This window comes from Bos indicus, chromosome 5 (assembly GCF_029378745.1).
Source record: "Bos indicus isolate NIAB-ARS_2022 breed Sahiwal x Tharparkar chromosome 5, NIAB-ARS_B.indTharparkar_mat_pri_1.0, whole genome shotgun sequence".
NCBI classification, from domain to species: domain Eukaryota; kingdom Metazoa; phylum Chordata; class Mammalia; order Artiodactyla; family Bovidae; genus Bos; species Bos indicus.
This window is the reverse complement of record NC_091764.1, coordinates 65,585,768-65,720,161: the sequence shown is the minus strand read 5'-3', so window position 1 is coordinate 65,720,161 and position 134,394 is coordinate 65,585,768. Positions and strand designations below refer to the sequence as shown.

Below are 134,394 nucleotides of genomic sequence, written 5' to 3'. Positions count from 1 at the left end.
TATTGGAGCTTCAGCTTCAGCAACAGTTCTTTCAGTGAATATTCAGGGTTGATTTCCTTTAGGATTGGCTGATTTGATCTTCTTGCTATTCAAGGGACTCTCAAAAGTCTTCTCCAGCATCACAATTCAAAAGCATCAATTCTTCAGTGCTCAGCCTTCTTTATGTTTCAACTCATATTCATACTAATGTCTACCATCCCTTTATGAAGCACTGTGTATAACTTCCAATGTCCCTTTTATGATACAGAAGAACTTAAAATATGCTCTTAGAGGTAGGGGCTAAGTAGAATCTCTTTCTCATATTCCTGCTCTAGCAAAGGGACATTTTCATAATGGGGATGTTACCACTGCGGTGTTGATCACCATTTGGGTGATCCACACTGTGTGCGTGTGTGCGTGTGTGTGTGTCTGTGTTTATTATGGCAAGGATCCCTGAACTGTGAATAGATTCAGGTATGGAGAGAAGTTACCTCTGCACACAAAGGCAGCAAATGTTATACAGTGAGCCAGATTTTTCTGGTGCCTGAGCTTACTCACTTTTATCAATACATAATTAACCTTTGAAGATATATGATTTGTTTTATTTAAATTGTTCTTTTGGAAAACATTCTTCAATATATTCTCCTGGAATAGCTAGAAAGAGTATTCTTTCTGCTTTGTTCACTGCTCTGCTCCCAGGTTTGGAGCAGTGCTTTGACATAGGTGCTTAATAAATACTTGCTGAATCCGTTTACTTCACAATGATCTTCTTCAGGAAGTCTTCCCTCTGTGCTGCTCTTCTGCATCTGGAAGCATCTGGGCTACTTCTATTATATACTTCACAATGTAACATCTCAGTCTACCCACTAGACTCAAAATTCTGTGGGCAGAAACGAAACCTCCCTATATTTGTATCTCCAGCACTAGGTTGTGGGCTGGTCTCAGGCTGTATCAATAACCAATGTGGCTGGACCAGCCTGTGTGGTCATTTTGAGTGCAAGATGCCCTTTAGCAATAGCCAGCAGGAAACTTTGAAAAGATAAGGCGTTATTACTTATACAACCTGGAAATCATACAGCACACCTGTGAAGTCAGAGAAAGAAGTCAAAACACCTGTGAAGTCAGCACATCTGTGAAGTCAGAAGCACACCTGTGACAGAGAGAGAGCGAGGGCACAAATGAGCCTGGGTTCTGCTTTTATTGGGGTGGGACAGATTCCTGAAATTTTAATAAATATTTTGGAATAATTTTAGATTATGGGAAAGTTACAAAGATAGCACGGAGCAGGAATTTAAATCAAGGGAAGAGAAAAAAAAAAAACAAATAGTCCACATGGTCATTTATTGAAGTCAATAAAGATCTCTTAAAGAAACATGCCTCTTTATCTAGTGTGTGGCTGGTAATATGTTTATCTCAGATGGTGATCCTTGGATGCCTTGGTGACCAAATCTTAAGTCAGGGGACTTCCCTGGAAGTCCAGTGGTTAAGACTCTGCACTTCCACTGTAGGGGCATGGGTTCAACTCCTGGTTGGGGAATGAAGATCCTGCATGCCGAGTGGCAATGGACAAAAAAAAAAAAAAAAAAGAATCAAGCTCTTGCATCACAAAAAAGGAAAAAAAAAATGGTCAGGGCTTACAATACACACCAGCACAAAATAAATGGTTAATAAATGTTTTTGAAAAAATGTGTACTGATGAATGCTTGATACTAGTTTAATACTGTTACCCAGAGAACCTGGTCTTTATACAGTCGTACATACTATCAGGACATTAACGACTCCTAAGAGACACTACTTCCATAAGCCTCTTATCCTCATCCATCAGAGGGCAGACAGAATGAAAACCACAATCACAGAAAACTAGTCAAACTGATCACATGGACCACAGCCTTGTCGAACTCAATGAAACTATAAGCCATGCCATGTAGGGCCACCCAAGATGGTCGGGTCATGGTGGAGAGGTCTGACAAAACATGGTCCACTGGAGAAGGGAATGGTAAACCACTTCAGTATTCTTGCCTTGAGAACCCCATGAACAGTATGAAAAGGCAAAAAGATATGACACTGAAAGATGAACTCCCAAGGTTGGTAGGTGTCCAATATGCTCCTAGAAAAGAGTGGAGAAATAACTCCAGAAAGAACGAAGAAATGGAGCCAAAGTGAAAAAATGCCCAGTTGTGGATGTGGCTGGTGATGGAAGAAAAGTTTGATGCTGTAAAGAACACTATTGCATAGGAACCTGGAATGTTAGGTCCACAAATAAATTAGAAGTGATCAAACAGGAGATGGTAAGAGTGAACATTAACATTTTAGGAATCAGTGAAAATAGACTGGACTGGGTGAATTTAATTGAGATGACCATTTTATCTACTACTGTGGGCAAGAATACCTTAGAAGAAATGGAGTAGTCTTCATAGCCTACAAAATAGTCTGAAATGCAGTACTTGGATGCAGTCTCAAAAATGACAGAATGATCTCTGTTCGTTTCCAAGGCAAGCCATTCAATATCACAGTAATCCAAATCTATGCCCTGACCAGTAATGCTGAAGAAGCTGAAGTTGAACAGTTCTATGAACCCCTACAAGACCTTCTAGAACTAACACCCCCCAAAAGATGTCCTTTTCATCATAGGGGACTGGAATAGAAAAGTAGGAAGTCAAGAGATACCTGGAGTAACAGGCAAATTTGGCCTTGGAGTACGAAATGAAGCAGGGAAAAGGCTAACAGAGTTTTGCCAGGAGAACACACTGGTCATAGCAAACACCCTCTTCCAACAACACAAGAGAAGACAGACTCATCAGACTCACACATGGACATCACCAGATGGTCAATTCCAAAATCAGATTGATTATATTCTTTGCAGCCAAAGATGAAGAAGCTCTATACAGTCAGCATAAAACAAGACCGGCTCAGATCATGAACTCCTTATTGCCAAATTCAGACTTAAATTGAAGAAAGTAGGGAAAACCATGAGACCATTCAGGTATGACCTAAGTCAAATCCCTTACGATTATACAGTGGAAGTGACAAATAGATTCAAGGGATTAGGTCTGATATGCAGAGTGCCTGAAGAACTGTGGTCAGAGGTTAGTGAAGCTGTACAGGAGGCAGTGCTCAAGGCCATTCCCAAGAAAAAGAAATGCAAAAAGGCAAAATGGTTGTCTGAGAAGGCCTTACAAATAGCTGAAAACAGAAGAGAAGCAAAAGCAAAGGAGAAAAGGAAAGATACACCCATCTGAATACAGAGTTCCAAAGAATAGCAAGGAGAGATAAGAAAGCCTTCCTCAGTGATCAATGCAAAGAAATAGAGGAAAACAATAGAATAGCAAAGACTAGAGATCTCTTCAAGAAAATTAGAGATACCAAGGGAACATTTCCTGCAAACATGGGCACAATAAAGGACAGAAATGGTATGGACCTAACAGAAGCAGAAGATATTAAGAAGAGGTGGCAAGAATAGACAGAAGAATTATACAAAAAAAGATCTTCTTGACCCAGATAACCATGATGGTGTGATCACTCACCTAGAGCCAGACATCCTGGAACGCGAAGTCAAAGGGCCATGGGAAGAATCACTACGAACAAAGCTAGTGGAGGTGTGGAATTCCAGTTGAGCTATTTCAAATCCTGAAAAGATGATGCTGAGAAAGTGCTGCACTCAATATGCCAGTAAATTTGGAAAACTCAACAGTGGCCACAGGACTGGAAAAGGTCAGTTTTCATTCCAATCCCTAAGAAAGGCAATACCAAAGAATGCTCAAACCATGCACAACTGCACTCAGCTCACACTCTGGTAAAGTAATGCTCAACATTCTCCAAGCCAGGCTTCAACAGTATGTGAGCCATGAACTTCCAGATGTTCAAGCTGGTTTTAGAAAAGGCAGAGGAACCAGAGATCAAATTGCCAACATCTGCTGGATCATTGAAAAAGCAAAAGAATACCAGAAAAACATCTATTTCTGCTTTATTGATTATGCCAAAGCCTTTGACTGTGTGGATCACAACAAACTGTGGAAAATTCTTCAAGAGATGGGAATACCAGACCACCTGACCTGCCTCCTGAGAAATTTGTATGCAGGTCAGGAAGCAACAGTTAGAACTGGACATGGAACAACAGACTGGTTCCAAATTGGGAAAGGAGTTCGTCAAGGCTGTATATTGTCACCCTGCTTATTTAACTTGTATACAGAGTACATCATGCAAAATGCCAGGCTGGATGAAGCACATTCTGGAATCAAGACTGCTGGCAGAAATATCAATAACCTCAAATATGCAGATGACACCACCCTTATGACAGAAAGAGAAGAACTTAAAAGCTTCTTGATGAAAGTGAAAGAAGAGTGTGAAAAAGTTGGCTTAAAACTCAACATTCAAAAAATGAAGATTATGGTATCCGGTCCCATCACTTCATGGCAAATAGATGGGGAAACAGTGGAAACAGTGACAGACTTTATTTTCTGGGGCTCCAAAATCACTGCAGATGGTGACTGCAGTCTTGAAATTCAAAGATGCTTGCTCCTTGAAAAAAAGCTATGACCAACCTAGACAGCATATTCAAAAGCAGAGACATTACTTTGCCAACAAAGGTCCGTCTAGTCAAAGCTATGGTTTTTCCAGTGGTCATGTATGAATGTTAGAGTTGGACTGTAAAGAAAATTGAGTGCTGAAGAATTGATGCTTTTGAACTGTGGTGTTGGAGAAGACTCTTGAGAGTCCCTTGGACAGCAAGGAGATCAAACCAGTCCATCCTAAAGGAGATCAGTCCAGAATATTCATTGGAAGGACTGATGCTGAAGCTAAAACTCCAATACTCTGGCCACCTGATGCAAAGAACTGACTCCTTGGAAAAGACCCTGATGCTGGGAAAGATTGAAGGCAGGAGGAGAAGGGGATGACAGAGGATAAGATGGTTGGATGGCATCACCGACTTGATGGACATGAGTTTGAGTAAACTCTGGGAGTTGGTGATGGACAGGGAAGCCTGGTGTGCTGCAGTCCATGGGGTCACAAAGAGTCAGACATGACTGAGTGACTGAACTGAACTGAAGAGGTACTACTATCCCCATATCACTAAATGCCGAGATGGGAAAGTCTCAGTAAAGGTTTAGAAATTCTGGTTACTCAAAGAGAGAGAAGCCAGAGCCCTTTGTGGGAGTGATATCTGCTCATTACAAGTTACTACAGGTTTGGGCAGTGGAACCAGAAACTTCATCAGTTTCATCATACTTCCTAACAGGTATTTTTAGGCTTCCAGACATAGAGAAGAAAGAATTTGAGAAATTTGGGGATTTCCATTACAACAAAGAGAGTGAGAATTTCTTAAAAATTTTAAGTCTTTTTTTTTCCTCCTTCCCCTTATGAATAGTTTCTAAATTAATTTACAAATATAGGAACTCATATGATCTGACTTTCTCAAGTTCAGTTCAGTTCAGTCGCTCAGTCGTGTCCCACTCTTTGCGACCCCATGAATCTCAGCACGCCAGGCCCCCTGTCCATCACCATCTCCTGGAGTTCCCTCAGACTCACATCGATCGAGTTGGTGATGCCATCCAGCCATCTTATGCTCTGTCGTCCCCTTCTCCTCCTGCCCCCAATCCCTCCCAGCATCAGAGTCTTTTCCAGTAAGTCAACTCTTTGCATGAGGTGGCCAAAGTACTGGAGTTTCAGCTTCAGCATCATTCCTTGCAATGAACACCCAGGACTGATCTCCTTTAGAACAGACTGGTTGGATCTCCTTGCTGTCCAAGGGACTCTCAAGAGTCTTCTCCAACTCCGCAGTTCAAAAGCATCAATTCTTGGGCACTCAGCTTTCTTTATAGTCCAACTCTCACATCCATACATGACTACTGGAAAAACCATAGCTTTGACTAGATAGATCTTTGTTGGTAAAGTAATGTCTCACCTTTTTAATATGCTGTCTAGGTTGGTCATAACTTTTCTTCTAAGGAGTAAGCGTCTTTTAATTTCATGGCTGCAATCACCATCTGCAGTGATTTTGGAGCCCAGAAAAATAAAGTCTGACACTGTTTCCACTGTTTCCCCATCTATTCCCATGAATGGGACCAGATGCCATGATCTTCGTTTTCTGAATGTTGAGCTTTAAGCCAACTTTTTCACTCTCCTCTTTCACTTTCATCAAGAGGCTTTTTAGTTCCTCTTCACTTTTTGCCATAAAGGTGGTGTCATCTGCATATCTGAGGTTATTGATATTTCTCCCAGCAATCTTGATTCCAACTTGTGCTTCTTCCAGCCCAGTGTTTCTCATGATGTACTCTTCATATAAGTTAAATAAGCAGGTGTCAATATTTCTCAAGTTGGCTAGTCTTAAATATTTACTTCAATAGTCCTACATAGATTTTTCTTAGGAGGTGTAGTTTATGCTTTAGTTGTCATAATCTATGAAAAACTAAGGTATATGCTCATGTTTACTATGATCTCATGAATTTATTCTTGTACATAGTAAAGATATTATAGGAAAGGGGGGAAAAGATTTTGTCAAAGCTATTCTGCTTTTGATAGTCTGACATGAATTGGACAAGATTTGAAAATGGCTAGGATAATAGAAGAAATACTAGGACAGCAAACAGTTGTGTGCCTCCCACTCATTTGAATTAAAAAAAAATGTAATTTCTCTTTTTTTGGCTATAACATATAGCTTTTGGGATCTTAATTCCCTGACCTGGGGTTGAACCTTGGCCCACAGCAGTGAAAAGTATCGAGTCCAAACAAGTGGACTGCCAGGAAATTCCCCAAATGTAATTTTTTGAAGAAGACAGTCCTTTAACAATTATTTTACTTACTAAGCTGGTAAAGAGTCCACCTGCAATATGGGAGACCTGAGTTTGATCCCTGGGTTGGGAAGATCCCATGGAGAAGGGTCAGGCTACCCACTCCAGTATTCTGGCCTGGAGAATTCCATGGACTGTATAGTCCAGGGAGTAGCAAATAGTCAGACACAACTGAGCGACTTTAGCTTACTCACTCAATGTCTTATTAAAGAACCAGTCACTCAAGATTTGTGGTTAATTCATTCAACAAACATTGATTAAAGATGTACAAGTTGTCAGACATGCTTTGAGATTAATGATATATATAGTGAACTCTCAGTACCTGAAATTAATTATTTGGTGTTCAAATAAACTTGTTTTGCTTAGGGGGAAGAAAAGTGGTCCTGTGTGACTGGAACACATGAAGATAAGGCTGGGAGATCCTGGGATGACAGTGTGAGGGGATTTGCATCAACATGGTAAAGTGATTGAATATAACATGGAAAAAAAACTTTAAGAAAAAGGAGAAAGTTTATGAGTAGGATGGTTTATTCTTTGTGGTGAAACTCCTGCAGGCCTTGGGTGAATGGACTCCAGATAGTAGTGGGGATTAAGGACAGGTTGGTTCTTTTAGGAAATGCTAACCAGAGGAACTATACTAGAAATGTCTTAATGACCCAGATAACCATGCTGGTGTGGTCTCTCATCTAGAGCCAGAAATCCTGGAGTGTGATGTCAAGTGGGTCTTAGGAAGCATTACTTCAAACAAAGCTAGAAGAGGTGACAAAATCCTACCTGAGCTATTTAAAATCCTAAAAGATGGTGCTGTTAAAGTGCAGCGTTCAATATGTCAGCAAATTTGGAAAACTCAGTAGTGGCCACAGGACTGGAAAAGGTCAGTTTTCATTCCAATCCCTAAGAAAAGCAATGCCAAAGAATGCTCAAACTACACACAACTGCACTCAGCTCACACACTAGTAAAGTAACGCTCAAAATTCTCCAAGCCAGGCTTCAACTGTATGTGAGCCATGAACTTCCAGATGTTCAAGCTGGTTTTAGAAAAGGCAGAGGAACCAGAGATCAAATTGCCAACATCTGCTGGATCATCAAAAAAGCAAAAGAATACCAGAAAAACATCTATTTCTGCTTTATTGATTATGCCAAAGCCTTTGACTGTGTGGATCACAACAAACTGTGGAAAATTCTTCAAGAGATGGGACTACCAGAGCACCTGACCTGCCTCCTGAGAAATCTGTATGCAGGTCAGGAAGCAACAGTTAGAACTGGACATGGAACAACAGACTGGTTCCAAATTGGGAAAGGAGTACGTCAAGGCTGTATATTGTCACCCTGCTTATTTAACTTGTATACAATGTACATTATGCAAAATGCCAGGCTGGATGAAGCACATTCTGGAATCAAGACTGCCGGGAGAAATATCAATAACCTCAGATATGCAGATGACACCACCCTTATGGCAGAAAGCGAAGAACTAAAGAGCCTCTTGATGGAAGTGAAAGAAGAGTGTGAAAAAATTGGCTTAAAACTCAACATTCAAAAAATGCAGATGGTATCTGGTCCCAACACTTCATGGCAAATAGATGGGGAAACAATGGAAACAGTGACAGATGTTATTTTCTTGGGCTCCAAAATCACTGCAGATGGTGACTGCAGCCTTGAAATTCAAAGATGCTTGCTCCTTGGAAGAAAAGCTATGACCAACCTAGACAGCATATTAAAAAGGTGAGACATTACTTTACCAACAAAGATCTATCTAGTCAAAGCTATGGTTTTTCCAGTAGTCATGTATGGATGTGAGAGTTGGACTATAAAGAAAGCTGAGCATTGAAGAACTGATGCTTTTGAACTGTGGTGTTGGAGAAGACTCTTGAGAGGCCCTTGGAATGCAAGGAGATCCAACCAGTCCATCCTAAAGGAAATCAGTCTTGAATATTCATTGGAAGAACTGATGCTGAAGCTGAAACTCCAATACTCTGGCCACCTAATGCGAAGAGCTGACTCATTGGAAAATACCCTTTTGCTGGGAATGATTGAAGGCGGGAGGAGAAGGGGATGACAGAGGATGAGATGGTTGGATGGCCTCAGTGACTCAATGGACACGAGTCTGAGTAAACTCCGGTAGTTGGTGATGGATAGGGAGGCCTGGCGTGCTGCAGTCCATGGGGTCACAAAGAGTTGGACACAACTGGGCGACTGAACTGAACTGAACTAAACTGAACTGGTGCAGAATACAGCATGCGAAATGCCAGGCTGGATGAAGCACAAGCTGAAATCCAGGTTGCTAGGAGAAATATCAACAACTTCAGATTTGCTGATACCACTTTAATGGCAAAAATTGAAGAGGAACTAAAGAGCCTCTTGATGAGGGTGAAAGAGGAGAGTGAAAAATCTGGCTTGAAACTCAAAATTTGGAAAACTAAGATCATGGCATCCAGTCCCATCACTTCATGGCAAATAGATGGGGAAAAAGCAGGAGCAGTGATAGATGTCATTTTCTTGGGCTCCAAAATCACTGCAGATGATGACTGCAGCCATGAAATTAAAAGAAGCTTGCTCATTGAAAGGAAAACTAATACAAACCTAGACAGCATATTGAAAAACAGAGACATAACTTTGCCAACAAAGGTTCATATAGTCAAAGCTATAGTTTTCTAATAGTCATGTGTGGATGTGAGAGTTGGACCATAAAGAAGGCTGAGCACTGAAGAATTGATGCTTTTGAACTGTGGTGCTGAAGTAGACTCTTGAGAGTATTTTGGACTACAAGGAGATCAAACCAGTCAATCCTAAAAGAAATCAACCCTTAAAATTCATTGGAAGGACTGTTGCTGAAGCTGGAGCTCCAATACTTTGGCCAGCTGATGTGAAGAGCTGACTCATTGGAAAATACCCTGATGCTGGGAAAGATTGAAGCCAAAAGGAGAAGAGGGCAGTAGAGGATAAGATGGTTAAATAATATCACTGACAAAGGACATGAATTTGAGCAAACTCCAGGAGATAGTGCAGGACAGAGGGGCCTGGTATGCTACAGTCCATGGGGTGACAGAATTGGACACGACCTAGTGATTGAACAACAACCTAAGGTAGTGGATTGTAGATGGAGAAAAAGATTTGGTGGCCAATTGAGTGAATGAAATAAGAGAAAAGAACTGAAGATGAAAAGGAGTTGATTTCCTGCTTAAGAGGCTCAGTGCCTATGAATCATGAATTGAGCCAGGAAACAGCAGTATAATTTTGAGTTTGGTTTTAGGTACAACAACAGTTTAATGATTAGTTTAAGATGCTCCAGGAGGATTTCCCTGGTGGTTCCGTGGTTAAGAATCCACCTGCCAATGCAGGGAACATGGGTTCCATCCCTGGTTCAGGAACTAAGATCCCACATGCCTTGGGGGCAACTAAGACCATGTGCTACAACTACTGAAGCCCTTCTGCCCTAGAGCCTGTGCCCCACATCAAGAGAAGCCACCGCAATCAGAAGCCCATGTGCTGCAACAAAGAGCAGCCGTAGCTAGAGAAAGCCTACATGTAGCGATGAAGATGCTGCGCAGCCAAAATTAAGTAAATAAATATATATTATATATATATATATATATATATATATTTTTTTTTTTTTTTTTTTTTTTAAAGGATGCTTCTAGGAAACCTAGGCCTACTAGGTAGGTAGCTGGAAACTGACTTAGTTGATATCAGTGGACTGAGGCTGGGTGGCAAGAGCAGTACACTATTGAAATAGGTGAGATCACCAAGGGAGTAAATGACTCTGTGACACCAAACACAAGAAGAAAAAGGATTGATTTGGGCAGATAAACTGTCAATGAACGTCTATCTCTATGAGAGAAATTTCAGACGTGTGGTACGAACGGAAGTTTGACTGCATTGAACTGAAAGTAGTAGGTTTATATTTCAGATTCTCAGATGATAGAGAGAGAAGTACGTGAATACAAAACGGGAAGATGTTCACATTGATGGGTTAGGACAGAATTCAGTCTGAGGGAGAATTTGAAGACTAATTAGCAGAGGAAGTAAGTGATGAGACGAGGTCTTGGTGGAGGAGGAGAAAATGAATAGGAGCAAAAGTATATTTCATTTCCAGAAATTGTTTGAGTTTCTCGGTTTCTGTCATGTAATTTCTGAGCCTGTGCTTAGATTGGGCCTATTGAAACCACGCACCTCATCTAAGATGGGACTGGATCTCAGCCAAAACTCAGAGTGGGACTTGAACCCAAGACTTGGAGTCCTCACCACTGGACTCCCAGGGAATTCCCATGAACCTATCGTCTTTTAATTAAAATCTCACATATAGTCTCAGGAGTTAATGAAGCTTAGGTTCTTCATGTCTCAAAGGACAGAGTGATAAGAAGTAGATTTACTGAGAGAGATACACATTCCATAGATAGTGTGGGTCATTTCAGAAGCTGAGAGGCCCTCAAGTATGGGTGGTTAGGTTTTATGGGCTGAGTAATTTAATAGGCTAGTGAATGGGAGGATTATTCCAACTATTTTGGGGAATAGGTGGGGATTTCCAGGAAATTAGAAATTCACTGCTCAGTTTTTGGCCTTTTATGGTTAAGACTTGGACACGACTGAGCAATTGAACTAAACTAAACTGATGTTTGGACTGTCTTGGGATCTGTGGGTGTGGCATTTAGTATACACTAATGCATTACAATGAGCATATAATGGGCTTCCTAGGTGGCGCTGGTGGTAAAGAAAGAGAGAAAGTGAAGTCTTTCAGTCGTGTCCTACTCTTTGCCACCCCATGGACTGTAGCCTACCAGGCTCCTCCGGCCATCGAATTTTTCCAGGCAAGAGTACTGGAGTGGGTTGCCATTAGAATCTGCCTGCCAATTCAGGAGATGGAAAAGATACACGGGTTCGATCCCTGGGTCAGGAAGGTTGGAGAGAGCATGGCAGCCCACTCCAGTATTGTTGCCTGGAGAATCTCATGGACAGAAGAGCCTGGTGGGCTATAGCCCATGGAGTCACAAAGAGTTAGACATGACTGAAGCGACTTAGCATGCACAGGCATATAAGGAGGCTCAAAGTCTACTGGAATTCGAATCTGCCACCATCTTGGGCTATAGTGGTTCTAACCAGTTTTCGTGTGTCCTTGAAGGAAGAAACAGACAGAGCTGGACTCCATCTTAGTCCAGGCTGCGAACATTAGGCTACACACATGGTCACCCTCCCAGTGGACTCTGAACTTTGTGCCTGGTGTCTATAGAAATGGCATACCAATAGAAAACCAGACCCCCCGGATAAAAGGCCTCAGGACTTGTACCTGGACTCTGTTGCCTAAAAGTATATGCTAATTATCTCTGTAACAGAACAAAGTGATGAATTCCATTATGTTTATCTGGATATGACCACAGGCCTATTGATAAATATTCACTGTTTATCTAGGCTTATGACACATGAATCATGGGTTAACTTTGATCATATCTCTCTTTTACCTTGTCCAGACTAGTTTCAAGGAATTTGGGGAGGAGGGTTTGAGCAAGTACACTTAGGGTGTATAAGGTTTTCACAAAAACTGCTCACAGTCCTTGGCTAAGAGGAGACTCTGCGTTGGGCCCGCCGGTATAATAAACTGCACTCCACTATCTGCATCGTCCTTCTGAGTGAGTTTGTTTCCTGGAACGCGTAGCTACAACATTTGGTGCATTGGCCGGGAAACTCCTCACTTTGAGGAGACAAGTCCCATTGGGACTACTCCAAGGCCTTGTGGCTTGAATCTTCTAGAGGGGGGAAGGTGCCTCACCCTTCTGGAAGGATTCGGCTTCTCAATGCCCATACCTTTCACGTTAGCAGGTAGTGGATGGCAGCAGGGGAACTGAGCACTCAGGTGAGGAGGAACCCACCGGGCAGGGTGGAAGAAGGGGCCTGATCACCCCCCTGGGAGGGACTAGAAGGGGCACAGCCCCACAGGAGCCTGGAATAGGCAGGCAGCAGCGATTGCTTGGTACACAGGCTGACAAGCATATTAGGGTTTAGGAAGGAAATGTGTGAAGGTCATTTAGGAGGTGCGTCCACGCCATTTTGGGGAAATTATTACCAAGCAATCGCCAGCGGGTTTTTAGGAGTAGAAACTTGGTCCTTGTGTGCTTGTATTCTACCCTCCCCCAGGAAGTGCCCTATCTGCTGCGAAACACCCAATCCCTCAAACTAGTTAAGGTAGAAAGAAAAAAAAAAAAGTGTATCAGTACTTTTTGTACGAATTGGCTTTCCAGGAGAAGCCTGGGACGTGGGGTATCTAATTCATCTGTGTTTTTATCCTCATCCAATTAAGCCTGCCAGGACAAGAAAGACATCTAAAACATCAACGAGAAGGAAATCTTACAGGATCCAGAGGGGGAGAAACGCCCCCCGCCACCGTACTGGATGATGATCCCACCAACCAATGCTCCTGCGGTGCCGAGAGCTTCCCCACAGGGAACTGACCAGAGGCCAGTAAGCCTCCCAGAGCCTCCACTTTCACCAGTCCTCCCGACAGCCCTACAGGTTGTAGAGCCACCATTCTGGCAAGCTCTGACCTTAGTTGAAGGGGCAACAGGCTACAACCCACCGGATTCAACCACTGCTGACGTCATACGCCCCAAGCTCTAGCCTCCGCTCCCAGGAAGTACTACCGTACAAGGGGAGGGAGACATTGGAATTAAGCAGAGACTGCATTCTGCCAGAGAGCTGGAAGGAAAGGCACCACTACAGATGCTTCTTAGAGAAGTCCAACAACCTCCGGTGCAAGGGGAGGATGGTAATTACCATCAAGCTCCTGTAGCCTTTCTCATCAACTGACATACTAAATTGGCAAAAGCATACCCCCCCCTTCCTCAGAAGAGCCACGAGGTATGACTAGATTGATGGAAACCATCTTTTGCACCCATCGACCAACATGGGATGATGTCATTCAATTATTGACATCTCTCTTCAGTACTGAGGAGAGGCCCACCTTCTGGGTGGGCACTGTGACTTATTTGCTCTCTCTCTCAATACCTTCCCTGGCCCCCCACCCCCACCCCCACCCCACCAGCAAGATGAGCTGCATGAGCCTCCGAAGGAAAAACCAGGTGGACCGGAAGAACTTGAAAGAGAGATAACTCAATTATTCCCCGAGGTCTGGGGGGAAGACAACTTCCCCACCCCCCAGGGGCTGGCTAAACATCAAGCCCTAGTGATAATAGAACTCAAGCCAGGCGCCATTCCGATAAGAAAATGCCAATACCCGCTACAGATAGAGGCCCAGGTTGGCATACTACCCCACATCAATAGATTGAAACAAGCGGGCATTCTAGTAGAGTGCCAGTCAGCTTGGAATACACCCATCCTGCCAGTCTAAAAGGAAGGAAGACAGGACTATAGGCCTGTACAGGATCTCAGGCTAGTCAACCAGGCTACTGTGACTTTACACACCACTGTTCCAAACCCCTATACCTTACTTAGTCTCCTCCCACCGAGAACTAAAGTTTATACTTGCCTAGATCTCAAGGATGCCTTCTTCTGTATATGCCTCGCCCCAGCGTCACAACCCATCTTTGCCTTTGAATGGGAAGGTCCAGTCGGGGGCACCAAGCAACAGCTCACCTGGACTTGTCTCCCACAAGGGTTTAAGAACTCCCCAACTATTTTGGGGGAAGCCTTGGCTTCTGACCTGGGCTCATTCCATTCAGAAGAGTATGGATGTTGGCTCCTACAATACATGGATGACCTGCTACTGGCTGCTGAGACCAAGGAAAAATGCTGGGAAGGAATGAAAGCACTGCTCCAACTGCTGATGGAAGCAGGTTACTGGGTGTCAAAGAAGAAGGCACAGATCTGCAAGGAGGAGGTAAGGTATCTGGGGTTTGTTTTGAAGAAGGGCACAAGGTTATTAGACCAGTCCAGAAAAGAGGTGATCCTGAGAATCCCAACACCTAAGACTCATCAGCAGGTCCAGGAGTTTTTGGGAGCTACTGGGTTTTGCAGAATTTGGATTCCAGGATATCCCCAAATGTCCCAGCCTTTATATGAATGCCTGACAGGGCCTGAGGAAAATCCACTAAATTGGACTGAAAAACAACAAAAAGCCTTTGATGAACTAAGGTTGGCAGTTATATTGAGAGAGTCATTTCCTAGGCAGGTTGATAGGGAGTCTAGGGGTCCCCAAAGAGAGAGGGGTCTGGAATTCTCAAGGAGGAAAAAAAGGACAAACTTTTTTTCTTTCTCCACATTCCTTAGGATTATATACCAATAATGTATCCTGCCTAAGGACAGTCTTTGGATTCAACCTTCTGTTATTTTAAAAAGTTAATTATGGGAGTATACCTGGTCTTTACAAGGATGTATCTTGCCTGAGGACAGTGTTATCTTAAAATGTAAATTATGGGAGTAGGTCGGAGGAGGTCTTTACAACCTCCAGACATTCTTTGGATTATATAACCTCATTATTAACACTAGCAAGCGGGTACTCTTTCTGCCCCCTTCTGATGCCTATGTCAGAAGCTTTCTCTATCTCCTTTATACTTTAATAAAACTTTACTACACAAAAGCTCTGAGCGATCAAGCCTCGTCTCTGGCCCCGGATTGAATTCTTCTCCTCCGGGGGCCAAGAATCCCGGTGTATTCGTGTGATTCAACAACAACCTTTCATCTTGGGGGCTCGTCCGGGATCCTTCAGGACAAGGTAAGGATGCTTGGAGCTTTAGTTCTTTGTTTAGCGAACACGTTTTCTGCTGTGCTTTACTAACTCTACCGTGTGCTTGTGTGAATGAATGGCATGCCCTGCGTGAAACAAGTAAGGAGCTCTGCTCTGTGGTTCCACGGTGATCTCACACGGCTTATGACAGAAACCTGTCGGGGCATTATACCGACCTGCCAATGCCAAGAGGCACCGACCTGCCAATGCCAAGAGGCACCCAATGTCTCCTTCGGGAACCGACCAGAAATGGGCAAAGCGTGTGGACCGAACTCTCCTTTCTCGGTCAAACTTTTCGGTCTCTTTGACCATTTCATAACTCCTTGGGAATTAGAAGTACTTACCTAATCTATCGGATCATAGACTTTCAAGGGACTTGTGATCTATACTGTTACTGTGTACTGTGGCTTAGGTCCCAAACTTGGATTCGTAGTCAAGAAAGTGTCTAGCCTCGCTAGGAATCGAAAGTTCGGAAGCTAGATGGAGCTCTAGCTCCCAGAACATCTCTGAGGTTAAAGGTTACTCAGATTGGGACTGCGATGGGTTTTTTTTCTTTGGTAATGCCAGCTCTTAGTGGATCAGAAGAGGCTGTTATACTGGTGTGGTGATGCTTGGAAAGACCATCTCAGTTTTATGTTCGCGTCGGTCTTATTGTAGTCAGGAAATACTCAGGGTCGTGCACAGGCACTCAGGTGACGAATGTTTCCCACAATGGTCTTAGCTTGGGAGGCATTCCGGAAGCTTACTGTGATTCACCCCGGGTGACATCAGAGGCAAGCAAGGTTAAGGGTGAAGAGCTGGACGTCAAGTAGGGATGCTATCAAGTCTACCCCTGGTACATCCCCACCCCATCTCGGTGGTAGAACCGGGAGGGACGAGTACGGCGCCTGCGTCGGTAAGGGACAGACTAAGTCCGACCAGGAAGGAAAAGCTTTTGGTGTAACGTCTGTCTACACCCCCATCTAGAGCAGGGAGGGACGCCTCCGGTAGAAAAAATGGCGCTGGTCGCTTTTTTTTCTCTCTTACAGATGGGAGCTAACAATTCCAGCCTCACTCCTTTGAGTGGCTTGGTAATGAATCAGTAGGGAAGAGGGAGAACAAGATAGCGGCCCTCCCCACTGGGAATCAGGCGGTCCCAACTATAGAACCGGACTGGGACTACAACACAGCTAAAGGAAGATGGGATCAGAGTCATTTTGTTAGATGTATTCTTGAGGGACTTAGGCTGGCGCGTTCTAAGCCTTTAAACTATGGCAAATTGGCAGATATAGAACAGGAGGAAAAAGAAGCTCCTGGTAAATTCCTAGATAGACTGAGAGAAGGCCTTCGCAGATTCACTGAGATTGATCCCGAAAGTGAAGAGGGAAAAGTGATCTTAAAGGATAGATTTCTCACTCAGTCGGCTCCAGATATCCGCCATAAGCTATTAAAACAGGCGTATGGACCAAATCAGTCTTTAGGTACTCTGTTACAACTGGCTCAGACAGTCTATTATGGTAGGGAATATGAGGAAAAGAAAGGCAGGCAAAAAAAGACAAAGGAAAAGGCGGAAGCCTTCGCCATGGCTATGAAAAACGTTCTTAAACAGCCTGAGAAAAATGCCCAGAGGGGCCCAGGTGAAAAGGGATGGGCTTGCTACTGCTGTGGAAAGGAGCGGCACCTCAAGCGGGATTGCCCTCAGGCATCTAAGCCGCCTCCGGCTCCATGTCCGGTCTGCAAAGGACCACACTGGAAGAGAGAATTCCCCCAGAGGCGAAGGTCTCCGGGGTCGGACTCTCAAGACAATCAGGACTGAAGGTGCCCGGGGGTCCCCACACAAGCTCCCGTCCTAATTACACCTGAGGAACCCCGGGTATTAATAGTTGTGGGGGGCCAATCCGTCGATTTCCTTTTAGATACTGGGGCAACTTATTCTGTGCTTACTGAAGCCCCTGGCCCACTTTCTTCCCGATCCGCTTCCGTAATGGGACTGTCTGGACGAGCCAAAAGGTATTATTTCAGTTATTCTTTATCTTGCAACTGGGATTCTGTGCTGTTTTCACACGAGTTTCTGATTGTGCCAGAATCTCCCTCACCCCTTTTGGGAAGGGATATACTGAGCAAGGTCCATGCCTCTGTTTTCATGAATATGGAGCCCTCCCTTTCTCTCCCTTTAGTTGAACAAAATGTAAATCCTAGAGTATGGGCTGATGGAAAATCTGTGGGTCGAGCACAAAATGCTATTCCTGTAGTTGTTAAGCTCAAAGACCCACACGTATTTCCACATAAGAAGCAGTATCCACTGAAACCTGAAGTTAAGGAAGGGTTAAAACCCATCATCGAAAATTTAAAGGAGCAGAGACTATTAATTCCCTGTAACAGTCCTTGCAACACTCCTATTTTGGGTATAAAGAAATCGAATGGTAAATGGAGACTAGTTCAAGATTTACGAATAATAAATGAGGCTGTAGTTCCTTTACACCCCGTGGTGCCTAATCCTTATACTCTATTGTCTGAAATTCCTGAACGGGCCAAATATTTCTCAGTAATTGATTTAAAGGATGCCTTCTATTCAGTGCCTTTGGCGGAAGAAAGTCAATTCCTATTTGCCTTTGAAGACCCTACGCAGCCAGCTTCTCAGTTAACCTGGACAGTTTTGCCCCAGGGATTTCGTGACAGTCCTCACTTATTCGGAGGACTGTTTGTCACGGGATCTACAAAACTTTAATAGCTCTGAAGCAGTGGTGTTACAATATGTAGATGATATTTTGCTCTGTGCTGAGACAGAGGAAGCTTGTTCGCGAGCCTCAGAAGATTTCTTAAACTTTCTGGCAGGCTGTGGTTACAAGGCATCAAGAGAAAAGGCTCAGCTTTGTCAACAATCGGTTAGATATCTGGGCCTAATCATATCAGAAGGGACTAGGGCCATAGGCCCTGAGAGAATTAAACCTATACTAAATCACCCCCTACCTATGACTTTAAGACAATTGAGAGGATTTTTGGGAATCACAGGTTACTGTCGCATTTGGATTCCGGGTTATGGGGAACTTGCTCGGCCTTTATATAAACTTATAGCTGAAACTCAGCAGGCCCAAACCGACAAACTGGTTTGGTCTCCAGAAACTCAAAAGGCTTTTAAGTTTCTTCAGACTGCTCTCCTGCAAGCTCCAGCTCTGAGCTTGCCCACAGGGTCAGAATTTAATTTGTTTGTCACTGAAAGAAAAGGTGTGGCATTGGGAGTTTTGACACAACCCCGAGGGCCTCACCAGCAACCTATTGCTTATCTAAGCAGAGAATTCGATGTAGTTTCATGTGGGTGGCCCCACTGCCTAAGAGTAATTGGGGCAGCGGCTTTATTAGCACCTGAAGCTTTAAAAATAATTAATGGACGAAACCTTACTGTACTGACTTCTCATGATGTGAGTGGAATCTTAAATTCTAAGGTTAATATTTGGATGACAGACAGTAGGCTTCTTAAGTATCAGTCATTGTTGTTAGAAGGACCAGTAACTAAGCTTAAAGTTTGTGGAAATTTAAATCCTGCCACTTTCCTTCCTGAGAAGGAAAATGAAACACCTGATCACGATTGTTCTCAATTCCTAACCTTAAACTATGCAGCTCGGGAAGATCTAAAGGATACCCCATTAGACAATCCGGACATGGAAATATTTACAGATGGCAGTTCTTTTGTTCAGGATGGAAAGCGTAAAGCAGGTTACGCCGTGGTGACTGCTGAACAGGTTTTGGGAGCAAAATCTCTCCCCCAGGGAACCAGTGCTCAGTTAGTGGAGCTTGTGGCCCTGACCCAAGCTCTAGAGTTAAGCACAGGGCAGTGGATGGGCCTGATAATCTATGTGAGTCTACTTCTGCTGACTCCAAATATCCTGAGTCTGCCCTTGGATCCTCAAGACAATGTCTTCTTGTCCTGGGCTCACTCCTATGCTGCATTCCACAATCGGTCTAACTGCTGGGTCTGCGGAGCGCTCCCCTCTTCGTCAGTGGAAGGCTTCCCGTGGTGGACATCCCCACTTCAAGGAAAAGACTTTCTCCAAGTCTGTGAATACCTTCGACAACAATCACATGCGATGCCTCTTCGTCATCTGATGACATCTACCAACCCTAAAATGGACTGGTGCAACACTTTGTACTCTAACTATGGACATAATGTGACTTTTAATTTTGATTATACATTGTCTCGGTTCAATGACTATTTTGCTACATATAAGGTAAATAGGTCTAGATCTAATGGCTTTTTACCTGACGTTTATCAAATATGGGATGAAGTTACATGGCTAACTCCTGAAAAAGGACGTTTAATATCTACTGCCTTTATATGCTGGGAACAAACAGAGCCGTCCCCAAAAGTTAGCCAACAACTTAATTACAATGATTGGAAACAAATGGGATATTTGTCTCAGGAAACATGCAATGTAATCATTCCTGTGTTTTCCAATCCCAGTTCCGGTTCTCCCTTTGTCTGGCCAGGCACGAATTGGGACTGGATATCTCAGTCGCGCTGGCTTGCTCCAAACGGGACTTATTGGATATGTGGCTCTTACCTATGGGCATGGTTCCCCCCTGGTTGGATAGGGAGGTGCACCCTGGGTCTAGCCTTTACTCATGGCTTTATATTTTCAGAGCTTCCAGAAAAGCCTGCTAATTTACCCCACCTTAGAACTCGGTGGGCAAGGTCTGTATTTCATTGGTATGATTATTTGGCTGCAGCGTTTGTTCCCTCTTTGGGAACTACAGATGTTATGTTACGAGTGGATGCTTTGACTAATTTTACTCAACAGGCATTACAGGATTCTCAAAAGGCTATTTCAGCTCTTAATGCTGAACAAGCACAAATTAGAAAGGTGGTTTTACAAAACAGATTGGCTCTAGATATTCTGACAGCTGCACAAGGAGGAACTTGTGCCATTACTCATACCCAATGCTGTACATATATACCTGATATGAGCACGAATGTTACTCATTTTACTAACCACATGAACAAGATGATTAGGGCCATGGACACTCCTGAAGCCTCAATTGCTTCACTTTGGAAAACGTTAACTAATTCCCCATGGTGGACAACTATCTTAATTACAATAATTCTGGTTGTTTTGTTCTTGCTGTTTGCTCCCTGCATCTGTAATTGTATAACTGGATTTGTTTCTAGCCGCATGAAAGCTTTTAAGTTACAAATGGTTGCTCAAACTCCTGCTACTGCTGTAGCTTCCTCCAGCTACTATTTGGGGCCCCTGGATCAGATATCCTCAATATGAGGATTAGGAGAATATGTTGCCTCACCAATTTAGGGACAGCGCCCCTTATCAGCTTGGAAGCAGTTATGGAACGAGAACGACGCCCCTTTTCCCTAGGCAACATAATTCTCCTAAAAGAAAAGGGGGGAATGAGAGAGTCATTTCCTAGGCAGGTTGATAGGGAGTCTAGGGGTCCCCAAAGAGAGAGGGGTCTGGAATTCTCAAGGAGGAAAAAAAGGACAAACTTTTTTTCTTTCTCCACATTCCTTAGGATTATATACCAATAATGTATCCTGCCTAAGGACAGTCTTTGGATTCAACCTTCTGTTATTTTAAAAAGTTAATTATGGGAGTATACCTGGTCTTTACAAGGATGTATCTTGCCTGAGGACAGTGTTATCTTAAAATGTAAATTATGGGAGTAGGTCGGAGGAGGTCTTTACAACCTCCAGACATTCTTTGGATTATATAACCTCATTATTAACACTAGCAAGCGGGTACTCTTTCTGCCCCCTTCTGATGCCTATGTCAGAAGCTTTCTCTATCTCCTTTATACTTTAATAAAACTTTACTACACAAAAGCTCTGAGCGATCAAGCCTCGTCTCTGGCCCCGGATTGAATTCTTCTCCTCCGGGGGCCAAGAATCCCGGTGTATTCGTGTGATTCAACAACAACCTTTCAATATCAGCCCCCACTTTAGGGCTGCCAGACCTTGCCAAGCCATGTACTCAATATGTAACTGAAAAGGACAAAACAGCAATGGAGTGTTAACTCAGACTGTGGGAACGCGGGACAGACCTGTAGCCTGTCTCTCAAGCCAGCTTGGCAATTTCGCCACCAGGTGGCCTGGATGCTGGCAAGCAATTGCCGAAGTTGCCCTACTAGTACGAAGAGCTACTAAACTGACTTTAGGCCAAGATCTGGTCGTAAGAGTCCCACATGAGGCCAACACACTCTTACAAGGAGATCCCCACAAATGGCTATCAAACTCCCAGATTATTCAATATCAAGGGCTGTTACGTGAAAACCCTAACCTCCAGTATTGAGCCTTGCCAGACTTTAAACCCAGCCACACTCCTTCCAGTAGGAGAGGGTGGACCTTCTCATGACTGTGGGGAAGTCTTGGAAGACATCCACACTAGCAGACCCAACCTCCGAGAGCAACCTATTCCGGACCCTGATTGGGTCCTATATACTCATGGCACTGGCCTGATAAAACAAGGACAGTGCCTGTCGGGTTACACTATAGTCACAGAAAAGACTATCATCGAGGCTGGCTCCTTGCCACAGCACTGGTCTGCTCAACGAGCTGAGTTATGGGCCTTGATTTGAGCACTCCAGCTGTCAAAAAGCAAGAGAGTAAGTATTTTCACCGACTCCAGGTATGCTTTTGCCACACTACATGTACACGGGCTCTGTATAAGGAGAGAGGCCTCTTGACAGCTGGTGGAAAAGATATCAAAAATAAGGAAGAAATTCTGACCCTATTAGATGCTGTCTGGGAACCAGAAAAGGTTGCAGTCATACACTGCCGAGGACATCAAAAGGAGGATACCCCCCAGGTTTGGGGAAACAGATTGCAGATAAGACTGCTAAACAAGCAGCTGAGGGCATGGGGATAACAAGTGAGGCCCCTATTAAAGCGCTCGTATTGGCAGAACTGCCTGAGCTAGCATTGGACTCTCCAAAATACACTGAAGCCCAAAACCAACTAGCCAAAGCGGAAGGGTCTATTAAGACTGAAAAGGGATGGTGGGAATTGCCAAGTGGCAAATTACTGGTACCAGAGGAGCTGGCACGCACTCTGGTAAGCCAAACACACCAAGCGACCCACCTACGCCATGATAAACTGGAAGAGCTAATTCGAAAATATTTTTTGGTTCCTCGCCTCTCTTCCCTATGCAGAACAGAATCTCAGAACTGCACTGCCTGCTTACAGGCCAATGCTGCCTCTTGGCACAGACAGAAACCTCCAGAGATTCAACTAAAAGGCAAGCTGCTCTTTGAACACCTGGAAGTAGACTTCACTGAAATGAAACATTGCCAACACTACCATTACCTGCTGGTCATGGTATGTACATTCTTGGGATGGGTAGAAACTTTTCCTACCTGGACTGAAAGAGCATCAGAAGTAGCCCGGTGCTTGCTTAGGGACATAGTCCCCAGATTTGGATTTCCTACCAGCATTGGATCAGACAATGGCCCGGCTTTCATAGCTGATTTAGTACAACAAGTAAGTAAAACTTTAAACATCAAATGGAAATTACACATTATATAGAGACCCCAGAGTTCTGGGATGGTGGAACGGACCAACTGGACACTTAAAGAGACACTCTCCAAGTGGATCATAGAGACTGACTGCTCCTGGGTGGACTTACTTCTGATGGCTTTACTCAGACTCAGAGTGACCCCATGGTCCCATGGCTACTCTCCATACGAAATTGTATATGAGAGACCCCCTCCCATAATAAAACAACCAATTTGCCTCAGGTAAGGGGGGATGGGATTTCACAGCAGATGGAGCAGTTCAGTTCATTTCAGTCGCTCAGTCGTGTCTGACTCTTTGCGACCCCATGAATCGCAGCATGCCAGGCCTCCCTGTCCATCACCAACTCTCAGAGCAGTTAGGTAAGGTAATTAGTCAGGTAACTAAGTTTGTACAAGAAAGAGTGCCATTCCCCTTGGGGGAACAGATTCATGAGTTTATGCCTGGTGACTAAGTATGGGTCAAAGATTGGAGGCATGATTCACTAGCCCCTCAGTGGAAGGGTCCTTATACTGTTATTCTAACTACCCCTACTGCAGTTAAAGTTGCAGGTATTGTCCCTTGGATCCATCATACGAAGGTGAAGACAGCATACCACGCAGACCCAGAAAACGCTGAGTGGACTATGCAGAGGGACCCCACTGATCCTCAAGAGACTAAGGTCATCCTTAAGAAGAAGAAAGAAAAGAAGATCCCAGACGAGCCCCTTCAGGATGAAGCCGCACAATCAACTCCTGCTATTTGGCCTCATCAACGTGAGTTTGAATTTAACTTCCATTTCAACTCAAGACGATGTTTTCATCTCATGAGCACATTCCTACACAGACTTCCACAACACTTCCAATTGCTGGGTATGTGGGGCTATGCCTCTGTCAGTGATTGATGGACTTCCTTGGTGGGTGTCACCGCTCTGCCAAGAAGATTTTAAACCACTCTGCTCTTTTCTGGGATGACAAAGAGACTTTCCTCTCTCTTGTCAATCATAACCTCTCCTTGCTCTCTTGGTGTAAGCTACATCTATAGTCAATAGACTCGGGTCATAGGGTTACATTTGATATAAATGCCAATGTAACAAAAGCCTAACCTACAACAAGCCCCAGTAAATCTACTTTATTTACATGCTAGGCGGACAAGATCTGTGTTTCAATGGTATGAGTATATTGCTGCCTTATTCGTATCCTCTATAGGGACCACAGATATTATGATTAAAGTAGAGGCCTTGACTAATTTCACAAAACAGGCCCTCCTAGATAGAACAAAAGCCATCCAAGCCTTAAATGAAGAGCAAATCCAAATGAGAAAAGTGGTAATTCAAAATAGCATGGCTTTGGCCATACTCCCAGCTGGCTGCTCAAGGAGAGACCTGTGCTATTAAGGTTGAATGTTGTGTATGCATTCCTGCCTTATCTGGCAATGTATCAACTGCGTTAGATGACATGAAAAACCAGGTAAAAGCAATGTGAAATGAAAACATTCATTTCTGGACTTCGGTCCTATCTTGGGTGAAGGGCGATTGGTGGAAAACTATATTTACCATTGTTATAGTTGCCTTGATAGTTCTGCTTTGTGGACCCTGAATTTTACAATGTATTATGAACTTTGTAACCCAAAGGTTGATGTCATTCTCCCAAACTGGGGGTCGGAGAGCCAGGGTGCAACATATCCCTATGAATGATGCTCGTAATATGAGTTAAAAGCATCAAGAGGGGGGAATGAAGGAGGAAACAGACAGCGCTGGACTCCATCTTAGGCCAGGCTGCGAACATTAGGCTAAACACATGGTCACCCTCCCAGTGGACTCTGAAATTTGTGCCCAGTGTCTATAGAAATGGCATACCAATGGAAAACCAGACCCCCCGGATAAAAGAGCCTCGGGACTTGGACTTGGACTCTCTGTTGCCTAAAAGAATATACTAATTATTTCTGTAACAGAACAAAGTGGTAAACTTCATTATGTTTATCTGGATATGACCATAGGTCTATTGATAAATATCCACTGTTTATCTAGTCTTGTGACACAGGAATCATTTGATCCTATCTCTCTTTTACCTTGTCCAGACTAGTTTCAAGGAATTTGGGGAGGTGAGTTTGAACAAGTACACTTAGGGTATATAACATTTTCACAAAAACTGGTCAGGGTCCTTGGCTAAGAGGAGACTCTGCCTTGGGCCCACCAGTGTAGTAAACTGCACTCCACTACTAGAAAGAGTATCAGACTTTATTTTGGGGGGCTCCAAAATCACTGCAGATGGTGACTGCAGCCATGAAATTAAAAGACGCTTACTCCTTGGAAGGAAAGTTATGACCAACCTAGATAGCATATTCAAAAGCAGAGACATTACTTTGACAACAAAGGTCCGTCTAGTCAAGGCTATGGTTTTTCCAGTGGTCATGTATGGATGTGAAAGTTGGACTGTGAAGAAGGCTGAGCGCCGAAGAATTGATGCTTTTGAACTGTGGTGTTGGAGAAGACTCTTGAGAGGCCCTTGGACTGCAAGGAGATCCAACCAGTCCATTCTAAAGGAGAACAGTCCTGGGTGTTCTTTGGAAGGAGTGATGCTAAAGTTGAAACTCCAGTACTTTCGCCACCCCATGTGAAGAGTTGACTCATTGGAAAAGACTCTGATGCTGGGAGGGATTGGGGGCAGGAGGAGAAGGGACGACAGAGGATGAGATGGCTGGATGGCATCACCGACTTGATGGACATGAGTTTGGGTGAACTCCGGGAGTTGGTGATGGACAGGGAGGCCTGGTGTGCTGCAATTCATGGGGTTGCAAAGAGTCGGACGTGACTGAGAGATTGAACTGAACTGATCTGCATTGTCCTTCTGAGTGAGTTTGTTTCCTGGAATGTGTGGCTACAACATCCTCAACAGTTATGTCATTCTTTTAAAGATTGTGTCTTCGCATACACACACACACAGACCTCATTTCAATATCATCCAGGGGTTCTTTCTGTTGCCCAAGGCAAGCCCCATGCACAGTGAGGCCAAAGGAACTGAAACACTGGGAGTTTGGAGTAGAGAAAGGTTTGCTGCAGGGTCAAGCAACAAAAACCTCAAACTCTTGGTTTTGGGGGAGAAGTGTTCATAGGTACAATTTGAAGTTAGGGCTCCTGGGTGATTTATTTCTGATTGGATGGTGGTAACAGGGCTGTGGCTCCAGGGATCTTGTGCTCAACCTAAAGTTACCATCCTCCACCTGAGTGGAGGCTTTAGTTCTTCAGAAGAGCTCAAAGATATTATTATGTATATCCCTTCAGGAGGAAACCAGACCTACACCAAGGCTTCACCATTCTTTTTGGACTGCTCCTCCTCTGTTCCTGCATTCCCTCACTTTCCTGCTTAGTAACTCCTGTTTGAATCTGCCCTTTAGTACTCGGAGAAGGTCTAGGAGGCCTAAACCTTTTTTCCTAAGAACCACAACAACAAAAGAAACAGGGGACATAGAAAGGATTTGAATCCTGCTTGGTTTCATAATTTCCAAATTGAAGATTTCAATTGTTCTTACTCTATAAGGTTAAACTAGTTAATATTTTTAAAGTACTTAAAACAATGTCAAGGTTATAGTCAGACACATAGGAAATACTACTTTATTGTTATAATAGTAATTGACCTTCCCTGGTGGCTCAGATGGTAAAGCGTCTGCCTAAAATGCAGGAGACCCGGGTTCCATCCCTGGGTTGGGAAGATCCCCTGGAGAAGGAAATGGCAACCCACTCCAGTATTCTTGCCTGGAAAATCCCATGGATGGAGGAGATTGGTTGGCTACTGTCCATGGGGTCACAAAGAGTCAGACACGACTGAGCGACTTCACTATTCACTATAATAATAATTATCAGTATTTTGTTATAATTTTATTATACTGGGGCTTCCCTGGTAACTCAGTGGTAAAGAATCTGCCTCCCAATGCAGGAGACATGGGTTCAATCCCCGAATTGGGAAGATCCCCTGGAAAAGGAAATGGCAAGCCACTCCAATATTCTTGCCTGGAAAATCTCATGGACAGAGGAGCCTTGTAGGCTACATAGTCCGTGGAGTTGCAAAAGAGTCGGACACAACTTAACAGCTAAACAACAATAAGTTATTATTACTAGCTTTGTTATTATCATTACTGTAAGCAGATAAGTTAGGGAGTCCCCAGAGAAAGAGAACAAAGTGTTGACTAAAAAAGATGCACAACATGAGAGTTACGAGTTAAGCTTGTTCCAAAGAGGTAGTGGGGGAAGGTCAATATATATATGATTTTGGTGAAGAGGGAGTTCAATGTAATCAAGCCCTTCTTTTATAAAAGGTTTTCTGCAATCACAAGGAGCGGATGTCACCATGAAAGGATTTAGTGCTTTTCTAGACAAGAGGAGATGCCAGACTTGGATATGAAATCAGCTCCTGAAAATATCTAACTATCTAAAAACCTATTCCACCAGTTTGCCTGGAGCACAGAATGCCTCACTCTTCACTCTGAACTCCCTTCAGAGCATGTCAAAGGTCAAGAGCTGCAACAGCACAGGGTTCAGTCTCTGCAGAGGCAGACGGCAAATGCTATTGGAAAGTGCCGATTTGCAATTGACACAAGAATGGCTTTCTTGACATAAGAGAAGCCATTTCAGCCTAAGCCATATTTTTAAAAATTTATTTTAGGCTCTGCTGAGGCTTCATCAGGACTTCCCAGGTGGTGGATCTTCATTGCTGAATGCAGGTTTTCTCTAGTTGCAGTGCATGGGCTTCTAACTGCAGTGGTTTCTCTTGTGGAGTATTGGCTCTAGGGCTCGGGCTTCAGTAGTTATGGTGCCTGGGCTTAGTTGTCCTGTGGCGTATGGAATCTTCCCAGACCAGGGATGGATCCCATGTCCCCTGAATTGGCAGGCAGAGTCTTAACCACTGGACCATCAGGGAAGTCCTAAATGTAATTTAATGGTGAAGTGTTTAGGGATGATGTATACTGATCTCTGCAACTTATTTTATTTATTTTATTTTTATTTTATTTATTTATTTTTTTAACTTTACAATATTGTATTGGTTTTGCCATATATCAACATGAATCTGCCACAGGTTTATTTTAAAATCCAAAAAAAAAAAAAAAAAAGGATAAATGAATGGATATTGACATAACTGTTTGAATAGATATGTGAAAAAAGCAAGTAAGGCACTATGTTAATAGTATTGTAGAATTTTAGGAACTAGATGAGAAGGTGGAGGATATGTATTGTACTTTCAACAATAAAAGCTTCAACTTTTAAAAAAAATAATTAAAATCTGAAAAAAACAATCGTCTGGAAAAATATGCATCCTGTTGTTAACAAGGGTTACCCCTTGAGATTGGAAACAGGGCTTTGGAGGGAAGGAAGTCTTTAACTTCTTACCTTATTCAGTTATTGTTTTTGTTTTTATGAGCATGAATTGTTTTGTAACAATAAATTTAAAGGTCAATTTGTGGGAATTCGCTGATAGAATAATAAACATCTAAAAAATAGATAAGTCAAAAACGAAGGTCAATATGCAAAACATACAAACAAAAAAGTAAGATGAAACATTCACAGAGAAAAGAAATTGTACCAGAGCTATAGGAGATTTTGTCTTCTTTGACCTACTAAAAACATAATACTTTTATAATAAGAAAACCAAACTAAGATTTACTTAAAAACAAAAAGATATTAAAATTCATAGAAATAGGGACTTCCCTGGTGGTCTGGTCTAGTGGTTAAGAATCTTTAGAATTCATCTTTCAAGATGGTAACGATGACCATATATGCAAGACAGCAAAAGAGACACAGATGTAAACAATAGACTTTAGGACTCTGTGGGAGAAGGCGAGGGTGGGATGATTTGAGAGAATAGCATTGACACATATATTACCATATGTGAAATAGATTGCCAGTCCAGGTTCAATGCATGAGACAGGGCGCTCAGGGCCAGTGCACTGGGATGACCCTGAGGGATGGGATAGGGAGGGAGGTGGGGGGAGGGGTTCAGGATGGGTGACACATGTACACCCATGGCTGATTCATGTGAATGTATGGCAAAAAACACTACAATATTGTAAAGTAATTAGCCTCCAAGTAAAATAAATTAATTCATTAAAAAAAAAAAAAGAGTTCATCTTTCAGTGAAGGGGATATGGGTTCAATCCCTGGTCGGAATCCAAGATCCTGCATGCTACTATCAACTACAAATTGGCACTTACCAAGAGCATTGCCAATGACTGAACAACAATGGCATTTGCCATCTGCCTCTATGGAGATAGAACCCCATGCAGCTATAACTGTTGACCTTCAACAACCCCTGTGGGAGCTCAGGGAGGAGTGAGGCACTCTGTGCTCCAGGGAATCTTGTGGGACAGGTCTTTAGGTAGTTGGATGTTTTTAGGAACAGATTTTATGATCTCAATCCTTGCATCTCCTCATATCTAGTTCAGTTCAGTTCACGTTCACTCGCTCAGTATGAATCTTGCAACCCCATGGACTGCAGCACACCAGGCTTCCCTGTCCATCACCAACTCCTGGAGCTTGCTCAAACTCATGTCCATCAAGTTCATGATGCCATCCAACCATCTCATCCTCTATGTCCCCTTTTCCTCCTGCCTTTAACCTTTCCCAGCATCAGGGTCGTTTCTAATGAGTCAGTTCTTTGCATCAGGTAGTCAGATTTTGGAGCTTCAGCTTCAGCATCAGTGTTTCCAATGAATACTCAGGATTGAGTTCCTTTAGGATTGACTGGTTGGATCTCCTTGCAGTCCAAGGGACTCTCAAGAGTCTTTTCCAACACCACAATTCAAAAGCATCAATTCTTCAGTGCTCAGCCTTCTTTATGGTCCAACTCTCACATCCACACATGACTACTAAAAAGAACTATAACTTTGACTATATGGACCTTTGTTGGCAAAGTAATGTCTCTGCTTTTTAATATGCTATTTAGGTTTGTCATAACTTTTCTTCCAAGAAGCAAGCATCTTTTAATTTCATGGCTGCAGTCAATCACTACATCTGCAGTGATTTTATAATCAGATTGATTATATTCTTTGCAGCCAAAGATGGAGAAGCTCTATACAGTCAGCAAAAACAAGACCAGGAGCTGACTATGGCTCAGATCATGAACTCTTTATTGCCAAATTCAGGCTTAAATTGAAGAAAGTAGGGAAACCCACGAGACCATTCAGGTATGACCTAAATCAAATCCCTTATGATTATACAGTGGAAGTGACAAATAGATTCAAGGGATTAGGTCTAATAGACAGAGTGCCTGAAAAACTATGAAGGGAGGTTCGTGGCATTGTATAGGAGGTGGTGATCAAAACCACCCCATGAAAAAAGAAATGCAAAAAGGCAAAATGGATTGTATGAGAAGGCCCTACAAATAGCTGAGAAAAGAAGTTAAGTGAAAGGCAAAGGAAAAAAGGAAAGATATATCCATCTGAATGCAGAATTCCAAAGTACTGACTTGATTAATGATTAAGAAAATGCAGAAACAAAGGAAAAGCAGTTGAGCAAGAAAAGCAAGAATATTGGAATGCAGACTTCCCTGGTGGTTGAGTGGCTATGACTCTGCACTCCCAAAGTAGGAGGCCTGGGTTCGATCCCTGGTCAGGGAACTAAATCCCATAAGCCACAAGATCCCACATTCTGAGACAAAGACCTGGTGCATCCAAAAAAGAAAAAAAAAGAATACTAGAGTGGGTTGCCATTTCCTCCTCCAGGGCATATTCCCAACCCAGGAATTGAACCCACATCTCCTGTGAGCCATTCAGGAAGCCTGAGCCTCAGTATACTCTCACTGTAACACATCAGCAAACTAAAGTGACACCCACCAGGGCCCTGACAGTTCTGAGGCCGAGTGAAAATGAAAGCATTAGTCGCTCAGTCGTGTCTGACTTTGTTGTTGTTGTGTTGGTCACTCAGTCTTGTCCAACCCTTGGCAACCCCATGAACTGTAGCCCTTCAGGCTCCTTTGTCCATGGAATTCTCCAGGCAACAAAGAAACCGTTTACTACAGATTGGGACTTGAACCCACGTGCTGGGACTCAAACCCAGCCAAAACCCTGACTGGGACTTGAATCCACGTGGCTGGTACTCAAACCCAGCCAAAACTCACAGTATCTAGTCTCAGGACCTAATGAAGCTCAGGTTCTTGATGTCTCATCGCAGAAAGAATTCCATGAGAGACAAAGTGATAGGTTCAGTTCAGTTCAGTTCAGTTGCTCAGTTGTGTCTGACCCTTTGCAACCCCATGAATCGCAGCACGCCAGGCCTCCCTGTCCATCACCAACTCCCAGAGTTCACCCAAACTCATGTCCATCGAGTTGGTGATGCCATCCAGCCATCTTATCCTCTGTCGTCCCCTTCTCCTCCTGCCCCCAATCCCTCCCAGCATCAGAGTCTTTTCCAATGAGTCAACTCTTTGAGTGAGGTGGCCAAAGTATTGGAGTTTCAGCTTTAGCATCAGTCCTTCCAAAGTAAGAAGTGGATTTATTCAGATACAGAGAGAAGCACACTCCACAGAGAAAGTGTGGGCTATCACAGAGGGCAAGTGTGGCCCTGAAGTTTGGCGTGGTTGGTTTTTATAGGCTGGGTAATTTCATATGCTAACAAGTGGGAGGATTATTCCAACTATTTTTGGGACTTGAACCCATGTGGCTGGGACAGAGGATGAGATGGTTGGATGGCATTACCAACTCGATGGACATGAGTTTGAGCAAGCTTTGGGAGTTGGTGATGGACAGGGAAGCCTGGCATGCTGCAGTCCAAAGGGTCACAAAGAGTTGGACATGACTGAGCAACTGAACTGAACTGATTTTTGGGAAGGGGTGGATATTTCCAGGATTTGGGCCATCACCCACTCCCTGTTCTTAACAATCCCTTGGAACTGTCATGGCACCTCTGGGTGTGTCATTTCACTTGCTGATCAAGGATCAAGGTCTACTCTCCCATCTTGGTCCCATTCTTGGTTTATTTTGTGTCCTTGGGCTATGTCATTCTTTCAAAAGTTGTGCCCTACCCCTTCCCCTCCTGTTATAAGAATATTGGAGTGGGTAGTCATTTCCTTCTCCAGGGGATCATCCTGAACCAGGGATAGAACCCAGGTCTCTTGCAATTGCAGGCTGATTCTTTCCTGTCTGAGCCACAAGGGTTTCCCTGAGGGCAACTATCACAGATCAAAAAGTGGGTGGTGGCCCAATTCCTGGAAATCTCAGCCTCTTCCCTGAAATAGTTGGAATAATCCTCCATTTATTAGCCTATGAAATTATCTAGCCCATAAAAACTAACCATGGGACTTCCCTGGTGGTCCAGTGGTTAAGACTCTGAGCTCCCAACAGAGGGGGCATGGGTTCAATCCCTGGTTAGGGAACTAAGATCCCCCATGCTGCATGTCCAATAAATAAATAAAATAAAACACTAAAAAAAAAACAATAACAAAACAAATCTAACCATACCAGGGCTTCCCTAAAGGCTCAGTGTGCTAATGCAGGAGACACGGGTTCAAACCCTGATCTGGGAAGCTCCCACATGCCAAGAGGTCACTAAGCCCACACATTACAACTTGAAGCCCACACTATACAGCCTGTTCGCTACAAGAGAAGCCACTGCAATGAGAAGCCCGAGCACTGCAACTAGGGAGTAACCCCATTCGCCACAACTAGAGAAAGCCTGTGTGCAGCAAGGACGACCCAGTGCAGCCAAAAATAAAATAAAATAATAAAATTATTGGAAAAAAAAACTAACCACACCATATTTTGGCTCCACTCTTGATGTCTAAGACGGCTCACACTCTATGGAGTGTGTTTCTCTAAATAAATACACTTTCTACCTGTTACTTTGTGATGAAATGCCAAGAACTTAAGCTTGGACTTCCCTAGTGGTTCAGTGGATAAGAATCCGCCCGCCAACGAGGGGAATCAGGTTCAATCCCTGGTCTGGGAAGATTCCACAAGCCTTGAAACAACTAAGCCCGTGTGCCACAACTACTGAGCCCACTTGCTGCAACTACTGAAGCCCTGGAAGTTAGAGCCTGTGCTCCACAAGAGAAGCCACCACAATGAGAAGCCACAACAAACAGTCCCAACTTTCCGCAGCTATAGAAAAGCCAGCACAGCCAATAAATAAATAAATATTTTAAAAAGAAAAAAAAAAGAGAACCTGAACTTCAGTAAGTACTGAAGCTTGGTGTGTGATCTCAGTTAAAAGACCATGGGTTTTGCCCGGGTTTGTGTCCCAATCTGAGATGCATGGTTTCAGTTGCTCCTGAAAGGCTATAGATAAATAGATACACAGATATATAGAACAATCTGATGCATATCCTGGAGTTGTTTTATGGACACCAGGACCCTCCTTGAATAGAAACTGCTAACCAGACTTGCTGGAACCAGAAAGTTGAGGATTGAGGTTTCAGAAATATTATCTTGTTACCTTACCACCACGGCTTCCCAGGTGGCGCTAGTGGTAAAGAACCCGCCTGCCAATGCAGGACAAGGAAGAGATGCAAGTTTGATCCCTGGATTGGGAAGATCCCTGGAAATAGGAAATGGCAACCCACTCCAGTATTCTTGCCTGGAAAATTCTATGGACAGAGGAGCCTGGCAAGCTACAGCCTATGGGGTCGCAAAGTGTCAGACATGACTGAGTACATGGAATAAGTATGTAACATGTGGTCTCTACCTCACTACCACCAACAATTAGAAGAATGTCCACAAGCTGATCACACACCCTGCAACCTTCACTCTAATGTTGCCTTTAAAAACCATTGCCAACAGGGAGTACCTGGTCTCCTTGCCTGATGTCCTGCAAAATAAACTGTCCATAGTTTCTTTCACTACAACCCAGAGTCAGTAGATTGGCTTTGTGCATACTGGGTGAGTGAAACTGAATTCTGTTCAGTAACAAAATGGGTCGAGTGTTTGTTCTCAAAATCTGTAATTTGGACAAAGGATTTAGGCAAGTTTTAGGCCCATGTCTGAGTCATTCATTTATTCTTTTTATAAACATTTCCTGAATGCCTACTCTTAACAGAAACCTGATGGGCATGAAGAAGGTTTGAAGGAATATAGAGAGTAGAAGTGAAACTGAAAGTGTTAGTCACTCAGTTGTGTTTGACTCTTTGAGACCCCATGATCTGCAGCCTTCCAGGCTCCTCTGTCCATGGAATTTTCCAAGCAAGAATACTTGAGTGGGTAGCCATGCCCTTGTCGAGGGGATCTTCCAGACCAAGGGATGGAACCCGGGTCTCCTGCGTTGCAGGCAGTAGACCCTGCCCCCCCCCCCCCAAAAAAAAGGTACTATCTTGTTCAAAAGAAAAATACACATGTGAGAATTACAATAAAATCATGACGCACTATTGAATACCATAAAACCATGGAATCTCACATTTAGGCAGCATCTTAACCATTGTTTGATTCGACTTCATGAGGTGGCTAATGTCAAATAAGGAACAGAGAATTTGCAAGCAGAAGAGATCGCTGACTGAGGGTCAGAGTGATTTCTGAGGTGCTGGCCTGGGAGACTATGAGAATAGTGTACCATTGACAGAGGCACAGGAGGTGAAACAGGGAGGTGATGTAGGCGCTATGATGACATCTGTTCTAGACACTGCATGTGGAGGAACAATAGGATGTTATGTTGACTATTCTCCATTTGCTCCCAGATTCATTTCCATATCTTTTGCTGACCCCATAAAGGTCTTTCTTTCCCCAGACTCTTGTAGCTTCTGCCTGACTAGCTGCATCTGTTCTGATAGTATCTGCATCTCTAATCCATGACTGCAACTCCTTTGGGCAGGTCCCCCTTCGCAGCTTCACGTCTCACCAGATTCTGAGGACACCATTTCCTTGAAGATGTTGTTAAACACCTCCTTTCTTCTTAGATATTTCCTTAGGGATATTATAATATTATAATATGCTATAGAAAAAAAATGGAAAAGGAGAAGAGCAGAGGGCAGAGATCTAGTCCATGTGATCTGAACCACCTAGAGAGGACAGGAGAATACCACCCAAAAAAGGAAGTTATCAAAGACATTTGAAGGGAATTCCTTGGTGGTCCAGTGGTTAGGACTCTGGTTCAATCCCCGGTTGGAGAACTAGAATCTCACAAATCTATGGCACTTGGCAAATTAAAAAAAAATACTTCATAAGTATCAGGGAAGTATTCTGTTATGAACATCAAAGTAAGACAACATTTCAAGAAGGAGGTTATTTGGGAATTCCCTGGCTGTTCAGTCATTAGGACTCGGTGCTTACACTGTCACGGGCCCATGTTAGATCCCTGGCTAGGAAACTAAGATCTCACGTGGTACAGCCAAAGAAGGGGGTTATTGAAGCTATTACTATATGGTGCAGAAAGGTAAGGTGAAGACGAATAAGAAAACACTTCTGGATGTGTCAAGATTCATTATTTCAGTGATATTTTATTGTTTCAGAGGGCAGTTTTAATAGCAGCAAGGATAGAAATCAGGTTGTCAAAGGTTAAAAAGAGAATCCAATTTAAGAATTGGTAAGGGGGACTTCCCTGGTGGTCCAGTGGTTAGGAATCTGCCTGCCTATGCAGGGGACATAGGTTTGATCGCTGGTCCAGGAAGATCCCACATGCCTCAGGGCATTCAGGCCCGTGTGCCACAACCACTGAGCCCACACTTTCGGGACTGACAAGAGAAGCCACTGCAGTGAGAAGTCCGTGCACCACAGCTACAGAGTAGCTCCCACTCGCCACAACTAAAGAAAGTCCAAGCACAGCAACGAAGACTCAGTACAGCCAAATAGAAATAAATAAATGAAAGTAAAATTTAAAAAAGAATTGGCAAGGGATTGGAATTGACATTTCGTCAAAGAAGACACACAAATAACTAACAAAGATCTGAGAAGATGCTAACATCATTAGTCATTAGGGAAATGCAAAGGAAGTACAAATCAAAAGTGTACTGAGTGACCATAATTAAAACAAGAGACCATGCGGCGTGTTGGAGAGAATGAAAGAAAACTGGAATCCTCTTGCTTAGATCCTGGGAAAGGAAAATTTGTATGCCCATTTTGGAAAATGGTTTGGGAATTTTTTCAAATGTCAACGTAAACTTACCACATAAGTCAGCAAGCCCATGCCTTTATATTTACCCAAGAGAAATGAAAACATAAGTCCACCTGAAGACATGTATGTGCATTGTTCATAGCAGCATTACAAATAATTAGATGCAATCCTAAAAACAAAGCAAAACAAATAATTAGACCCAATGCAGAAATGATTCAAATGTCCATGCATGCACATGTGCTGTCGTTTCAGTCATGTCTGACTCTTTGGAACCCTGGGGACTGTAACCCACCAGGCTCCTCTGTCCATGGGATTCTCCGGGCAAGAATACTGGAGTCAGTTGCCATTGCCTCCAGCAGATGATCTTCCCGACCCGGGGATCAAACCTGAGTCTCTTATGTCTCCTGCATTTTCAGGCAATTTCTTTACCACTAGTACCACCTGGGAAGCCCTTCAAATGATCAGTGAATGGATAAACAAAACATGGTCCTGGAATACAATTGAATACTGTTCAGAATGGCAAACAAAGTCCAAGATAACTTTTTTTTTTTTTTGCTGCTGTTCGTGGCTTGCAGGATCAACTTTAGTTCCCTGATTATGCAGTTTCCTGTACCCTCACATTGAAAGTGCAGGAGTCCTAACTGCTGGATCACCAGGGAATCCTCAAGAGAATTTTAGAGTAATGAAACTATTACAAATGCTAATTCTGGATTACCATAATGGTAATCCACAACTCATGAATTTACTTAAATAATTGTTGACCTAAAATGGCTCAATTTTATGGTATGTAAATTATCCCTCTATAAAGCTGTTTTTTTTTTTTTAAATAATGTTAACTAGATAATATTCTAGGAAATCAAGGCAAAAGAAATTCCATCAGCAGATGAATGGATAAGAAAGCTGTGGTACATATACACAATGGAGTATTACTCAGCCATTAAAAAGAATACATTTGAATCAGTTCTAATGAGGTGGATGAAACTGGAGCCTATTATACAGAGTGAAGTAAGCCAGAAGGAAAAACATAAATACAGTATACTAACGCATATATATGGAATTTAGAAAGATGGCAACAATAACCCGGTGTACAAGACAGCAAAAGAGACACTGATGTATAGAACAGTCTTATGGACTCTGTGGGAGAGGGAGAGGGTGGGAAGATTTGGGAGAATGACATTGAAACATGTAAAATATCATGTAAGAAATGAGTTGCCAGTCCAGGTTCGATGCACGATACTGGATGCTTGGGGCTAGTGCGCTGGGATGACCCAGAGGGATGGTATGGGGAGGGAGGAGGGTTCAGGATGGGGAACACATGTATACCTGTGGTGGATTCATTTTGATATTTGGCAAAACTAATACAATTATGTAAAGTTTAAAAATAAAATAAAATTAAAAAAAAAAAAAAGGCAAAAGAATTAGGGCAATAAATGGATACAGAAACCAAAACATTGTTCCATGATTGCTCAACAGACACTGGCTTTGACCCATAACTTTTTAAAAAAATGTGATCAATCTTATCTTTTTAAATTAAACATTCTTTTTTTGTTTATTTATTTATTTTTTGAGCACACCACATGGCTTGTGGGGGTCTTAATTCCCTCATCAGGGATTGAATCCACAGCTCGGCAATGAAAGAGTGGAGTCTTAACCACTGGGCCCCCAAGGAATTCCCAAGATCTATAACTGTTTATTTAATATTATTAGAGAGAAATTTGTCTTAATATAAAATAATGTTTCATTTTTTAAAAAAAGGAATGTTCCTAGCTTATCTAGAAGAACTTCTCAGAATTAATTAGCAACAAATCTGCACATAGTGAAGTGAAAATAAAGCCAAGGAGAATAACTTAACTATCCAATTTAGATCAGTATGAGGTGGGATGGGAGACATGAACAAGACTAGCCCTATCTCATCTCAACTGAGGACCCAAAGAGGATACCAGCTTAGGGAGGAATAGAACTGTCTACATTGCAAGGGAAGGAGCTCAGAATGCAGCTTTTAGAAATTTTTTTTTTTTTTTGGGTCACAGGAGGCATGTGGAATTTTAGTTCCCCAACCAGGGATCAAACCCATGCCCTTTGTATTGGAAGAACATAGTTTTAACCACTGGACCACCAAGGAAGTCCTAGAAATTTGTTTTGTTTTGTTATACATACAGTTTACAGTGAAGCAATAGAGCAAACCCTGCAGCTAGTTTGTACATGATGATAGAAAAGAAAGACAAAAGAAAATGGATTTTCTTTTTCATGAGTTTCCCTCTATTCACACATAATGCTAATCATTATTAACTCGTTCCCTTTGTACCCTCTCGGCAGTCTTACCATAGTTATCTCCTAACCCTCTTGGCCTGAAATGTCAGAGGCAACCGTTATATTGCCTTCTACTGTGACATTTGCACTTTTTACTTATTTTTTAATTTTTTAAATATTTATTTGTTTATTTGGCTACATCGGGTCTTAGTTGTGGCATGTAGGCTTAGTTCCCCTGTGGCACGTGGCCTGATCAGGGATCAAAACTTCATCCCCTGCATTGGAAGGTGGATTCTTTTTTTTTTTTTAGGTAATAAGTGGATTTATTTAGAGAGGAACACACTCCACAGAGGGCTTCGATGGTTGCTCAGCTGGTTAAGAATCTTCCTGCAATGCAGGAGACCCTGATTTGCTTCCTGGGTCAGGAAGAGTCCCTGGAGAAGGACATGGCAACCCATTCCAGTATTCTTGCCTGGAGAATCCCCATGGAAAGAGGAGCCTGGGCGGCTACAGTCCATGGGGTTCCAAAAAGTCAGCATGACTGAGTAACTAAGCGCGCGCACACACACACACACACACACACACACACTCCACAGAAAGAGTATGGCCATCACAGGCAAGAGTGGCTGGAAGGTGAATTCTTAACCACTGGACCACCAGGGAAGTCCAATATTTGCACTTTAAATAAACTGCCAGTAACTCTGAAATTTGGTGCCCATAATTTGGCATCAGTTGGATTTATACTGTTCCTAAACATTGGTTATAGTGACTATAATAAATTTAGAACCTTGCCAAAGCTTTGTAGCAAACTATCAGAGTACTCCTGACAGTTTTCTTGAAGGCAGGCTGTGCATGATAGAAAATTCTTCCTATTTAATTATGTATGTAACATGCAATAAATTAGATAATCAGGGTTTACAGATTATCAAATACATACATTGAGTGCTCATTACTTTGGCTATATGGAGGAGAAAACCAGAAAACAATTTTTTAAAGATTGTGGAGATCAGAAAGTTCCAAAAGCGTGGGAATCAGGAAATGGACACAACTTTCAAACAGAAGGGTAGGATTAAATTTTGCAAATAGATTCTGCAAAGTATATCATGGTGGGCTTGATAATGATCTTGGGAAATTGTTGGAACCTCTAGTTAAATGGATGGCTCATGAGAACTTAAATGGGGGAGTGTAGGAGCCAGGATACAGAGAGAAAGAGAGAGAAGAAAGGTAATACACATTCTTTTGGAGCGAACCTGAAACTCGCAAAAATTGACCATGTACTAGGCAACAAAGGAAGTCTATGAATTCCAGGGTGTCAACATCATATAGAATACAATTCTTTTGTTTTGGTCAAATTATTATTTGTAGACTAAAGAATTTATTCATTGATTTAAACAGAAAAGGATTCAGCTGGTTCATCCATGAACCATCAGGAGAGTTGAACAAAAAGAGACTTTAGGTTGAATTTGCAAGTAAGTGCTCCCCAACTCTGAGCTGAACTGAGCTCCAAGGGAGTTATGGATTCTGCCACGGTGGGCAAGGGAAGAGCAGACCAGGATGTCTGCTACAGAGTCAAGAAGCCACTTCCAGCAATGCTGGCTTCAGAACCACATCACATCTCCAAACGTCTCACTAGCAAAAAAACGGGGTTCCCTTTCCCCAGCTTCTTATCCCATGTCACTGCCAGATTAAAATGTTCTGTGAATTCACTTTACTAAAAGAATCTAAACTACACCCAGAACCCTAGTTTCAGGGATGTGCTGGTTAACAGTGGGTGCCTCTCAGCTCCAAATTCATCCGCTCAGAACTGTCTGTGTGTTAATGGACTTGAACTAAGCATTTCTCTTTCGTAGTGAGTGTGATCCTAAACCTTACCAGTAGAGGGCGGTGGAGGGCTATTGCAGGGAGGAAGGGGGCGCTTTCTGAGTCCAGCGTGTGGTTTTCTTTTCTTTTTTTTTTTTTCAGCGTGTGGTTTTCGCTTTTTTCTTCCACGTCCTGCGTGGTGGGTTAGTGTACCAGTGTGTGGAGATACAGTGCTGCTCTGCCCCAGCCATGCACGCCCAGAGAACCCAGGTTACCACCTTAGCCTCGGTCTGGAACCGAGCCCCAAGCCTCAGTGTACATCTGCATTTCATGTAGACGTTCATGGGATGAAGTAAAATTCGTACTTGAAGCTTATAGTTTTGGGACATTAATGGAAAACAATAAACACTAAAAATAAAAATTGATCTAAGTATTACATTTGAGAAACCAGCTGAAGAAGCAACGAAGAAGGGAATTCCTTGGTGGTCCAGGAGTTAGCACTCTGCTTCCACTGAGGAGGTCCCTGGCAGAGAACTAAAATGCCCCACTGGCGTACTCTGAAGAAGAAGAAGGAAAAAAAAAAAAGAGCAAGGGAGTAAATTAAGAGAATAAGAGGAAAGGAAATTACAAAGATAAAGGCACAAATCAATGAAATATAAGACCACACAAAAATAGAGAGAATGAGCCAAAGCATAAGGGAAAAAAATTATTTAGCAAAAAGTTGAGACAGTACAAAGTAACAAACAAAATGACACAAAGAGTAAATAACAATAAACATGACAGAGATTTAGAAACCTAGATGCTGCTGCTGCTAAGTCACTTCAGTCGTGTCCGACTCTTTGTGACCCTTCTGCATTGCAGACAGATTCTTTACCATCTGAGCCACACAGGGAATGCTAAGGGTAGGGATATAGTTATGAATAAGATAAGCCAGTCTCCTGCCTTTATGATGTCTATATTGCAGAGAGGTGTGTGTGTGTGTGCGCTCGCGTGCGCGCGCTAGTCACTGTCATGTCCGACTCTTTGCGACCCTGTAGCCCACCAGGCTCCTTTGTCCAGGGGATTTTCCAGGCAAGAATACTAGAGTGCGTTGCCATTCCCTTCTCCAGGGGATCTTCCCAATGCAGGGATCGAATCCAGGTCTCCTGCATTGTAGGCAGATTCTTTACCACCTGAGCCACCAGGGAAGCCCCATTTATGTGATAACTATGTGTATCTGTTTATACATGATATATTTGCATTCACAAAAAAATAAGCAGTGGGCCATGTTATGTTTTGGCTCTTGGAATTCTATCAGAAGCAATGATATTTCTTAATAATTTGCTTTAGTTATTATTTTGCAAAAATAAATAAAAGCTGTCTTGGCTTTCTTTTTTAGAAAAAAAAAAGAAAGGCATGAGGTCACTTACAATAGACTTGTGTTTTATGAACACACACTGTTTATCTTGAAAGGTAGAAGCAGGGGACAAAATTAAAGTATGTTTTCTGACAAAAAGCAAGCTTTTCTTTCTTTTTATTTTATTTTATTTTTAACAACCAAGCTTTTCAAGCCTAAAGCTGAAAAGTACAAGTATTTCATAATGTTAACATTTTTATCTTTTTACCTTGAGTAAAGCAAGGACTAAGCTAAATATAGACATATCAGGAGTTATTTCAAGTTTGCTTAAATCAACTTATTAAAGCTCTCTGTTTAGGGTCATTTTCTTATCAAGCTCAAGGTATGCCTTCAAGTACACCATATCTATATTCGAGGTTTATATTTTGCAAGCCCAGGGCAAGAGGCTCTTCATTGTGTAGGATTGTTTGATTTGGTTGTTCATTTTTCATCAAGACTGAGCAAAAGGTGACTCAGAGATAGATGGTGTTTAGGTGCCCAGCACTTAAAGCATTCTTGTTTCCTGAGTTTCAAACTCATTGAGAATATGGTGTAAGATACAGACAGATGGAGATGGATGCATCGGCTTTAATGCTGATACAGTTAATTGAAGAATGTTTTCACCTCTTCGAACCAGCGAGCAGCTAATATTTTCTCTCTAAATGAAATACACTTTCTAGGCCCAGGCCCAGGCTGGGTCCCAGCTGCTCCTATGGTTGGCAGATAGTGGATGAGAACTTCTGTCTCTGGCAGACAAGCTCAATTTCTTGCAACCTTGCCAGTCAGGTACCTCCCTCCTCTCTTGGGATGAGGGGTGGAAAGAGACACCAGGAGGGTTAATAAAATGTTGAAAGAGAAAACTGTGTGTCCTGATAGGAAATATTGTTGTTTCAAACCCCTTGAGACTTAAGTCCTCTGGTTTTATCCAGTTAACCCTAAAGGAAATCAACCCTGAATATTCATTGGAAGGACTGATGCTGAAGTTGAAGCTCCAATACTTTGGCCACCTGATGCGAAAGAGCCGACTCATTGGAAGAGACCCTGATGCTGGGGAAAATTGAGGGCAGGAGGAGAAGGGGATAATAGAGGATGAGATGGTTGCACAGCATCAATGGACATGAGTTTGAGAAAACTGCAGAAGATGGTAAAGGACAGGGAAACCTGCATTCCACGGGGGTGAAAAGAACTGGACACGACTGAGCGACTGAACAACGACAACACTGTCCACAGGCTTCCCAGGTGACTCAGTGGTAAAGAATCCACCTGGTAATGCATGAGCCACAGGAGACTCAGGTTCAATTTCTGGGTCGGGAAGATCCCCTTGAGTAGGAAATGGCAACCTACTTCAGTATTCTTGCTTGGGAAATCCCAAGGACAGAGGAGCCTGGTGGGCTACAGTCTGCGGGGTTGCAGAGTCAGACACAACTGAGCATGCATGCATGGATACTGTCCACACCCCCTCTTCTACCTGAAGGCTCTCTTAAAAATCATCTGGTGCCAAAGTAGAAATAACTGACCTCCTTCGTATGGGTTCCCATCCAATACATGGCACAACGTCTGTTGTAACAACGTTTTTGTTTTTTAAAATAGTATTTAGTGGTTTCTGTGTTTATCTTCCCAACTAGACTCTCTCTGGGAACAGTGGCCAGATCTAGTTCATTTCTGACTGTTTTTTTGGCCCTGCCTGAACAACAACAACGTGGGGGCCTGGTAGTTTCCCAACCAGGGATGTAGACCTAGGCCACTGCAGTGGAAGGGAGGAGTCCTAATCACTGGACAGCCAGGGAATTCCCTCTAGTTCATTTTTGAATACCTGACACCAAGCACCCTGCCAGACACTGGACACTAAATACATATGTAATAAATAGATGAATGAATGAATGAATTTTTAGCACATTTAGTGGTGTTGGAGAAGGCTCTTGAGAGTTCCTTGGACTGCAAGGAGATCCAACCATTCCATCCTAAAGGAGATCTGTCCTGGGTGTTCATTGCAAGGACTGATGTTGAAGCCGAAACTCCAATACTATGGCCACCTGATGCGAAGAGCTGACTCATTTGAAAAGACCCTGATGCTGGGAAAGATTGAAGGCAGGAGAAGGGGCTGACAGAGAATGAGATGGTTGGATGGCATCACCAACTCGATGGACATGGGTTTGGTGGACTCTGGGAGCTGGTGATGGACAGGGAAGCCTGGAGTGCAGCGGTTCATGGGGTCGCAAAGAGTCGGATAGGACTGAGCGAATGAACTGAACTGAACTGAGTCCTTCAAATTCCTCTTTCAAAAATACGGTTAGATATCAGGAGGGGAAGAGATCTATAACAGCGTCTCCTCTTGGCGTTGTGAAAAACCATGATTTGCCAATTATTGTAAATGCAGGAAGGGTTTTGTGCATAAAAACACTGGTGCCAGTGCAGCACTGTCTAGGGCACGGCCTCCTTACAGAGGCCTGTCCTGTCCGGTTGCCGGCACAACTCAGTTTCAAGGATCCCTGCCAGGCCCGAAGAGCGCACCGCGCACGCGTAGTCACGGGGGCTCGCGCCGGTCCTCCGCCCCTCCGCCCTCCAGGTGGCGCTGCCGGCCCGTTCGCCGCCGCCGCCGCCGTCGCCGCCGCCGCCGTCTCTAGCCCGGCTAGACTGGGGCGGCGCCGGCTGCCTTGGGGGCCGCGCGACCGCCTCCGCCGCTAGGAGGGCGTGGGTTCCTAGCTCCCGGAAGCGGCGGCCGCGGCGTGGAGCCGAGCGGGCGTCGGTCCCCGGAGCGGCAATGCGCGGCGGCCGGAGGCTGTGACCTGAGCGCGGCGGCCCTGCGGGGGCCGCGGAATGGCGGCTCGTTGAGGCGGCAGCGGCGGCGTCTCCGACTCCCCGGGCACGGCGCGGCGTGGCGGCGGCCAGGGTGATGCTGCTCAAGCTCTTGCAGAGACAGACCTATACCTGCCTGTCCCACAGGTATGGGCTCTACGTCTGTTTCGTGGGCGTCGTTGTCACCATCGTCTCCGCCTTCCAGTTCGGAGAGGTGAGTAGCGGCGCGGGAGCCCTTGACAGGGCTCCCTGGACCGGCGCGACCGCGCGGTGTCCCGGCCCCGGCGCGCTGCACTCTTGCCTCCCCATCCTCCCTGTAGACACAGGGATGAGCCCAGCGCCTGCCCTTCCCTCCGGGGCGCCGCCAGCTCAGACAGAGCACCTCTCCGGGCTGCGGCTTCAGCATCTGGGGTCCAGATCTCGCCTCCCGACGGTTTGGGAGATCCGCGCTCCTTCTGCGGAATCCCTTTCCCTCCAGGTGCCTTCAGCAGGGACCCCGAGTCATTTGACTTTCTCCCTAAGGCCTTGTTCTGCACGCAGCCCCCCTCCCGGGACCCAGAGTTCCTAAATTTTACCGAATTCTCAGTCCTTGCCCCTCCTGCGGCTTCCTCCTCTAGTGTCACTATTATAACCTTTTCCCTTTACAGAGGCGCTTTATATTCTTAATCCCGTTTCTTCCCGGATCTCAAAACTTTGTCCAAGAGGGGTGTTTTCTTGGCCCGTGAATTTGCTGTGGGGAGAGTGTACTGGCCCCAAATTTGAAGGACTTACACGTGAAAGGTTTTTTTTTTCCCCCCTTACATTTTTGCTCTCTTATTTGAGACAGCTTAATCTGTTAACCTTTAGAGGCTGTACTGGTAGATGTACATACACTGGTGTGGGAGCGCCCCTGACAGCTCCTGCTCTTCTCTATCATGAGATAGCTGAGGCTAGGGCTCCTTCATGTGACCATGACGCCCTTAACCATCTTGGACTCCAGCACCGGATCTCTTGGGAACCAGCACAAGCCTTCAGGTCACGGGATATGCTAATAACTTAGATTCGGGATCACACTAGCCCAACCTTTCCTAATCTGCTCACAGTTGATATTGCATAAAGTAACTCGGTATGACTGTAAACCCCAGAGGGTCCAAGCAACAGGTTTGGCAGGTTGAAACACCCAGGTTTAATAGATTTTGTGCCCCTCTGGATATGGACTTTAAACATTTTCTTGAGTGAAGCAGCCCTTTGGTTGAGGTTGGATAGTTATTTCACGATTGACCATCCAATATAGTATTCTTTGTTGTAAACAAATGTGTAGGAGACTATGAGTAGGTGAGAACTGAAAGTGTACCTGGATGTGATTTTAGAGAACACCCCATTTTAAAATGTGGCCGTAGCAACTGGAAGAAAGTTGTGTTTTCAGGTTGTTATAAATCCATCTCTTTGTTTTAATATATATATATATTGGGGGGTGGGTGGGTGGGTAAGAGGTTGCAAAACGTTTTAAAATGAACAGAGTGCTGTTCAGAAATGCCACATTATACATTTGCTATGTACACAGAATATATGTACATTTCCAGCATGAAGTCTGGACTCCTGCTGGATTCTGGGCTCCATAAGAGAGGGTGCAGTCTTTAACCAGTGTGACCAGGCACTATGCCAGGTAATGCCAGAGTATACAGTCTAAATATTTGTCTGATGAATGAATAAATTATATGGGACAATTTCCAGGTTTTCAGTTTTAGTATTTCTTGGTCTAGGGGCTGATGAAAATAAGTCTTATTAAGTAAGGGTTGAGAAAGCGACCCAGACCTCTAAGTGTGAAATACGTACCTAATATTATGCCACCTGCTGTTCTGTTTTGCTTCATGTATTGCATTTTAATACAGTGATCATATGTGTACCTTGTTGTGTCCTATTGCTGATAGAAGATTTGTAAGGCAAGTGCAGAGAAAAAGAGAGTTGAGTCGGGCAGTCAGGCAAGAAAAGGAAATGTATTAGAGGGAAAAGAGAGGGTGACTGGCTCTTAAGGAGAACCAGCGTTCTCCCTTTCGGACAGAGTCCTCCTTATACCCCACCAATGAAAAAGTCTCTGAAGGGATGGTCACATAGCCGGAGGTCTGGAATCTGGTGGTCTTGCAGCTTTGAGAAGATAAGCGCCAGTGAGATAACGGGATGCCATTTGGGCAGTTTGGTTAGTCCCACAGATCACTGTGATTTTATTCTTTGTGCAAGGTCGACATAAAGAGCCATCTTATCAATGAGACCCCATGTAGGCCCTATCATTCCAGCCTTTTGATTTAGGATAAGGGCTGAAGGTCAGTCATCTGTAACTGCTTCCTGCAGGACAGGGGCTTCCTGGGGATAAGGTAAGAAAAGGCTGGAATGCGGGTCAAGAGGATTTGTGTGGGGTCAAAGTATTTGATAATCCGAATGAGTTAGAAGTAGCTCTAGGATAGTTCAGTTGGTAAAGGCTTGTAAGTGGTCCTGAAGAAATTTTGAAAAAAGACGCATTAAACATGGGCTGAAAGTTAGAATAAGGGTGAGGAGAAGGAGAGGGCCTAGAAAAGGTAGGACCCAGGGCATCCAATTCCAATTGCTTACCCAGTTTTCCCATGAATTACTGAGGTGTTGGCCTATTCTCAAGGCCCTGTTTGTCAAATTTGTTGCTGCTTCCTTTACAACGCCTGATTTATTGGTGGAGAAACAGCAGGCTTCCTTCAAAAATAGGCATAGTGAGTGAAGTCACTCAGTCGTGTCCGACTCGTTGCAACCCCATGGACTATAGCCTACCAGGCTCCTCTGTTGGATTTTCCAGGAATTAGTACTGGAGTGGATTGCCATTTCCTTCTCCAGGGGATCTTCCCGACCCAGGGATCGAATCCGGGTCTCCTACATTGTAGACAGACGCTTTACTGTCTGAGCCACCAGGGAAGTCCAAAAATAGGCATAACCCTCCTTTTTCTGCTGTGAGAAGGTCTAATCCTCTTCTGTTTTGGAGGACCACGGCTACCAGGGAATCTAGCTGGTTTTGGATAGTGATGAGGCCGTTAGCTATTTCTTCTAGGCTGTCAGTGAGGTCTTTAAAAAGGCTTTGGTAGTAATTAAAAGAGGTTGTGAGTCCTGCGGTCCCTCTCCCAATCCCAGTGGCTATTCCTAAACCAATTAATAGAGGAATGAATTGAATTGCCCATTTGGGTCAGTTATGAGTTAGTGGGATAGGAAGGGTCTGATTGTTAGGAGCAATAGAAATATCTGGGGCCAGATATACCAGGGTGCATGTTCCTGTCTGGTTAGTGGGAAGACATAAATAAGTAGTGGTTCCACATAAGAAAAATATCCCAGGAGTAAGAAGACAACGGCTGAAATCAATAGCAAATAGGAGTCTTTCTGGGAAATTATTAGTAGTCTCCGAAACTGACAGCAAACTCACCAGTGTAGCCCCTGCAAGAGGAGTATTTACACCACATGCAGAAGGGAGTCTCCCTGAGAAAGTAAGCGAATGTCCTGCAGTTCCTGAGACATGATAGACAGATCAGCCTGAAGGGAAGGAGAGATGTGAAGTACGATTACAGAGGTGTGGCGGTATAGTTCCTAGCTGGGGGCAAGAATTGTTCATAGAGTTTTGTCTGGAAAAACAGAAAGGAGCCTGTTGTAGACCAATGTCAGAAGTGGTGGGTGTTAAGGAGCAGTAACCAGGCTAGAGGGTGGGCTTGGGATAGTAATTGAGGCTTTGAATTTTGAGAGGTCTCTCCCAAGAATAGGAGTGGGGCATTTTGGGAGTATGAGAAAAGGATGGGAAAATGGGTTATCTTGAAGTGTGCAAGGTAGAGGCTCGGTTATTTGTCGTGTAGATATTAAACTGTCAACCCCCATAACAGAGACCTGAGACCTTGGTTTTTCTGGAGTAGGCAGGCATAGGAGACTAAGTGGCCCCCGCGTCAATGAGAAAGGAGATTGGCTTACCTGCCACTGTTTAAGAGTTACCCTGGGCTCCGTAGAGGTGATGAGAGTCGGGGTCTAGGGCCCTGGGTACCTTCAGTCTAAAGTGGAGAGTCCGAGAAGGCTGGGCAGAGCTGGGTTGGAGGACTCCTGCCCAGGACCAGGAGGAGGGATCCCTGAAGGGGGATTTGGGCAGTCGACCTTCCAATATCCCTTTATGCCACAGCTGGGACATGGACCTGGAGGGGCCCTTGGCTTTAGGAATGAGCGGCCCCAGTGGCCTTCTTTGCCACATTTGAAGCAGGGCCCAGGTGGCTTCCTTTCTTTGTTGATTGATGAGGCTTGGAGCCATGTAGAGCAGTGGCTAAAAGGTGGTATTTGGCCTGATCTCGTTGGGCCTTCTCTAGCTTTGCCTGTTCTTCCCGATTATTGAAAATCTTAAAAGCTAAATTTAAAAGGTCTCGTTGAGGGGTTTGAGGGCCTTCTGCCTTTTTTAGTTTCTTTCAGATATCTGGGGATGACTGGGAGATAAAATGGGTATTAAGGACAATGGTGCCCCCTGCTGAAGTGGGGTCTAATTTTGTATATTTTTGTAGCACTTCCATTAACCTGGCTAAAAATTGTGCTGAGTTTTCATCTAGCCCTTGAGTTATTTCCTGGAGCTGATCAAAGTTGATGGCTTTATGCCCTGCCTTTTGAAGGCACACAATGAGGCAAGCAACCATGTGATTACCGGCTGCTCGTCCAGGTGTCCCTGCCTGATAGTCCCAGTTGGGATCTTCTGGGGGACAGATGTCGCCCCTACAGGCCCAGTGTCACCTGTCCTGTGTATCTCATCAGCATGCGCCTGAGAGGCTTCCTTCTCTTCTGGGAGACGAGTGGAGGAAAGGATGATGCAAATATCATGCCAGGTTAAGTCATAAGACTGGGTAAGATGCTTGAATTCTTTTAGATAATTATCTGGGTCTGAGGAGAAGGAGCCAAGACGCTTTTCAATCTGAGATAGGTTGGTAAGGGAGAATGGGATGTGAACCCAGCAATGCTTTCTGCTCCAGCTACTTCCTGTAAAGGCGGGGTCAGGGGAGGGCAGGGGAAGGAGTGGGGTCCTGGGTGAAGTTTCCTATTTTAAAGTTGTTCAGACTGGGTACTGGGAGGGCGTCTAGGGAGGTCAGGGTAAAGCCTTGGGACCCTCAGGGTAGAGGGTGGGGCTGAGGTCTTAGAGCTTATCTAAGGTGGAGGTTGTGGAACTGGATCTGGAGTGGCTGCAAGGGGGTTGGGAGCGATAGGAGGTGGGCTGTGGTCCGAAGGGTTGAAGGAAGAAGAAAAGTCTGAACAGGGATCAGGAGGATGTGGCCCAGAGTGGGCTAGGTGTATCTGAGAAGTAGGACAGAATTCACAGAGAGAGGGTCAAGAGCCAAGAGCAAAGCAAGACTGAACATAAGGGATTTCTAACCACTTGCCATTGTGGCAGCAGAAGTTATCGAGGTCCCATGCTGCTGCTGCTGCTAAGTTGCTTCAGTCGTGTGCGACCCCATGGACTGCAGCCCACCAGGCTTCTCTGTCCATGGGATTCTCCAGGCAAGAACACTGGAGTGGGTTGCCATTTCCTTCTCCAACGCACGAAAGTGGAAAGTGAAAGTGAAGTCGCTCAGTCGTGTCTGACTCTTAGCGACCCCATGGACTGCAGCCTACCAGGCTCCACCATCCATGGGATTTTCCAGGCAAGAGTACTGGAGTGGGGTGCCATTGCCTTCTCCCATCGAGGTCCCATAGAGTATTATAATCAAGAGTTCCATTTCTGGCCATTGGGACCTGTTATCAAGTCTGTATTCTGGCCAAACAGTGTTAGAATAGTAAATAAGTCTTTTTGGTCTTATCTCCCCGTGGAAGCCTGAAGCTTTTAGGTTTCAGAGTAGGCATCCTAGAGGAGTAGGTTTTGAGGGCTGGGATTGAGAATTTCCCATTGCAGCCGAATAGGGAGCTAAGACAAAGGCAAAAGAAAGCAAGGAGAAAGGTCCGAGAGAAAAGGTTTCCCCCTTCTCAGGACTTTCTCAGAGAGTAATAATAGTCTGCTTTGAAACGGGTGTTCCCTATTTCAAAGTCAGACGGGGTGCAAGGCTGAGGGCCGTGGGGATCCTTCCCACCTAGTGCTGGGGCTTGGAAAAGAGGCGCAAAAGAGGATCTGAGGGAACGGGATTTCACTCACCCTTGTAACCGATGGATGAAATGTGGGCCAGTGTGTGTGTGGGCCAGTCCAGCAAGGCAAGTGGAGAGTCCTGTCCAGGAGCTCATCTCAGTTTCTCGGCAAGGTCCAAGGGAGGGGACCACTCAGTTGCGGTGGATCCTCCCTCCTGGGTTCCGGCACCAGAATGTAAAGCGAGTGCAGAGAAAAAGAGAGCAAGCCAGGCAGTCAGGCAAGAAAAGGAAATTTATTAGAGGGCAAAGAGAGGGTGACTGGCTCTTAAGGAGAACCAGCGTTCTCCCTTTCTGACGGAGTCCTTCTTATACCCCACCAATGAAAAAGTCTCTGAAGGGATGGTCACATAGCCAGAGGTCTGGAATCTGGTGGTCTTGCAGCTTTGAGAAGATAAGCACCAGTGAGATAACAGGATGCCATTGGGCAATTTGGTCAGTCTCACAGACCATCTTTTTTTGGGTGTTAGTTCTAAAAGGTCTTGTAGGTCTTCATAGAACCGTTCAACTTCAGTTTCTTCAGTGTTACTGGTCGGGGCATAGACTTGGATTACCATGATATTGAATGGTTTGTCTTGGAAACGAACAGAGATCATTCTGTCGTTTTTGAGATTGCATCCAAGTACTGCATTTTGGACTCTTTAGTTGAGTATGATGGCTACTCCTGAACTGAACTGAACACAGATCATTGTGATTTTATTCTTCGTTTGCAAGGTGGACATAACTAGCCATCTTATCAATGAGACTCCATGTGGGCCCTATCAAGATTATTTTGGCCTGAGTACTTTTAAATTTTGTGTGTTCCACACCTGGTTATTTATTTACCAAAAGAAAGTCTATAAATGGCCATAGATCTTAAAGTTTGGAACTCTTCAGCTTGTGTCTGTGGTTTCTCAAATAGCCTGTGCTATCCCTTGTATGATCTTCAAAAGGATACTTAACCTTTCCAATCTTCAGCTTCCTCATCTTTAAAAAGGAGGCAGAATCACTTTGTTCATAGAGTTCATGCATGCGTGCTAGGTCGCTTCAGTCGTGTCTGACTCTTTGTGACCCCATGGACTGTAGCCTGCCAGGCTTCTCTGTCCACGGGATTCTCCAGGCGTGAATACTGCCTGGAGTGGGTTCCCATGCCCTCTTCCAGGGGATCTTCCTGACCCAAGGATCGAACCCCTGTCTCTTCCTTCTCCTGCATTGGCAGGCAGGTCAGGTTCTTTACCACTAGCGCCACCTGGGAATAGTGAGGATCAAATAAGTCATGTCTGCAAAAGACCTTTCAGTTCCTGGCACATGACAGGCTCTCATTAAGTGGTAGAACTACAGCTGCTGTTTTTATTGTCACCAACTATCTTATGCCCTTAGTACTTAATTTGAAACAGATCTTTGAAGTAGAATACACTCATAATACAGTTAATGGTGGTGGTGGTTTAGTCTCTCAGTCGTGACTCTGTGACCCCTTGGACTGTAGCCCACCAGGCGCCTCTGTCCATGGGATTTCCCAAGCAAGGAGACTGGTGTTGGTTACCATTTGCTTCTGCAGGGGATAGTCCCAACCTAGGGATCAAACCCACCTCTCCTGCTTAGCAGATTCTTTACCACTGAGCCACCTGGAAAGCCAATACAATTAATATTGCCAACTTAATAATAGCTTCACCAATTGTAATGGATAGAAGGATGAAGAAGATCATTGTTAATTATGAACTCATCACTTTTTTCTCTCTTAGGGTAAGTGGTATTGGCTGCTACCTTTTGATAAGACATTTGTACACTCGTCCAAATTTTTAGGAAGAAAAATGGAATTGAGGAAAGGAAGTATTAAAAGCATATATATATGTTTTCCCTTTGAGTCAGGTACTTTCTAGAGAGACCTTGGGAACTCTGATTGAACAAAAGCAGAACCCAATCCAAACCCACAGGGAGGGCCCTCTGGATAGGTACCAATGTCCACTGAAGTGCATTGCCTTCAGTGATGGTAGCAGGTAAACTAGTTGATCTGGGCAAGACCTGTGGCCTCTGGGAGCCTCAGTTTCCTCACGTATAAATGAATGATTATCCCTTTTAGCTCAGAGACTTCTGATGTTAAATGTTTGTCCTCTGTTGATATTGTGTAGACTATTTTTTGGACCATGGGACACGACTGAGCGACTTCACTTTTACTTTTCACTTTCACTTTTCACTTACATGCATTGGAGAAGGAAATGGCAACCCACTCCAGTGTTCTTGCCTGGAGAATCCCAGGGGTGGGGGAGCCTGGTGGGCTACCGTCTATGGGGTCGCACAGAGTCGGACACGACTGAATCGACTTAGCAGCAGCAGCAGGTGGCATGTGGGATCTTAGTTCCCTGACCAGGGATCAAACCTGTGCCTCCTGCAGTGGAAGTGCAGAGTCTTAACCACTGGACCACCAGGGAAGTCCCTGTGTAGACTTTAACACTTGCTTTTGAAGTAAAAGATGTTATTTTAGGGTCATCATTATTATTTAGTACATTTTATATGCAAATCCACAATCCCATATCTGAAAATTCTACTGAATTACCTCAGTATCTTTTAGAATGAAACGTGTGAGTATTCACAGTCAGTGAGGAAAGTAAAGACTATAAATAGCTTCAAGTCAGTTTAGATCGGGTTTTGCCACCAAATGAGGTCAGGTCAGGTTTTGCTGCCAAATAAAGATCTACAGTGTTGAGAGCTTTTTGGATTTTCAGATTGTGAATAAAGGGTTGTAGATCACCTCTGGGTATGTGAGTGTCAGCGTGCATGCATGTGTATAAAATATATCACTTCCTTTACGTGTTTGAGGAAGTGATATATTCCTAAGTATGGAAACAAAGAAGTATCCGAAAATGAACTTCAATGAGCAAGTCAGACAAGTTCAGATAGAATCTGCCCGTGTGGGGCAGTAACTTTTCCCTGGCCTCTCTCCTCTTTTGTTCACCTGCCTTCTTATTTTGAATTAGTTAGATACTGTTCAGTGAAAAAGAAGACTGAAAACTGGGTCCAACTCCAGTTTCTCATACTGGCTTAGTTTCAAGAAAGAAATTAGTTGTTTGTATTTGATTAGCTCCCTCATTAAACAGATACATTTTGATTGTGTTCTTTGCCAAAAGCAAGAAGTAGGTGACGTTATAGGAACCTGGCCTGAGAACTGGGAGGCAGCCTCTGGCCTGCTTCTAGCTCCACCATAAACTGACCCTCAGTGGTATTGCTTTGTGTAGATTCCTTTTGGGGGTGGAGAAGACTTTCATTATTAAAAATGGTTTAAAATTTCTAGACTGGATTTCTGACACCCGCATTTTTTCTTTAATGTTCTGTGAATTTACATTTATGGGGAAGCATGAATTATAATGTAATGGAGTTTGTGCTACAGAAAAAATGCCAGTGGCTGCATTGAGCTTCTTTTTTTGGCCATGCCACAGGGTTGCAGGATCTTAGTTCCCTGACCAGGGATTGAATCTGTGCTTGGCAGCGAAAGCACAGAATCCTAACACTGGATGGTCACGGAATTCCCATACTGAGCCTCTTTAAATGGTATCTTTTGTGGGGCGGGTTGGAAGAGATACATACTCTTGCTGTCAAAGCAGATACCTTGTCATTTTTCCCTGCTGTATTCTTAGCACCTCAAAAGTGCTTGGTACCTAGTAGGTGCTAAATGCTTGATGAGTGAATGAATGAATTAGGGTGATCTTAACCAACATCTCTTGAAGCTCATTTTCAGAAAAGGTAAGTTTTCTATTCTGATGCAGATCATCTGTACTTGCCTTTTATTTCTCAGACATGATTGTTCAAGTTGTACCCTGCATGGTGGAAAATACTGTCAGATATGAAGAATTTTGTATAGCTCATCCTTGGCCATTTTTGTCAGGTTGAGATGAGGCCATGATACACCTATGAGTAACAATACAAGAGAGCAGGTAATTGAAAGCCTGAGTAGGTACACAACAATGGCCTAGAAAATCAGAGGAGGGGAAGAGGATTGTGGGTCGAAACATTCTAGGGGAAGTTGAGACTGTTACAAGGAGGTGGGAGCCTTTTCTTTTTGAATTATTAGGGGTTTAAAAATGTCACTGGTATTAGCCAGCAGCACTTGGTTGCAAGTGAGAGAATCCCACCTCAGACCTGGGTTAGGAAAAAATTATAAAAAAATTTTTTTTATAATTGAAAAATATAGGGTGAAATTTCTGTATTTTCAGGATCAGATCGAGGTGCTCGAATGTTATCATCAGTACTCTTTGTTCCTGCTCTGCAGGGTTTAGTGAGTCTAGTTCTGACAGGCCTTCCCCGTATGGGAGCCAAGGTTGCTGGCAGCAACTCCAGCAGCTAGTCTTCCAATTTAGTAACCTTCCTCATCAGTGCCAGCTAGACCCAGGACGGCCTGCCTCGCCGGGGAGTGGGTGCCCTTGTGCCCTCGTTAACCACCTGGATCATCCCTGGGGCTCTGGTTATAGGTGGGACTGTCAGTTTCAACTAAACCAGGTGAAGTGAGAGGGGCTCCCCAGAGGGAGATGAGGAGGCTGCTGTCAAAACAGCGCCAGAGCAGCAACGTCCTAGCCTGGCTGATGGCCTTTAGCCCTTTACCTTGTTTAGGAAGATGTGAAAGTGGGTTGTTTCCGTTTTTCATTTTTAATGTCATGTTGTTAAATTACCTTGTTTTTCATTTTTAATATCATGTTGTTATTATCTGTGAAACTTGTATTCTTGGGTGGGCATAGTAATGTGGAGTTTTGTTAAACACAGTGCAGTGTGCCCTCATAATCTTTTAGTAACAATTCAATATATACTTTTAGTGGGTAATAGTTGTATTCAATTTGATTGACTCTTGAAGTCTAAATAGTGTTGACCTTATTAATGACATTAAGTAGGAAATTAAGAGAGAAAAACTTAACCCAACCTTTTTGCAGCATCTGTCACCCCCTGCATATAGAAATGCTCACTCCCTCTTTCTTCAAGAAGACCACCCCCCTTCTCCGCCGATGCCCGTTCTCCTTCTCCACTCACTGTTCTTTCTCAGGCTTTAATGCTGGGTCTCCCCAGGGTTTGCTCCTTGGCCGTCTTATCCTGGGTGGAGTTGTCATGTTTCAGACCCCCATCCTGATGCTTGTGACTCTGTTACCAAGTTCAGGCTTGCTCTGCTCACCACTTGATAGGCCAGTGAATCTGAGAGACAAGCTGTTGAGGCAAGGAATACGACTATTTGGAAAGCCGGCCGACTGAGAAGATGGCAGACTCAAAATAACCATCTTGTTGGGGTCTGGATGCGGGTTCTTTTACAGAGCCAGAGAGAGAGAAGCAATGGGGAACTGAAGTCAAAAGGCAGAATAGGGAGGGAGAGGCATGGAGGAAGTGAAGTGGAAAGGGTCTTCAGTCTTGCAAAACATCTCAAGGAAGTGCCAGTCTACGGACAGGGATGTGTTAATCTTTTCTTTTTTTGTGGCCATTCACAGGTGGGGGGGGTCAGATTTATCTCTTTGTGAGTTGAACAAAGGCACTCTAACAGCCAGGCCCAGGGGCAGGGTCCTTTGAGACAGGCCTTTATGATTATAATAACAGCAGCAACTAAAAGCAAGTCAAAGAAACACTTTCCAACATCCAACATGGAGTCAGAATTGGCTTCTTCCTGTAACAGCTCCCCGTCTCCAGGGCCTTGCTGCCAGGCCCGGCTGCATACCTCCTCCTGGCTGCCTGCAGCCGTGTCCCAGCCTTGTCCCTGTACCTCCCTGTGACACAGGGTGCTTCCTCCTCCTGGTGCTTTCTCCTCACTGCCTCCAGACATGACTGCAGAATAAGCCTTTAAATGATGTGGGATTCTTCTGGCTCGTGAGCTTTCTCGGAACATAGAGGAAGAACTTGCTCCAAGACCTCAACAAACCTTTCCAGGAACTGACCTCAGTTGGATCGTAGAGCTACCCCTAACAGATACCTTGGAAGAAGGAAGAGATTGCTTTTTGACCCATCTGATTCCTCCTGTGAAGTGGGGGCCCATCTCCTGAAGATCTGTTATGAGAAGGTGGAATTCCACTGGGGAAGAATAGTTCTTTGTCGCTGGGGGCTCCTGACTGTGACTGTTGTGTTGGTGAGCACAGCCAGTGGGTATCTTTATCTCCCACTTGCCCTTTCCTGTAGGGTTAGCTCTGCCTCTGCCCCTGGATGAGACCTCTGGTGGGCCTAACTCAGCCTGCTCTTCTCTCACTCGTAAGTAAGAAAAAGTCCTGTGGTTGCTTCAGGTGACAAAACATAGTGTTAGGTCAGCATTAAAAGCCTGCAGTCACATGTCCAAACAGACCTTTGAGCCTGTTGAAGTTGAAGCTTCTTGCCTGCCTGGCCCAGGCCTGCTCCAGGTAGAAAGCCAACGACTGAAGAAGGCAGTTTGGCCATGGTGGGTTGTTTTTCTCTTTCTGTCCAGGAACCGGTTTCTGGGTTAGAGGACTGGGATGAAGGACAGGAAATGAGGGCTGGAAAGCCCTTCCTAAACAGGTATTGTCGCTTTGGGATTTGCTGGTGTCAAAGCTCATTCTCTTTCAAGTGCTTTCAAAGGCGTACTTTAGAGACCCCACCCTGATCACCGTCACTTGCTTTTATTCTGCTGAGAGCTAATGTCCTTTTCTTTGGGCTTGTTGCTTGCTCCTTCCTCAGCCCCAGGAATCTGGCAACACTGTGGCCTTATCTCAGGGGATCTGCTGCTCTAGGGGACCACAGACCTGGTCTAAAGTGACCCTCCGCAGTACTTTCTTGTACACGGCCCATATCTCTTGCACAAGAGACCTTCATCCTTTGTAAGAGAGGAAAGATGCCTTTTTCCTCTCCTTTCCTCAGTTCTCAGTCCTGTAACAAAAGACAGATCAGCAAGAGAAAAGCATACACATTTATTTTAGGTAAGGTTTACATGACATTGGAGCCTTCATAAGGAAATGAAGACTGAAGAAGCAGTTAAACCCGAGTGATGTAACGCTAGGTTTGACAAAGAGTAGAGAGTAGCGGGAAAATGCGATAGGACAAAAAAGGGTATGAGCTCTGAGACACGTGGACTGTTCATTCAGATTCCTTGTGGCATCCCTCTGTCTTTGGAGATAAGGGTTTCTCCTTCCTGTGTAGAGAGGGTCCCTCTCAAGGAAAGTTTTATGATCTGCTTCAGGGGAAGGTCAGAAAATCCTTTTTATCTGCTGTTTCTCAGCTTCCTTCAGCTTGAAGTACTCAGTTTGCCAAGGTGCCATATTTTGAGGTAGCCCTTTCTGATCTCTGAAGGGGCTTCCCTGATAGCTCAGTTGGTAAAGAATCCGCCTGCAATGCGGGAAACCTGGGTTCCATCCCTGGGTTGGGAAGATCCCCTGGAGAAGGGAAAGGCTACCCCCTCCAGTATTCTGGCCTGGAGAATTCCATGGACTGTATAGTCTATGGGCTCGCACTGAGTCAGACACGACTGAGCAACTTTCACTTTCTGATCTCAGATGTGAGGCAAATGTTGCAGCCACCCAACTGCATGAACCGGAGGTTGCCACCTTTGGTGATCCTAATCAAGTCTATGGGAAAGAGGTTTCTGTGCCTGTTCGTTAGATGAGGTGGAGCAGGATTAACAGAATGCCAGCAGCTTCTGAAAGCTGTCCTCTGAACCCTGCTGCAGTGATTTGGATGACTTTTCAACCACCTCCTTAGGAAACTTGGAATCTTGGTCCTGCACATCACTTGGGAATATGGTATCTGGTATTCTGGTGCCTTAGAAGAGATGTGTTTAGATGTACAACTTCTTAGTGCTGGTACCAACTGACTGAACTTGCCCAGGAGTTGAAACTTATTTGCCATCTCTGCACTCAGTGTTCTGGGCTCAAAGATGTTATCTTTTGTTATTTTGGAATCCCTGTGCCCCAGCAAAGCACTTAAATCATTCATTTAGTTAGGAAGATTTCTGTTGAAGCACGGTGCCAGGCCCCTGGGTATAGCGCAGTGAACAAAACCCCCAGGTTCCTGCAGACAAGGAGTTTATATCCTGGTTGTGCAGTAAGACATTAAATGCGATTTATTTACAATTGCGAAAAGTGCTAGAAGGCGAGATTATTGTGAGAGAGACCCTCAGGAGAACCTACCCTGTAGTGGCTGGGTCAGGAGAAGCTTTCTTGATGTCATTGGAGCTCAGAAGGGTCAGAATTACTGAGGCAGAGGACCGAGGTGAGCAAGTCTGCTCTAGGCCATTGGTTCTCAGCTGGGAATGATGTTGCTGCCTCACCCCCACCCTCTGAGGCATTTGGCAAAGTCTGGAGGTATTTTGGGTTGTCCTGACCGGGACATGTAGCGAGTAGAGGCTAGAGATGTTGATAACACTCTACAATGCACAGGACAGCTTCCCCCAACCCTCCCCCACCCCAAGCAAAGATGGTCCAGCCCCAAACATTGGTTGTGTCCCACCTTGGAAACAGCACAAAGGTCTTGAAGTTAGCGAAGGCCCATGAGGCTGGAGAGCAAGAGGAAGTGTGATCTAGGGGAGGTTGGTGCAGTGGGTAGTGCCCTGTTGCCAGCCCTTGGTAGATACCATTCAAGGTTACGTACTGTGCACTGGCATCTAAGGAGTGGAGGCCAGGGATGCTGCCTGGGATCCTGTCCATTACCGGATGTCCATTACGGGATGCTGGACATCCCATAATGGACAGGACAATCCCCACAGCAAAGAGTTGTCAGGCCCTACATGTCATAGTGCCGAAGTTGGGAGAGCCTGAGTTAGAGGGAACAAGAACAGGGCAGTCAGTCAGGGGCCTTGGACTCGGCTGGTGGAGGGCAGATAGAGAGGAGTGGACAGATTTGAGAGATTTGGGAGGCAGAATCATCTGGCCTTTATGTTTCATTACGTGCCAGACACTCCACTGATATCTTGGGATATAACTAAGCAAGACAGACAAGTTCATTTGTCCTCACATACCCTAATTATAGGTACTCGGTGAATATTGCTTGAATGAATATTTACAAGTATTTATTTTTGCTCACTGATTGTGATTGAGCCTGTGAGGAAGGGTGGTTTAAAAGTGATGCCTCAAGTATATGTGGCATCTTGCATAGTGCCTGGTGCAGGGTGCTCAGTAAATGCTAATTAAAAGCCAAGTGCCACATCCTAGCGCTGTTGTTCCCTTGACTACAATGCTCTCAGTAAGACAGCAGGGGACCTACCTTCTGAGCTGATGTCCAAGGTCACACTGAAGAGAATATTAATCTCTTCTTAGAGTAGAAAAGTTCAAGTGATTTCTTTACCCGAGTATGCTTTATAGTGGTTGATATGAAACCATAGGGTGCAAGTGCCATATTAGTTTAATACAGCCTGCACTTTACAGTAACATATGTTATTTTAGTTCCTTATGAAATGTAACAAACAAGCTGTGATTGGTGAGGTATATTCATAATATATCGTTTTAAGTCCTTACCATCTTTAGATGACTTCAGTCTCGTGATCCACATGCAGTATCTTTAGCAGGTGATTAGTCAGCCTGCGTGTGATTCATACATACACTAAATTAAGCAAGGGAAAAAATGATCTTTCAGAAATGTTACATCTAAGTCACCCCTGTGCTGGGGGAGGGTGTGATTTTGTGATCAGATAAAACGAATTCTGTGATCGGACTAAAAACTGTGTTGTGCCCTTTAAAATTGCTTCCTAAAATTGTTTCTTCTTTTAGGTTCTAGTTTATCCCCCCTTCATTACCTCTTTCCATTAACTTCATTTCTGTTTCTTGACTAATTATAAATTGGATAAAGTTTCTTTACCAAATTTTCCTGAGTCCGTTCACTCAGCAGAGATCAGTGGAGGTACTCACCCTGGGCTTGGTACTATACTGCCTAAAGACACAAAGATGGTTCCTTTTCTTTTTTGCTGTTGAGGACCTAACTGTCCAGTCAAGCCAAGCAAACAAACTTAAGATGCATTGTGATAAATTAAGTTGAAGAGCTAGGCCTGGGTGTCAGGGGAAGTTTTTCATCTGAGCTTAATTGTGAAGGAGATGGCTGAGGGAAGAAAGGGGAGCCCCCTTGCTACTCCCCAGCCCCCTTTTAAGTGAAGGAAGCCCGGGGTGTAAAGATGTGGGGTGAGAGGTAACTCTCACCTTCTAGAACAGAAGTGGTCCTTGTGGTGACCCAAGGACGAAAGAGCAGATAAAACCAAGGAGGGTCTTGGAATGCAGGAACAGAAAAACCAGACCCTTATTGTCCTTCCCTCCCCCATGTGGTAATTATTAATGGATTTCAGGTTCTCCTGAGCAGTGTAACTTGTCTCCCCTCCTACCCCATAGGGAGAAGATATTTGCCTGACTCTTTCCCCCACCTAGTATATGTGCCTCATCCAATCAGCAAATGACCTACAAGACCCCTATCCCACTCGTTGTATCCTGGGTATAAAAGTGGACTAAGGACCCCTGTTCAATGTCAGTTCTCCCTTGAGCTGGCCCACTGTTCTAACAGTGTCTCCCAGTCTTATTTCCCTCCTCTCTGTCTCATGTCTGGAAACTCTTTTCCAACCTGCGCCTGGACCACGACAGTTCTGAAGGGTCGTAGAGCGTACCTGGGAGTGATGCTGAAGAGGCAGGCAGTGGCTGGTTTAGAACTTGCCTATAGAGTGACTCCAAAGAATTTGGATTCCTCCTGAAGAAAATGGGGACCATTCAAACGGTTTTAAGCGATAGAGCCATGAGTCAGATCTGTGTTTAAAACGGTTGTTCTGAGGTAACACGGATGGTGAATTGCTGGCAGGCTGAGAGCTGGGAGCTGGAAACTGTGGGACGTAATAGGGATCCAGGAGGTCCTGCCACACTGGGTGTGGTGTGCAGAGTCAGCGGGCTTTGTATGTCGACTTTTTAAATTATTTATTTTTGGCCGCACTGGGTCTTTGTTGCTGCACACAAACTTTTCTCTAGTTGAGGTGAGCAGGGGCTACTCCAGTTGCGGTGCACGGGCTTCTCGTTGTGGTGGCTTCTCTTATTGAGGAGCACAGGCTCTAGGGCCAGCGGGCTCCAGTGGTTGTGAGCATGGGCTTAGTTGCCCCAAGGCATGTGGGATTGCACCCCTGTCCCCTGTGTTGGCAGGTAGGTTATTAACCACCGGACCAAGTTGGCTTAAAATGAAAATCATTCCTTCTCTGGGATGTGTAGATCGGAGGGGAGTTGGCTTCTCTAGGTTGGGCTTGGTTGGCTCTGCTCCACATATCTTTCATCCTCCTGGGACCAGTGGGCCAGCCTGGGCATGTTCTTCTCAGGGCAGTGTGAAAGGCACAAAAACCAGGCAGATACTCCCAAACCTACCTGAGGCTGAGACGCAGAATGGGGGCACTCACCTTCTTTTGTTCCTTGAACACATCAGATTTGTGTCCCTCTTAGGACCTTGGCACTGTTGTCAGCCTGTGGAGCACTGTCCACAGACCCCCATGTTCCATATGTCTCAGCTCAGAAACTCCTTCTTGGATGGGCCTTTCCCACCACCCAGCCTAGAGCAGCCTCTTTTCCTAGGTCACTGCTGTTTATAGTCCCATGTTCTTCTTTTTTAAAATAGTACTTAGTTTCAGTCTGAAAATGTTTATGTGTGTATTTAATGTCTCATCTCTCTCTCTCCGCTCTCTAGTATGTAGGCTCTGTGGGAGGAGGGTTTCTGTCTTATTCACCACTGTATCCTCAGCCCCTGGAATAGAGCCTGGCACTAAGAGGTGGAATGCAGAGAGATTCTTTCTTCCTAGTATCTAAACATGGAAAGGTCCCCTGAGTGATCAGTGTGCAAAGTGAACCTTAATGGAAAATATATAGGTTTAGTTGATATTAGTTGATATGTAATTATGTTAGGGATCTTCAGAGAAATGAAACCAGTAGGATGTATGTATGTATATATGTACATGCATGCTCGTGGGCACGTGTGTGTGTGTGTGTATGGAAATAGACTTATTATATGGAATTGACTCACAGGATTGTGGAGGCTGACAGGTCTCCAGGATCTGCATTAGCAAAACTGGAGACCCAGGAGAGCCAGGGATGTAGCTCCAGTCCAAGTCCAAAAGACCCAGGAACCAGAGAAGCCAATGGTGTAGTTCCTACCTGAAAGTTGGCTGCACAGAGACCCAGGGAGAGCTGATGTTTCAGTTCAAGTTCGAAGGCAGGAAAACTGGTGTTATGGCTCAGTGCACTCAGATCAGAGGATATTCTCTCATACTCAGCTTTTTTGTTCTATTTAGGCCATCAACTGATTAGATGAGGTTCATCTACATTAGGAAGGAGGGCAAGCTGCTTTACTAGTCTAATTTCACCTGAAAATACCCTAGTTGAAGTTTCTTTCTATTCCTAATTTGCTGAGGTTTTTATTTATTTTAAATAAAAAATGGGTTTTGAATTTTGGGTCAAAATTCAAAAATGGGTCAAATACTCTTCCTATATATATTGATAGGATCATAAGATTTTTCTTCTTTTACCTACGAATATGATGGATTACATTAATTGATTTTCAGATGTTGAACCAGCATTCAAAAACATGTATCTAGAATAAATCCCACTTGGTTATATTATATGATTCTTTTTCTGCATTGTTAGATTTTATTTCATAACAGATTTTCACATCTATATTCTTGAAAGTTATCAGTTTGTAGTTTTCCTTATAGAATGAATTAGAAGGTATTCACGCTGGTTCTGTTTTTCTGGAAGAAATTGTAGAGAATTGGTGTCATTTCTTCTTGAATGTTTGGTAGAATTCACCAGTGAACCCATCTGGGCCTGTTGCTTTCTGATTTGGAAGGTTATTACTTATTGATTCAAATTATTTAATAAGTAGAGGCTATTTAGATTATATATTTCTCCTTGTTTGAGCTTTGGTAGATTGTATCTTTCAAGTATTTGGTCCATTTCATCTAAGTTATCAAGTCTATGATCATAGAATTGTTCATAATGTTCCTTTATTACTCCTTTGGGAGGAGTATTGTAGTGATTTCCAAAATCGTGTGGTAAAGCACAAACAACAAAATTTGCATTTTAATGATTTTTAAAATTATTTGTTTGGCTGCACAGGGTCTTAGTTGCAGTAGATCTAGTTCCCTGACCTGGGATCACACAGGCCACCTGGATTGGGAGTCTGGAGTCTTAGCCACTGAACCACCAGGGAAGTCCCATTTAAATAATTTTTAAGTGTATCAACAACTCCATGGCATTCATTACATTTACTTTGTTGTGTAATTGTTACCACTGTCTGTTTGCAAAAGGTATCCAGGACCCCAAACAGAAACTTAGTAGTGAGTAGTAACTCTGGATTCTCCCCTTGGGCCCTGGTAACCTTTAGTCACTTCCTGTCTTTATGGATTTGCCTATTCTGGACATTTCATGTAATGGATATTTCATACACTATTTGTCTTTTCTTGTTCTGGAGTTTCTGCCTGTTTTTCAGTGTTTCTGAGAGGATGAGAAATTGGAGTTGCCACTCTGCTGTTTTGCTGAGATTCTGTTCCAGGATGATAGTTTTGGTTGTTGTTTTTTTCACATAATATTTTATCAGACATTTCACCATTTAACTAGTCTGTATGTTCCATAAAGGAAGACCTTTTGTTTTGGTTGTTGCTGTGTGTCAGAATTTGGAATGGTGCCACATAATATCCACTCATTGACTGAATTAAGTTACTAATTTTTAGCAGTTTAAGACCTGCATAATTTTTAATAGCTTCGTAATATTTGTGTGACTGTACCTTAACTTACTTACCCAATTACCTATTAATTATTAAAACTATCTTCAGGTTTTATTTATATAAGTAATAGTGATTATCATCATATTTATACAGAAGTCTCTGGGTACACCTATGTTCATTATCCTGGCACGTATTTCTAGAAGTGGAATTAGCCAGAACAAAAGACAGGAGCATTTCTTTGTTCATTTGAATCATATTGCTAATTGTTCCTCAGGAAAGGGTTTTTTAAATGACTTTACAGCCGTTTAAGTGGCACCCCACTCCAGTACTCTTGCCTGGGAAATCCCATGGACGGAGGAGTCTGGTGGGTTGCAGTCTATGGGGTCGCTAAGAGTCGGACACGACTGAGTGACTTCACTTTCACTTTTCACGTTCATGCATTGGAGAAGGCAATGGCACCCCACTCCAGTACTCTTGCCTGGAAAATCCCGTGGACGGAGGAGCCTGGTGGGCTGCAGTCCATGGGGTCACTAAGAGTCGGACACGACTGAGTGACTTCACTTTCACTTTCACAGCTATTTAAAAATATATAACCTTCTTGCCTAATTTATGACTTCTTTGCAAAGCAAACTCGTAAAAAGAGAACTCTGCTTGGTGAATTTTAAAAAATGTTTTTATCCAAGTAACAGTATGAGATTAAAATTCAGTTGTTGGTGGAGGTGAGTTGCAGTAAGCACCACAAGCAGATATTTTGTAAAACTTCTTGTCTCATTTCACTAAACTTTTTTAGGACAATTAAATTTTACCAAACTAAAGAGGTAAAACTTAGTTTAACTAATTTTGACTTCTTGTTATAATAGAAATATTTACCAGGTTCAACTACACTTTTATGTATACTTTGGATATATTTTTCACATGATATATTGTAATTGTTTCATATTTGTCTCCCTAATAGGCTGTGAGACCCTTGAAGGACTAAATATGTTCAGTGTTCTTTCATTGTACTACCTTATATTTCCTTTAGTACTTTGTAGTTATTAGAATAGATGGATTTATATCAGGTCACTTGATTTTTTATAATGCCTTTTGGGATAAGGGATTATTATTTTAATTTTACATTTGGAACTTACAGGGCTATAAGTGTCTTGTCTAAAATCACAAAACTGGGGGCTGAGGTCCAGGCCTCCTTTTGTGACCAGAACTTAATCTTTTAAGGAATGAAAAGCTGCAGTGCTGTCCAAGAGAACATTGTGCCGTGTGGAAATGGTCAGTAATTGTGAGCTGTCCAGTGCAGTAGCCACTGACTACCTGTGGCTGGTGGGCACTTGAAGTATGTCTAGTGTGACTAATGTGGTGAGTTTTAAATTCAGCTTAGTCTTAATTTAAATAACTATGCTTGGCCAGCGGGGATACCATTTTTTTGGACAGTGCAGGTCTAAACTCCTAGGTAGAGTAACTGTTTGCAAGGACATGCTAGCAGGGCACTGGGTTTAAAGTGCCCCCCACCACCCCCCTAACCCCCCCGTACAATTCTGTGATCCTGTAACCTCTGAACTATAAGACAAGTGAACCTGCATATATGTACCCAGGAAGTTGGTTTGAATACTCCTGAAACCATCTTTGGTATAGTTATTTTTTCCCCCCTTTTACTTTTATTCAAGTGTGGTTGAGGAGATTATTTTTTGCCGTTTAGATAAAACTTTTTATAGTAAAGTGTACTGTCAAAGGTTTAACGTTCTTAATTCTGTGTTTTATTTACTTTTTAAATAGTGGATCTTCTTAATTTATTTGACTGTGTCCAGGCTTTGTTGTGGCATGCAGGATCTTCCTGCAGCACCTGGATTCTATTTGAGGTGCACGGGCTAAGTTCCATGGTATATGGGATCTTAGTTCTCCAACCAGGGATCAAACCCACGTCCCCTGCATTCCAGGAAGGATTCTTAACCATTGGACCACCTGGGACACGCAAAGACTTAATTCTGTGTTTTAATACAGTTCCTTTATTATTTTGTCTCCTCTCCCCTCAGTGGCAGTCCTTTCTCTTTGTTTCTTTTTTTGCTGTTGGTCTTAGTTCCCTGACCAGGGAGTTGAACCCAGCCCCTTGGCAGTGAAAGCTGAGTCCTGACCACTGGACCACCAGGGAGGTCCCTCTCTTTGCTCCTTTAGTCCCTTAAAAATCTCAGCTTTCTCTGCCAGGAAAAGGAAAGAGATTTTGTTAAGCTATTATGTTGAACCTTGTCCTTGATTATTCCTTTTCTCCAACAGTAATCTATTTTCACCTGTGTTCATTTAAAAGCTGAACAGTAAATATTCATAAATCATTTCATGCAAGTCAATGATTAATCCTTAACAGGATGTCTGCTCCCTGAGAACGAGCCCTGGTTCCCATTTTGTGCCCTTTAAAATGGTCAACAAATGTGTGTTGTGTGTCTAATTATGTGAAGAATTCACAAAAGGTAGAAGTGGTCTAGGAAAGTATCTTTGAATTTAATTAATGTTTGAGTAAATAGTGGTCATGCGTCTTGGGCTTAGATCATTTCCAGTATGTGAAAAAGGAAAACTACTCCAGTTATTAAAACCACTCCAGTTATTTTAATAACCATTCAATGCCTAATATGAAATGGGTTAATCTCTTGTTTTAGCCACTTTGTGTTGAGAAATGAGATCAATTGACTGTGTCCTCCCAAAATCTACAAGCTGAAACTTTATTCCCAGTGTGATGGTATTAGGAGGTGAGGACTTTGGTGATTAAGTCATGAGGGTGGAGCCCCTATGTGTGGGATTAGTGCCCTTATACAACAAACCCCAGAGAGCTCCCTTGCCCCTTCCAACATGTGAGGTGACAGAGCATGATGACAGCCATCTGTGGACCAGGAAGCAGGCCCTCACCAAACAACAGTCTGCCAGCACCTTAACCTTAGTCTTCCCAGTCTCCAGAACCTTGAGAAATTGCTGTTGTTTGTGAGCCACCCAGCCTGTAGTATTCTGTCAGAGAAGCTCTAATGGACTGAGGCAGGAAAATGAGCGTGTTTCATCAAATGTGATTAGAAAACGGCTGCTGGTGATGAGCAGATTTGACTTTCTGATTGGTATCAAAGGAGAAGGTTGATTACTGGAAAAAAAAAAAAAATAGAACTTAGAATATCTCTTAAGTTATCTTGGTCTCTCATTTAGCACCTGTTAACACAAAGTATATTTGGTTCTCAGAAACTGTGAAGAACTTGCAATTTAGGAATATTATAAACTTCTGATGTGGTTATCAATGTATGAAAATCTCTGTCAGAGTTACTTAGAGTTCTTGCTGTTTGAGATTGGAGGGTCTCAGCATCTTAAGTTTTATAAGATTGCATGTCACATTTCTACACTTCAAATGCTGAGAAGGGGACATGTGTTTTAATGGAGAGAGTTTTGCACCTTGTGTGCTGTCATTTCTGTACCTCCGGCCTTTAGCTTTTACCTTGACTCTTTGGGACTGGATCTGAAAGCAGGAAGTTCTGATGGGAAACCATGGAGCGGTAAGCTGTTCTAAGGTGTTTTGCCTTATAAAACTAGTAGCCATAATCACTCATTCTAGAAAGTTTTATTGATTTTGTGCCAGGCACTGTGCAGGGTTGTGGGACTAAAAACAGAGAGAGATCAAGTTCCTGGATTTGAGTTGCTCGCAGAGGTGTAGACAGATATTTAAACAAGTGAACAGCTTATACTGTATGTGGCATGTAAATGCTGTCTCTAAGAGACCTGCGAGCAGTTGGCAGGAGTATTGTGCAGCTCTGTTGGATTTGCATGTTTCATCAAAACAATCTTGTGAACTAGGTGCTGTTGATATCCTCATTCTATAGGAGAAAAAGTTGAAAATGGAGAAGTGCCCTGGATTTTATTATTAAAGGCCAAATTTAAACTCATGTCTTCTGATTGTAAATCTTATGGTCCTTGCACTGTATACCAGTTCCCTTCTTAAAAATTACTTCCCTCCTCCTCTTTTTAAAAAAAGGTTTATTTTTATTTATTTGGGTGCACTGAGCCTTAGTTGCTGCATTTGGGATCTTTAATCATGGCATGTGGGATCTAGTTCCCTTGACCAGGGATCGAACCAGTTTCTCTGTATTGGGAGCTCAGAGTCTTAGCCACTGGACCACCAGGGAAGTCCCCCTTCTTCCTTTCCTTAACTGGGAAACCCCCAAAGGATTACAGAGCTGGCACTTCATTCTCTATGATCCTACCACACACGTGCATTCAGTCCTCTTACGGGACCATCAAAGTCATCAGCAAAAGTGTGTACCAGTTTTAAAACTGAAGAAAATCTTACCAACTGAAAATTTTAGCATTTGTGGGCAAAAACCCTGCTAAAGGACTATTAGACATTCTACAAATGTTAAGGAGAAACACAACTTTTGTTATGTGACTTGTGGTTATTTATAAACATGCTGCTGCTGCTGCTGCTGCTAAGTCGCTTCAGTCGTATCCGACTCTGTGCGACCCCATAGACGGCAGCCCACCAGGCTCTCTGTCCCTGGGATTCTCCAGGCAAGAACACTGGAGTGGGTTGCCATGTCCTTCTCCAATGCATGAAAGTGAAAAGTGAAAGTGAAGTCGCTCAGTCGTGTCTGACTCCCAGCAGTCAGACATGGGCTGCAGCCTACCAGGCCCCTCCGTCCATGGGATTTTCTAGGCAAGAGTACTGGAGCGGGTTGCCATTGCCTTCTCCATATAAACATGCTAGGGAAACAGTTTTGGGCCATCGAATTACAAATGGTAAACATACCAGTCTCAACCGGTTAAATGACCACATTCATGAATGTGTATTTGACAAAGCTGGCTCTGTGTAAATAAGCATCGGTGGGGCAGCCGGGTAACAGCTGGGCAACGCTGAGAGAGCCTGGGCCAAGCTAAACAGGAACATGGGCTACAGCCTTGGGTTGATTAAATCTCAGCACCACCACACACACTGCTTCTTGGCCTGGAGCATCTCTTTGGGTCACTGTAGTCCCTGCCTCACAGTTGGTACCTTGTTTCAGGGATTCCAGAGGGAGGGCATGGTGGCACGATGGAGCTTGTGAGTGTGTGTGCACGCCCTTTCTCCTCTGCGGTCAGCACTCAGACTCACTTTGGCTGCCATTTTGTAAAACTAACCAGCAATTGATCTTGAATACCTTGGATGCCATGATTATTAAAATGAAGTCTTAAAAGTGAAAAACATTTTGGATTAGTAGAATAAACTACCTTTAGATGATTTTTAGATAAATTATTAATAATACATTGTTTATGTGTTATTTCAGAGCTCATGTAGTATTTCAGAGCTCATGCAGTATTTTAATAAATAGCATTTTAGTTTATCATGTCTTAAATTTTTACCAGTGAACTACAGAGAAAAGTACTCTGAGAAGAATAATGTAGGGGTGTGTGTATCTCTGTGTGGAATAGCTCAAAATGGCAAGTAGGACATTTTTTGAAGGTTAGTGTTGTATCTTGTATTTTTATCAGATGAGTTTCCCATAAAATTTTTGCATTGCTACCAACATAATGTTTCAAATGTCTTGCCATTATAAAAATGTTGTTCAGGAAGTTACGCTTGCTTCCCCTTGTTGGCCTTTCATATCTATGTGCCTGTCATTGGTTTGGTGCTGTTTGATATCAAAGGTGGAACCCATATCTCCTTCTCTGGGAATTGCAAGTCCAGGTGGACGGACCAGTTGTCCACTGGGCACAGCACGCTCCCTATACCTTTTATTTGCCCATGTCATGGGAGAATCACCGTCCTGCTCTAGCAGCACAGTGGATTGATGAAATAGATTAAGTACTTAGTTCCTAGTTGAGGAAGGTGAGGCCCACACATTTGTAGCTTACCCAGCATTTCACAGCTCCCAAGCCAGAGAGCAGGGCGGTTCTCTTAGGAGTCTCCCAAGTTCTCAGATCCAGCCTTCTCTTACATCACTTCTGCAGTAGCTAGGTAATATTTACTAAGAAGAAAATGGTATATAATGTGCTGGAAATGAGTTTATAGTTAACAGAACTGTAAGTCATTCTCTCCCCTCAAGCAGTTTGGCCTGTCAAGATGCTAACATGGGATGAAAGACAAGTAGCAATAAAGAAGCTAAATGACGCAAGGCCAGAGGTTTTACAAGGCAGTGGGCAACCGATTTCCAAATAAGTGATAGAGCTAGAAGTTATTCAGTTCTGAGAAGGAAGCATTCAGATTGGGCTAAGAATACAGAAAGGCTTTGCGCCAGAACAGAGGCTTGATTTTATGGTAGTCAGTGTTTCTCTAACCTATTTGTCTTTTGTTTACTGCTAATAATTGCTGAAAACTATCTAATTCCATGTGTAAGCCTTTTTTTTTTTTTTTTGGCTTCCTTGTTGTTTGGAAGGTGTTCATATTTTTACAGTTTACCCTAGGAACAAACAATTTTATAATTGCACAAATTTCTACTCTTGACAGTATTAAGAAAATAATTTGACGCTAACCCTTAGATGAATTTTATTTGATTTACAAGTTTCCTTTTTTCATTTCTCATAGAGCATAATACTCATTCATCTAAAAAAGTTTGGAAAGATTTTCATAATAATGTTTAGTTGACAGGAATAGCAGAAAGGGAAATGGTTATGATGGAAGAGAATCAAGTTCAAATGTTGATGGGCTTAGGACCAAGGACAGAAGACCCAGAGAGGAGGTGAGGACAGGAAGAGGCCCAGTGTCCTTATGGAGCTGACATGTGGACATAGGAGGACACTCTGATAGCCACACAGTTGGGTGCCTCCTTAAGTCTAGACTTTTAGGAACAGCAGGGATTTCTAAAACAGTTTGGTCAGGCCCCCTTCATTATACAGATGAAGGAGTAGCCAAAAAGGCTAAATAACTTGCTCAGAGTTATTCATGTGCTTCCCAGGGCATGCTAGTGGTAAAAAACCCCACCTGCCAATGCAGGAGACCAAAGAGTCGCAGGCTTGATCCCTGGGTTGGGAAGATCCCCTGGAGGAGGGCATGGCAACCCATTCCAGTCTTCTTTGCCTAGAGAACCCCATGGACAGAGGAGCCTGGGGTGCTGTGGTTCCTAGGGTTGCAAAGAGTTGGACGTGACTGAAGCAGCTTAACACACATGCATGCAAAGGTCACTCAAAGTGACAGAGCTGGGATGAAAACCTGCATCCCAAGTAATAACCCAGCATTCCTTCTGTCTCCCCCAAGGTCTAAGAGTAGAGAACTCTGCACTAGAAGAGTGTTCCTAAATGTGTTAGAGAAGGACCCTTCGCTGTTGCTGTTCTTTCCAACATACTAGAGTGGTTTGGAGATGGTGAGATTAGTTTATCTGATGAAGGAAGGCATGTTATGTTCACATCAGCACATCAGCATTGCCCAGACATTGGTGAAGCTCGTGCTCTCTGCTGTTTTCTCCCCACCTTCCAGGTGGTCCTACTAACTGAGGACAATTATATTGAGCTTTATTTTTTCGTGGCTTATTTTACAAGAAAAATAGATATACTGGTTGTCCTTTTGCAAGCTACTGAGGAATATTGATGGAGAATCACTTCCTTTTGAGCTCATAAGCTGATACGGATAAATACAATTGTATTACTGAATATAGATACGTAGTCTGTTATATATTTAGCAAAACAGATGGCATTTCTTAGCTATGTGCTTGTCATTGGTTCGGTGCTGTTCAATATCAAAGGTAGAGCTCATTTCTCCTCCTTTGGGAATCAGCAAGTCCAGGTGGACAGGCCAGTTGTATGCACTTACAATCTCAAGTATACCATGACTAAAGTGGGACTCTCGAATTCCACCAGCTCTCATCCCTTCTATACTTGCTCCTCCCATGTCATTAAATGGCCCTAGTCTGTGTTCAATTACTCATTCTGCTGCTGCTGCTGTTGCTGCTAAGTCTCTTCAGTCGTGTCCAACTCTGTGCGACCCCATAGACGGCAGCCCACCAGGCTCCCCCGTCCCTGGGATTCTCCAGGCAAGAACACTGGAGTGGGTTGCCATTTCCTTCTCTAATGCATGAAAGTGAAAAGTGAAAATGAAGTCGCTCAGTAAGTGTCCGACTCTTCATGACCCCATGGACTGCAGCCTACCAGGCTCCTCCATCCATGGGATTTTCCAGGCAAGAGTATTGGAGTGGGGTGCCATTGCTAGAAACGCTGAAAACCTAGCCATCGCCTTGATTCTCTTCTCCTTCACTCACCTCTCCCGTCTGGGAGCAGATCCCTCTACCATTCCTTGTTTCCCAGTTGAACTGCTGACAGACTTCCGCTCATCCTTTAAGACTCTGCTAACGCTGGAATCAAGATTGCCGGGAGAAATATTAATAACCTCAGATATGCAGATGACACCACCCTTATGGCAGAAAGTGAAGAGGAACTAAAAAGCCTCTTGATGAAAGTGAAAGTGGAGAGTGAAAAAGTTGGCTTAAAGCTCAACATTCAGAAAACGAAGATCATGGCATCCGGTCCCATCACTTCATGGGAAGTAGATGGGGAAACAGTGGAAACAGTGTCACACTTTGTTTTTTTGGGCTCCAAAATCACTGCAGATGGTGACTGCAGCCATGAAATTAAAAGACGCTTACTCCTTGGAAGGAAAGTTATGACCAACCTAGATAGCATATTCAAAAGCAGAGACATTACTTTGCCAACAAAGGTCCGTCTAGTCAAGGCTATGGTTTTTCCAGTGGTCATGTATGGATGTGAGAGTTGGACTGTGAAGAAGGCTGAGCGCCGAAGAATTGATGCTTTTGAACTGTGTTGTTGGAGAAGACTCTTGAGAGTCCCTTGGACTGCAAGGAGATCCAACCAGTCCATTCTGAAGGAGATCAGCCCTGGGTGTTCTTTGGAAGGAATGATGCTAAAGCTGAAACTCCAGTACTTTGGCCACCTCATGGGAAGAGTTGACTCATTAGAAAAGACTCTGATGCTGGGAGGGATTGGGGGCAAGAGGAGAAGGGGATGACAGAGGATGGGATGGCTGGATGGCATCACTGACTCAATGGATGTGAGTCTGAGTGAACTCCGGGAGTTGGTGATGGACAGGGAGGCCTGGCGTGCTGCAATTCATGGGGTTGCAAAGAGTTGGACACGACTGAGCAACTGAACTGAACTGAACTGAACTGAACGTTGCTTCTAAAGGGCAGTCTTTCCCGGTGTCTTCCTGAAAAGAGTCAGGTGCTCCTTCAGTGCAGCTGTAGCCTGCGATAAAGTTCTTTATTAAAAATAATCAACTGTAATTCCTTGAAGTCAGGTAACTTAGCTTAATTCTCTTTGTAAATATGGTACCAGACACATTAAACTCAACACACTTTAAAATTAGTTGTTTTATTTATTTTTTGATTTTTTATTCTTCTAAAAATTTTTTTGGGCTGTGCTGTGCAGCATTCAGCATCTTAGTTCCCACATCTGGGGTTGAACCTATGCTCCCTGCGGCGGCAGTGCGGAGCCTTGACTAGCTAGACTGCCAGGGAAGTCCCTAAAATCAGTTGTTTTTAAATCAGTGGTTTGAGTGGGAGAGTTATTAATTTGTGGTGTTTATGAAACATCCCAGTGAAGTGATGTTGTAAAGGTAGGCAGAGGCCAGGTCTTGAAAAGTCTGAATGCCAGAAAAAGAAGCTAGTAGCAGTTGTAGCTCATTTGGGTCCACAGGGCCTTCAGTGTAGCCAGCTGTTGTCATATGACTGCATTCTGGCCAATAAAAATGGAAGGTATACATGCAGCTTCTGAAAGTCTCCTTAAAAGAGGGGCTTGTCTTCCCTCGCTCTCCTCTTCTGTTGGCTGGAGTGATATCTAAGTGACCAGGGCCCCCACAGTCATCTTAGTGTATCAAGGCCACATACTAGGGTTGGTAGAGCAGGACCCCAGAAGAAGCCTTGGTAAGAGCGAAGGCCTTCCCGGAAGAGGAGCAGAATGAAAGGGCACATTAAAAGATCAGATAGATGGGATTGAGCTGGCAAAGGAGACTGAAAAGGAGCCACCAGAACGGTGGGTGGAAAACCAAGAAAGTGATTCAAGAAGGAGGCACTGAGTGACGCTGCCAGCTGAGTAAGATCGCAACCAGGAAATTGTCATTGGGTTTGACGAAGTGGAAGCCTTGGTAGGGCAGTGAAGTGGTGAGAGCAAAAGTGGTGCTGGAGTGGCTGGAGGGTGGGTAGGAGAAGTCTCTCTGAAGATAGCTGCCCTTAAAGAGACAGAAAGTTCAGAGTAGAGTGACTAAGCTGGAGGGGGTTTGGAGGGGAGGGAACGTTTCCCTGAGATGCTGGAATATGCTGATATGCTAATGGGAATAATCCTATTGAAAGGGAAAGAGAAAGAAGACAAGGTCTTGAGAAGATGAGTTGATGAGATCCAGACAGAGATTGAGTGTTTGCAAGGATGGGGGACACTTTCTCTGTCGTAAAGGGAGTGAAGAAGAAACTGGGGCACGTGTGTAGGTAGGTTTATAGATTTGGGGTGCACGCATGAGGGAGCTTTTATCTAAAGCTTTCCATTTTCTCCTGAAATGTTGAGCAAGGTCAGCTGAAACCTCCACAGGTTGTGAGGTCACCATCCCCCATATCTTGTCCATCTCTTCTGTTGTAACTTGTGTTCTGTGCTGTGAAAAGTTCCCTGTGTTTTAGATGGATCATGTGGCTGCCTTGAAGTCCTCCAGTGCCCCTGTTTCCCATGGCACACATGGCAGGTCCCCTTCAGGGGACCCTTCCCCAGCCGCATCTCTCTTTAGGTACTCTGTGCTCCAGCCAAAGCCACCGGAACAGTTGCCCTCAAACGACCCCCATTGCTGCCTCTCAACCTTTGAACATGCCCTCCTGGCACTGACCTTTTCTCCCTACCTGGTGAACTTGTTCTCCAGGACCCAGTCCTCATATCACAATGCACTAAATCCCTTTGACTCCCCTCCCCCTTCCACAGGCCAGAAGCTGTAGCTTTTATTTACATAATTATATAAGTATCCTTTTGAATTTTTTTTTTTAATTTTAGTTTTTGGCCTTGCCACACGGTATGTGGGATCTTAGTCCCCCAGCCAGGAATCAAACCCATGGACCCCCTGCATTGGAAGCACAGTCTTAGCCACTGGACCACCAGGGCAGTCCCGAACTATCCTTGTACTGTAGCTCATTCATTTGGATGGAGCACAGTATAGGGCAGGCACTGAGTGAATGGATGAATTTTGATTGCTTTACCTGTTTCTTTTGCAATTCTTTATTTAAAAAAATTTTTATTGAAATATAGTTGATTTACAATGTTAATTTCTACTGTACAGCAAAGTGATTCAGTTATACATATGTATACATATGCATTCTTCTTCTAAAAATTCTTTTCCATTTTGGTTTATCATAGATATTGACAATAGTTCCCGGTACTATACAGTAAAACTTTGTTGTTTACCTGTTCTATTTATATGCTCTAACCCAAATTCCCACTCCATCTCTCTCCCACCCCCTCCCTGGTATATATATAAAACTGCATTTTTTTTTTTTATCCATGCATCTGTTAATGGATATTAGATTGTTTCCAGTCTTGGCTATTGTAAATAGTGCTGTTGTGCATGTATATTTTTGAATTATATTTTTGTCTGGATATGTGCCCAGGAGTGGGATTGCTGGATCATATGGCAGTTCTATTTTTAGTTTTTTGAGGAACCTCCTTGTTTTTTTGAGGAATCTACTCTTTTCCATAGTGGCTGCACCAACTTAGATTCCCACCAGCAGTGTGGGAGGGTTCACCTTTCTCCACACTCTGCCAAGCATTTGTTATTTGTAGTCTTCTTAATGATGGCCATTCTGACTGTGCGAGGTGGTATCTCATTGTAGTTTTAATTTGCATTTCTCTAATAATTAGCAGTGTTGAACATCTTTTCATGTGCCTGTCGGCCATCTGTATGTCTTCTTTGGAGGAATGTCTATTTAGTTCTGCCTATTTTTCAATTGGATTGTTTGTTTTTTGTTGTTGAGTTGCATGAACTGTTTATATATTTTGGCAATTAAGCCCTTGTTGGTCACATCATTTGTAGATACTTTCTCCATGTCCATAGTTTATCTTTTTATTTTGTTTATGGTTTTCTTTGCTATGCAGAAACTTGTAAGTTTAGGTCCCAATTGTTTATTTTTACTTTTATTTCTATTGCCTTGGGTGTCCTTTAGCAATCCTTAATGAAATTAAGATGAAATGAAAGTTATATACTCTCAATATTTGATGCAAAGTAAACATTGTTTCTTTTTCTTTCTTTCCCTAGGTGGTTCTGGAATGGAGCCGGGATCAATACCATGTTTTGTTTGATTCCTACAGAGACAACATTGCTGGGAAGTCCTTTCAGAATCGGTGAGAAGAGACCACTTTTGGAGAGTAGCTTATTTGGGCTCAAATGATAAGTTGTGAAATCACCCATGCTTTATATGGAACAGTTGAAGGGGCCTTTCCAAGTTGTAGATATGATTTAGCTTGTCACACGTGAAGGAACCTTGTAATCCAACCTCACGTTTCTAGGGATGACAAATTTAAGTCTCAAAGAGCAATCCTGCCTTGCTGAGTATTGAGTACTTTAAGTTACATGAGCTCACTCTGTCCTTGACCCAGTTCTGTGAGGTAAAGATAATTCCATCCCCCTAGGATGAGAAAGCCAGATGGCTACTCTGTAGCCAGTTCCAAGCCCCAGCCAGTTTGCCCATCACTGTGTTCATAACCAGGGCATCTGCTGTGGCATCCACCAGGACCCTCACACGCCCTGTGGTCACCACACCTTGCTGCCTCGCTATGGGGAGGAGCAAAGCACCTCACACGTGGGGTCTTTTTCTCCTTAAGGCCAAGCTTCTTGGTGCAGCCACTCCTGAATGCTGCCTTCACCCTTCCTCTTCCTTGGAGATTTCTTCCTGCCTCATGAGGCAGACCTCAGAGTGCAAGCAATCTTTTCCAACATCCTCCTTTCCTCTCGCAGCTAAAGTGAATCACACAGGCTCTTTTCCTGTTTTGCCTGTAAAACTGTTACTTACATTGTTTTATATCATAAAAGCAATATATGTCTGTGGTTGAAAACAGTTCAAGCAGTACAGAAAAGTAGAAAGGAAAGCCTATCTCTGTCTCATTCTGAATTTCCCCTGACCCAGAGCAACCATGGCAAATGAATTTTTGTTTTGGATTCTTCTGGTGTCTGTCCTTTTAACCTAAAAAAAAAAAAAGAATGGAAAACAGAATTGTCTCCTTTTTGGCTTACTTTATGCAGTATCTGTTGACTCCTTTCCATTGTAATGGTACAAGGCTAGTCACTGTAGGGCATGGAGCAGGGGGTGACCAGAAACAAACATGGGGTAGCCAATAAAGCACGTTACCCTCTTAGAAGACAATTATGTAACTATCAAAGACCGTAATCAGAAATTTCCCTAGGTCCTGACTGTTTATTTTCCCTGGAGAATAAACTCCATGAGTCCTTCTCTTTACCTTCACTGAACCAGAAAACCTAGTAAAAGTATAACTAGTAATTGGTGTTGATTGGTGCACCTCGAACATTTTCTGGGAGTGCCTCTAGACTACATCAGCAATTTATACGAAGCTCTTGTTTCTGTTTAGAATTACTGCCTGGCGCCTCCATCCACTTGTTAGGAGTACCTATGTGGTTCCTATCAAATAAGTAGTTTTTATAAAAAGCTATGCCAATTAGTTCTAGACATATGCACTATTATAGTCCCGAACATCTCAGCAAGGAAGGGCTGTGGGATCCCTTGAGTTCACTTAAAGCTTTACTGTTTAGTCCTTAAAGCATCCTGTGTATGAGTGGCATCCCTGAATTTGCTTCTTCAATTAAGGTTGAATCTTTGAGCCCTACTCTGTTTTAGATGCTGAGATCTGACTCTCTACTGTAAAGCATTTTGCAGTTACGTAGGGGAGATAGCTTATCAACAAGTACCTGAGGAAGTAGGGAAACTCTAAATCTTTCTCTTAGGAGCTCTTAAAATAGCAGTTTCCAAAGACACAGGGGGTGGGGGGCAGTGAGGAGGGGGGCAGTGGAACCAAAGCTACTTTTATAACAACACTGAGGTGTTATTTGCCTTTTTTATTGCGTTGACATTTGCACTCATCGTGTGAAAGCCATGGTGGGTAAAATTGCAACACCATCACCATTGATCTGCAGGAGTCAGAAAAATGCTGAGTTTGCTTAAGAGTGTTCCTGAAACGTCAATTTGATTATATCTTGGCCCTGTGAGTACACATTTTCTTAATGTTGCGTGTGATGCAATGGAAAGCACACTGCAAGCACCACATGGTGCCTGTCTTGAGGAAAAGCCCTCATGCAGTTGTTTTGAGTTGCAACCTGAACTTGGTTTATTTCATGGATCACCGTTGTTATTACTTGAAAGGACACATGGCAGGGTCAGTACTCAGGCTTGGTTATATTTGGCAGGTATTTTCTTTGCAGTGAACAAAGCAATCCTGTGTTTTAAGGGAAAGAAACAAAGTCATTATTGCCAATGATAAAATTTGAGCTTTCAAGTGAAATTAGAATTTAAGAAAACTTGTTTCCACCCCTGTGAGCCTAACATTTCACATTATTATATAAAGACTTCTTTGATTAGATTTGCAGCATTATCCAAGAAAATCACATTTGTTAATATTATGTAAGAAAATTAAGGAAATACGTCACCATGTGGCTGAGCTGCATAACTCAGTAAGCTTTTGTTTTCCAGATAGCCAATGTATTGATGTTATAGAATTTTACACAGATAAAAAAGCCGTTCAGTGTGCAAGAAAGACCAATGAATTTTAATGTAAAAGCACAAAAAGTTCATTAATATGGTTTCAGATTATACATTGCAGCTGATTTTTAAGAAACTACCACTTACTTTGGTGTGGTATCAAATAATATCCACCACTATTTGAAAAGGCTATTAAAATACCCCTTCCCTTTCCAACTGCGTGTCTGTAAGCCTGAGTTTTCTTCAACCCAAACAACATCTGGGAACAGATTGAATACTGAAGATTGAGATGCTTCCTTGCTTCTCCTAAGTCATTAAAGAGATGTGGAGAAATGTAAAGCAACGCCTCTCACTGAATTTTTGTTTTGTTTTTTGAAAAATACTACTGTTTTCATTTAAAACAGCACGTGAAGGGATTTACTGTTGTTTTAAAATGAATTAATATTTTTTGAAAGTCTGACTAACTTTTGAAAATGGCAAGTGTGGGTATTTACAAACTATAAACAAGCTTTGGGGCTTCTTAAGAATTTTTGAGTGTAAAGTGTCTGGACCCTAAAAAGTTTGAAAATCATTCCTTAACATAGCAGTTCTCAAGCTTCAGTGTGCAGCAGAATTCCACAGAGGACTTGACAAAATGGAGTTTCTCCCCACCTCCAGAGTTTATGCATCTGTAGGTCTCAGGGGTACAGAGAATTTTCATGTCTTAAAAAGTTCACTGGTGATACTGAAACTCCTGGTTTGGTGACCACACTACGAGAACTGTTGCAGTAACGGATTCGTAATGAGACATAATTTTCCTACTTCTCCAGTTTTTATTATAAAACAACGCTGATTGTCCTAAGCAAAGCTCAATGTGGCTGTCTTTTTCATCCCAGCATTTGTGAGCACTCAGCCTCCTCTGTCTGATGCTGTGCTGCATGCTGATGGTGCCTCTCAGCCTTGACAGAGCCTCAAAGCTTTTAGAAGGAAAACTAGCTCACACAGTCTAGATACTGAGGTCAGCTCTCTTAATCATGTTCTCTTTCTAAAGAGTATGTGTGTGTTCTCAGTATTTCTTCTTATAATTTTGTTGTTGTTTGGTTGCTAACTGTGACCCCCAAGGATGGTAGCCCATGATGCTCCTCTGTCCGTGGGATTTCCCAGGCAAGAATACTGAAGTAGGTTGCCATTTCCTTCTCCAGGGGATCTTCCTGATCCAGGGCTCAAACCTGAGTCTCCTGTATTGCAGGCGGATTCTTTACTGCTGAGGAACTAGGGAAGCCCCTCCTAATTTTAGGTTGCATTAAAATGTAGTTTGATTTTTATGCAGGGATATTTCAAAATTACCTAATTTTGATGATGACAATAAAAGGTAATATTACATGGATGTTGATGGTTGGATAGCTCTCCAATTCAGGGAACATGAACTTCGGCAAACTCTGGCAGATAGTGAGGGACAGGGAGGCCTGGTGTGCTGCAGTCCATGGAATTGCAAAGAGTCAGACATGACTTAGCAACTGAAGAAAAACACCTTAACATCATATGTTCTAGTATGTTTTTAAATAGCCATAATTTTTATAGGAAGTTTTCAGTGTTTTGCTAGTGTTTCTGCATGTCTTTTTAATGTTGTCCCTGAATGAAAAAAAAAAAAAAAAATCCCATTCTATATGCCAGTATCAAGTGAATATATAAATTATGTACTGCTACTAATTGTGAGGTATTAAATTAGGGGCTCAGTTTTGTCATCTCTAAAATGCAGATATTAGATTAAGTGTAAAATCTCTTCCAGCTTTGGTTCTCAGATGCTATTTATGTTCTAAGTTTTCTTCTCTGCTTTATGGAATGTAGAACCAAGGGACTATTAAGTGCCTTCATATTCATTTAAACTAAAGTGATTAAAATAAGAGTGGTATCACTGTTACCACGGCTTTGGTTCTGAATCATAGATCACTTACTTAGTCTTCAGCTCTAAGATAAAGGCTTCCTTCTCATCTGGAGACTAAGATAGTGGTCTGTGGTTAGAATGAAAGCCTCAGACTCACTGTGACCATGTCTAAGAAGTAGAAAAACAACTGACTCACTGCCCAGGGGCAGATCACAGGATCTTCTCAGGGTTGTCAGTTTAACACCAGAGAGTTAGGTTGATCATGTAATACAGTCTTACTAGAAGAGCCAGGACGTAAATGCATTATATATTTAATGTTGCTTTCCTTGGTTGAGCTTGTAGAGATAATCTGTTGACTATTAAAACAATCTTTAATAGCAGATAGTTACTTGTACAGGAAAACTTTGGAATGTGCATATTTCTCCTTCCTTTTTAAAAGCCTTTCTAAAATATGTCCCTTAAGTGGGATTTTTGTTGTTGTTAATTGGTCTATACGTAGACCACAAGATCCCCTGGAAGAGGAAATGGCAACCCAATCCAGTATTCTTGCCTGGAGAATCCCATGGACGGAGGAGCCTGGTGGGCTACAGTCCACGGGGTCGCAAAGAGTCGGACATGACTGAGTGACTTAACTTTCACTAACTTTAACTTAGACTACCTGTGACCTAACTTACATGTGGGTAATGTGAAGCATTTTTTTTTAAATAGAAGAGACAACTGTTTATGTTGAGGGAATGAACTGATAGTTATTTAGACAGTAAATACATATTAAACCCCACTGTGTCTCAGGCACTATTCCTAGGCACATAGTATTGAACAGGAGGAACTCATTGACCTCACACAGAAGTGATATTTTAGTGGGGGAGGCTTTTATTTATTTATTTTAATTAAAAAAATGTGAACTGTAATCTACATAAAAGTCAGTAGTTCTCAAAGTGGGTTTCTGGACCAGCAGCATTGGCATTACCTGGAAACTTGTTAGGAATGCAGTTTCTGGGGCCCCCAATCCAGACCTAGTCAATGAGAGACTCTGTAGATGGAGCCTAGCCACCTGTCCAGCAAGTCCTATAGGTGCTTCTGATGTCTGCTGACATTCGGAACATCCATATAGAAACATGCAGAAGAAGATCAAGAGAAAGTAGTGTTTGCATATCATGACAGTAGGGAGAGAGAGCCTGAGAGTGTATGGGAAAGAGAGGAAGGAATTAATGAAGATGGGCACAGAATGTGTGACACCCATTTCTGCCTTAGAGCTGCTCAGTTTAGTGGAAGACAGAAAAATAGCACAACCAGTATGCTAAGGACTCCTTGGAGAGTGGAGTACAGTGGAAGCTGCCTGTTAAACGGTACATTTTCTTTGTGAGAGGTGAGGGAAGAGGGCGTTTGGGGAATGAGGAAGTAGTTAAAAGAAGCAGGAAAGAAAGGATATTCTAAGCAGAGGAAGTGTGTTCAAAGGTACAGAAGCCTGCAGGCTCTTCCCTGTTTGGGTAAGGGCATATAGCTCGCACGTCTGGAGCACGAGGTATGGATTATGAAGTTTAGATTTCATTCTGCAGGCAGTGATGCACCTTGATGGGAGGACTCGTAGATGTTCAGCTGTCACTTGTGCCTGAGTATGAGGTGGTTGATTCCACATTTTTCCCTATGAAACTCTGGGTCCCCTGGTACCTCTTTGACTCTTGTCTCTTCTTAGGTTCTTCCCTTTGCTCTTGTTTGTCTGTCACACTGTTTGTGTGTGTCACACTGGCCTCTCATTCTTTAACCATGCCAGATAAGCAGCTGCATCAGGGCCTTTGCACAGGACATTTCCCTTCTCTGGGCTCTACTTGCCCAGTTGCCCACATGGCGGCTTCCTCACTTTCTTTACCTCTTTGCTGAAATGCCAACCTTTTCAGTAAGGCCATCTCTGATCTCCCTATTTAAAACTGACTCCCCCCCGCCACACGTAAGACCTAGACACACTGTATATCCCCCTTTTCTGCTCCATAACATTGAATATCATCTGACTTCATTTATTTGGTTTATTTCCTGTCTTCACCTTTCTAGAATGTAGGCTTCATGAAGGCATGCATTTTGGTCTGTGCTGAGTCCCCAGCACTTAGAACAGTGCCTGGCACGGCATATACTAGCACTCTGGAGATAGTTCTTCAATCAGTGGATAAATACTTCTTTCATCCAGTCATCTCATCTTCTTTTAAGCTAGAAGTGATTATCACTCTATTTTCTTCCTTCCATAATTTGAATGATTTATCCCCCAAACAGCATTATTTCTCCCTGAGATTATTAACCTGTGGCCAAAACAGATTGTTAAACATTTTAGTGTTTGGAGCCCTTTGTGCGCTGGGGGCCCGATCCTGTGCCTGACCTGTGAGGAAGACAAAAAGGAGGGTAAACTTGGGTCCTTGGCCTAAAAATACAACAACCCCCCTCACACCCCCTAAAAAAAATAACCCTGAAAGTGTAGTGTTCCTTGGAAAAGATCAAACCTGAAACAGAATCATCCAAAATATGTCTTATATTACCATGAGCTCTGTAGTATAGTTCCAGAGCAGGCAGTGAAAGATGGGTAGGATCTTGGTAAGCTGATGAAGGAAAGGAGGAAAAACTTTTTAGCAGGGATTAAATCTGAGATGGAGCTTAGGACAGTCAGGGATTAAAAGCCTGCCTGACATTTGGGCTTCCCTGGTGGCTCAGATGGTAAAGAATCTGCCTGCAATGTGGAAGACCTGGGTTCGATCCCTGGGTTGGGAAGATCCCCTGGAGAAGGGAATGGCTACCCACTCCAATATTCTTACCTGGAGAATTCCATGAACAGAGGAGCCTGGCAGGCTACAGTCCCTGGGGTCGAAAAGAGTAGGACATGACTGACTAACTTTCACTTCACTGACTCCTAAGGTCAGGGGTATGATAGATAGTAAGGGAAAAATCGAGCAGGTTTGGGAAGGTCTTCTATGCTAGTGTCTCAAGTAAGTCATCAAGCTCCTACCTGCCAGGCACAAATCCTAGTCTGCAGGGTACTTTAGGGAACAAAGCAGATGCGATTCCTGCTGCCCTGGAGCTTACATTCTAGGGGAGGCACAGATGAATTACCAGTATATGTAGCATGTCAATTATTTAATATGTTAGGAGATTACTGCTATAAAAAGGAAAAAAACAGAGTCCAGCAAACAAGATTGGGAGGGGCCCAGCTTGGTGGCAACAGAGAATGGGAAGTCTATAGCGTTAAATGGGTAGGTCTTCGTTGTGGAAAGTGAAAGTCGCTCAGTTGTGTCCGACTCTTTTTGACCCTGTGGCCTATACAGTCCATGGAATTCTTCAGGCCAGAATACTGGAGTGGGTAGCCTTTCCCTTCTCCAGGGCATCTACCCAACCCAGGGATCGAACCCAGGTCTCCCGCATTGCAGGCAGATTCTTTACCAGCTGAGCCACAAGAGAAGCCCCAACATTGTGGACTGCTGGCTGACTTTTTGGGGGTCATTTTGTTTAAGCTTCTAATTTCTTTTCTGTGTTTGGCTGCATTTGTATCCCAGCTTCCTCATTTGCTAAACTGAGAAAGTAGCAGTTTGAGCTTCTAAGACCTCCTCTACAGTCTTAAAATGGAAAGGACAGCAGCCTCTTTACAGGGTGGTTGTGATGATCAAATGATGCAAAACTACATCAAGTGTCTAGTAGAATACAGCTCACAGAAAAGGTCCTCAGTAAATATTACTGCCCAAGCCCCAGTTTCAGAACATGCAAGTTTATGATATGCACCATGGTTGGATTACCTTTTTGTTGATATTCTTCCATAACCTCTGAGATTAATTCCTGTATGCTCTTCGTATTCCCAAATATATTGGAAAAATGAGTATAAGCCGGAGGACTTACGGGTTTCCCTAGGCTCTGTCTGCCCATGCCGATCGACGTGGTTTACACCTGGGTGAATGGCACAGATCTTGAACTGCTGAAAGAACTGCAGCAAGTCAGAGAACAGATGGAGGAGGAGCAGAAGGCAATGAGGTAAAACCGATTGGATTGTTAGAGAACAAAACACAGCACGTTCTACAGTTATAAGTAACAGTACATTTCAGAAGGTAAGACGATGGCTCACACTGTTGTTCAAATAAGAGTCTGCATCTCAAGTTCATGCCGTTAGAGGATTCTGGCAGTCATGTATCCGACCCTTGTTTCTTGGTGCCCAACGAGGACTTAGCCACTTTGGCGAGATCTTGGCCTCACCCTGCCAGGTGGCCGCTGTCTCATGAACGTGATGCTGTAGGTCTCTGAGGGCCTAAAGGTGGAGGAGCCACCCAAGGGAGCCCCGGTCTTCCTCCTCATTTAGCCTGAGTCCCAGGTGTGATAGTTTCATGAAGTGAGGTTTTGTTATTCAAGACAGCTAGATTAGTCCCTTGAAAATAAAACAGACCTGCAGACATAACTTTTCTTCCATTTGATAAAGGTAGTAAAAAGTATATTTGTTACCCTTTTTAATATCAAACAGTACACTATGGAATTAGAAACCTGGGTAGTTGTTTTAATGGAATTTTGATTATTTTATTTACTTTATCTGGGAAAAATACAGTGGGTTTCTGGAGAACCTTCTGAAACAGGGGTCTGGCTGATGTAATTTCCCCTTTGATTCCTCAGGAGTATTTATTGGCAGTTCCCCTATTCATTTCTTTGTAAATGTTATGGGTGCACCCCAGTTTCAGGTCTTTGGCCCTGTTATACTGCAACACATTTGTCTGTCTCTCTCTCTGTTCTCTCTGTGCATGAAAATGACTTTGATAGCCTCGTACCAGTTTTACTAGTAAAATGTAAAAGCTTATGTTTTAAGTAAATTTTCCTGGTTACTATGGATGGGACATGATAATATTTGTTGATCATATCCTATTAAAATGTAGAATTTATTATGCATAAATATTACACACAGTACAGTACTTCTTAACCTACTGGTTGGTCCTTGTGGAGTAACCAGGAAAATCAATGTTGTTAAGTTCCCTCCTATTCTCATTTAAGGCTAACACTTGTCCATGCGTGTGTAATGAAATCTGTTTCCTTTCACTAGAGAAATCCTTGGGAAGAACACAACAGAACCAACCAAGAAGAGGTAAGCATTTTGATTTTCCTCTCAGGAGTGAAAATCAAAGGAGTGAAGTGAAATGTCCAGATTTTTCTCCCCTGCTTTTGTTGGCTACACAGTATTTTTTATTTTACTGTGTTGCTCCTTTTCAGTCACTCTTCTGCAGTCATTCTTCCCTAAATTAAGTGCATACATCAGATGAGAACACAAAGGCAGAGTTGATTGAGGGCTCTGATTATTCTTGTTGTAGGTAACCAAAGCGTTATCGTCTCTAGATGCATTAGGTAACGTTTTTCTTCTTTGCCCTTTCTATTCATCAGTCTTGATGTGCTATTCTCTTGGTCCATTCAAATCTGACTTATACTGTTTTCATTTATAGAATCTGTGTCCATTGTTTAATTATGTGTTCAATGTATATTTCCTTATCTTTAAAAGCCAACAGAATCATATGTCTTACATCTAAGGATTTGGGAAGGAGATTTAACCCAATGACAAGAATCAGATTATTTCTCTTCATTGGAATCATACCTGACACTAAATAGGCCCTTAACACAAGACTGTCTCACGAACAAGCGGAAATCTGGTAACTGCCACTTGCCCACTGAACCATCAGACTTAAAATAGAAGAGTTATTCTTAGAAGTGATCCAGAAGTGCCTTCTGAATCACCTCTTAATGTTAATTATGTTTATTTATTTATAAATATCTATTACTAATACTGTTATTTTTAAATGACTTTTAAATTAAAGCTGTGATGCGACATTACAGAAAGGTTAAGAGGAAAGAAAAGAACAAGCTCACATAATTCTATGGCCCTCACTCCACAATTATGATCATTTTCTTATTTCCTTTTCATGCACATTTTTATAGTAAACAATTTCTAATCTGTACAGTTTTGTATTCTATTTTTTGTTTTATGTAATCATACATATTTCTATGTTATCGTACTACTTCTTACTTATCCATTTTAATGCTGCTCTGCTGCTAAGTCACTTCAGTTGTGTCCGACTCTGTGGGACTCCATAGACAGCAGCCCACGAGGCTCCCCTGTCCCTGGGATTCTCCAGGCAAGAACACTGGAGTGGGTTGCCATTGCCTTCTCCAACGCAGGAAAGTGAAAAGTGAAAGTGAAGTCGCTGAGTCTTGTCCGACTCTTAGCGACCCCATGGACTGCGGCCCACCAGGCTCCTCCATCCATGGGATTTTCCAGGCAAGAGTACTGGAGTGGAGTGCCATTGCCTTCTCCGTATCCATTTTAATAGTTATATAATATTCCATAAAGTATACTATAATTTGCTAAATGTTGGGAACCTGCTGTATTTTCATTATTGATGCTATATGTGGGTCTGTGGCATTTTCTGTGTGTGGGTTTGTTTACTTTTCCTGTTTTTGTTTCTTTTCTACTTGGACTACATTCCTGGACATAAACTACTTAGGAAGAAGCATGTGTGTGTTTTCATGGGTCTGATGGAAGTATTGGGGGGGGGGGTGTGTGTGTGTGTGTGTTTGTTAGTCACTCAGTCTTGTCTGACTCTTTGTGACCCTATGGACTGTAGCCCACTAGGTTTCTCTGTCCATGGAGTTCTCCAGGCAAGAACACTGGAGTGGGTTGCCATTCCCTTCTCCAGGGTATCTTTCTGACCCAGAGATCTGACCCAGGGATCTGACCCTGCATTGCAGGCAGATTCTTTACCATCTGAGCCACCAGGGAAGCCCATAGGTATACATGATATATGTGTATATGTTAGCAAATTGCTTTTGCAAAGAGGAAATGGGGAATTCATCTGGAGGGACACTGCAGAGTTTGAGAAGGGTAGGCACGCTACACTTGGACGAACATTGCCTCTTCATATTTTGAGGGGTGCTAATTTAATAAGCTAAAGGTCATCGTTTTCTTTGCATTTCTTTGACCATTGATGAGGTTGCACAATTTCATGTATTGTTTATTAACTGGTCATAGCTCCTACCTTCTGAATTCTGTTCCATTGACTGTTATTCTAGGTATTTCTTATGTTTAGGCAGGAATATTTCATGTAAATTCATCTCACCTTGTCACATTTGCTTTTGTTTGCATTGTGTCCTGTTATATTCAGTGTACAGAGTTGTATTCTAGTTGGAATTGGTAAACTGTATCTGATGACATTGTTAACCAGAATTTATCTACTTCCTTATCTGTCTAATAATGGGCTTTACTGGAGTTACAGATGATATTGAAAACAATAGTAATGAAATGCTTAATTTCTTGTACACCTTTGAGTTAGTAAACTTTGTGGCAGTCTTATTTTATTAATAGGAGTTTGAAAGCTTTATCTTTTGAGTTGTACTTGTTTAATAGTTTTCTACCATACTTGCTAACTTACTAAATTTTTATGTTCTTGAAATAGAACTCCTTGTTTATTGAGCATTTATGATTTTTAAATAAAACACAGAAGAAACGTCTGTAAGATTTAGTAGTAACCAGTGGGCTTCTCAGTGTCGTTCACATTTTTCAAGCACGTAGTTGTGAGTATGTCCCTGTCTTTCCAGTGAGAAGCCTCTGGAGTGTTTGCTGACGCACTGCATTAAGGTGCCAATGCTTGTCCTGGACCCAGCCCTGCCCACCAACGTCACACTGAAGGACCTGCCATCTCTTTATCCTTCTTTTCATTCTGCCAGTGATGTGTTCAACGTTGCAAAACCAAAAAACCCTTCCACTAACGTCTCAGTTGTTGTTTTCGACACTACTAAGAGCGGTAAGATCTTCTTGTGGGTGTTATAAAGTCTTGATATCATTGGATGCTGGGATAACAAAAGTTTGAATGGAACAGAATTGATTAAGTTTTTAAAAAATGCCTGATAAATTAAAAATATAACAAGGGAAGTAGAAGAGCTGCCACTGTATTTCAGAAAGGGGTTATATATTTTTCATTCTATGTAATACACATGCCAGCCTGAATGCTGAGGTCAGGTCCTAAAACCTGGAACTCACGTTTACTGTATTCTCTTGGCTCTGAGTTATTCTAGAAGCTTTTTTTTCTTTTTAAACCATATAATTCCTCAGCGAGGTTGTCTTCTGCAGCTTGGACTGACCATACTTGGAGCATTTATGCTGAATGTTCTGAAACATCTGGTTATGCAGTAGATTTGGCCAGATAATATCAGTAAATCTGTAATTCTTCCATAAAACCTGCACCCACATCCTTAGAGATCCCGTCCTCCCATCTGGCCACTGAGCTGCTGAGCCCCACGCCTGTGTCTCCTTCAGTAATCCTTCCTCTTGTCTCCTTCCTTGGCACTGAGCCACTCTCCCTGGAACCTCTGCTTTCACTTGTGTAAGATGAAAACTGTCTTATTCCTTTTACAGTTCTGTTCTTAAGTTCTCATTCTTTCAAGGTTGTACCTCCCAGCTTAAATCTTTGGAACTATCTTTGACCTGTTCTTACTCTAATCAGTAATCAGCCGCATCCTATGAACTGCTTTTTTTTGCAAGGATCTTATCTTTCATACTTAATCAGATTTCCTCTACACCCAACCAAATTTCTTCACTCAGTTCCAGTAATAGAGTCTGGTCTGCTCTGTGTGCCTCTAAAGTTCTTCTCAGATCTGTCCAGCACATAACTGATAAAATCAGCATTTTCCAATCTGTTTATAGTTGCTCTCTCTTTGGAGAGAATAATAGTAGTATGTATTTGTTTTTCACATGGATACAAACCCTCTTGCTGGTGATCCAGATCAAGGTTTAATTGCCTTGGTCCTGCCCGTCATCCCTTGCTTCGCAGCCCTCCTTGCATCTCCTCACAACTGTCAGTGTCTTCACACACAGATACGGGGTTGCCTGTCCCATTCTTCTTCCTCTCCCAGCCCATCTCCTGTTCTTCGTGTGTGTGTGTGTGTGTGTGTGTGTGTATGTTTGGCTGTGCCATATGGCTTGTGGGATCTTAGTTCCCTGACCAGGGATCGAACCCTGGCCCTCGGCACTGAAAGCACAGAGTCCTAACCACTGGACCACCAGGGAATTCCCGCCATCTCCTGTTCTTTCCAGCCCCATCTCCAGTTCTGTCTCCATGAGGATCCTGGACTAGTACATTCACAATGATTTTATTTTTCTGTATCCCAGTAGTACTTGTAATCTAACTCACAACTTAGTTTTTGACTGCATAGGAGTTTATGGGGTTCTCATCTAATTTCTTCAGAGCAGAAACCTCCTCACCAGTTTGTGTACTGAACAGTGTCTAACATAGTGCTCATTTCCTGGGACTTATTATTTGTGATTTGAAAGGTCCAAGTGCAGACATCTCCCCCTTCACATTACCAACCTGTTTCTGAACTATTTTGTACAGAAACTTACTTTTTAAATTTATGCTATATTTTTAAATATATAGGGAAATTAAAAGGATAATTTTTGACAAATTTAACAAGTTATATGATTTATTGTTTGGCTGAGTTTAGCTTTCAGTTCAGTTCAGTTATGTCTAACTCTTTGTGACCCCATGGACTGTAGCACCCCAGGCTTCCCTGTCCATCACCAACTCCCAGAGCATACTCAAACTCATGTCCATCAAGTCAGTGATGCCATTCAACCATCTCATCCTCTGTCAGCCCCTTCTCCTGCCTTCAGTCTTTCCCAGCATCAGGGTCTTTTCCAATGAGTCAGTTCTTCACATCAGGTGGCCAAAGTATTGGAGTTTCAGCTTCAGCATCAGTCCTTCTAGTGAATATTCAGGACTGATTTCCTTTAGGATAGACTGGTTGGATCTCCTTGCAGTCCAAGGGACTCTTAAGAGTCTTCTCCAGCACCACAGTTCAAAAGCATCAATTCTTGAGCACACAGCTTTTTTTATAGTCTAACTCTCACATCCATACATGACTACTGGAAAAACCATAGCTTTGACTAGACAGACCTTTGTTGGCAAAGTAATGTCTCTGCTTTTAAATATGCTGTCTAGGTTGATCATGGCTTTCCTTCCAATGAACAAGTGTCTTTTAATTTCATGGCTGCAGTCACCACCTGCAGTGATTTTGGAGCTAAAAAAAAAATACAGTCTCTCACTGTTTCTATTTTCTCCCCATTTGTTTGCCATGAAGTGATTGGACTGGATGCCATAATCTTAGTTTTCCTAACATTGAGTTTTAAGCCAACTTTTTCACTCTCCTCTTTCACTTTTATCAAGAGTCTCTTTAGTTCTTTGTTTTCTGCCATAAGGGTGGTGTCATCTGCATACCTGAGGTTATTGATATTTCTCCCGGCAATCTTGATTCTAGCTTGTGCTTCATCCAGCCCGGTATTTCACATGATGTACTACAGGGTGACAGTTTGCAACCTTGACATACTCCTTTCCCAATTTGGAACTGGTCTGTTGTTCCATATCCAGTTCTAACTGTTGCTTCTTGACCCGCATACAGATTTCTCAGGAGGCAGGTCAGGTGATCTGGTATTCCCATCTCTTTAAGAATTTTCCACAATTTGTTGTGATCCACACAGTTAAAGGCTTTGGAGTAGTCAATAAAGCAGAAGTAGATTTTTTTTTGTACCTTGCTTGCTTTTTCAATGATCCAGTGGATATTGGCAATTTACTCTGATAACACTTCACCGGAAGAGAAAAAGGAATGATATTATGTTAGCAATTATAACTCAGTTATAAAGTCTATGGAGAGAATCTTGGGTTTTCCTCTACTCATTTTATGATGTGTCAAAGATGTAAAAGATTGTAAAGTTTGGGGTTTCCCTGGCAGTCCAGTGGTTAAGACTCCACACTTCCAATGCAGGGGGTGTGGGTTTGATCACTGGTCAGGGAACTCAGGTCCCACACGTGGCCAGAAAAAAAGGATTGTAAAGTGTGATATAGGTAAGATTCGTAGTAAGTAATAGTCTCTTAAACACTGGTTTTTAATTTCCACTTGGGTTTTTATTTGACTGTCCTGCTTATCACATTGACTCATTTAGTAAATATTTGTTGAGCCACTGCTCTGACTTGGTTGTTGTTTTAGGCAAACAGCAGAGGAAAAAAGGGCACATTCCTACCTTCATGTAGCTTCCATTTTTAGTAGGCCACAAACTCACTCTTTTATCATGCTAAAGTATCTAGATCACGGATAGCAGAATTGTTTTGTAAAGGACCAGGTAGTAAATAGTTTAGGCTTTGTGGGCTAAGAGGCAAAATGCCAGATATCATGTAGGTATTTGTATAAACATTCAGCCGTTTAAAAATGTTAACGTTGTTTTTAGATTGGGGCCATGCTGAATCCAGTAGTGGCTAGATTTTGGACCATGGACTGCCAAACCCTGATCTAGATTAAGAAATTGTAGCCATGTTTGGCATTTTAAAGATAATCTTATTTAACCTCTTTCCAGTTAATCATTGAGATCTGGTTTTTTTTTTTCCTTCTGAAATGTGTCATTTCTGCCCTCTCCTGATCACCCTACCACTTCTGTTGTATCCTTGACTGCCGATTGGACAGGACTTCAGCAGTCACACAGTCCAGCCCTGCAGCCAAGACCCGCATCTCCTCAGCAAAATGGGTTTTCCAGTCAAGCTTATCTCCTTTGATGTTTAGGAAATGAATTTCCTCCGGTGACAACTGATTCTGCCTCTGGACTACATTGATTTTTATGAGGAACTACAAAGTGCTTCCTTATAGCTTTCTCACACTGGTTCAGTTTGTACCCTTGGGATCCTATGGAGCTAATCCCTGTCCTGTGTAACATTTCCTCTTCTTCCTTTAGCTGTCTCTTAGGTACTTGACTGCACCCTAGTTTGCTCCTCTCAGAAGGAACTTTAGTTTCTATTACCTTTAAAGTGTTTCAGCTGGAGTTGAACATTATTCCAGTGTGGTTCAGTCTTCAAAGAGACAGGGACTGTTTCTTCACTGTTTATCAAGTGCATACTATATGCCAGATGCAGAAGTGAACAGATGGACAGAAATCTCTGCCCTCATCAAATTTACATCTTGGCACAGGGATCAGACAACTGATACAGCATACAGGTTAAATCCTATAGTTTGTAGATGAATGCTGTAGAGAAAAATAGAACAGGGGAAATTGGGGGAGGAGGGTAGGGCAGACTCCCCGAGAAGGTGATTTTTAATGAAAATTTGAAGGAGGTGAGAGAGCCTGCCACATGAGTATGTGGGCAAGCAGTGCTTCTCCATATATTCCCTATATACAAGGTAAGTGGAATAGCCAGTGGAAAGCCCCTAAGGCAGGAGTCTGTCTGACATGTTCGAAGAAGAGCAGGGAGGCCAGTGTGGCTAGGATAGAGTGAACAAGGAGGAGAGAGCAAGAGATGAGCCCAGAGAAGTAACAGGTACCAAATGGTACAGGCTGAGGTTAGCCATGACAGGCTTTTGCTTTTAAATCAGTGTGTGTTGAGGAATCAATCATTGAAGGGTTTTGTGATCTGACTTATGTTCCAGAAGAATCAGTCTGGCTGCTATAGTGGGAATAGACTGAGGAGGGGCAAAGGTTGTAATAATTGAGGTAAGAAGGAAAGGGGCTTGGATTAGTGTGGTGGTGAGAAGTGGTTAGAGTCTGGACAATTTGAAGGCCAACTCAATAGGGTTTCCTGATGGGTTGGTGTTGGGGAATATCACCCTGCTTATTCTAAGCCCTCTCCTGCTTAGAAGCACAGCATTAGGAGGAAATTCAGTATGGCCTTAGCATTACCGACTCATCCTGAACTCACTGTCGACTAAAACTCCTCTAAGTCTTTTTTAAAAACTTATATTTACTAACTCAAATACCCATTTTATTTAATTTTTTTTATTTTGATTTTTATTCAAAGATTCCTTTTAACTTATACTTGGTTTTGTTTTGTTGCCCAGTTAAAGATCTTACCTTTACTTGTAGGAGACTTTATTTTGCTAGATTTGACTGATGGCTCTAAACAGTCAAGGACTTTGGAGAACCCTTGGTCTGTTACCAAGGTAACAGCTTTTCTGTTGGCTTCCTGTAAGCCCACACATTTCACAAGCATCACTTCTGTATCTTCCAAAACCTTGATGGATTGTTGAATAAGACAGAACCTATAGCAGACCTCCAAAACCCCTCTCTGGGTTGACTGTAGCTTTTATAATTTTATACTTTCTGGTCAGAATTGGTTATAACGTGCCTAACTTGAGATCTAGTCTCTGTTAGACCCATAAAGATGACATGAGGTGGTGTTTAGCTGCCTTCCTGAGATTATGAACAAATACATATTGTGCAACTCTTCTAATTGTCTGATTGACCAGTATTGTTGTTCAGTTGCTAAGTCGTGTTTTGACTCTTTGTGACCCCGTGGACTGCAGCACGCCAGGCTTCCCTGTCCGTCATCAACTCCCGGAGGTTTCTTGAACTCGTGTCCATCGAGTCAGTGATGCCAGCCAACCATCTCATCCTCTGTCACCCTCTTCTCCTCCTGCCTTCAGTCTTTCCCAGCATCAGGGTCTTTTCCAATGAGTCGGCTCTTTGCATCATGTGGCCAAAGCATTAGCGCTTCAGCTTCAGTATGAGTCCTTCCCGTGAATATTTAGGGTTGATTTCTTTTAGGATTGACTGGTTTTATCTCCTTGCAGTCCAAGGGACTCTCAAGAGTCTTCTCCAGCACCACAATTTGAAAGCATCAATTCCGTGGTGGTCAACCTTTTTTATGATTCAATGCTCACATCCATACATGACTACTGGAAAAACCATAGCTTTAACTATATGGACCTTTGTCAGCAAAGTGATATCTCTACTTTTTAATACGCTGTCTAGATTTGTCATAGCTTTCCTTCCAAAGAGCAAGCGTCTTTTAATTTCATGGCTGCAGTCACCATCCGCAGTGATTTTGGAGCCAAAGAAAATAAAATCTGTCACTGTTTCCACTTTTCCTCTGTGTGTTTGCCATGAAATGATCTACCAGTATAGAATCCACCTTATCAACGGGGAGAGACAGATGGGGACAGAGTGAGATGTATATCTGATAAATTTATCCATAATGAACTCATGCTGTTAGCACTCAGTGCTTCCATTAAAGATAAACAGTATATTGTGAAGACTTTCTCCAGTACTCACCAACTATATTTTTATGGTACATTTGAGACTCTTCCCCAGGGTTGACATCCATCTTGCAGGGTATAATCTGTAGACCCTGCTTTCTGTGTCTGTTTTGAGAATGAGAATTACAGCCTTCTGATCTCTCCTGTTTTCTAAGCTCCCCAAATGTCAGCAAGTTTGCTGATTTCATTTGTCCCCATCACTTGACACCTGTCTCCTGGTAGGCACGCATCATCACTTTCCTTGCTTGTGCATGCTTAGTTGCTCAGTCATGTATGACTCTTGGCGACCTCACGGACTGTAGCCTGCCAGGCTCCTCTGTCCGGGGGATTTCCAAGGCAAGAATACTGAAATGGGTTGCCATTTCCTAGTCCAGGGGATTGTCCCGACCCAGGGATTGAACCCAGGTCTCCTATGTTAGCAGGCGATTCTTTACCACTGCACCACCTGGGAGGCCTGTCACCCTCCCTGCTGCGTCGCTTCAGTCGTGTCCGACTCTGTGCGACCCCATAGACGGCAGCCCACCAGGCTCCCCCGTCCCTGGGACCCTCCAAGCAAGAACACTGGAGTGGGTTGCCATTTCCTTCTCCAATGCGTGAAAGTGAAAAGTGAAAGTGAAGTCTCTCAGTCGTGTCCAACTCTTAGCGACCCCAGGGACTGCAGCCCTCCAGGCTCCTCAGTCCATGGGATTTTCCAGGCAAGAGTACTGGAGTGGGGTGCCATTGCCTTCTCCTATCATCCTCCCTACCCCCAACTTAATTTGCTCTAATCACATTACCTGATAAATCACAGGAGTTCACTGTGACTCTGGGGGAATCCCCAGGACCTACAGTGGCTCTCCACCATCCATCTATCAATAATGCCACTGGCTTGGCTTTCAAGGGCCCCTTCTGGTTGCCCTCTTTTCCTTGTACCCACCACTCCCAAATGTTTTACTCTGGTCAATCAATTTTATTTTTTAAATGAAACTTGTCGATGTTTGATGTTTGGTCCTACCTCTGTGATTCCTGTCAATCTTTCATTTCTGTTTCCTCTGCACACAGGAGCCTCTCCTTCAGTACTGCAGAATTACAGTGGGTTACAGTAGCTCCCCTTTTATTGGATGGGTTAATTTTGTCTCCCCCAACTACCTTTTCTTTGAGACCATGTGTTATACTGGTTTCAGTTCAGTCGCGTCCAACTCTTTGTAACCCCATGGACTTCAGCACACTTCCCTGTCCATCACCAACTCCTGGAGGCTACTCAAACTCATGTCCATCGAGTCGGTGATGCCATCCAATCATCTCATCCTCTGTCAGCCCCTTCTCCTCTGCCCTCAATCTTTCCCAGCATCAGGGTCTTTTCAAATGAGTCAGCTCTTCACATCAGGTCCTTCCAATGAATATTCAGGATTGATCTCCTTTAGGATGGACTGGTTGGATTTCTTTGCAGTCCAAGGGACTCTCAAGAGTCTTCTCCAGCACCACAGTTCAAAAGCATCAATTCTTGGGCGCTCAGCTTTCTTTATGGTCCAACTCCCACATCCATACGTGGCCACTGGAGAATTTGGCAGCCCTCAAAATGCCTTGTACAGTGTCCTGCCAGACATCATGGTTAAGTATTCACTAAAATCATGCTTGTTTATTGTATTCTCTGTTGTAGTTGAAGATGCCCAGGCTGGAATGTTTAAAGGAAACAGCAGACAGACAGTTTGGAGGGGCTATTTGGTATGTTACTTCAAATTAGCTGTGTTTTTGCAATCCATTAGAATAAAAGTGTGAGAAATCAAGCTGTTTTACTTTGAGAGGCTTTTTAATGTTTACTTTTCCTCTAAGCCTAGCTTTCCAGTACTAGTATTGATTTAAATAATCATACCATTATTGTTTTGAAGTTTGTGTGATGCAGTAATAGATCTTTCCTAGTTTTCTCAGCTGTAAGTTTTCACCAGCCTTATGATGTGGAAAGTGAGCTGTGTTTTTCCTGTTCTTATTTTAGACAACAGATAAGGAAGTCCCTGGGCTAGTGCTAATGCAAGATTTGGCTTTCCTGAGTGGATTTCCACCGACATTCAAGGAAACAAATCAACTAAAAGCAAAACTGCCAGAAAATCTTTCTTCTAAAATAAAACTGGTAAGAGCTTAGAAAATAGAGCAACTAGTATAGCACATCCCGTTTAACGAATGCCTCTTCTTGGCAGCCCCTTCCGTTATATTAATAGTATAGCTGACAACAAGAAGCAGAGAGGGGGAATTCCCTGGTGGTCCAGTGGTTAGGACTCTGCTTTTACTGTTGAGGGTGCAGGTTCAATCCCTGGTTGGGGAACTAAGATTCGATAAACCCAGTGGCATGGCCAAAAAATAAACCAAAAAACCCAAATGAAGCAAAGAGGTTCTCCATTCTGTCACATATGCTGTCGTGAAGACAGCTTTTTATTTGTAGAAGATTCTGGAGTTTTTTTACTCTTAATTTTACTCTTTTTACTCTTAATTCCAAATTTTAGGAGTCTGACTTGGATTGTAGGTTTCCCAGGCAGAATAAGGATTCATTTGTTTAACAAAGGAGCGTCTGTGTGGGTCAGGTGCTGTTACAGCTGCTAAGAATGTAGTAGTGGACAGAAGTCCTGGTGGCAGTGTGAGCGTGGAAGGAGGTGGTGGGGGAGGTCCAGCACGTGTTTGTACGTACACTAGTCCCCAACCTGGAGCTTCCACTCACATAGGGGAATGCTGCAGATACTTGGAAATTTGAGCCCTTCATTCCTTAATAGCTAGCTGAGCCACAAACGTATATAGCATTTATACATGTTAACTCTTCACACTTGAACACCGAGCCCATCCGTTCGAGTTGACCTTGGAGGCTGTGACATGTGTTAACCCTTCTTGTCCTTAGAGCCATGTGTCTGATTGATGTAGGGCACAGTTTGTGTGGGTGTACCGTCCTTTCGACCTTCTGTCAGGATGCCTGCTGTTCTGTCAGCAGTAGCCTGGGTTGTACAGTATGAATGCTTCCTCCCTCAGCATGGAAGGGCATACAGGTCTTGGTTCAGAATTTGCTAGGCTCCACTCTTCCTGACTTTACAAAGAAATGTTCTCTAAATTCTGCCAGTTTTTAGCTTCCTGCTTCTTCCTTCTGTCTCCTGTTGATGCCATTTAACAATGGGAGGTGAAGGGATGGAGGTGGAGGTGGTGGTGGGGAGAGCTGTGACTATGGGGTTATTGAGTTTACGTCTAGTCTGTTTTCTATCTGCCTGTCCAAGTTCCCTTTCTTTCCTTTCCCCTTAAGTGTTTCACTGTTTTAAGGTACTTTGTATTACCTTTGTAAATACCTTGGTAATATGAATGACATTTCTGTCTTTTCTTCATATTATCCCCCATAATTTTCTTTCTGGTACCTGGAAATACGGTAATGCCCAGCCCAATGAGGGTTGAATTATTTCTTTTTTTTTTGAATTATTTCTTAATCTGTAGTTTTTTCTTAAAATAAATATATTCCTCCTTCCCCTGAATTATTTTTAGTATTGATTTGGGCAGATAAAACCATAGATCAGCATTTATTCGGCTTCTTGGCTTCCTGCTGCTGCTGCTGCTAAGTCGCTTCAGTCGTGTCCCACTCTGTACAGCCCCATGGACGGCAGCCCACCAGGCTCCACCGTCCCTGGGATTCTCCAGGCAAGAACACTGGAGTGGGTTGCCATTTTCTTCTCCAGTGCAGGAAAGTGAAAAGTGAAAGTGAAGTTGCTCAATTGTGTCCGACTCTTTGTGACCCCATGGATTGCAGCCCACCAGGCTCCTCCATCCATGGGATTTTCCAGGCAAGAGTATTGGAGTGGGGTGCCATAGCTGTTAGTTGTACCAGTGTAGACTTAGTGTCTGTACTTTTGACCAGCGAATCTGCTGCTAGGTGGGCATGGCCTGCCAAAAGATCCAAGTCGTGGTCACCTCTTTGGTAGGCTGGTTTGGGGCAGTGTGGAGTGGTGAGTGCCAGGAGAGGCAGGGAGGAGCAGGACTTGAACTAGGCAGTAGAACCCCAGGCTCTGTCCACGGGGACACCCCCTCCTCTGCCATTCACCCGGCTGGAGGTTGATCTGGATTCCCCAGACCTGTTGTTGTGGAGGCTGGCACCTCCTGGGGAATCCAGTCAGGTGTACACAGTATTTATTGCAGCTCATTGTCACAGTGCTATTGGCTTCTGATTTTTGGAGGCTCAAGAAAAAATGAGAAAGAGGAAGCACAGAAAGATGGTGGTGTCAGCATTTAAGCCTGGTTCTCCAAGGCACTGTCTTTCCTTGGGTCCTACTTCCTGGTTCTATTACGGGCACCCTGAGAATGAAGTTTCCAACCACTGGGTTCCCAGTTTAGCACTGATTAAACACCTGCTATGTGCCAGGGACTGTGCCAAGGATAACCGAGTGAAACCAGCCCAGCCACTGCTGCCACAGCCCAACAAGACATTCAGGTTCCACAAGGGCCTTGGCAGAGGTGCCAGTGATGAGAATGGTTCCAGAACCATCTGAGAAACCCTCAGCCTGACCCAGTGACTTACTAGCTCCTGGAGGACATAGAAGGAAAAATGAAAGGGGAAGTGGATGTGAACCAGTGAAGATGGACATACTGACATTAACCACACTCAGAGCTTCATGGGAGAAGTAAGATTTGGGGAAGGAAACTGAAAGCTCAGTTTGGGGTAATACATTGGAGGTGCCCTATGGCACGTGGGAGGAAGGCCTGAGACGTTGGTTCCTGTTCAGGACCTGAACGGCTGAACCACTGTGCCTTCCCAGGACCCTCCAGGTGGCTTTTGCTAAGGCTCGTGACCTCCAAAGCCACCTAGGGCTCAGTTCTGTCCCAGAGACCCTGGGCGGGCTGCGAGCATCTCAGGACAAGTACTGCCTGCCCATTTGTACCCTAGTGATCATCTCTGGGCCTGGCATTTAGGGGGCCTTGTTGAGAATGAGCAAGAAGCAAGACTCTGATACCCGCCATATACAGTGTCCTGGGATGTAAAGGGAACCGTTTTAGTGGAGTCATTATTCAAAGGAGTCTTTTAGTTTTTTGATGTCATGATTTTATACATCCAACAACTTGGCCTTCATCATCGTGTTTAGTGAAAAACAAGGTAAGATTCCCTTCTTACGCCCGTCAGGGAAAGTGGGAGTTAGTTGAAAATGGTTTTGTTTGCAAGGTGATAGCTTCGAATTCATGAAAATTCTTCTGTGGACTGTAATCTTACAAATCAAGCAGTCTTCTCTATTGAAAAATTTCTAGTTTGAGATACTGGGTTGGCCAAAAATTTTGTTTGGGTTTCTCTATAACATCTTAGGGCTTCCCTGGTGGGCTCAGATGGTAGAGAATCTGCCTGCAATGGGGGAGACCCAGGTTTGACCCCTGGCTGGGGAAGATCCCCAGGAGAAGGGAATGGCTACCCATTCCAGTATTCTTGCCTGAAGAATCCTATCATCTTAACAGAAAAATCCAAATGAACTTTTTACCCAATACCTTGAGATGTGAGTCCTTTTGTGATCTGATTAATTACCCTCTAATTTTGCTGTAGAATTTTTTTTTTATGTGATGGACACAGAATTCAACTTTTGAGAAATCAGGTTATCATGGTCTTTTAAAAAAAATTTATTTTATACTAGCATATATGGGCTGCCATCTCTGGGGTTGCACAGAGTCAGACACGACTGAAGCGACTTAGCAGCAGCAGCAGCAGCAGCATATATCCATGGTCTTTATTTTCAGCTTTCTCTAAATCATTTTCTTTTTGGACGTTTTCATTCATGGTGAATTTTTCATTTGTTTTCTTGGGTTTTGTTTTTGTTCACTTCAACATATGTTAGAGCAGGCAGAAGATCTTCCCCAAGCTGTCAAGTGCATTCTCACTTTTGGTTGAATTAAGTGATGCTGGTTGCTGCGTGGGCGTGCAGAAATGGAGGACATGCACTTGTCCTCAGGCTGTTTTGGAGGCAATATATTTGTATATGTAGTGGTCAGGTAGCAAAACAGGATAGTATGGGGTTAGCTATCAAGGATGAGCTGGCATTTTGGAGACAAGAAGGAAAGATCTGCATGGATCAGAGACAAGTTTCCAAAGAGAAGGAGGCTACATGTGATCCTCGAAGGCTGATCAGTTACTGATAATTTGTTTCTGCAGGAAGGACAGTTGGGCAAGGTGGGAACAGCTTACTGTCTGACTTGGACTCTTACCCCTCAAACCTCTGTTCAAGGCATGACATGTTCAAGGTCATAGTAAATTGTATTAATATTTGTACTAATGCCCCTTTTTCCAGTGCTTTCCCTGAAGCCATCTTGTGAACCTTTTAAAGCATATACAATTTTGTTTGTTTTGCAAACAAAACCATTTTCAGGCACCCTTTATTGTGGTTTTGTTTCTCAAGTGAGCATTCTGGTAGATTAAACACAGGCACCTCTGAAACTGATACAAGTTTTAGAAAACCACCAGGACATACTAAGACCTAGTTGCTTGAGTTCTGTAATTACTAAAAAGAGCTAATTTGTTTTTCAGTGGCATTAGCTGGCACATTTTTGTCCCTAACCTCACACTACCATCTAAAGGTGTATCGGTCACATCATTCTAGATAATGTTATTGTAACAAACATCCTAAAGTCCCAGTGGCTTAAAAAATAGCAAAACTTCATTTCTCAGTCATGTTACATGTCTGGCTATGGGTCTGCAGGGGGTGGGTGTAGAACTTGTTCTGTCTTGTAATTTAAAGAATTAAGACTGACTTGTAATCTCAAGTAAGAAGTTATATATGGAACCAGTTGACCCACAGATTCCCAAGCTAAGAACTCCAGCCTGAGGCACTCACCACACTGTGGTTTCCTTACCACCTCCTGTCTTCCCTGAAGAGTAATTAAGGCATCTGGGATTAGGGTGCCACCTAGCGGCCAACACAGGACCCTTTACACCACTCAAGACAGTTGACAGAAAATTTTTTTCATACATACAAACGTTCCTTTAAGCTCTTTAGTTTTCATCTCTTTTCCAATTTTCCATCTCTTAGACAAATTCCTGTGAAATTTCAAAGTAGTTTTCTAGAATAAAAGCAGCTTGAGTAGAAGAGATTAATAAAGGGTACTTTCACTTTCATAATTAGGCTTCCCTTGTGGCTCAGCTGATAAAGAATCTGCTTGCAATGAAGGAGACCTGGGTTCGATCCCTGGGTTGGGAAGATCCCCTGGAGAAGGGAAAGGCTACCCACTCCAGTATTCTGGCCTGGAGAATTCCATGGACTATACAGTGCATGGGGTCACAAGGAGTTGGACAGGACTGAGTGATTTTCACTTTCCCAATAAATTTAAACTTAAATTAGGATATTAAAGTACTACGTTTATATATCCTAGAATAGTGATTTTTGCACTCCAGGGAGCCCTGTGAGGTTCTGTGAGTGTCTCTATGGGAGGGGGGCTGGGGGAGGACAGGGAGGCTGTTAGGTACTTAGAACAGACTGAGGACCTTGCCCTGCGTGGCCTGCCTCCAATCCCTCTCCTACAGAGTGAGGCAGAACAGTGGCAGTGGCATGAACAGGCCTGCGGTGAGTGCTTTGTGTATACCAGATACTGTTAGGTGAGAGAAATCGATCAGTAAAGAGGACAGCGCGTGCGTACACACACACACACACACACACACACACACACAATTTGCAGTGAGAGTTAGTGTCTACATAATACAAAGGAGCAGAGATTATAAATGAAATTCTAACTCTGACCTCTACTTTTGGCCTACATAAACTCAGGAAACTTTGCAGGATGACCTAAATATAGTCATGTAGCATATGCAAAAAAGGGAGAAGGTAATGGCACCCCACTCCAGTCCTCTTGCCTAGAAAATCCCATGGACGGAGGAGGCTAGTGGGCTGCAGTCCATGGGGTCGCGAAGAGTCGGACACAATTGAGCGACTTCACTTTCACTTTTCACTTTCATGCATTGGAGAAGGAAATGGCAAGCCACTCCAGTGTTCTTGCCTGGAGAATCCCAGGGGCGGGGGAGCCTGGTGGCTGCCGTCTATGGGGTCGCACAGAGTCGGACACGACTGAAGCGACTTAGCAGCAGCAGCAGCAGATGCAAAAGCTTTCTCTGTTTTGTTATTTATTTATTTTTTAAAATTTGGCTGCACCTTAGTTGTGGCACCTGAGATCTAGTTCCCTGACCGGGGATCCAACTCGGGCCCCCTGCATTGGGAGCGTAGGGTCTTAGCCACTGGACCACCAGAGAAGTCCCTTGCTCTGTTTTATAAATTAAGAAGGCTAAAAATTAAGAAAGAAATTGACCCTATTAGGAAAGCCAGTTCACCAGTAGGGTGTTGCTGTCCTAGATGAGTGATTTTCAACCCTCTCCCTGCTTTTTCAGTTCTGAAAGCCTCTCTTCACAGGAAATTGTATGATACAGAATTAAAGCAACAACAAAAAAACTTATCAAGGGTGGTGTGGACTCTGGTCAAGGTGGGGAAATGTGCTTGTAAAATGTGTTGATGTGTGTGATGTTCCCTCTTGGATTTATGGTTGCTTTGAAAACACTGCCCCTGAAGGTGGTTTTCCTGAGCAAGCACTTCAAGCAGCCCTGCGGGGACTAGGTGTGGGCACGAGTGCTGCAAGACACCTGCCGGCAGAAGTGCTCTCCACCTGCCACAGTTCCAGCGCCATCACCTGGCAGGACTTCCCCCAGTGTAGGCAGATGGGCAGTATTCTAGAACAGAGGTCACAGACTGGGGACCAGATGTGTTTTGTTTGTATGCATGACAATCCAAACTATATGAGCCACCGTTGAAAACTGGGAGATTTCATGTGATACTAGGGATTCCGGCCTCTCCAGGGATCTGGCTGCCTTTGTCCCTATTGATTAATGGCTGCATTTTCAGATGGGGCCTGAGATGTCCCATTTGTCACAGCCCCCAACTCTCTTGTTTCTAAATAGCTGGTCTGTTGCGTTCATTTGGGAAATGTGTCTGGCCCATGTAAGTTTTCTCTCCACGATACTCGCTTGCTGTTTCAAATATGTATATGAAACTTTGAATCTTTTAAATTATGCAATATATATTTAATGGGTATAGTAAACAGCACATAGTTTGGTTAGTACACAATATGTAGTATATATATTATTTATATTTAAGATCAAGGATCAACTGGGAATTTAAAGATGTCTTGTTGTTCAGTTTTCCCACATGTAACTCTCCTATTATTTTATAGTTGCAGTTGTATTCGGAGGCCAGTGTAGCACTTCTAAAGTTGAATAATCCCAAAGATTTCCAAGAACTGAATAAGCAGACGAAGAAGAATATGACCATCAATGGAAAGGAACTGACCATAAGTCCTGCATATTTATTATGGGATCTGAGTGCCATCAGCCAGGTAAGGAAGGCAGAGATTCTTTTAGAACCCAAACTCAGGGTTTTGATTATTAAAGATTTATAAGTCATTGTATTAGAAGACAGCTTCCCAGGTGGCTCATGGTAAAGAATCTGCCTACCAATGCAGGAGATGTGGGTTCAGTCCCTGAGTTGGGAAATCCCCTGGAAGAGGAAATGACAACCCACTCCAGTATTCTTACCTAGAGAATTCCACGGCCAGAGGAGCCTGGTGGGCTGTGGTCCATGGGGTTGCGGAGAGCTGGACATGAGTGAGCGCACACGCACCTGTTAGAAGGAAGAGGGCTTCCGGAGGAGTGACTTGATTCCCAGTCACTGCCATTGCTTAATACTAACTGAAATGACCTACATTCAGAGCCAAGAACCTTTTCTTTGAAAAGGTGTGTGAAAGAAATGCTGTTTTTATGTTGTTGTTTTAAATATGCTGAGTGTTTTGCATTTTTTTTTAAGTTTAAAAGCTGGATGCAGTCTTTGAAAGTTTGCTGGAGTTCCCTGAGCACAGAGGGGACAGTCGGGGCGGGGGGTAATGTGACTTAGGGGTATTTTCTATCTTTCTGTGCCCCATGCTTTCCTCAGTCTAAGCAAGATGAAGATGTCTCTGCCAGCCGTTTCGAAGATAATGAAGAGCTGAGGTACTCACTGCGATCTATCGAGAGGCACGCACCGTGGGTTCGGAACATTTTCATCGTCACCAACGGGCAGATTCCATCCTGGCTGAACCTTGATAATCCCCGAGTGACGATAGTCACGCACCAGGTAGAGACTTGCCATGTGTTACAAGGCTGCAGTTTCCTGTTCCGTCTTTCCCTTTTCTTTTTCTGGTCCCTCATTTCATCCCCCAACTCTCCGCTCCTCCACTTCCACCTTCCTTTAATCCTTCCATTCACCTCCCTCCCTAATTTCTCTCCAAAAACAAAACAAAACTCCCTTCTCATTCCCCTTCTTCTGTCTTGTTTGTTTTGTGTCTGTTAAAAGGATGTTTTTCGAAATCTGAGCCACTTACCCACCTTCAGTTCACCTGCTATTGAAAGTCACATCCATCGCATCGAAGGGCTGTCCCAGAAGTTCATTTACCTGAATGATGATGTCATGTTCGGAAAAGATGTCTGGCCAGATGATTTCTACAGTCATTCCAAAGGTCAGAAGGTGAGTAGCTAAGAGGTTCCTGGTCTAGGAGTTACTTAGAAGTTGTAGATGGGACATAGGGAAATCGGTATATATATCATATTCAGATTTGTCCACATGAGCAGTTTTGAGTGCTGAGCTCAGGAGAGGTAACGATCAGGGAGTGAGAAAAGTTCCTGCAGCAGGAACCTTGCTTCCTTATGTTCTCAACACCCAAACCCACCCTGTGTGTTTTCTGCTACTGCAACAGTAGGAAAAGCAAAATCACTGGGAAACTATTGTGCTCACCACATCAGCAAAATGCCCAAGACAAATTTAGCTCAACGTAGTGCTTTAAAGCCATGGATGAAGTGTCACAAGGCAGCCAGTCTCACTCTGGCTTTGAGGGGCAGGATGGAAAAAACTGGTCCTGAGCACAGATGTTACAGGTGTCAGCTGTGTAGGCATCGCCATCCCGGGAGTGAGATGAGCTTGGAAGAGCAAGTGAGAGTTAACCAGATGAAGAAAGCCCTTCCAAGTAGCTGGACTGTGCAAAGATGTAGAGATTTTAAAAGTTTTCAGAAATGTTAGGAAGCAACCATATAGCAGGGCAGGGCTTCCCAGGTGACGCAGTGGTAAAAAACCTGCCTGCCAATGCAGGAGATGCAAGAGATGAGAGTTTGCTCCCTGGCTTGGGAAGATCCCCTGGGTAGGAAATGGCAACCCACTCCAGTATTCTTGCCTGGAAAATTCCACGGACAGAGGAGCCTGTTGGGCTACAGTCCATGGGGTTGCAGAGAGTCTGATACGACTGAGCAACTGAGCACACACCACGCATGTAGCCTGTCAGCTGTTTGGAAAGCAGAGTTGTTCACAGCTCAAGATGCTATGCTGATTAATTCATCACGACCTCACGTGTGGAGGTGAGGACATTGAGAGGTCATCTGCTTCCCTTTTCAGCCTTGCGATGAGACAATACATGAATCCACTCAGGAGCTGACAACAGCATCACAGAAAAGCAGTGACTTCTTGCACACTTTCTACCTGCACACTTTTGTACTTGGATTTAAGTCTGGCGTATTGCTGCTTTATTTAACAATAGATTATTTATAAGACCATCTGTGAGACTAAACCTGTAAGCTGAGTCTGCTTTCCTCCAGTGACAGAAAAGAGTGACTGTGCCGGCTGAGACCGTCAGCCGGGCGGGACCAAGAAGCCACTACAGGATGGCCCTTTCTTCAGGCTCCATTTGTTTGATTTTTCTTTTAAAGGAATCCTAGCTTAAGAATAGGGCTTCCCAGATGGCTCAGAGGTTAAAGCATCTGCCTGCAATGTGGGAGACCTGGGTTCGATCCCTGGTCAGGAAGATCATAATAAGTGTCAGAAGTCAGAAACCACTTTATTTTCTTTCTGGCTTTATCCTAGGTGTATTTGACATGGCCTGTGCCCAACTGTGCTGAGGGCTGCCCAGGATCCTGGATTAAAGACGGCTATTGTGACAAGGCTTGTAATAATTCGGCCTGTGATTGGGACGGTGGTGACTGCTCTGGTGAGGATGTGTTCAGGTGTAACCTGTCTATGTTGTTGGAATTTTTTTCATTAGCCATCATTCTTGGACCCGTGACCTAGTTTATTCATGTTATCATTGTTGGGGGCATTTTCCCATGTTGACCCTGCACTTGCAAATGCCTTTGATTACTCAAAAATATGAAAATCAGTCCTACCCTTAATTATGTGAGCTCAAGAGCAAGAATCACTCACTCTCACTGGTTTTTGTAGGAGTTCATGGCCAGTGGCTGTCAGCAGATTGCTCCAGGTCAGTGAACGACTAAAGAGACACAGAAGAAATAAATAATCTCATCTCCTTAGCACTTCTTCTTCCTGTCTTGTACACTTATATTTGGACTTGTCGAGGAAATAAGTTTTTACATTTATTTATTGCCTTTCAGTTTATAAAGCATTTAAACTTAGAAAGCATCCTCCATTATCCACTTAAATTTCTCAGCCGCCAGAGGAAAAGAGAGTAGGTGCAGACACTGTCATCTCCCTAGTCCACGTGAGGAAGCAGGTGTGGGAAAGAGAAGAGTGTTGGAAGAAACAAAGCTTTGTGTTTCAGTCAGATCTGTCAGAGGCACTTTTGAAAAATACACACTGCTTCAGGCAGAGAATACAGCCGTGCCAGAGGGCCTGTGCAGCCCCGAGAGCTCGGCCTTTCGTAGAGCCGTGATGCTCGGGCAGGGGGTTGGCGCCTGCATTAGGACGAGCTCTCGTCAGTCCTCAGAGTCACAGTGTTCAGAATCATCTGCTTCTCCGGACACATCTACACGTGTCCCCGGGAGCACATCCAAGGCCTGTACTGGTAGGTTGCACAGCTCTAAGTGCGAAGGCCTGGTCATCCCACACCCAGTTCACTGTCAGGTTGTCTCTTTTTAAGCTACATAAAATCTTCTATTGAAGAACAGGGTGAACCTTTCCTGGTAGAAATTCATGCATCAGTCTTGATTGAGAACTAGGAGCTGTCTTTTTTTCCCCGAGATTGTAAGCACCACAGGATCCTCTCCTCCTCCTCCTCCTCCAGGTAACAGTGGTGCCAGCCGCTATATTGCAGGAGCTGGGGGCACCGGAAGTATCGGAGTCGGACAGCCCTGGCATTTTGGTGCTGGAATGACTGGCGTCTCTTACTGTAATCAAGGATGTGCAAATTCCTGGTTGGCCGATAAGTTCTGTGATCAAGCCTGCAATGTCTTATCCTGTGGGTTCGATGCTGGCGACTGTGGGCAAGGTATATTTACTGCCATAAAAACATATTTAGAATAAGGGGATAACAATCCTTGATAAATAGAGGGGATTTGGGTCACTTTTATTATTTATTCTCTAGGTAGCCCTTTCCCAGCCTGAAATCCAAACGAATTGTGAGTTACAAGAGGACACAGATCTTTAGAAAGCCATAGACACTGAAGCTGCATCTATTCCTGTTATTGCTCTAGTCTGCTTTTTTTTCTTAACCTAAGCAGATTTATCTTAGTTGAAAATATACAGGGAAGGTTTAATTGGGGAACAATAGAAAGAGACCAGTGGTTGATTAAATAAGCGTGGTAGAATACTGGATCTTGTTGCTGGATTATTAACGAAGGTCCTTTTGGTCAGAAAGTTCTTTTTTTTATAGACGTTGACCATCGGAGTTTGCTGTCCAGAATCGTGTCGTACCTTGGTAGTGAACCAGCCCCAGCATTCCATGTCAGTGATAGTGATAGCTTCAGAAAGTACAAAAGAACCCTAGCCCAATAGCTTTTGTGGTAGAATTTCTGATTATTTTAAAGTCCACTTAAAGTCACTCTTAGAAAGTGAAAACTCAAACCCTAAGAATTAAAGGAAAAGGGGGAAAATGTGTAGTTTTTTTTTAAAGTCATGTTTGTGTTTTTTCCTCTAGATCATTTTCATGAATTGTATAAAGTAACTCTTCTCCCAAACCAGACTCACTATGTTGTTCCAAAAGGTGAATGCCTGCCTTATTTCAGCTTTGCAGAAATAGCCAAAAAGGGGATCGAAGGTGCATATAGCGACAACCCAATAATCCGACATGCTTCTATCGCCAATAAGTGGAAAACCATCCACCTCCTAATGCACAGTGGAATGAACGCAACCACAATACATTTTAATCTCACACTTCAAGGTAAAAATGATGAGGAGTTCAAAATCCAGATAGTAGTAGAGGTTGACACGAGGGAGGAGCCCAAACGGAATTCTACCACCCAGAAGGCTTACCAAAGTTCGATGAGCTCCACAACACTTCTTCCAGAGGCGGAAATCTTGTTTGAGGATATCCCTGAAGAAAAACGCTTCCCTAAGGTCAAGAGACATGATGTGAACACAACAAGAAGATTCCAAGTGGAGGTGGAAATTCCACAGGTCAATATTTCACTCCTTCCAAAAGAGACCCAGTTGAGCCTTAATAACTTGGATTTGCAACTAGAACGTGGAGACATCACCATGAAAGGATACAACCTGTCCAAGTCAGCCTTGCTGAGGTCTTTTCTGATGAACCCACAAAATGGAAAGTTAACAGTAAATCACCCTCTAACGACAGAGCAAAGAAATGGCGGTTTGGAGGCCCCATTGGCAAAAGACGCTCACAAAAGCAACTTAGGAACATCTGAAAGACGCCAGGGGTCATCGCCTGTTCCAGCAGTGACAATGACAGTGAACAACCATTCCCAGAGCCAGATTCCACCCCTGGAAGCGAGATTCAGGGCAATAACCGTGACTCCTAAAGTAGGAGGCAGAACTGTGTCAAGAGAAAAGCTTTCATCTCTGACTTTCCCACTGGAAAGCAAGGACACACAGGAAAAGGTAATCACAGGGAAAGAACAAGAGAAAAAAATAGAGGAAAATGCCAACAGTTACCCTGGTGGCAATGAAGTGGTACCTGGAAGAAAACTGCAGCAATACACAGACAGTTACCTGGGCTTTTTGCCATGGGAGAAGAAAAAGTATTTCCAAGATCTGCTTGATGTAAGTTACATGCAGCCTTATTCCTTCCCATGCTCAGGAAAAAAGTAACCTTGTTAGTGGTGGTGATAAAGTAATAGCTACTGTTTATTCAGAACTTCCCTGTGCCCGCCACTGAACTCGGCACATGTGGCTAAGTTGCTTTAGTCATGTCCAACTCTTTGTGACCCCATGGACAGTAGCCCACCAGACTCCTCTGTCCATGGGGTTCTCAGGCAAGAATTCTCCTCAGGCAAGAATACTGGAGTGGGTTGCCATTTCCTCCTCCAGGAATCTTCCCAATAATTCTAACAATAAAAACACCTTGTAAGGGTCTCGGCTATTGTTGTCCCCATTTTGCAGTTTCAGAAGCAGCCTTTGTGTGAGTGAGTAAGTCATCAGCCAGGGGCATACCCTGAGTTCCTAGCAGAGCAGTGATGGTATCTTATCTTCACTTGGTATGTTATTTCAAAAACCGCTTTTGCATACCTTGTGCAGTCGGATCACATACTTTTCCAATAACGGAAAGCCTGAGACACAGACAAATTCATTAGCTTTCCCTATGTCACAACAGCAGATGAGTGTGAGCTGGTCCTCAGAGTTGGAGCTCTCCCTCCCTTTACCACAGCCTTCACGGTGCCCGGGGGTCCTTTGTGCATCTTGGGAGTGCCATCCCTCTGCTAACATCCAGGAGCGCAGGATGGTCAGTAGGGTCCGTGCTCTTAGAGACTCAAAGAGCAAGCTGGGAGGCCAGAACTGTGGCCGTGTGATAAGGATCCACTGAAGTGTGGACCTTTGAAAAGTGGGGAGTAGTCAACAGACCGAGGAAAAAACCTTGTGGTCTAGGTTGGGTCATGAATAGAGCACAGCCTGAGCAGACGTTAGGCTGTAGGAGAGTTTCACCAGTGAAGGGGGTGCAGTTTCATTCCTTTCATTGTCTCCAGGGTGTTTTTTGTCCCTGACACGGTAGCATTTACTAGTGGTTGAGTCCTCACTACCACCACCCTCCTTTTTTCTGAATTGTAGCACTATAAACTTGTGGTAAAAATTGAAGCAATGCAAAAAAAACACAAAAAAAGCAATAAAAAAGGAAAAGGCCTCCTCCTCCTCCCTTCCTTAATCTCCTTGAGACAGTCACTGTGAATATGTGGCTTGGTGGGTATTCTTCAATTATTTTCCTATAGCTGTATAAACTACATAGTTTGTTTTGGAGCAGTGGAGTTATACACACACTGCTCTGCAGTCACCTTTGATGTGGTAGTATGTGGGCAAACCGCCCTTGTTTTTTAACAGCTGTAAGTTGTTCCCAGTGTTTTGCAATTACAGATACCTAATGTTGCAATAAATATTCTTGTACATACGTCTTACTCTTGGGGAAGCTTTATTTCTGTAGGTAGAATTGCTGGGTTAAAGGGTCTAGTGTGTATAAAATACGTCCTTTTATGTTGCACCCCTTCCTCCTTTGACAAGCAGTGTGCAAGCCTGCTTGTTTCTCCACAGACTACCCAACAGCAGTTAATGTCAATCTATACTCTCATGAGTTTGAGAAAACTCATGAAAACTATTTCATCTTCTGTAAAGTGTGTTCAGGTTCTTTGCCGATATTCTTTGCCCATTCAGTTTCACCTCTTGGTGGTTTTGACAGGACTCTTTACATTTCATAGTATTAACACTGTTACATGGTGAAACCAATTTTGTATTCTAGCCTGTGTCTTCAAAACTCAAGTCCTTGCTGCTTTGATTTCACCAGTAGAAATAACTTCATATTGAAAGCACTCTCAAATGGACTGTAAATCGATTTTCTAAATGTTGCATTGTAATGGGCTGTGAAATCTCATGGTCAATGACTAGTCCCTGAAGAAAACCCTATAAACAGCTGTTGTCTGCGATACTTTCACTAAACTCGACCAGGTGACCCCTGGTCTTAGGATGCAGAAGGAGACCTGTGTAGTGCTCATTTCATTTTCCCCACACGACAGTGACTAGTTATTTCCATGCTACCTGAAGTAGTACCCCCGTCTCTTGTTAACACAGGACCCTTGTGCAGTAAATGTAATGCTGTGCTGGGTGGAATTCTCCTTTCAGGAAGAAGAGTCACTGAAGACACAAATGGCCTACTTTACTGACAGCAAGCACACCGGGAGGCAGCTAAAAGACACATTCGCCGATTCCCTCCGATACGTGAACAAAATTCTAAACAGCAAGTTTGGATTCACATCTCGGAAAGTCCCTGCACACATGCCTCACATGATCGACCGAATCGTGATGCAGGAACTGCAAGACATGTAAGTCTCGCTTACGTCTGAATTTTCTGCTTGTGCTCAGAGCCAGGGCAGCTTGAAGTTCACATCCTCTCTATGCTGCATCTATGGCTCTGACACTTGATAACTAGTGTGGTGAAAGTATTATCTCAGCAGGAGGGAAGTAAGATTCTGATGCCACAAGTGTGGGGTACCATATATATTGTAAGTATCCAGATCTCACAATGTGTTACATTTGGACAGGTTCCCTGAAGAATTTGACAAGACGTCATTTCACAAAGTGCGCCACTCCGAGGACATGCAGTTTGCCTTCTCTTATTTTTATTATCTTATGAGTGCAGTTCAGCCGCTGAACATATCGCAAGTTTTTGATGAAGTTGACACAGACCAATCTGGCATCCTGTCTGACAGAGAAATCCGCACACTGGCCACCAGAATTCATGACTTGCCTTTAAGTTTGCAGGTATTGTAATTTTATACCCCCCCCCCCCAATTTTGTGACATTTTAAATGAAACTTTTAAGTTTGATACCTTCTCTTTCCCCTGCATACTTCAGTGTAATGCAAGTACAAGTAAACAAGGGTGTTCACAACTAGTCCATTTTTAATGCCAGGATTAAAATCAGTTTTGAAGTTTGTGTTTCATAGGATGACTTTTTTTAAGACTTTCATTAGGGATTGCTATAGTATTGTGTGGAGAAGAGGCAGACCATAACTGCATAGAAGATTCTCATGACAGGTTCATCCAGGGGCTTCAGACGTGGCTGAGTGGAGCCCTCAGCCGGACCCGTGGTGTTGCAGAGTCCCCTCTGCCTTGGCATCCTCTAGTCCCAGGAGTGGGACACTCAGGAATAAGGGGCACCAAGAGGATTCCAGCTGGAGGACACCCATCTGGTGATCCCCTGGCTCACCTAGTATCAGAGGGGCCTCCCGGTCCTGTACGTTCCACTTTGAGGCAAAGATGAGTTGTTTGTATTGTCTCATTCTGCTCTTTTTAGTGGGTCTTTTAGAATCATACAGTCAAACTCTCTTTGAAGGTAGCACTTACACTTTGGTGACTTTAACATATTTGTAAAACCACAAGCATTACTTGTATGTAGAAGGTTTATGCTTTTATTTTTGCTTTGTTAGGATTTAACAGGTCTGGAACACATGTTAATAAATTGTTCGAAAATGCTTCCTGCTAATATCACTCAGCTAAACAACATCCCACCAACTCAGGAAGCATACTATGATCCAAATCTGGTGAGTGATATGGGTTCATTTATGTAAAACAGAGTCCATCCTTATTGGGTGTTACTATCATTTCTGTACAGCACTTCAAAAACTAGAAGCTGGCTCTCTGTTTATAGGTCTGGTAGAAATCAGTAGCACCAATAATCTATAATAATTTATATTTTTCTTTGGAATATCTTTTTTTCCTCCCTAATGGTTTAAGCTAATATTGAGATTACTTGCTTATGTTCTATAAGCAGACAACCTTTTACTAAGGATGGCAGAAGGTAACCCTGGAGTATACTCATTGCTTAGGAGAGCAATCCTGTTAAACATTAACCAAGGAAATACTCAGGCTTCCCTGATAGCTCAGTGGGTAAAGAATCTGCCTGCAATGCAGGAGACCCCGGTTCGATTCCTAGGTCGGGAAGATCCCCTGGAGAAGAAAAAGGCTACCCACTCCAGTATTCTGGCCTACTCATCAAATTGAACCCCATCTTTCCTCAAAGCTAAGTTGCTTTGATGATGGATCTTACCAGTAGGGTCAGTAGATGATCTGCACACAAATGTATTAGAGTGCCACTTGGCTGAAATGGTTGGAAGACTTTGTTGATTGTAAGATGCATCCCAGTTTCAAAGAAATGAAAATGTAAAAAAAAAAAAAAAATCTGCATTTAGAATTGATGGAACAAGGATATAATACAGCCATTTATGTGATGCTTACAGTTAATTTTACTCACACACACACACACACACACACACACACACACACAAATACACACACATGGAAAAAATGTTTACAAAATAGGTGGTGGGTTAAATCATAGGTAGTTTTCTTTTAAAATCGTATAGTCTTTTGTATCTGGCTTATTTTTTTTTACTGGTAGTTCTTAATATCTTTTTTCACACTAGTATTTTCATATTTTCTGTAATGAATAGATAACTTTCATAATCAAAACAATGTTTTTTCAAACCTAAGTAATTTTTTTGTTTTTTAATTTAAAAAATTTTTTTTGGCCACATAGCATGCAGGATCTTAGTTCCCCAACCAGGCATTGAACCTGTGTCCCCTGTGTTGGGAGCGTGGGAATCTTAACCACTGGACCACAAGGGAAGTCCAAAATAACACATGTTTTTAAAAACTGACCACCTTGCAGATGTTCAAGCCCTATAATTATCTGGAGACAAGATGTTTGTAAATGAATGTAGAGAAGAGTAACGTAATCACTCTTCTAATCAGTTACAAGTAACTCTAATAATCAGTTACAAGTCTGATTTCTGAAAGAAGGCAGTCATTCGTTTCGCATTCACTGCACACAGCAGGGATGGTGTGTCTCAGGGCCCAGGGAAGCCCACCCATGACGAGACGTGTGAGGGGCACCTTGACAGCTGTTGGAATATGCAGACAAGCTGTACGTATTGCTGGTTGTGTGTTGGTCAGTCCAGCTTATGACACGGGTTGGTGTATAGCTATGTGTCACTGAAAGCCAGCTTTCTAAATATTCTAAACTATGAAGTCAATAAAACTGAGGTAAGGTGTAAGACCTGGTGTCAGCCTAAGGGAGTTTGCTTTAGTGGGGTGAACAGGCAAGAATCAGCAGCCAGGGTCTGAGACCAGCTCCGGTTGTGGGCCCTCGGGAGGCCTGGCTGATAACAGATCAGCAGCTTGTCTCGTGAGGCGCAACAGCTTCTCTGGGATGTTGGGCCCGTACAGTGAAAAGCGGTCTATAAAACCCAGACTGTTACACACGTTAGTAGTTCTTTACAAGTGTGTTCTTAAAGATTAAAAAGGCACATTTGTAATCATTGTAGGTGTTTTCCCTGCCTCTTGAGAGAACAGAATCACAGTTGAAAAGAAGAAATTAGGTTGTGTAGACTAAAAGACATTCTTTCAAACAGTGATAGTTTTTTTCTGTTTTCCCCACATTTGGAATTACCCCCAACAAAGCTAATATAATCAACTCTGAATCATCTGGATATCAATATCCTGGTTTAAAAACACCCTTTATTATGTGTCAAGATAACTGAAGTTCTCTCAAAGATCTGGGTACACCCTTTTCCCAGGAGGGGGACAGTGAGCTATGAGTTCCAGGCTGTCCTGATTTGTCCCTTCTGGTATCTTCTTGGTGGGCAATCCCAGAGCATTGACGAGAGGAGGAAGTGTGCTGGGCTCCTAAACCATGTCCCCTCAGCCTGTCCCCCGGACCAGGCCTCTCTGGTCTTCACTGTCCTCAGGACCACATTGAGATTGTGTTGACAGGTTGCCTTAGAGGCCACTGAAGTCACCCCAGGTGTAGCCTGCCTTGGCACTCACTCCAAACTTGTCTTTTCACCACCTTTTATTTCCACGTCCGTCTTTTAACTTTTCTTTCTTTCCTTCTCTATAAACTTTGGCTTCCTAGTAAGACTGTAGAATTGCCAATCCCCTGTACTTATATAGAACTTACCGAAGCGTATTCTTTTCTAAGGAAGATGATCTATGCAGTTATTCGTCTTGCCCTTTTATAGGCATGATGAAAGGTTATTGAGGGATTTTATCGTGTTGGGTTTGTTTTTTTTTTTTTAAGAAATACATACATCTTCATTTATTAGCAGAGTATTTTATTATTTTACCAAATAATCTGGCATAAGGTTTACAATCAGCAAATATCCTTTGAGTGCTAAGAATTAAGTAGGGGCTGCTTTGCTCACAGTTACAGGTCAGTCTTGAGGCTCACGCAGATAACTGTTGAGTACAAGCACTAGCGATAGTGGCAGCATTGGCTGACATTACTTGAATGAACTCTTAGCCAGATGTTGACTTCATTTCTGTAATTACCTGTAATTACGCACAGGATAAAGTATTTTCTAATTAGACTATAAGAATGATAGCTTGGCCTATGAGTATTGTTATAGACCAGTCCATTAGTTTGTTAGAAATTTATTTTCTTTCTGAAAAAATTAAAACTTTATTTAAAAAATAGACAATTAGTCTGTGGGCCATAGTATGCCAACTTGATTTTTTTTTTTTAATATTGCATTAAAATACTCATCTTGATTACTGATTCATCTTGGTTCATCTTTTCATGTGCCCTTAAAACTTGCACTTGAGATGAATGCTTCCCTTGCCTCACCCCAGGCTTTGCCCTGATGTAATGTCTGTGTTTTCTCACAGCCACCAGTCACTAAAAGTCTAGTAACCAACTGTAAACCAGTAACTGATAAAATCCACAAAGCATATAAGGACAAAAACAAATACAGGTAAATACTGTGTACATTTTCTCTTTGTTTAATTTAAGAATAATTATGAGTGTGGTATTTTCATAATTTTACCATAGTTTATCTATTAACCATCCTTTGAAATTTATATGTGATTTTTCTCTTTAGTAATATGGAAAGATTAAGTCATCCTGAGAATGTTGGTTCTTTAAAGTTTTATAAAACTTTCTTATTGAAATTTTGTTTTACATATTCATATACATATTTACACTCATTATGTTTTGATAATTAGGTTTGAAATCATGGGAGAAGAAGAAATTGCTTTTAAGATGATTCGTACCAATGTTTCTCATGTAGTTGGCCAGTTGGATGATATAAGAAAAAACCCCAGGTACTGTTTTGTTTTGAATTTAGAACATTTTAGGTTCATAGAACAATTGGATAGAATGGACAGAGAATTCCCATAACTTTGAAAATATCTTTAATCATGCAAGTAAACATGAAAAAAAAGGCAGCAGTACTAGAGAGAAAGGAGTGCCTTAGTTTTGTTTGGAGCAGATGGAAACCTCTAATGGTGGTGGTAATGTTTGAATTGAGAGATGGGAATTGTGAGTTGAGATCGGCCCCCCATGCACAGGGATTGGCACGGATATCTCTGAGTCCAGCGACATGACTGTTCAGCGAGGCTGAGGGTTAACTGCGTTGTCGGGGAGGTGAGGCCACATGACTGGGACTCTTAGAAATTTCGATTTTTCTATTTCTTTTATAGTAAAAAAAAATATTTCTGTTACAGAAAATAGATTTCTATTTTTAGAAATAGGGGGTTCCAGAGAAATTGTTGTGATTAGACCTGTCTTTGCAATTCAAAGGAAAGTTCAAATTAGCTTCTGAGGAAAAAGGAATGCTACCATAGTTGTGAAAATTAATCCAGCAAACTGCAGTCATTCTTTGGGAATGAATGAAGTGTTCAGCTTTACATAGCCCTGAAAATTTCCGGCCTCACCTCCAACAGTTGCCCTAGTTTGATAAAATTGGTTAAAATCTGCATTTTGAGTTTTGAATTTCAATGGGAAATAGAAGTAGTTTCTTGAGAAAAGGCCATTGATACGTGAAGTTGAATGTTTTCATCTGAGTCTTTTAAATGCTTTTGGAAGTTTTCAGTTGCCCCCTCATATACATTATGATTTTAATTATACATGATCAGAAGTGTAAAATTTCCAGGCATTTTAAAGCCAGGGAATTTTTCCTTAAAATTTCATTCTCGTTTCTTTTGGGGGTGGGGGGAGGTATAGAATTTTAAGAAAAATGAAAATGTTTAACACTTACATAGTATACTCATAAAATATTTTATTTCCTACAAAATAACATTTCCCACAAGCTAAAAAAACAAAGTCATAGTAATTAAGAACCACCCAGTTGGCAGCTTTTTGTATATGCTCTTCCCTCTGTTCAGAATGCCCTGCTCTAAAACCTTAGGAGCCGGTTTTGATACTTGCTTTTTGCTTCCCCCATCCTGTTAATGTGCTCACTCAGTCATAGGTTATCTGTAGTAAAACCAAGTGAGAACTTAGTGTTTTTAGTTGTACCCTATACGTTCATGTCCTGTGCTAGTTTAAAAGTCATTGGGTGAGCAAATTCACAGACATCTTCATGTAACTTAAAGGGTTCAGGTTTTGCTAAGAAGATCCAAGTCAAGACAGGCTTTTCCAGCATTGTCTGCTAGGCTCAGATCCCTCCCATGGACCTGAACACATTTTATCATTTTAGCTCTTCTGTTTTACTTTTCTGAGGCTCACTTTAAAGTCAGGAGTGGAAAACCTGCCTTCTGACTGACTGGTGTTAAGGACTGGTTTATCACATTAACAGGGAATCTGGGAGAGTATCTGGGCTCTGCTGCCCTCCTTATGTCGCTTCATCCCCAGGGTGGAGGCAGGCCAGCACCACAGTTCTTATGTCCCTGCAGACACAGCCATGTCCTGAGTCAGGTGAGGTTGCCTCCCTTTGAGTCAGTTCACAGGGGCAGAAATACTGAGCAAAGTGCAAGTTCTTTTGGGAAAGAGAGGGAGTGTGTGCTGGGTACCCAACATGGTCTTCTTTGGTTACCCTGTATCCACACATTCTCTTTGTTTCATACCCATACTTTTCTTCTTTACATTTTCCCAGCTGTTGGAAAAATTTTGAAGATACAGAAAGACTGAAAACAATAGTACATTAAACTCAGATTCTTAAATTTTTAGTGTTTTGTTATGTCTGATCTCTCACTTCATCTCTATACAGACTCACACACACACAGGTTTGGTTTTTCCTTTGTTTGCTGGACCATTTGAAAATTAGTTGCAGACAACGATACGCTAATTTACCCTCATTATCATAGCATAGGTCTTTTAAACAAAGTCATTCTCGTTTATACCATAGGACTGTTCACACATATCCAAAAACCTTAATACCAACTAAATAATACCATCGAATAGATGGTCTATACTCAAATTTCCTGAGGTGCCTCCAAAGGCCCTTTTTAGCTATTCTTTGTTTTTAGTCTAGGAAGCAGTCAGGGCTCCTGCACTGTATCTGGTGGACATAACTCTTTAATATCCTTTAATCAAAAGCATTCCCCAAGTTTAAAGAAGAGATAGGGCCATGAACTTTCACTTACTCATCACTCATCTTCAATAAGAAGCAACTAGTTGATCTTGTTTCATCTGAACACACCCACTCCTTCACTACTACTTCCCAGTTATTTTAAAATAAATTTCAGTCACTGTATCCTTTTTTTTTTTTTTGTAAAATTTTCAGTATATGTCTCTAAATTAAAAGGATTTTTTGAAAATAACCATAATACCATTATTTATTCCTTAACATGATAACCTATCTGGCCCCTGTACACGTTTTTCCCCCATTGTCTTTTATAAGCATTTATGTTTTTAACTTTGTTGGCTTGAAATGGTATCAAGTACATTCATTACAATTATGTCTATAGGTTCCCCCATCTCTCTCTCTCTCTCTCTCTCTCTCTCTTTTTAATCCATATGCATTTTTGCATGTGCATTGGTATAGAGCTGTCTGCCAATGCAGGAGACGTAAGAGACACAGGTTCGATCCCTGGGCCAGGAAGATCCCCTGGAGGAAGGCATGGCAACCCACTCCAATATTCTTGCCTGGAGAATGCCATGGACAGAAGAGCTCGGCAGGCTGCAGTCCATGGGGTCACAGAACCCAACACAACTGAAGAAACTTAAAATGCACGCACATGAAGAAATCAGATTACACATTCTGTAGATTTCCTGAACCTTGAACATTTCTTATCGTCTCCCAGTTATCTAATGTGTTCCTGTGTCTTCTGTATTTCCTTTTGGTGGCAGGATCTGAGGACTTTATTATACTTGATAAAATTGTAAAAACAAAATTTAAATGTAATTCAAAAGTGGTGTTATCTCTAATGGGCCCTCAACTTATTGACTTTTGCCTCAAAGGAACATGAAACAAGTTGGGAAGCACCACTGTAATTTACTTTTTGCTGAAATTCATCATACAGCCTAGTTGGAGACATGTCAATATTAAGAAGTTATCAACCTCATAAAATCTGTAGCTATAAGGAACCATCTCTATCTCAGCTGTCTACATGACTGTTCTTAGTAATGTAATTCTGTCAGTTCAGAGAACTCAGTTGTAGGCACTTACTAGTTTTTCCCTGGATGTTAACAGAATGCTTCAGTCAGTTAACACTAAACTGGGCACATGCCAACCCCAAACAGCAATTAAAATAATGTATTCCTATAGCTAGAAGGCATATTCAAAATTATCTATCATCCCTAGTTCTTTTTGTTTTATAGGAGAGAAATATCTAAGGAAAAATTTTACAGACTGTTATTCCCCCAGAGAATCATATCAGTAAATGCCACAACTTGGGACATAAGTCCATTTAAAACATATTCCAAATCCACACTTCTTGTTTTGTTAGGTAAGGATTATCCTCATAAGAACCAATAACAACCCTGGGTCTCTGTTGTCTCCAGGAAGTTTGTCTGTCTGAATGACAACATTGACCACAATCATAAAGATGCCCAGACAGTGAAGGCTGTTCTCAGGGACTTCTACGAATCCATGTTCCCCATCCCATCCCAGTTTGAGCTGCCAAGGGAGTATCGAAACCGTTTCCTTCATATGCATGAGCTGCAGGAATGGTAAGTGTCCATGTTTCAAATACATGTATGTTTTTCTTCTTTAGAGTGATGAAGTTTCTTTACTGTGTTATTTTCTCTAATTTCTTTGTAAAAAGACATGTATAGTTTTTATTGATCTAACTGGTCCAGTACATCTGCTGAGCTTTATTCATCATCATTGCCCTCAGAGTGGCTTCCCTGTTTCTTGAGTACCTGCTGTACAGCCGACACTGTGCTGGGCAGTATGTTTACTCTTTACAATAAAAAGTGCTACTCTGACCACCACAGATGAGATGAGAGTTAGGAATAGAAGTGAGTGATTTTCTCTCGGAGCTGGTTGTTGGTCCTCTTAATGTAGGAAACGGGAGGAAGAACAGTACAGGGCAGGTGCCATTTGGAATCTGTGGCTTGGGTTGGAGACACCCCCTACCAGGCGCTGTGAATGACTGGAACTCAGCAGAGGCTGTGAGCATATCTTATAAGCCTTATGTTAAGCATTTATTTAATCTTCATAAAAAATTATTATTTCCAAATTACAGACGAGAAACCTGCCATACTTCCCCATGCGCCACGCACCCCCAACCCCGCCCCACCTTTATCCTTACTGTCCTCTCACCTAGTCTGATTCCATCCTCAGTGTCTCTTAATGTTGCTTGTTTCCTTCCATCCTCGCTGCCCTCATCCAGCCCTCATTCTTTCCTTTGCCTGGACTAACTGGACTGCCTGCCTCTGGTCACCTGCTTGTGACAGCCATCCTTCAAATAGCCACCCCGATTGTGACACACGTGTGCACACACATATACGCTATATATCATCCCCCTTCCCATTAGAGCATTGTGTCCAACCCACAGTGTGTGGTTTTCCAGAACAACTGCAGTCCACACCCACCTGCTTTTTCTTGGCTGCACATCGCTGTGTCCTCCAGGCCAGACTGGACTCAGCTCTGCAGGGCCTGGGTTTCCCCTCTACTCATGCTCCTCCCCTTTCTCAGCCACAGGTTTTCCTGCCGCACTTCAAGGCTTAAATGAAGTGTCACCATCTGTTTGATGCACTCATTTCACTGTTTCTCTGCAAGACTGCTTTTGATAATAGGTATCTCTGTCCACCTTGTGTGGTGGCTGGTTATCTGCACATCAGCACCTCCCCAGGTTCACAGGTGCTTTAGAGCAGGGACCTCTACTCATCACCTGTCTATCGACAGGAAGTGTTACTGGGTGATTGCATGAATAAATGTGCTGTGCTGTGCTTAGTTGCTCAGTCGTGTCTGATTCTTTGTGACCCCATGGACTGCAGCCCACCAGGCCCCTCTGTCCCTGGGGATTCTCCAGGCAAGAATACTAGAGTGGGTTGCCATGCCCTCCTCCAGGGGATCTTCCCAACCCAGGGACCAAACCCAGGTCTTCCGCATTGCAGGCAGATTCTTTACCGACTGAACCACCAGGGAAGCCTTAATTCAATATGACAGTCAAATTGCACACACTCTAACATCAGTTTGAATAGCAGACATGAAGATCTTAGCTCCAAAAACTTCTTTTAGGGTCAAGAAAGAGCAGGTCCAAGCTCAATACCTATGAGACTTGAGACATGGCCCAAAATTCTGCTTGCAGCTGCCAGGTGATGTGTCCACTAACAGCTGAAGTGCAGGCACTTCACTTGAGCTCTATTAGAGGCATTTTAACGGTCCAGCAGTGTTGAGGGCGGAGGCCAGGTGCTCAAGCCACTGTGTGGTGGTGGCCAGCCTTGCCAAGCTGGCTGGAACTGTTACTGATTCAAATATTTACTATAACAATGAAAAACCTGAACTCACATGGGAAATGTATAATTATGTTAACGTTTTAGAATTGCCTTCAGACATTGTTTTTGAGTTCCACAACATTGTTTTTGTTAAGCTAGTATAGTTTGCTAAACTAGTAAATACTATATAGTTAGTTTTACTAGCTAATGATAGTTAAACCTTACACAGAACTACATATTTGCTTTCTTTTTTCTCTGAACAGGAGGGCGTATCGAGACAAATTGAAGTTCTGGACTCATTGTGTGCTAGCAACATTGATTATGTTTACTGTATTCTCATTTTTTGCTGAACAGGTAAGTTTTAACAATTTTATGTGGATGTCAATTTCTTGGCATCTAATTTTTTTTTTAAGAAAATGATATAAATTCATAACAAGAAAATGTTTATTTCTGTTATTGGCTTATAGCTCATATGTCAAATATTTCATAATATTCAGGCAGCAGTCATAACTGCCTTTTTTGAGGATTGAACATGTTTATTATGATAGCAATTATCCCTATATTGATTCAAGGAAATCCCTATCAAAATCCCAGCAAACTATTTTGCAGAAATTGACAAATCCATTATAAAATGTACATGGAATTACAAAGAACCTGGAATAATCAAAATACTTTTTTAAAAAAGAAGAATAAAGTTGGAATATTTAGATTTCTTAATTTTAAGAATTACTACAAAACTACAATAATAATAAGAGTTTTATATTGATGAAAAGATAGACACATAAATCAATAAATGGAATAGAGAATTCAGAAATAAACCTATACATACACGATCAAATAATTCTTGACAAAAGTGCCAAAATGATTCACAAGGCAAGAAAAATCTTTTCAACAAGTACTGCCATATCAACTAGGTATAGACATAGGGAAAAAAAAAAAAGAATATCAATCCTCATCTCACACCACACACAAATGCTAACACAAAATACTGGATCACAGACCTAAATGTAAGACCTTAAAGTATAAACATTGTCAAAAACATATAGGAGAAAATCTTCGTGATCTTGTAATAGGCAAAGGCTTTTTAATACTCACAAAGCATAAATTACCAAAGAAAGAAATCGATAGACTGAACTTTTTCAAATTTAAAAGTTTCTGCTCTTCAAAAGCGGAGAAGGCCATGGCAACCCACTCCAGTACTCTTGCCTGGAAAATCCCATGGACGGAGGAGCCTGGTAGGCTGCAGTCCATGGGGTTGCCAAGAATCGGACACGATTGAGCGACCTCACCTTCACTTTTCACTTTCCTGCATTGGAGAAGGAAATGGCAACCCACTCCAGTGTTCTTGCCTGGAGAATCCCAGGGACGGGGGAGCCTGGTGGGCTGCCGTCTCTGGGGTCGCACAGAGTCGGACACGAGTGAAGCGACTTAGCAGCAGTAGCAGCAGCAGCTCTTCAAAAGAAGCAGTTAAATGTGCAAATACAAGAAAATATTTACAATCCATATAAAAGGTCTGTATCCAAAGTATATAAAAAATTCTTATAAATCAATATCAAGACAGCCTACTTTTAAAAGTGGATGAAAGATGTGAACAAGCATTTCACTAAATATGACATTCAAATAGCCAGTAAGCACATGGTAAGGTATTCAACATCATAATTCATCAGGAAAATGAAAATCAAAACCACAGTGAAGTTTTACCCACCCATTAGAATGACTAAAATTTAAAAGCCTGACCATATCTAGTGCTGGAAGGGATGTTGAAACCTGGAACTCTCGTACACTGTTGACAGAACGCAAAAGTACAACAGCTTTGGAAAACAATTTGAAATGATCAAACAAACAACCAGCCATTCCACTTTTAGATATTTACCAAAATGAAATGAAAACAAGTGTCTTTGCAAAGGCTTAAACATGTTCACTGCAACTTTTTTGGTAATTGCCCAGAATTAGAATCAACCCAAAAGTCCATCAACAAGTGAATGGGTAAACAAGTTATAGATATAACTGACTTTTTAAAATCTATCTTCTAAACCTATTACCAGTATTCTTTGTTCGTGGAGTTCAGTAAATAGAGCTTTCCAGTTTTAGCCTGAGGTCTACAAGTCAAACTATTGTAAACCAAAAAAACCACCCAGAATCTGCATCTGATACTAATTTTCTGTGGGTCTCCAATCTTCTTTCTTTTAATCTTTCTAAAAGAGCCCACAGTGTCTTGATCTGCAGGCCTCCCCCAGTTCTGCCGGTGGCGCCTGGCTTGTGCGCCAGGCCATCCTCTCCCGTCTACGTTTCTTCCTTGAATGCTGGCAGTTCTTCCCCAGGCAGGCAAGCACACAGCCTCCTTCACGGGACAGTCTGGAAGTAAGAGGGAGATTTGTGAGGTCAAAAGAGGAATAAGAGAATCCTCTTCAGGCCACAGCAGATGTGAAATTCTCAGAAAGAAGAAGGATTCAAGGAAGAGGGAATAGTGTCAGGCTGTCCTGACCTGTGCCGGGCAGGTGAACCCACCTCAGCCTCCTTCCTGGTGATTCTGGAGTGAGGCTTATCTGGCGGTCATGGTGGGATGTTTTCACTGAGTTTACTTACACTGAGGAGGCAGCGGCGGCCTGAGAACTGAGAGCTTTAGGATAAACACTCCCAGGCTTCCTGCTGTGGATGGAAGGAAACTCAGGAAAGAAAGGTCTGGCAGGCAAGCAGTTTCACCTTTGTCCACCTCCCAGGGAATAGAAACATCCTCTTGATTGTGTTGCCATTGTTCTTGGCAAGTAAAAATCTTAGGAAGAAATCTTGTGCTGTGCCTGCTTTTAGAAGAGAGTCCAGTGAGGAGCCTGTGGGTCAGCTGTGTGCTGGCTGAAAGGAGCAGCTGGAGGCCGTGGAAGGAACAAGAGGGTCTTTGCTTACTGTTGTTTTTACCAGCAGGAGGAAGGGGAAAGGAAGAATAAACCCCCTCTCCTCCCTGGCACCTTGTTCTTTACCAGCTTGAATCAAATTCCTTACCTTCTACCATACTCACAAACAAGCCAAGGCTGCTCCTTCCTCTGCCCAGGAATCCAGCTCGTCCAGAACACTGTAGTCCATGCTTGGGCACACCCCGCTCTCACCTCAAGATGGAGGATTAGAAATTGAAACCGTAAAAAACACATTTTTCTCATTGAAACTTTCTTCTAACAGTGGTCAGGTTTTCTATTTCAGATGTATCATGGATAAACTGTTGCTGTTAGAAGTATTTATTCCAAGTTCGAATCTACAAAGTCATAGATGAACTTTTGCATTTCAGCCTATTAATAAACTTGAAAATACAGGTAATCCCCAATGATTGTTGATATGGTTACTAAGTACAGGAAAACAATGATGATAGAACTCTTAGGAAAAAAATTAAAATTCTAGCTTACACGTGCTCAGTTCAGTTGTTCAGTCGTGTCTGACTCTTTGTGACCCCATGAATTGCAGCACGCTGGGCCTCCCTGTCCATCACCAACTCCCGGAGTTCACTCAAACTCATGTCCATTGAGTCGATAATGCCATCTAGCCATCTCATCTTCTGTCGTCCCCTTCTCCTCCTGCCCCCAATCCCTCCCAGCACCAGAGTCTTTTCCAATGAGTCAACTCTTCGCATAAGGTGGTCAAAGTATTGGAATTTCAGCTTTAGCATCAGTCCTTCCAAAGAACACCCAGGACTGATCTCCTTTAGAATGGACTGGTTGGATCTCCTTGCAGTCCAAGGGACTCTCAAGAGTCTTCTCCAACACAACAGTTCAAAAGCATCAATTCTTTGGCTCTCAGCTTTCTTTACAGTCCAACTCTCACATCCATACATGATCACTGGAAAAACCATAGCCTTGACTAGATGGACCTTTGTTGGCAAAGTAATGTCTCTGCTTTTGAATATGCTGTCTAGGTTGGTCATAACTTTCCTTCCAAGGAGTAAGCGTCTTTTAAGTTTCATGGCTGCAGTCACCATCTGCAGTGATTTTGGAGCCCAGAAAAATAAAGTCTGACACTGTTTCCACTGTTTCCCCATCTATTTCCCATGAAGTGATGACACGTGTAGTTGTTTTCAAACCCAGAGACAGTATCTTAATAGGTGAAGAAGAGTCAGTGTCCTTCAGTGGAAAGACTTGACAGACATCTTGAAAATAAATACATGTGGTAATTGTTATATAAAAATATGTAGTTTTTATAGGTCTTAAAGAAAAAGAAACGGGAATAAATAATTTGAACCATATAAAAAGCCATCAGTTTTGTTTTGAGGGGAGGAATGATGGAGCCACATTTGCCGTCTATTCTTTATGTATAGGACTAGGGAAAAGATTAAGGTCATATGACCCTCAGCAAGAAAGGTAAAGTTTGTCAACCTGGAGAATTACAATTTATCTTCTGTCTTTCATCCTTTAGTTAATTGCACTTAAGCGGAAGATATTTCCCAGAAGGAGGATACACAAAGAAGCGAGTCCTGATCGAATCAGGGTATAAAAGATCTCCATCAGAAAATCTACCTCAGCATTCACTGAGCATTTGAAAACTCGGCATCAGAGATGTCTTCGTGACGTGATGCTCAGCCAGCTTGGCCTGCAGAAGGGAAAACACCCAGTACAGTACTTCTGGCGTGAACATAGCCTGCTGACCAGGAACTGCTTAGCCCACACAGAGAAGACTTGCGTGTTGAGCAGCTCTGGTTTTACTTCTAAAACATTTGCTCATGGACCTGTCTGTCATTCTTGAAATGAAGTAGCTCACAGATGAGAGACAGAGGTCGCTATGGGAACTGAGCAGCTAGCTAAAATGAGACGCCTAAGCCACCTTGAGTGCTGTTGCTAAGAGTCCCCTGTCTTTTGCATTCCAAAGCTTTTTGTTGTGGTTTTACCTTTTTTTTTTGGGGGGGGGGGGTTCTTTTTTCCCATCTCTCATTTTTAAAGTAGCTACTAAGTTAAGTTATTCTTCCTTTCAAAAACAATGAATTAGGATGTGTAACATGTTTTTATAGATATTATTTAAATAATGCAGCAGTAACACATCCTATTGACAATATCTAAATTATAAATTTTATTAACATTGAAGACTATGGGATCTTAACCTACTTGCCATGACTTATGAACTCAATGACAGACATCTGATATTTGTACTTGTTTTCTTCAGCCCCTAAGAATACTGTGATTTTATGTGGAGACCTGATTACAAAGGGCTAGAGTTAAGTAGCAGAGCTACTTCCTAGATGTAATTATGTTTTGAAGATGTACATATTGAAAAAGAAGTGCCTCATTTTAGAAATGAGTAGTGCTGATGGTACTGGCACATAACAGTGGTGTCTTCTTTTAAATACTCACCAGTATATTCCAGTAGCTGTCTCTCAGTCAGCTTCATGTAATGCAGGGTCAGGAAACTTTTTCTTTAAAATGCCACAGAGAGTAAATACTTGCCGGCCACATGGGTCTGTGTTGCATATTCTTTGTTTAGTTTAGCTTTTGTTTTAATAATCTTTTTAAAATGTCAAAACCATGTCTAACTTGCAGCTGTACAAAACAGGCCATAGGCCATGATACAGAATTAGTATTCTCATGTGTAAGTAAGCTTTGACGTTCAGCCGTGTTTTATGTCATTGTACTGTGGATTTATGAAGACCAGATTCCATGGGTCCTTTTTGAACTCTTGACAGGTATTTTAGATCATGATCTTAACAGTATTCTTTCAAAATGGCATACACATTTTGTAAAAAGAACGTGTAAATAACTTGTGTTTGTGCTGTAAGAGTTACATATTTCAAAAACTGAAGTCTCATAAAAACTTAAATTTTATCTGATGCTTTAATTTTTTTTTTTTTTTTGCAGGTTGCTTGTCCTTTAGTTAGTTTTGATCACAGAGACTCTCCCAATTTTGCATAAAATCCTCTTGATACTGATACAGTAATACGGCATAAAAGATTCAAAGTGCCACTAGACCTAAGGACCAATTCTTTTAACCATAAACCATGGTGCTGGGTAATGTTTGAATGGGAACATCTGATATGGATGGTCAGATGAAAGATACCAAAATGTCGTGATACTTTAATTTTTAATCTTTGAGGAGTGAGTTTATCTAGATTCAGCAATCATCTGAGTGCTTACATGGCATGTCAGGGGCTTCCCAGGTGGCTCAGTGGTAAAGAATCCGTCTGCAATGCAGGAGACGCAGGTTTGATTCCTGGGTGGGAAAGAACCCCTGGAGAAGAAAATGGCAACTCACTCCAGTATTCTTGCCTGGAAAATCGCAGGGTCAGAGGAGCCTGGTGGACTGTAGTCCATCGGGTTAGAAAAGAGTTGGACATGACTTAGCGACTAAACATTAAGTGGAAGTTAAGTTTCCACAACTGAAATTAAGTGGAAAATGGTGTAAGGACAGGTTGGTAGTATTACTGCCTGGAGAATGTCATTATATGGGGGAAAGTGAAAGTGAAATCGCTCAGTCATGTCTGACTCTTTGCGACCCTTGTAGCCCACCAGGCTCCTCGGTCCATGGGATTCTCCAGGCAAGAATACTGGAGTGGGTTGCCATTTCCTTCTCCAGGGGATCTTCCCAACCCAGGGATCGAACCCAGGTCTCCTGCATTGCAGGCAGATGCTTTAACCTTTGAGCCACCAGGGAAGCCCATATGGGGGAAAATAAGTTCTAAATAGGATTTATGTGGTAAAACTTTAGGGGTTATCTGGGTATCATTGTTAAAGTGAAGAATTCTAGAAAAGTTCAAGAATGAACATTTGGGTGTGATGGAGATTTCTGGTTAGGTGAACATAATCCACACTTTATTTGGAGCTTAATAGATAATGAGATGGATAACAGAATTGCAATATAGAATCATTTACCTAATGATTCAGTAGAATCAGTAGAACAAAGGAACCTCAGAAGTCATGGGCAGTCACGTGTCTTCAAGAATTTTAACAAGAAAGGAAAACCATAGGGCAGTCTACCTCATAAGAATGCCAAATGAAACATTAGAAAATGCAGGTTGGCCAACACTTGAACATCGGTGTAATTCACATCAGTAGGACCAAAAAAGGAAACTGCATGATAATCTTTTTTTAAAGAAAGCACAGTAAAGCAGTTATCCTCCAATTAAAAATTAAAAAAAAAATAAAGCATGGTCCATTGAGACTAAGAAATAATTGAAAGTCTAGCATAATAACTTCCCCATTTATCAATAGTTTTCAACATTTTTGCCAATTTGTTTGCTCTACTATTTTTCTTCATTGGTATATTTTAAAGTAAATCCTAGACTTCCTAGAGACAAGAAGACAGGGGAGGTGAAGGGCTTCTTATCAGTCTAACTGCTCCTCCTTCCCATTTGCCTTGATAATAGCTCTGCTTACTGAACACATTTTATGTGCTAAATGCACAAATCTAACAAGTTGCTTAAGGAAAAGTGGGGTACAGGAGACATACCCTGAAGATCCATGGCTCAGCACTGCCCATCCCTGCCCCTCTCTGCATGTCAGCATTTCTCCCCACAGTGGAGAAGGGGCAGTTCCTGGCCCTCATCTCCCCGAGAGGCAGGAAGCTTCCTCTCTGACTCAGGTAGTGAAAACCCTGGTGGAGATGAGTTACTGTGATTGGCTTACTCTAGGTTCTGTCCATACATCTGTGGCCAGAATATGCAGACTTTTACCAAAAGCAGGGGAGGGGTGTTGGGCTAATAAAAACACACCACTCCAGCTTCATGGAACAGAGATTGGGTACATGTAAACAACCAGGGTTCTAGATTATTGAGTCAAGTTGAAGGCAAGCTGCCATATTTGAAAGCAAGAATACAGTGGACCTTATAATTTTTTCATTATTAAAAGGATTCAAAGAAATGTATGGAAAGCATCAATACATCAATGCAGAATACAGTAGCTGTCCAAAATGGTTCACAGTTAGTCTCAAGTTCTTGATCTTCCTGCTGCCTTTTCCTCCCCTACCCTGGCCACACACATCTCATTTTCCAAAACATGTTGTGCACTTCTATGCCTCTGTTCCCTTATAGATGCTGTTCTTATAGCTTTACCTGTGCTTTCCTTACCTGTTGTACCTCCTTGTACCTCCAGGTTCTGTCACTAATAGCTGATCTACTAAGAAATTTTCTATAAGACTAGCTATGACTATGACTAAAGGAATAAGGGATATAATGTTTAAGCTTTCAAATGACCTTGACAAGGTTCTACAGCCCCACTGACTAAATAAGAGGGAGGGGGATCAAGATGGAGTAAGAAGATGTGGAGCTCACCTCCCCCCACAAACGCCTGAAAAATACATCTATGTATAGAACAATTCTCATGGAAAACAGAATTGGCAGAATAATTCCTATACACCAAGGATGCAAGAAGGATTCCCACATGGTGGGGTGGTATGAAAAAGAAAGCTTCGGGTAGAGACCTGTTGCCCTGGGATGGGACTCAGAAGGGGAGGGGTGATCACAAGGGCAGACACATGCCCTGCCTGGGGAGTGAGTGGGTCGAGCCGCAAGCTAGGCATCTCATGCAGAGGAGAGAAGTAGATTAGACTCCACTCCTGAGAAGTACAAGGGCACTGGCGTGTCCCCAGACCCAGTTGTGTCTACCCTAATGGCTGCTGTCTCACCGTGCTCCCCAGTCTAAGCTGAATGACCACCCCAGCCTCTATCACTCCACACCACCAGTTGGTATTGGGGCTAGGGCAGCCAGGTCCTGGGAAAGGATCTAGGGTGGAGAAGTGGTCCAGGGATTATGGTATGGGCCAGGTAGGTGGAGGCCACTGGCATTTGCTCAAACAGCATCATAGATGCAAGCCACACTTCTGACAGTGGCCCAGCTGCTTCAATTCCCACAACCAGAATACCACAAGCCCCAGCCAAGCGAATGCTCTACCCTGCCCATTCCACACCATAACCTTGCTCTAGATCGGTGACAACCAGAGTCGGGGAGAAGATGCGACCTTAGGCTACATTTGAGCAGAGCTGCAGGCACCTATACAGGCAGCACATGGGGCCTCTGTGAGCTACACTCACTTACATCAGCTGTACCCTCCTTTGGGGCAAAGACCCCAGTGCAGGGAGAAGGAAAAACACACCCTTAAATGGAACACAGCCAGCTCAAGTCTGACCCTCAGGGCACCCACTCCAGTCACTTGGGAACAGACCCCCACCCCTGCCACTGAGCAGAGAGGAAGTCTACCTCATCTGTGCAAGCTCTGGCTCTGCCAACACCAGCCATACTCCCTATCAAGTAGACAGTACAACACTGAGGAAAGGTGTGGCTGGCATCTACGTCAAATCCAGCCCTCACACCAGACACTGGGCACATGAAGTCTACCCAGGGATCCTCTCAAATAAAAACATCCCATCCCAAGACAACAGATAACTGTTTAACCTAAATTCATAGAAATGGACAAAGGTAAGTAAAATGATAAGGCAGAGGGATTACTCCTAAAAGAGTAAGAGAAAACCCCTGAAAAAATAATGCAACAGTGATAATCAGTCTACCACACAATGAATTCAAGATGTTGGTAATAAAAATGCTAACTGAATTAGGAGAATCAATCTAAATACAGATAATTTTAACAAGAAACTGGAAACTTAAAGCTTATAAAAAACAGATAATTCAATTTCTGGGATAAAAAGCACTCAAAGTAATGATAGACAACTAAATAATGCACAAGAACACATAAGTGATCTGGAAGATTGAATAATGGAAATCACCTAATTGAAACAGCCAGCAGAAAGGCACAGATAAAAAAAAAAAAAAAAAAACCCATAGCAACATAAAGAGATCTATGCTGCTGCTACTGCTGCTAAGTCGCTTCAGTCGTGTCCGACTCCGTGCGACCCCATAGACGGCAGCCCACCAGGCCCCACTGTCCCTGGGATTCTCCAGGCAAGAACACTGGAGTGGGTTGCTATTTCCTTCTCCAATGCATGAAAGTGAAAAGTGAAAGTGAAGTCACTCAGTCATGTCCGACTCAGATAACCCCATGGACTGCAGCCTACCAGGCTCCTCCATCCATGGGATTTCCCAGGCAAGAGTACTGGAGTGGGGTGCCATTGCCTTCTCCTTAAGAGAGATCTATAGGATAGTATAAAATATGCCAATATCCACATTATAAAGTGAAAGTGAAGTCACTCAGTCATGTCCGACTCTTTGCGACCCCATGGGCAGTAGCCTGCACCAGGCTCCTCCATCCATGGGATTTTCTAAGCAAGAGTACTGGAGTGGGTTGCCATTAAGAGAGATGGAAATTGAAAATGTATTTGAAGAACTTTTGAAGAAATTTTGAAAAATTCCCAAACCTAAAGAAGGAAACATATTTAGGTACAAAAAGCACAGCGGGTCCCCCAAAAGATGAACTCGAACAGACCCACACCAAGACATATCATAATTTAAATGGCAAAAGTTAAAGAGAATTCTAAAGGCAGCAAGAGAGGAAGAGAGGCATACACAATGAAAGTCACTTAAGGCCATCAGCTGATTATTCTGCAGAAACTTTGAAGGTCAGAAGAGAGTAACAAAACATTCAAAGTCTAAAACAGAAAAATCTGCAACAAGAATACTCTACCCTGCAAGATTATCATTTAGGATAGATGGAGAGATAAAGAATTTCTCAGACAGGCAAAAACAAAGTAGTCAGCAATATTGAGCCTACCCCGAAAGAAGTGTTGAAGGGTCTTCTCTGAAAGGGAAAAAAATCCTAATAGGAAAGACATATATGTAGTAAGGATTGAAGACCACTTAAATAAGTCAGTACATAGATTTAAACATTTTTAAAAATCAAAAAGCAACTATAACTACAATAAACTGTAAAGGGATAAGCATGAAGATATAAAATATGATATGAAAAACAAAACATGGAGGAAGGGAATAGAAACTAGATCTTTTATGGACTTATCATAATAAGTGAAGTAAGAAAGGGAAAGACAAATACCATATGATATTCACTTATATGTGGAATCTAAAATATGACACAAATGAACCAATATAAAACAAACAGACTTACAGGTGTCAAAACTAAACAATGAGATTAGCACATTCTCTTACACCATATACAAAAATGAAATGGTTTAAAAGCCTAAATGCGAAGCCTGAAACCATAAAACTCCTAAAAGAGAACATAGACAACTCCTAAAAGCAACACTGTCTGTGCCTTGTGGCATGCGTGATCTTAGCTCCCTGCTGCTGCTGCTAAGTCACTTCAGTCATGTCCGACTCTGTGCGACCCCATAGATGGCAGCCCACCAGGCTCCCCCATCCCTGGGATTCTCCAGGCAAGAACACTGGAGTGGGTTGCCATGTCCTTCTCCAATGCATGAAAGTGAAAAGTGAAAGTGAAGTCGCTCAGTCGTGTCCGACTCTTAGCGACCCCATGGACTGCAGCCCACCAGGCTCCTCTGTCCATGGGATTTTCCAGGCAAGAGTACTGGAGTGGGGTGCCATCGCCCTGACCAGGGATCAAACCCTAGTCCCCTGCCTTGGAAGCAAGGAGTCTTAACCACTGGACCACTGGGGAAGTCTCAGGCAGAACACTCTGACATAAACTGTAGCTGTGTTATCTTGGATCAGTCTCCTAAGGCAAAAGAAGTGAAAGCAAAACCAAACAAACTTTTGCACGGCCAAGGAAACCATTCAAAACTGAACAGGAGAGAATGTTTGCAAATGATGTAACTGACAAAAGGTCAGTATCCAAAATATATACTATCAAAAAAATAAACAATCTAATCAAGAAAATGGGAAGATATGAATAGACATTTTTCCAAAGAAGACATACAGATTACCAATAGGCACATGAAAAAATGCTCAACATCACTAATTATTCAGATCAGATCAGTTGCTCAGTCGTGTCCGACTCTTTGCGACCCCATGAATCACAGCACGCCAAGGCCTCCCTGTCCATCACCAACTCCCAGAGTTTACTGAGACTCACATCCATCGAGTCAGTGATGCCATCCAGCCATCTCATCCTCTGTCATCCCCTTCTCCTCCTGCCCCCAATCCCTCCCAGCACCAGAGTCTTTTCCAATGAGTCAACTCTTCACATGAGGTGGCCAAAGTACTGGAGTTTCAGCTTTAGCATCATTCCTTCCAAAGAAATCCCAGGGCTGATCTCCTTGCAGTCCAAGGGACTCTCAAGAGTCTTCTCCAACACCACAGTTCAAAAGCATCAATTCTTCGGTGCTCAGCCTTCTTCACAGTCCAACTCTCACATCCATACATGACCACAGAAAAAACCATAGCCTTGACTAGACGAACCTTTGTTGGCAAAGTAATGTCTCTGCTTTTGAATATGCTATCTAGGTTGGTCATAACTTTCCTTCCAACGAGTAAGCGTCTTTTAATTAGAGAAATGCAAATCAAAAGCACAATGAGATATCTCCTCATACCTGTCAGAATAGCTATCGAAAAGTCTACAAATAACAAAATTTTG

At 43.0% G+C, this 134,394-nt stretch overlaps 1 protein-coding gene and 1 non-coding gene across 5 annotated transcripts; one reads left to right on the top strand and one right to left on the bottom strand.

Annotated features, from left to right (window-relative positions):
- Positions 1–44,013: 44,013 nt before the first annotated feature.
- GNPTAB (N-acetylglucosamine-1-phosphate transferase subunits alpha and beta) lies at positions 44,014–127,787 on the top strand. 4 transcript variants are annotated; one of them, XR_011566661.1, is made up of 22 exons: positions 44,014–44,371; positions 76,101–76,186; positions 84,296–84,415; positions 85,464–85,505; positions 88,004–88,209; positions 96,114–96,178; positions 96,447–96,581; positions 103,658–103,819; positions 104,413–104,592; positions 104,812–104,982; positions 106,366–106,489; positions 107,519–107,722; positions 108,371–109,452; positions 111,514–111,713; positions 111,933–112,152; positions 112,820–112,933; positions 116,058–116,143; positions 116,394–116,492; positions 120,115–120,282; positions 122,259–122,349; positions 125,188–125,297; positions 126,391–127,787. XR_011566661.1 is itself a non-coding variant. In XM_070789628.1 (21 exons), the coding sequence occupies exons 1-21, from the start codon at positions 44,255–44,257 to the stop codon at positions 126,466–126,468; spliced, it is 3,750 nt and encodes a 1,249-aa protein (XP_070645729.1). In that variant the 5' UTR covers positions 44,016–44,254; the 3' UTR covers positions 126,469–127,787. The 4 variants fall into 4 exon arrangements, 3 of the variants coding, with proteins under 3 accessions (XP_070645729.1, XP_070645730.1, XP_070645731.1); XM_070789628.1 differs by lacking the exon at positions 125,188–125,297 and having other exon boundaries at positions 44,016–44,371; XM_070789629.1 differs by lacking the exon at positions 125,188–125,297 and having other exon boundaries at positions 44,018–44,304.
- TRNAG-UCC (transfer RNA glycine (anticodon UCC)) lies at positions 52,610–52,682 on the bottom strand. Its single transcript has one exon. It is a non-coding gene; the product is annotated as a tRNA-Gly (tRNA).
- Positions 127,788–134,394: the final 6,607 nt, after the last annotated feature.

Bases quoted from the DNA above. Each gene is read 5' to 3' on its own strand.
- GNPTAB (XM_070789628.1), top strand. From the start codon at position 44,255: ATGCTGCTCAAGCTCTTGCAGAGACAGACCTATACCTGCCTGTCCCAC. The intron at 85,506-88,003 runs GTAAGCATTTTG...CTGTCTTTCCAG, and splicing joins ACAGAACCAACCAAGAAGAG to TGAGAAGCCTCTGGAGTGTT. The intron at 106,490-107,518 runs GTGAGGATGTGT...CTCCTCCTCCAG, and splicing joins GGACGGTGGTGACTGCTCTG to GTAACAGTGGTGCCAGCCGC.